Genomic DNA, 144,179 nt, shown 5'->3' with positions numbered 1-144,179 from the left:
TTTTTTTTGTAGTTTTGGCCATGAATTTGGGAAAATTTACCTGTGTGGACTGGGTCGCACGTACTTGCTCTTGTAGTTCACAGTATCTTTATCTTAAATATCTATTGAAAATTTAAGATTTTGTAGAAAAAAAAAATCAAAAAAAAAAATCAAAAGTTTAAAAATTAAATTAAAAATTTTTTTTTTTTCAAAAATGTTTTTAAAAATATTTTTTTTTAACATTTTATACTTAATGATCTCTGTAAATTTTAAATAAAATAACTAATGCTTTGATGAAATATATGAACTTAAAAAATATGTCAATTTTTGAAAAACGGCAAAGCCATATTTCCGTTCTCCGCATTTTTTGAGAAAAACTAAAAACGCAGTTTTGTTGGAATCAATAAGAGTATTCTGCACACCAAATTTGATCGAAATCGTTAGAGCCGTTTTCGAGAAATTTGCAATACCTCGAAAACGTTATATGGGAGGTAGGGTAGGATGGTATAAGAGTGCGCGGTTGATAAGAGTGCGCAAGGCCATTTTCTACGGTTTGAAAGGGAATATAAGACTGAATGCACTTATTTTGGAAAGATCTAAATGAGTTTGATCTGCTGTCAAAATTTCATGCAAATGTGTTTGTAAACAGAGGTGCTAGTTAAGTTTAAGTTTTTTGGCACTTTTTTTTCCAATATTTCTTGCCAAACAAATTAAATTTTCCGCTTAACAACAAAAAATAACAATAAACAAAGTATGGGACATTAAAAAGTCGACAAAAAGAAACATTTGAGGAACACGTAAGACTGGTCATAAAGTGCATTGTGAAATATATATATATTCTTCGATTACATGTCTGAGCGTGTAAGAGTGCGCACCATGATGATGTATAAGAGTGCGCGGGTTATAAGAGCAGTAAATGCTATCCAATGCTTCAAAATAACTGGCATTTGTCCATATACCAGCACACAGCAGCTGGAAAAAGCAATTCCAACCAAAAAGAAACCAAATAAAAGTTTTACAAAAAACAAGCGAATGAGAGTAACTAGGAAATATTGAAATTTTCTCGGAACCATTAATCGAAGACTAAATTGATTGTTCCTCATGCAAGGAGTGATGGGTTGAAAAATACTCTGTTTATTTAAAGATAGGAAATCTTATTTGCGACTTTTGTGCGAACTTACACCTGTGCGCAGCTGCGCACTCTTACAAACTAAGCCGCGCACTCTTACACAATAGGATGTATAAGAGTGCGCAAATTTCCTAATGTGGTATTTTGTTTATAACTTTTGAATTAATACATTTTTGTTACCATTTTTAAGTTTTTTTCGTTGCTTTGATTATAAACTAAAAACTATATATAAAAAAAGTAGTTAAATTCTTTTTGTTATTGTTTTATTTGGTATTTTGTCTAAAATGCGCACTCTTATACCACCTTACCCTATGCTTTAAAATGGAGATATTAAAAAAATAAAAAAAAAAACGGGTCTAGGGAATTACGTTAAAATCATCTGTACCAAGTTTCAAGTAAATCCATCCATCCGTTTAGGCCCTACCTCGATGTACAGATGGACGCACAGACCGACGGACAGCATGACGAAAACCACTTTTTTGATCTTCTCTATCATCGTAATGTTGGTTTTAATTAAAACCTCAATTTTTTTTTTCCACACGAAACCAATACTTGCCCTATAGAGCAAGTAAAAATGATATGAACATTTTGGGTGGAAAACCACCGTTTTTTTATATAAAACGAAAAGCTACTTGTTGAAGACCCCACAAAAACTTCAAAAATTAAAAAATATTGAAAGACCCTGACCTCAATCTGACTGAAAATCTGCTAAAAATGTTGAAGCAATTGTAAGGACAATATGAAAACCACAAATTAAAAAGTGATGAGCTTTGAAATCGTATTAAATTAAACAATCAATACGTTCGCCAGAACCAGCAAGTCGTACTGTTACTTTGATTTAAAGTATTTATTTCAAAATATTTTTTTGGCCTTAATTTACCGTCTGCCCTTTAATATTATATATGTCTTTATAATCGTTTTTAAATGCTTTAAGAATTATTGTTACACTGTGGCGTATACGTAATATTTTGTGTTCATTAAAAAAAAAAATAGCAGAAAAATTAAATAACTCCCAATTCTTTCCCATTTATGTTTAATTTTATCTATAAAAAAATATTCTTATCCAATTAATTTCAACTTCTCTTAATAGTGTGGCATTGCCTTTATTTTTTTATTTGTTACTCAATTAAATTGAAAGGATTCTCAATCAAAGTATCGATTATCCTCAAGTTCAATTTGTCCACTTTTGCCCTTTTTATCCTTTTTATTCCGTATAACTGACATAACAAAAATAAACACCGTATAAAAGCAAGCACTTAAGCAGGATCAAAAAAGGACCTAACAAAACAAAATAAAACGAGAAGAAGAAGAAAAAAATCCTCTTAACATTTTATATTGAAACTAAAATAAATACACAAAAATACAAAACAAAAAAAAAAGGAAAGCCATGGCATGGCAAGTAGAAAAAATGAAGTTAAAGAAGTTTTGCCAATTGAGTGAGAAAATCCTTAACAAAATCGATTTTGCTCTTTTTTTTCTCTCTTTTTTTACTTCATAGTCATCGTCGTCGTTGTTGTTGTGCCCTTTTTGTCTATTTCGTTTTTCTTAAGATTGTTATATTAACTGATGTAGGTTTGGCGGAAGTTGTGTTTCAATATGGGTAGCAATAAGCTATTTTAAGATTTCTTTACAAAAATATAGAAATTTTCTTTCATTTATTTGTTGTGGCCATAAAGATTTGTAAAAAGGAAGACAAACCGAGTATATGGAAGTGGGTGTTTATTGGAATCCGATAAGAAGGACATTCGTCCATTGCTACATACACAGGAAAGTCTTCTGTTGGTTAAATAAAAGAATTTAAAAGATTCCCATCTTAGATTACCTCACCTTGATATTTTGCGTTGGCTTACAAATTATTGTTTGTTTTTTCAAGTCTGAGGACTGTTTTTTTTTTTTGTAATATCGATACGAGTATGTATTTTTTTTTCTTTCATTTCTATACTTTAATCGGCCACATGAATCAGATTTTTAATTTGTTAAAAAAAATGTTCGCCTGAGTCGCACGCATTCTTGCTTTTTCTGTTTGATGGTTGATAATTCTTTCGACTTTCCTACCTTAGAGAAATCGAAGATGAATTAAAAGTCTTATAAAAGAACTCTGGTTTTAAAGGAAGACTATAATTTTTGATTGAAGAATTAACAGATAAGAATATATTTGTTTTTATTTCAGGATTGTCTCTAAGGACATTATTTTTTTGTTATTATTTTTTTCAATTTTTTTTTATAAAAATATACTTTGCCCCTTAATCAGCCATATATCGAAACTTGAGAGAAAAATATCTTTTATACGTGGTGTGAATATCTTTAAAAAAACATATCCAAACAACAAACAATATACAATGCAGCCAGATACGATGGAAGAATATCAAGGATTTCCAGATGTTTATTATCTTTCTTATTCTTATGAGAAATTGTGGATTTTTCATTTTATACTTCTTATTACCTTTGGTTTTTGTTTGTATTTTTTTTTTTTTGGTTGGAGTTAGAAAATTGAGGAGAAATTGGAAAATCTCAAATTCTTTTGTTGTTAATACATATGGATGGGTATGTGTCTTCGAAAAAGAGATATATTTTAAGAAAATCTTTGAAATAGTTTTATTGTATTCTTTTTATAATGGGAAATAATGAAAATTGGATTTAGGATTATTTGAAAAGAAAACATTTAAAACTACCAGTCACGTTTAGTTAGTTTTTTCAAGCAGTACAAGTATTGGTTTCTTGTCAAAAAAAAAGTGATTTTAGTCATATTTTCGAGAAAGGCAACTGTAAAATTAGGTGTATCAAAAAATGCTTTTAATTATTTTATATTATATTAACGGAATACCTATATATATTTTTCAGCGTTTTTTTTTCGAAAATTGTCAAAATTATGTGTTATTTGCCAATTTCTTAAATGATATTGGCGCAAAATTTTTAACGAATTCTAAAGCCATCTTAGTAAGTTACAAAGCCCAAGAGAAGACTGTGTGTCTTTCTCTCTCTATCTCAAGCTAGAGCCTAAACCACCGAAGGCATTTGCTTCAAACTTAGAAGTTAAGTGTTTTTGGTATTCTCTATAGGGGGAATTTAATTTTTTAGGACCAAAATTAGAATTAGATCATTTGCGATATGACTAACTAGGAAAGCGTTGTTTTTCTCAAAAACGGCTCTAACGATTTTGAATCATGTAGGTAATGTGGCAAGTAAAATCGTATGTACTTTGGAAATAAAAAAATATTTTTTATACCGTTATTAACGGTAGCTCAAGTAGCACACTGGTGTATAAATTGGTGTAAATTCATTAATTTTGGTGTAAAATTGAGGAAATTGAAAAAATATGGTGTATTTCTCAAAGTTAGTGGTATAAAAATTATACCACTGTCTTTTCTGTAAAAAATTTCAACATTTTTTTAAGATTCCGTGCAAAAAATACACCGATATTCAGTTGTTTTAATAATATACCATTAATGGTGTATAAAATTATTCGATTCTGAAATCAACCAAAACGGTACATTTTGTACACTCTCTTTGGTGTAGAAAGCACACCCTGTGGACATAAAATTCACCAGAATGCATAAAGTAGACGGCAATTAATTAGTTTTCTATAATAGTATATTTATCGACCTAATTATCCCGCAATTTGGTTTTTTCGATGCGGTATATTATATTATAAAAGAACTCTTCTAAAAAAATGTAAAAACAACAAAAAAATATAATTTTTGTAAAACTGATTTTTAAAATCGAACAAAAAAATCATTAATTCTCTGACATTTTTGAGGCGCTCGATTTTTAGAGGGGGTAGTATGTAAAATTAGTAGACAGAATGTGTTTCGTTTTTAAATTAGGCAAACAAATTCATATTTAACCATTAGTTTCTTATGGCAATATTATGAAAGTGAATAAAAGTTCATTTTCATTTATTTCATAAGAAATGGTGTGGATTAGAATTCATCAAACTGTTTGAGGTAAAAAATAAACTTTGGTTCAAATTTTAAATCAGAATAATTCAAATGGTGTATTTTATCCGTAGATTTATTATGTATTTTTCAATTTCAAAGGGATAATTTTCACCAAAAACCAGATCATTTAATATACCACTAGCGCCATTTATACAACAAAATCGGTATATTTTTTTAACCACCGGAGTTTATTATATACGAGAAAATGGTGTATTTTTTATATTCAAAATGTATATCACGAAAGTGCAAAAAATACACCAAATATTTTGGTGTATTTTAGACTTTTGTGCTACTTGAGAGGTACTTGCTATAGAACTGTTTTCTTCATGTCACTACCGATTTCAATGAAAATTTTCGCACTAAATAGGTTTTAGCATCTCTAACATTTTTCAAAAAAATTATTTTTGGATAAAAAAAAATCAAAATTTTATTTTGAAAAATAAACTCTTGAATTTTATTGAAATTTAATTTTGTGGCGATTAATATTACCTTTTTAATTACATGCCAAATTTAGTTGATAATATTTTTGAAATTCTTTATGTAAAAATACTTTTAATAAACGGCTCTAACAATTTTCAAAATTATGTTTCAAAATTTTTTTATTATATGAGATGAGAAATTAAATAGCATACCACGTTTGAAGGTAAAAGCCATTTAATGGGATGTTTTTGTAACTTTTAAAAAGCTTTAGAGCGGAATGTTAACTCGAGCAACGACTTTATCGTTGCTCGAGTTCAAATTTTTCTCAGCTCCAGTAAGTTGAGAAATATTTCCAGCAATCGCTCAAAGGAATTGAAAATAGGGCTGTCACTTGAGTAAAGTAAAATCTTGTCTTAAAGAAAAATTTTTTCTCATACTCGAAAATGTAACTGATTTGAATCAACTGTAGTAAAAAAAAATTTGTTTTCGCCATCGGTTTGATTTGTCGCGATTAAACAATATTTGAAAATAAATAAAAACTATGTATTTAAAATGCCCTTCGTACAAATTTTAATTATCAAATACAAAAAACAAACGTTTGCAATGACACTTGCGTTTTAATGTCAACTGACTGAAAAAAACTTAAGCGTTTCTTAAGTAAAGAAGCCTCTTCAGACGTTCACTTAGGAAAAATTTCAACTTAAGTGATGAATATGAATAAGGATTCGCATGAGCGGATGCTTGAGATATTTTTCAACTTGAGTGACGACTATGAATTCCGCCCTAATGTTCCAATCAAATTTTAACATAAGAGCACGTATGTACAAGCGACTTTTGGTTTCGTTTAAAAAAATTTATAGCAAACTTAAAACTTAATTTCTAGATGCCTTTCCATTACCCACTTTAATCTTTTTAATTCTTTTTTAAAATGATTTCAGTTTCTGTTGTTATAAGAGTAAAAGTGTCAAGGCAGCAATAATAACACTGGCCAACACACAAAAATTTTCCAGACCGTTGTATATCATTTCTTACTAAATTTAGGGTGCTGATTCCAAAAATAACATTAGTTTTTTTCTAGCAGCTCTAGTTTTAAATTATTCATACATGAAAAGGAAAGAAATTCATAAAATTTTTTTTTTGTTAAATTTTATTTTATTAAAATTTTGTTTTTGTATTTTATTTTATTTTACATTCGAAACAAATTTATCCAACAAAGCTTTAAAAACGCTTGTAATACCTAATAAAATCTAAAAAAAATAGTATGAAATTATTTTTTTTAAGTTTTAATTTTAAAAATTTACAACTTTTTATATTTTTTTGTGACGAGGACGCGTTTCGGAGCTGCTACTCCATCTTCAGGTCAAATTCTTTTGTTGTTTAGTGTTGTTGTTTTCTATCATTTGAACTGAGCTTTTTGATCTTCTGTTGTTGTTGTTGGTGAAAGATTTGTTATTCTTTGTTTGGAGTTTTTATAATAATGTAGTTTTCTTTTTCTTTAGTTTTATTTTGTTGTTGTTTATTGTTTTGGTTGATTTTATTTAAATAAATAAAGAGTATTATACAACTTGGAGACAAAAAACTCAAATCATGCAGTATGAAATACCCCAAAAGTGTGAAAAATTAAAATATCTAAAAATATAGAGCTCCTAGAAAGAAACTGGTGTGAATTTTAGGCTTAGTGAACCCAAAAACGCATTAGATTCGATAAGAACATTTTTGGAAAATGTTAACAAACAGTTAAAATAAGCATAACTTTAAAATAAGTACAAAATTACCCCCAAAATGTGTAAAACTTAAATATTTCAAAAAATAGAGCTTCTAGAAAAAAATGAATGTGGTTTTTAGGTTAAGGTACTGACCGCAAATACATTGAGTTTAATATAAAATTTAATGGAAAATTTTTAACCCTCTGTCGGCACACGGGTGCGAATTTGGCAGGACAAAAATAAAAATTTTTCAAAAATGTGGTCACAAAAATGTCTCTTTATTAGGGTGAAAATATTTTTTTTCGGAATAATTGTGAAAACAATATTCGAATTCCTCGGAAAATTCTACATCAATTTCATGTATGATTCTCTATTAAATATTGAGACCGAAAAAAGTTGTAGCGACATGAAAAAGTGTGAACCAAATTCGCACCCGTGTGCCTATCACGTCACAAAAAGGAGGTGTGCTTACAGAGGGTTAATAAACGCTCAAAATAAGAAAAACTTAAAAATTAGTACGAATATTTCCCCAAATATGAAAAATTAAATATATTTCAAAAACTAGAGCTGCTAGAAAGAAACCAATATTATTTTTGCGCTTACTGAACTCAAATCTATAAAATATGATATAAATCTTTCTGGAAAATTTTAAAAAGTTGAAAATTGTTGGCCAGTGTAATTCAACACAATAATTAAAATATTTTATGTTTAAAGTACCTACAGCTTGGTCGTTTAAGGACTAACAAAACAAATGTTTCTCCAGTTTTCGCATTTCCTCAGATTTCCCTTTTCAAAATTTTTTGGGATACCTACACTTAAATAAAATAATTGAAAAAAATTTTTCAAAATTTTATTCGGTTCCGTTAACTTTCTGCAATAAATTTCTATATATACTTAAATTTTCTCAACAAAAACTTTTCAAGTAAATTAAAAACGTATTATAAATACAGTCTCCTCGAAAACACACTGCACATGGAGTAAAGTTTTTGATGTCTACGGCCTCTATAAGTGTTTGAAAAGGACACTCAATCTAACTTCATATTTCGTTTCACACTTCAACCATGTTAACAATTTTTCTGATCAAAACTTTGATTTTTATGACAGGTGTTGATGTGGGACACACGTTTTAACAGTTTTGACACAAATTCTTCATATATTATAATCCTAAAGGTGTTCGTACAAACATAACCTTCCATCAGATTCTTAACTTAATCATCCTAATTACCTAAATCCATTTCCACATAAAACAACCATCATAACTTTCAACCTTTCTCATCCCCCTCATGACTGACTGTATTATAGAATTATAATGAGCACACTTATGGCCCGCAGAATTAAAATTAAATTCCCTCCGCATGCAAATCTTTCCTTCATCCTCCTGAACCCTCATTAATAACACGAACACCATTCACCTGTTGTAAGTTGCGTTCTACATTTCGTCATCATCTATTTGAATAGCTTGTAACATTATACCCTCCCCAAACCTATCCTGGTTTCTGTACACTTTTACAAAATAAATATTCCAACCCTCTTGGCGCGCAGATTCAACATTAAGCAATATAGAATGGGAAACTAATGAGTGATTTATACGATTAAAGCACCTTTAATAGCCCGAACGCGATAACGGCCCATGAATCTAGAACATGAGGTCATGGCCTAGACCTAGTCTCTCTCGTATTATAGTCATATAGCCCTTCTTTACCACCACCCTCATGCCTCATCATCGTCATAATATCGTTTAGCTTCGGATTTTAAGTAATAAATAACCAAAAAGAATGTTCCATTTTGCAAGTTTATTGGTTCCAGTGGGCGTAATAATTCATCTTTTCTCTACAAAACGATGGAACTAGCAGCTTTGCTATTACTTTTCTAATGAGTTATGGCTTTTTTGAGAGTGCCAAGAAACTGAAGTCAAAGTCGATATGCCGAGTATTGGATTCTTGGTAGAAAAAAGTGTAAGCTTTGTTGAAGTTAAACTTTTTTTTTTTATTTTTGTTTGTCTGAGTGCGTTTGTTGTATACATTTTTCAAGGATAAGAAAACGAAATGTTATGCTATTAAATGTGAATTGAATTTTACGGCCATTTTGGGAATTTCCCCGGTTGGATATTAGATATTATTCTCAGAATCGATTTGATATCGTAGATGATGTTTTATTTTTTTTTTTTTGCAAAAGACCGAACAGAGGGAATTGAAGGGATAATTTTTCAATAAATTTAATTTAATGAAGTTGTATCGGAGGTGAATTTAGGTGGTAAATTTATGGTGTTGATATACCTATGTATATATTTAGGTTCATTTTGCCAGCATAGTTATGTGGGTTAATGGGTTTTATTAAGTGGTAAGTGTTAGTAGGGGATATTTGAATAATGGAATTGTAGGTAGGTATCCGAGATAAGAAGGGGGGAAATGACTTGCTCATTTAAATTGACCAAATCAAATTTTAATTTAATGCGATTGACCTAAATTTGGTTATCTTTACCATTTAAAATTGATATTCGGGGCATAAAAGTGATAGTTTGCTTTTTAAAGTTTCTTAACTAAGATCCCAAGGCGGGGAAAGTAGGCGGGAGTTGGTGATTACGCAGGAGTGGGATCTTAGTATGCTTTAAACATTAAGGGGGGAAATCCCTCCAGACGACACCTTTTTCACTATTTTTTTTATGAAAAACTGAAAGCACTTATTGAAATTTGGAAAAAGACAAGATATTACTGACATTATCAAGAATTGAAAAAAAAATTTTTGAAATGAAAAAATAACAAAATGGCGGCTCTGGAGCCTTTTAAAGTTGACGCCTCTAGTTTGCGCCGTGCAATGTACAGGTCCAAGAAATCATCTTAAATCAAAAAGGAAATTTTTTTCCGTTAGATGATATTAGTACGCATTGCATGAACCTAAATTTATTTTTTTTAAATGAAAAATAAAAATTAGAAATCAAAAAAACGAAAAAAACATGTTATTTTTTACAAAGAAGTAGTTAAAAAAAATATTTACTGTACAAATTTTTTTTTCTTTTAGGTTCATGTTGTGGCCAATGATTTAAGGAGTAATTTGCTTCAAATTTCAAGTCGATAGCTTCATTAGTTTTTGAGTTACATTGCACGGCGCCGAAAAGAAACTAGTTTCGAAAAAAATGCGTTTAAAGTTTTCGTTTTCGTACTATGGTAGGTTCGGAGCGCATTGGTTTCGGGACTATCTAGGCACTTTTGAGGCTTCATTTAACGCTAAGACCACTGAAAATAGTTTCTTCGGTTGATAAATAAATTTATTACGCAAAAAAAAAATAATGCAAAAATAAAAAATTCCGGACGGATTTCCCCCCTTAAAATCTATTAAATTCTTGCGAAAATAGTTACTTTTCAACACTCGACATAGTTCGAAAATAAAGCCAAATTGGAGAATTTCACTCACGCCACTTTTTTAAAAAAAACTAAATTATGTATTAATTTTTTTTGTCCCTGGATAGGTGTTACTACCTTGAAAAGATTCTATGAGGAATGGCAAAAGAAATTGTGGGAACTCTCCCGATCAAGAATTTTGCGTCTACAACTCTCTAAATTTGTCTCCTCAGGAATTTCTAATATGTTTTTTTTTCCTCGTGATCCAGGTCAGATCATTGTTTTTATCAACTTTTTTTTATTAACTTTCTGTGATAGTTTGCCATATCCTGAAGTTTTTTTTTAGATGACCTTCTTAATTTCTTTATTTATTTTGGCAAGAATAAAATTTCTTGCTTTCACTTAACGTATTCAAATCTATGCTATGATTCTGTGCTTGTCTAATCAACGGCTTTAATTTTTTTGTCTAGGTTATCAGTGAAAACGTGTCCTTTCACTTTGTTGGTTTTTGCCCATCATTCACTTTGGTGTTTCTTAGTTCTAAGATTAGTTAGATACTTTGCCTTGTAAAATTTTCAAGGTAAAGTTTCAAACTTGGCGAATCTTGAAATGCGATATCAGATTTCTTAGCAAATTACCGATTTCTGCAATTTCTTAGGAGCTTTTCGAATTTCTTTAAGTACCTCTTTTAGTTTTTGAGGATGTTAAGAATCTTTATAACCTGCACTTTCTCTTTGGTATGGGGTATTGTTCCATGCAGCTTTTTGAACAATATGTAGGTATGGAATCATCTTTAAGATCCAGAAGCAGGCGTTTGTCGCGATACCCCTAATACGACGTCATTCTCGATATCCTTCCTAAAGCCTAGCCGGTTAGTTTTACCGTTTGTTAACCCTGGTGTTATTTCCATTTTATCGAAACCTTTGCTCATAGCCAAAATAACGGCAAAATAACGGGAGAGTGATTGGTTTCCTATTTTTGACGTGATAACGTCTTATAAATCGATGAACCATGGCAGCCAGCACAAAAAAGTGACGCCATTTTTTCCCGTTCCACTCTCGCACTTTCGCAGTGCGGCAAAAATTTTAATTAAAAATAAACTATGAGAGATACAAAAATCTTCTACAGCTTATTTGAAAGAAAATAAACTAAAGCTTCATCCAAATGAAGGATTTTTAAAAATTCCGTCATTTAATAGGGTAAAAATGGGTAAAACAAATTTGCAAAAAATTGGCTATTTTCTAAACGCGACAATGTAAAGAGTTGAATTTTTTTTAATCGATAGATAAATTCATTGCAAGACTGACAATGGTATTGAAAACAAAATTTCTTAAATTTCAAAACTAAGTAATAAATGGTTTTCTAAAACTAAAACATGAAATAGACCTTTGACAAAGTAGTGATTATAGGTAGGGGAAATTTTTTTTTGACAATTTAAAAAACGTCATTCAAAAGATAATAAAAAAAAATGTAAGGGGTCTAATACGGATATTTTTTAGGTGTCTGCGTTTCGAAATATGAATTTTTGAAAAACACCTACTTTTTTTGGGGTATTTTCAGGTGAGTTTTAATTTTTTTTAAATTTTTCGTAGTGTTCAAAAAATCTCAAACTTATAGAACATGTAGTCTATGACCGTGCACGCGCATACATGTACAAAAATTTAGTATTTAAAAAAAAAACTAGTTTTTCTGTCCCATGTTTTTTGACCGTTTTTAACTGTTTTTTATTCTTATCTTTTTTTCTTCAACACATAAATAAATGAAATTTATATTGGAGATAATAGACAGGACTATATCTGTGCGAAATTTCAGTCAATTATGTATTCACAATTTTGAGATAATGGTAAAATAAAGTTCTATTTTTCAACAAGTTATATCTTTTGATCTAGAGCAGATACAAATTTGATGTAACGTCCTGGTGATATTACCTTTCATTTGATATATCACACATAACTGTACATTTACTACAAGCTACACAATGTTAAATTAAAAAACTTGCGAAATACCTTAAAACATATGTAGAGATCTGTTGATCATGAACAGCCACCCCACCAGTGTGGGAAGTACCGTAATCTCAGTTTGGAGTTTCGACATGGTTGGCTTTAAAAAATGCTACCTTTTTTTCTAGGATTCACAGAAATAAGATTAAAACGTCAAATGAAAGGTGAAATAACGAGCTTTCACATGATACAAAATTGTTATAGGTTGTCATTGAAAAAAATTAATTCAATAGCGTGAGAAGATAAAATTATATGTTTTTTTGTCTTTTTTGATGAAAATTGATCGAGCTCAAAAAGTTCTAGCTCTTTTTGTAGATGTCTAATAGACATGATCTATATATATATTTTGAGCTGAAGCAATAAGCTTCCAGGTGGTATAAAATTTATTATAGGTTGTTATATCAAAAAAATGAATTTTTGGGTGATGGAAGTGATTTTTTCACTTTTTTCATAAGAAATGAAATTAATAATTTATTTTAATACTTTTTGCGCATTGTAAAAATTTAAAAATGGTTTTATTCTTTAGAAGAAATACTTGGCTTTCAAATGGCATAATTTTTTTGTAATCTTTTAAAATAATAAAAATTATGATTGTTTGAAATAAATAAACGCTTCAATCGACTCATTTTAAACAAAAGCACACAATCTGTTTTCTTACGACGTTATCACGTCGTTATCACGACAGTTTACGTACAAGAAAAAGTAGAGAAGGAGTTTATGTTCAACATACAACTGGAAAAATTAATTCGAGATTTTCATTTTCAAGTTTTTTTAAAGCTTGAAAATACATTTTTCAAAAACTATTCCTTAAAACAGCTTTATTTATAAACAAAATCAAAATAGAGGTTTTTGGCGTTTATTTAATAATTTTTTTCCAAAGGCGAAACACCTTCCCTTCCTTTGTCAAGACCCAACTTTTGAAAAAAAAAAAAACTCTGGTGAATAACACGGTAAGTGTAATGTGTAATAAATAAGTGTGTGCGACCCAGTCGTGTCCTTGGGAATAATTATGACGTCATTTTTAGAACAGTGAGTCAACGCGTTGAACATTCACATTCACCGTCTTATCTTCGTTAATTTATTGATAAAATCTTAAAATCAAACTTATACTAAAACTTTGGCTTAAGCCCTTTTTTTTCAGATTAGATTGATATGCATTTTTGAACCAATGTACCCTAAACAACAACTTCGATTCTTCACACAAAGAAAACTTTTGATTAAAAACCAATTAATCTTTATTTTTTTATTTTTTTTATTTCTTTTTTAGCGTAAATAAACAACTTAATCGAAGGAACAGACAATTTTATGTCCTGCTACCATTTCGTCTTAATAAACATTAAAGTCAAAATTAATGAAGTTAAATCACTTAATTTCCTTCCCTTAAGTTAATCTTTTTTTTTTATATAATTTTGTCTTTTTAAATTCATTGGCCCATAAAATAAAAAACGGTTTCGAATTTGAAAAAAAAGATAAAATTCAAAACACATTAAAATAACAAAACAAATTTAAAAACCCTTGCTAATTGCAATTGAAAATCGTTATCATTAATTTTAACCCCAAAGTCATTTATGTATAATTATACATTTTTTTGCTTAAAAAATAAAGAAATAAAACATCAATCGACACGATTTTCGCATAGAAAAATTTAAATAAATCAACAATTTACATCCCAAATGCTTTAAAAGAAAATACATACAAACAAGGAACTTGAAAAAAAGTTAAGTCTCTATGCAAGTCGCACGAACTTGATTGATTGAATTTGTTAGGTAAACTTATTCTTATTTATACCCGGGTTTATTTATGAAGCGTATTTAACTAAATTATGTTTGAAAGGTCAAAATAAATAAATCAGAGAATGGCTTTTGAAGGCTAATCTAACACATTAAATAGTCTAGTTAGTGTCACATTAAATTAAGCAGATTTCTGCATGGTTTTTCTTAATTCTTTGAATGCCCAAATTTAAAAGAAACCCACTTAATTTAAGCGGAAATCATCTAATTTTAATTTTTTTTTTTTTGTAAACATAAATATCCTTTAAATTTTCTATATTCCAAATAAACGACTAAGAACTAGAAGTCCAACCAAATGATTAAACACTTTTGCTGGGGTTTTTTCGTATTTTTCTTTTTTTTTCCGGAAACTGTTTTAATTTTTATTTTTTGGCGGAAATAAAGAAAAATTTTCATCTAACCATCAGCAAACACAGTATGGAACTTCTTCTTGTTTTCGTCCCCTTGACTGTTGAATTTTTGTGCGGGAACTTTTTAGTGAAGAGACTTAGCGTGTACGATTTGTGTCAAAACCCATAAAATATTAAAGAAAAAGTTTTGGTTCATATTTTTTTTTTTTTGTTTGTTATTTTTTTTAAGGGTTGAACAGAATGCGTGGATAAGGCAAGTTGTCTGCAAGGAAAAAAACTCCATCCGACTTTGTTTGAAAAAAAAGAAGAAAAATACGAAAAGTAATGGGACAGAATATAAAAAAAATCATCCTTGAAAAAAAAAATAAATATTCGAATGGGAAGGGAGAAAAAGTTTTCTTGTTAAATAGCCTAACCCCGTTTTACATACTGTGACTTGGTAAATAATAACTGACGGAATTTTTCATTTTTTTTTTTTGTTTTTTTCTTTCTCTAATTTTAGACTTAATGAGAAGTCATTATGATACTTTTTGTGATTTTTGTAACTTGAAGAGAAGCACGTTTTATAGATGAAAACCGACATGAATTCAGAATAACTTAGAAAAATTTAAATGAATGATATAGGCACTTTGGTTTTTTTTTCGTTTATAAATAAACATGAATTAATTTAGAGAGTCAATTTCTTCAATTTTTTAGAGGATTTTTTTAAGAGATGACCTACAAAATATATTTTTCAAAGATCGAATTTTGTATAACAAAATTGAATCGGTCAAATACATATGTATAAAAAAAATAGAAATTTCAGGACCCAGACCACGGACAAGCGAATTTTTTAGGACCCAACCAAATAGTCAATCCCCAAAAAATATTCGGGGGTTTGTTGATGCACAGGCACACAAATATTACTTCAGGTCGCGAAAAAATATCATCCGCAAATTAACGTTTTGAGCAATTAGACCAGTGTCAAAGCTGTTTACGGATTCAAAAAGTTGACAAAATTTATTAGCAGATAATGAGTGATGAGGTAATATTAGGATTAATGGTATAGATAATGGGGAAAATCGTTTTGACCGCAAGAATCTTTATAACCATTCTGTATATTTAAACTTACGATGTAGTGCATGCTAACCTATTTTGGACCAAACGAACAAATGGACATTTCACTTAGGTCAGATATAGAAATGGCTTGGAAATATTCAATTATACCGGCACACAAAAAAAGTGGCATGCACTTTTGACCCGCTGAATCCGAATTTCAAGTCCGTTTAGACCGGTCACCCTCCTGTTTTGAGCAAATTGAAAAAAAAACAGTCACAAAAATTCAAACAAAATGCACTCACAGCTCAAAATTGGAGGATGACCGGTTGTAGATATCTACAACAATCTACAACAGTGGCGTCATTAGGGGGTGACGAAAAGGGCAATCGCCAGGGGACTCGCTCTTGCAGGGGCCTCGCACAACAACCCAAGAAAACTTTTAAAAATATGTAGTTATTCATTTTTTTTCACTATATTTTTTATTTAAAACTTTTGATTTTGACTCTTAACTATTTATTCAGGTTATTACATAGTCTAGCGGGGCCTCTCTCTTGCCTTGCTCTTAAGAATCAAAATCAAAAGTTTTAAATAAAAAATATAGTGAAAAAAAATGAATACCTACATATTTTTAAAAATTTTCTTGCCCTGCAAGAGCGAGGCTTTTAACTAAAATAATTTATACATTTAAAATTAACATAGCTGAAAAATGTATTCGGGTGTAGTACCTACTTGAATATATATAGGCGGAGATCGGTCAAATCGCATAACACATGTGCTCTCTTTTTCTAAAGTGGATGTTCTGTTTACAAAACAGCGTAATCAGCGGGAAAATAAAATTAAAATGGAAGTTTTGCAATTTAATGATGACAGAGAATTTATTTTGAATAAATAAATGATTTTATATTATGATAGCTACATTCATTTGGGCCCATTTATCTACTTTTTAAGCCCTAACTACATTGGCCTAAAACTAAAAAATAGTACAAAAGTGAACATTTTCAAACGTTATAAGTTATTTTGTATAGTATTTCCGGCTGAAAAACTAAAACAATTGATGCAAGGACCTTATTTCTTCACTGAACCAAATCCTTACGTAAATACAACGAAAAAATTCGTTGAGCCAACGAAAATTTAATTAATTTTCAGCCGATGAAAAATTTAATTGGCTCAACGAAATGGCTTTCATACGTTAATGAAGAACTTCATCAACCAACGAAAACTTTAGTATTTTAATGAAATTTTTCATAAAAATTTTTGATCGAGAATTAATGAATTTTTACATCACTTTACGAAATTTTTTCATCGATTAACGTAAAATTTAATTAACCACGATGATATTTTTCGTTAGTCAATGTATTTTTTGATTAATTTATGAAAGAACTTTCGTTAGCTAACGAATTTTTTCGTAAATTTTATGAACATTTTAATTAAATTACGAAAAAATATTCGTTAGCTAACGAAACTTTTCGTTGTATTAATAATTTTTTTTTTAAGATTATAGTAGGTATATATTTATTGGACTTGTTAAATTATTAACAGCCCAAACAAAAAATTGGCGTTTTGACCCGGTAGAGCTCACTTGGACTCATCACTTGACTTATCCGTGAGACACCTTGTCAAAACGCAATATTTTTTATATTCAGCTCAACTTACATAGATTTTTAAACAAAAACCTAATGTGAACTATATCCAGCAAGATTAAATTTCTAGTCCATAAAACAGAAATGCACCCAAGTCTACGTTTTTTTTTTTTTTTTGTAAGGCACCGATTTTTTTCCGGTAACTGATGTATTTTTTCATAAGCCAATGTAATATTTCATTAGTATATGAAGAATTTTCATAAGCTTATGAAGATTTTCGTTAGTTAATGTTGAATTTCATAAGTTAATGAATTTTTTCGTTAATTGATTAAAACTTTGTTAAAGTAAGGAAAAAATTCGTATTTTTGTTCTTTAAAATGAGTATGAAATTTTTCGTTAATTGATGAATCTTTTCATTGAATTGGATTTTTTGGCACTAAAAAGGGAGAAAAAGTGTATGAAACGTTTTCATTAATTGATGAAGGTTTTCATATTACGAAAAATTACATATTTTCGTTGAGCCAACGAAAGTTTCGTTGGGCCAACGAAAATGTAGTGTATGAAACAATTTTCGTAATTTTACGAAATTTATTATTTTCAGTGTTGGTGTTAATTTGTGTATTAATTTTCACAAACAAATTGCGTCAGCGAGAAAAAATGTTTACTTTTGTACTTTTGCAAAAAGTGGGCAATGTAGTTAAGCCTCTAGAACGTAATACTGCTTTGACTATAATTTTAATAGAGATAAAAGTTCAAAGAAACTTTAAGTACTAAGCAGTAAATTAATGCTCCCAAAGCAACGAAGCTAATAATGCAAATAAAATTATTCTGCAAACAAAATTGTTGGTTGTTTGATAGTTCAACAATATACCTATTTCACACTCAGTTTGAGAATGCGGATTTAGTCATATTCAATTAGTTTTTGTTCTGATTCTGTTTCCAAGTTCAAAAACTGTCCTATTTTTCGAAAAAGAGAGTAACATAAAATTTCTCCACTCTGACGAATTTTGTCCCATTTTGTGATTTTCAATCCCATGAGGGAACTTGAAGTTAATGAAAGCAAAAGCTAAGAATATGTACAGCATAAAGTTCAGAAACCCTGCACGAACAAACACTATGAGCATAACTGTCATTCCATAAAACATCTGAAAGCTAAAGAAATATGCTCCAAAAACAAAATTACTTTCCCAATTTACCTTCAAAAATTCCCTTAAAATTTAATTTCATCCTGAGTGATAATTAATTTATACTTAAAAGAAAATTCTCCTCTACCATTATCACTTTGTGCTACATAAAAAATATAGGCTACTCGCCACTCGCCCATTCGTAAAGCCAACAAATCACCATTTAAAATTTATTAAAAGACTCAGAGAGGATACAGCTTGGTAAGTTGGTAGGACTTTATATAAAGCTAGAAATTGTATGCAAAAGCGGAAAAAACCTACATTCTATGCCTAATATATACTTCGTTCTATGCCATTTCTCCCTGTATAAAGTCCTGGATGGCTACTATTACTTTACTCCCTAGCCAACTATATTTTCTCTTATCCCATGTTAAACACATTAAATCCATTGTAATCCTACTTCAGCAGGTAAATGTTAATGAAGTCCTGTCGTCCTCTCAATGTTAAGCCACAAAGATCCTGTCATACAATATATATAAAGCTTCACACAAACCTACACTCGTATTTTCTATATAAAACACCACCACAATATCCTCTCAAGGAGCTTACATATTCTGTTCACAACAGAAGGTGCTTTTTTTGTTTTTCTCTCCATCCACTTTAATTCCATAATTAAAACAAACAGAAAATCACACTCTCCCGTACTAGGGGAAGGGAAAACTGAATGAAGAAAATAACAAAAAAAAAAAGAAATACCCTTCCCAAGGAGAGAATGTGGCAGATAACACTTGATAAGAAGTTATGTTCTGTGGTCTTGAGAAAAGACGCAGGACAATACGCAATGAAATTAGATGAAGAGTCTACCTCCCACCAAGCGGCAGCAAGCGGGAGGTACTTTTGTTTACCTATTTTTTTTTTTTTTTTTTTTTTTTATTTTCCTCATTTCGCATGTCTTCTCCACCGCAGTCGCTACCTCTGATAAGAGATAATTATTCCAGCACCAGAAGGATATGCGAAAGGATATGCGGGTGGCAGAGTGAGTGAAAAATAATTAAAGGATGTGGTGTTCTTAGAGTGGTTTTTTGATGAAGGAAAAGGGTCTTCGAAGTAGCTCAATCTTCTTTGCCACATCACCGACTTCAAAATGATTCAGTGCGGTAGGGAGTTCAGAATAAAACTAAATCTTTTTACTCGTAAAGCAGATTATTGGATCTTTTTTGACGTGTTTATTTGAAACTTTTCCCAGACATGAGGTGACCATATTCGTTTCAGAATGAAATTATTATCTTATGTAGCGGAAACTACAAACAAAATTTACTATCGTTGTGCAACAAACTTCTTAATGAGTTTAGTTTCTCAAGCAGTGCTGTAAAACTAATCAAACCATACTTAAGTGGAATAAAGCAAGCAGTTGATATAAATAATAATTTATTTGACTTTTTGTCAACTACAAGGGGAGTCCCGCAAGGGTCAATTTTGGGTCCTCTTTTGTTTTCATTATACATCAACGAACTTCCTAAGATTGTAAGGTAATTATTGTAATATCTGTATGTACGCTGACGATGTGCAGTTGTACCTAAGCTGTAGGCCCTACAGTGTAGGGTGTTCAAAAAGTTTGTAAAGTGCGTTTTTTGGTATAGTAATTCTAATTATAAATTAATATCAAATTACAATAATTAAATCGATTTTGGTTGAATTCCAAGAGTACCTAAATGTAGAATATGTAAGCATTTTTCTGAGCGACCTAATGCGATAATACTCAATTTTACATTATTCGGAAATCACGTTTTGCAAGCTTGCTGTTTTTTTTTCAATTACATAATTCAAAAAAAAAATTGAACCGCCTTAATGTCAATTTTTTTTTCCTTCGATAGTTTGGTTAAAATAATGTTCACTTTGATTTTGTTTTAATTTCACAAGCAACTATTGAAGATAACATGTTTTCGATCCACCTTAATACGAAAAATATCAATTTAAACTCATTACCTCAAAACATACGATTTAGAAATTTTCGATGTGAAAAAAGAAACATTTTTTGCACCACGCTAATTAACATTTTTGCTTTCCAATTTTTTTTATATTAACATTTATTTACAAAAAAAACATCGAATCAAGCGTCAAATAAATTTCTTTGTGAATTCTGCATCGATCAAATCTTGGCTTCGGCAGACTTTTATGAAAACACCCTATCTATGGCCTTTTACCTACAATGTGTTTAAATGGAAAAAAATTTTATATTTCTATAATCAAAAATATCACTCATACGCCACAGTGACCCATAAAATGTTGGATTTGTCACTTGAATTACCTGCGCGTTAAATTTCCTTAAAAATGAACAAATGGTCACCATAAATACCACACAAAAGGTTGCATGTATTCGACACAATATGTATATTGCATGTTTATTTTATTAACCTCCTTCATCACTTTGTTTGTTGCATTAAAATTTAAAATTGACAATCAAAAGAGTACAAAAGTAAGATCCTTTCATTTCATTTTTTTGCGCTTCTATTTTTCCCAGGATTCACATGAAAGAGTAGGGTTAGAAATCTATCACGTTCGACCTCAATAAATTTTCTATTTTCAAATGGAAAAAATTTATTACTTCCTGTTATCAATTTTCATGGTGAATCTCTGTGTGTGCTGCACCATCAGGTACATCCTTTGCTTCTATATCCATATCAAACCAAAGAAAGCTTTAGGACACACGTAGTAAAGATTCACTGTACAATAACATTACTGAACTTGCACACTACTAGGTGCACAATCATATATGGAATATGGGGTTGGGAGAGTAAGTGGAATGAAAAAAGCTAAGTTATTGCAATAAATTTGGAACATGTCACTCGATTCGTTGCGGTTTTTTTTTAGTTGTATTTTTTTTAAAGAGAATTGAATGCTTAAGGAGCATTTCAAGACATTTTTTTTTTTTTTTGTTCTTTAAGTAGACTGAAAGAAGAACTAATGGCACGAATGGATGTCAGCGATATGGAGGTTGCATTGGTCCCTCTGTGTGCTTTCGTGTGAGGGATTTATGAGCAATTTTAAAAGTAGGTCATAAAGAATATTTTTCGATGTAGAGTTTTTGCTCAATAGAAGAAACGTTAAAGTGCAATTCCTGCTGGATGGGTATAAAACGGGGGTAAAAGTGCATGCATGAAGGTACATATATGGTGCAACTCTAGGAATGTTAAAAGATTACCGAAAGATTGCCAAAAGGCTACAAGCAATCACTTTTAAAACAAATGTACAAAATAAAACCGTATCCATTGGATGATATTATATAAAACTTAAGCTGTGATTTAACGTCTTAGGTCGGTATTCAAGTTTTCGGAGTTTTTCGATCATAACTCGACCACTACTCATAAGTTACCATCGCTTACTCCGAAAAACTCCGGAAACTTGAAGTAGTATTCTACTTGAATAGTGTGGTGAATAGACTTAATCAAATTCCAAAGTTATCAGATATTGAAGAACACCGGCCCCTTTGAAAGTTTCTCACTTCTATACCTATATCCGGCATTAGATGTAATACTTCTTTGTCATTTATTGATGTAAACGTTTAAACAAACTTAGTCCACTCCTGAACTCCCATTTAAAAGAACGCACTGATTGAAGTTCTTATAAACAAATAAACTACAAATATAAATGGACTAAATGAAACTATCCCAAATTCAAATTCATTGAATCACAAAATCTTCAGTTAAAAAATTTTGCAGAAATTACGAAAAAATATTAGAAACAAAAAAAACAAAAAAGACAATGGAATATACCAAAACAAATTTCGAAATGCAGTTTTCCCAACAAAACTCAGCGTTTGAATATGTTTAATTAGTGATTTTGTTGCATAATGTACCTTCATAAATATTGTTTCTCAAGTTTACGAAAAAATGTTCTTCCTTCAACCACGCCTTCGCTTCGGTGAAAAGCATATTTCGGGATTAAAATGGAAAAACCAATGTGTGCACAGATGAGAAAAGTTTAATTTGATTGAGCTTGACGGTGTACTTATACACAATGGTTTTCCCTTTTTCATCCCGAAATCTATGTTTTTTTCCGAAGCGAAGGCGGGCAAGTTTATATCAGGTCAGGACATTCTGGTGGTCACAACATCGTCTGAAATTTGGGATTCCTGACGCAATATTTACCAATTTTAGACGTTTATGTGGGTGTTCTAGATGAAAAATAAATCTCTTTTAAAATGAGTTTCATAAACTATTTTTCCTATTTTTAAACCGCGGTAGGCAGTAACATCTCTTTAATGGTGTGTGGAATACTAATGATTCGTTGCCCATGTTATCTAAGTTAAAAGAGCATTTTTGAATATTTCTCTAGTGACAGAGCCAGAGACTTTTTTCGGATAACAAAACGAAATAACTTAAGATTAAGATTTCAACCGACAAAATGATAGTTACTCCTATTTAATGAATAACTGCAACATATTCGAGAAATATTCTACATTTCTTTCGTTTCAATTTTAAATACCCGTTATTAATTTCTGATTCATTGAAATAATAATTTGTGTTTGATTGTACCTTAACGCCATGAAAGTTGTGTTTCCGTAAAGCATCGAAGTCCAATCAGTTAACAAAAAAATTTCCAATAATTTTGTTGTTGTTGGACTCTGCAACAAAAACAAATTACTGAGAACAATGAGAAAAATGCTTTGGAACAAATTGAAAAAAAAAAATTAATTCTAAAAGAATACAAACGAGTTTAAAAATCAGACTGGCTTTGGAAGGTTTTCGTGAAAACTTTTTAATTTACTTTGCATAATTCACAGGAAAACACGACTGAAGATTCGCCCAAATTCATCCGCGAAACAAAGTGTAACTAACACAAAGCTGAAATGAAAGCCTATAAATCTGGTATGATCGTTCTGTTCCCCACTCTAAAAAATCAAAATCCATAAGGCCACCTCTTATGCTATCATCAAACAGTCTCTACAAAAACTATTACAAACATTCAGCCCTATTCTATTATTCGATTCACGTGAATCGAAAGATTCCTTTCGTTGATCACGTCAAACTGGCTTTGAAAAATGTCTTACTTTCGAAAGCAAAGCGTTGTTTCCGTGTGTTTTAGAAATTCTAAAAAAAAAATTGTACTTATATTTATTTTTATCCTCATTTGAAGCTTCTTATTTTAGACTTTCACGTGAATCGAATAGCAGAATAGGGCCGATTTGTTCATTCTATGAAATTCCACATTTGTGGAATATTAAAAACAATCCAGAATCTTATTGTAATTATAATTTATTTATTGAAAAAGAAAAAAATATTAATAATATTATTGAAATAGAAAAAAAAATACATTATCCAATGTTGGTTTATCGTTTTTTCTTTACATAGAATCAATCACTTGTGTTATTTTTGATTTTTGTCTTATTTTTGGCTGAAATACATAGAATCATATTTTTCTTATGATCTAATTTTTTTCATTCTAGTCAGCTTGGTCCTTTCCACATTTTGTTCATCTTTTTGTTTATTTTTTTTTTCAATTTTCATTTAACATTACTTTTTTATTTTTTAATACACAATACAAAAAATATTTCTAAATTCCTAACTATGCCAATTTTCGTATAATGGGGTTTAACACATTTTGTGTGTGTTTTTTCTAATAAAAAAAACACTCGGTTTTATCCTTTGTCTAGTCTTATAAAAATGTTTGAAGGGAAAATTAAAAAACAAAGTGTTATACTACTTAGATCTTGTAAAATTTAAATAATTGGAATTTCCGAAAATAAAAGGACAGATTGTTTAATATTAATTTAAAAAAAATGAAAAGAAGTTCGTGTTCTATTTACAATCTTTTCTGTTCTTTAACTTTGTTTCTTTTGTTTTAGTCTCTTTTTTCTGTTTCTAATTGAATATGATCGAATTTTTTTATTTTTACTTTTGATTACTCCTAAATCTCTCCCACTCTCTCTCTCTCTCGTCTCTGTTTATTTTTGTATATTTCTAAAAACTCATATAACCACGAGCAGTGGAACGACGACGAGCGCACAAGTACGATACCAAAACAATCAAAATAAGAGCAACTAATGCAATGCCCACAGCAATTGGAACAATATCTGGGGTCTCTGAGCTATCACAGTCACGAGCTGATGAGAATGAGGTGGAATTGTCGGAACGGAAAGCTTCCATTTGGACATCCGAGAGTCGGATGGTTCCAATGACAGATGTTTCGTTGATGGTTTCGGTCACATTGAAGATCTGTGGCCGAGTGCAATGGTAGGACATGTGAGAGGGAGCTTCAAAGATGTCTCCACGATAGATCAGCTGGACAGATTGATTTGCTATAGACAAACAAATGAAAGTAAAAGAATTTTCTATGTGTGATAGGTATTGCAAACTTACCCTTGGGGTTAACGAATTCTTCAGCATCGATTGGGAGAGTGACCATGATTGTGTGGACATTGACATTGGTGTTGTTGCGTTCGAAGTAAATGGCAATCGAGTGAATAGCCTTTTCGGGTCCCCAGTTAAGGACGATTTCTTGAGTGTTGTTTGATTCGCAATTGACATCATGCAAAGTAGCTGAGGCGGGGATATTGTAAATAGCTCTTGCAGTCTTGTTATCTGAAGGAATATAATATGGAGTCAATCAATTTTATGTTTGTTTAAAAATAAATTCAAAGTTAATCGTTACCAGCTGTTGCGTAGGTAAAGTTCAATTGGGTAGCCATTTGAAGCAAAATGCAAGTAGTGTTCCACCTGCCCATTGGTGGCTCTGGAATTGGCACTGGATTTGGTGAAGGTGTTGTGACTGGTCCAACTGTTGTTGTGTCTGGTGCAGATGTTGTGGTTGTTGTTGGTGCTGCTGTGGGTTTGGGTGGAGCTGGAGTTGTTGTTGTTGGTGCCACAGTTGTAGTTGTACTTGTGGTTGTTGATACAACTTCTTCTTTATCAGCAAGGGCAGGAATCATTATTTTAGAGGCATCCATTGGCATCATTGGCTGTACTTGGCCTGAAATTAAAAAAAATACATACATATATAAAAATAATTTGTTTCAGATTTATTATTTACAAAAATATATCGGTTTTGATAATGAATGGAGGCAAGAACTCAAGAGATTTTACAGTCAAGTTTGTTTCCCTCTTTAAGAATTTTCTAAATTTACAAAAAAAAAAAAAAAAGACACAAGACAAGACTGTTCTACCAACTATTATCAATTAGGGATTGGGACAGTTATATTTAACCCTCTGTAGGCACACCTCTTTTTTGTGACGTGATAGGCACACGGGTGCGAATTTGGTTTATACTTTTTCATGTCGGTAGAACTTTTTTCGGTCACAATATTTTATAGAGAATCAAGTATGAAATTGATGTAGAACAGGCATGTCAAACTTGCGGCCCGCGGCCCAGTCCACATTTTTAATAATTTTGAGTTTAAGTTTATAATTTAGATTTTGTGATCCCAGCTTTCGACATACATGCAGCTCCTTTTTTTTTAATCAACAAATAAATAAGTATAGAATATGTACCTACTTAAAAACAAAATTATAAACTTTATAAAACTTAGTGGCGTAAATCAGGGGAAGTTCTGTGATTTCTCAAAGCGAATAATCTGATTTTACCTACCAAACTGCTCTGGGTCTTGGGAATTTTTTTAAGTTTTGATGATAAAAACTTTAACACCAGCATTCAATATGTCAAATTTGGGTAAGTTTGCATCGGTGGTCGGTCGTATCAAAAATAATCCACAAAAAAATTTAAACTTTAATACTGAATATGAAAAAAGGCTTGCAGATTTATGTCTTTGAAAGAGAAAGTTCTCTTGATTTTCTTCGCTCTTTTTCCTGTTAAATGTACCTGTAGAGGCGAGCTGTTCCTTGCATAAGTCATTAAGAGTAATGAGCTACCTATAAGCTCCAGCCTAACTAACCTTGCTCTTAGAAAAAATATGGTAAATGGAATACATTAATGTTATCATTCTTCCTGTTTTTTTAATAAATTTGTTTTATAAAAATTTACTTTTTTCTGCGGCCCATTCAAATTTTGATCCTGCTGTTTTGGTCCTTCGTAACCATTGAGTTTGAAATGCCTGATGTAGAATATTCCGAGGAATTCGAATATTGTATTCACAATTCCGAAAAAAAATATTTTCACCCTTATAAAGAGACTTTTTTCTGACCACTTTTTTGAAAAATCGTAATTTTTTTATTTTTGTCCTGCCAAATTCGCACCCGTGTGCCGACAGAGGGTGCAAATGCATTTTTGTCACTTTATTAAAGTTTTCCATTTCATATAACGCAATGTTGACATCGTAGCAGTTGAATCAACACAAAATTCTTTATTGAATCTGTTTTGCTTTTTAAGAACATTCGTGATAATATTAATGCATTCTTTTCTATCATACCTTTTTGAAGTGATCACACACATTTTCAATAAATTTCAAAAACTGAGTCATTTCAATTGAAAACTATACTAGCATGGATTTCGATTTGTTGGAGATTTGATTAAATGAATGGTTTTAGGGGTGTGAAATTAGTGATTGTGCCCCAAAAAGCTTAAATAGTTTTTTCCGATACTCAAGCGTTCCCTTCAACTTGATTCTTTTCAAGTAACTTGTACAGTACATATGATTTTTTTGAAGTAGCTCGACTATACCTGTTATAAGAAACCACAAGTCACAAGATACATATGTGTGTTCAACGGGCTTGTTCTGGACTGTTCCTAAAAGAGCAGATATTTCTGTTCTATTTTTTGACCCGAACCCCGCAATTTCATCAAGCTCTTCATAGAACTGAATATGGCAAAAACAAACCGATTACGAGAATGTTAAGGAATGTTAATAAAAGTTGTAACACTTTTGACTGCACACAAAAAACCCTCTATATGATAATTTATAGCCCTCTTGGACCTAAAGACAAGTAAATAAATAAAGGAAGCTGGAACCGGGTAACCGAGTACTCGGGTAGCATAAGTACCCATTTTAGAATGCAAACGTATGAAAAACTTTGTACCCTTATTTAGTCTTGAAATTTTGGTCACCAGTGGCGCATTAGAAAAATATGACCAGTGTTTTTAAACGTTTTAACAAAAATCAATTTTTGCATCGCTATATTACAATAATTTTGTTCGTCTATAAGCCAAAAGTAATACTTTTACCTACGAACATAACTCACATGCTATCGTTTATTGTCCCTCAAAACGAAACGAAGATAAAAAAGATAACAATATTTTAATAACAAAAGCTGATTATCTTAATAACTCATACAGCCCCCGTCAGCAATAAATTATAATTTAGCCAACAATAAACAAAGATATCGCAGTTAAAACAAAAAAATTGTTCTGAAAATATTATTTACATAATAAAAATTCACGAGAAGTAAAATACAAACAAAATTAAACATCAAGAAAAACAAGTTATGGCTAGAGAAAAGGTTAATATAATTTTTAATTTTTTTGCTAATTCACCAGAGGGACTCCACAATCCATCATGTTAATTCTTTTTTGTATTCTATCTTCTCGGAAACAATTAAATCTCAACGAGAGAGGTAATTTTACCTTTCACGTATTCAATTTATTGGATTTGCTTTTTGAGTACATTCTTAGTTGAAGCTGTCGAATGCAATGGAATGATTACTTCTTATTCTCTCTTCTGAATTTTTTTAGAACAAGTTTTTAATGAAATTTATTTTTGATCCTAACTCATCTTCTTGTCAATTCATCCCCCACCTGTTTGATTGAATATCTCTAGAATAATTGAATACCTCTTAGTTTGATTAAATATCTCTAAAATTATAAACAAAGCACGAAATCCCATCCAATCCAATAAGATTCAATGAATCTGATTTTTTTTGAAAAAAAAAAGTTAAACACCATGTGAGTGATGTTGATGGGCATGATTCATCACATCTCAGGAAACAATAACTCGTGCTTCCGCTTTTTCCATACTTTATCAATTTAAATATGGGAGTCTTTTTGCGGCGCGGCATCACAGTCGGTCTTATCACTTAAGAAATTCTCAGAAATCAAAGACGAAACGAAAAAAAGAAAGCAAAAATATGAATCTTAATGTTATCATTGAAACTGCCTTCGAAATTTGTGCCTTAGGTCAGGAATTGATTTTTAATTATTACTTAATTCTGCAGATTCATCTTTCTTCTGCATCTGTAGGTACATAAATATTTTTCAATGGAATTTTAGAGGCGTATATTTTCCACTTGGTATTTGTTTTTATTTTTCTTTCTTTGTTTAGAGTTGAAACAAATTTGTAAATACTAAAACAAAAAGTCGACTTCTAAAACAAAAATAATAAACTTTCCAGAGTTGATTGCTGCAAGTGGTGTTATGGTTTATTGTTTGTTTTGGGAACACACTTGGAGCAAAAATGTCGAATCGGCGATAAGCGAAAGTTAGCATACAATAGCTCTCTGATCGTGTCATTCATTTTTATTGACTCATCGTTAAAAAAATATACATACGAGTATATATATTTTTGTGGTTGTCGTGATTTTTGTTGTTGTTACTGAATTAAATCGAAAACTACACAATTTCAGTGCCTGAACACTGAATGACACGAAAACTTAAATGCACAAAATTGCTGCTGTTTCGTTTAAGTTGTGTGGAAAAATATATATGTACATGTTTTTCCCCTGATGGAGTGAGCTGGGGCGTGTTATCGTGCTTACTGGCTTATCTTTTAAAGTTTAGTAAAAACGTAAGAAGAGTTTATGGATTATTTTTTTTCCTTTGGGGTCTTCAATCAGAGAATATTTTAATAGAGTTCAAAAAATATAACAAAATAATATTAAAATACAAACAAAGAGTATGAAAATTTTTATTATGATGTCATTTAAATGCAAGCTGTTAAAACAAAAGAGTTTTTAATGACAAATATCCGTAATGATAACAGATCTGTCGAAATGAAAACATTTTTTTAGTAAAAGCAATAACCCACACAGACAGTGTACAATGACACTTAATATACAAAGAATTGTTTTATTTAATGGTTTATAAAACAAACTTGTTGTGAGTTAATATATGCCTTTTTTAATTTTGTTTAAGCGCTAAAAATACAAAATCATGATCTTATCAAGAAAAATTGATTTTTGTTTGTGTTTTTTTTTTTTAATAATGAATAACAAGTAGGTATGTACGATTAACGGAATGGAACAAAATTGTCAACGCATTTAAAGATCTAAAGATTACGATAATAAGGGGCAGTTGTAGTGATAAGAAGCTGTAACAAATCTATATTTCAAAACAATTTTAATATGATACGTTTGTTGATGCTAATTGTTGGAGGTTAATTTTTTATTTATTTTTATTTTTTATTTACATTTGTATTGAATTTTTAAACATAATACCTATACGTATAGAATTTCAAAAATGTTGAAAATTATATAGATTTGTTCAAATTTGTTTAAACTGATATTTTCAGTGCAAATGTTCTAGTTTTTGCACTAAAAAGAGCAATTTAAACATAGTAAGTTCAGTGCGCAAAACAAAACATTCTAAGGATTCGTTTTCAATGCACCTTTTTGGTTTACCTACACATTTAAATATTACATCTGTAAAAAGCAATAGCACTGATTTTACCGGTCATGCATTAAAGTATTGCGTTACACTAAATAGTGCCGGATGTATCATTTGTCCTGTTTATTAAACCGAAATATAGAATTCCTATCTGTCACCTTCATATTTGAAACTTTATAATGCTATGGATATGGGAATATCCAGTTACTTGTTTGAATAAGACACTCATTCATGTTTCACTTATATATTTCAATCCAAATGATTCATAGCATCTCAAAATATATGGCAAGTTATTTTTATAGTACAAAAAAATATAAATTAACGCTCCATGTCAAAGGGAATATTTTTGTGTGATTATTGAAAATGATTACCCCTTCGAACTCGATAGATAAATCACTAGTGTAAGAGTAGAAGAGTTATGATCTCCTCGACATCGTGATAATAATACTGCCGAATAAAGGAAGAGGGAAGAATTTTAAATGAATTGGGAATACGATGTTTAAAAAAAAAATACAATCAATGCATTTTTATCAGAAACGCCCCCAATAGATTCTGGAAGATAAATTCTTTATACAACGGCCAAGAATATCTTTCCTTATAATTTATATTTGTAACATAATTGTATTATGATACCTTAATAACTGCATTGCAATATTCACATATTTGTATGAGTTATTTAACGTTTTTCTTTTGCAATTTTGGTAAAAAATTGTACCTATATCTAATCATTTTGATGAGAGATGAAAAACAAAAATGTTCGCTTTAGCTTATAGACAAATCAATCGCATTCTTTATTCTGTTCAGTTAAAAAAAAACAATCGTTGAAATGCAGCCGCTTTATTAGTAAAAGAGTTATTAAATTTTTTTTAAATTATTGGTTATTAACGGTAAATCCATACTGTTTTGAGTAGTTCAAGTGAATATGAATATCACAAAATTTTCGGCAGTCATGGGAAGAAATAATCGTTTAAGGTTCAACAAAATGATAAAATTATGTTTCTTACATCTCAAACCCATGTTTCACCCTCTTAACGAGAAATTTGCAAAGGAAAAGACCTGATTTTACGACTTAAATGGGATAGTTGATAGCGTTGTGGTTTCCCTTTCAAGTTGCCAATGCGAGTCCATGTTAAAATAAATAAATACTTGAATACATTTGTGACGCTACCGGAGGTCATGATAAACCAAGGTTAATCATTTTCTGATACAATTTGGAGGGATCTACTCCTGGTTCGAACGAGTAGAAGCAATTCTTCATGAAAGTCATACTCTTGGAGGATTTGTCAATTCCCAGCAAGAAGTACCAATGAAAAAAAATATACGAACTTATGTTGCTTAACATTCCAAAATAATCTCTTACAATCATTAAGTGAGTGAGTTTTACGTGAACAAAATTCCACTGGAAAAAAATTAGATTTCAGTTTTCCTTTATTTCCTAGGGAAGTTGTCCAGAACTTTTTCAAATTAAATTTTAGTGGAAAAAGTTAATTTAATTGAAGATAGAACTGTCCTTTGAAGAAAAAAGTGTCACTTTACCCAGCTGTGTATCTGCTTGCTCTCAGCATAGAGAGATGCGTGTTAAAATTTCCCAGTAACTGATAAATACTAGGTGATAACGATAACTACCTTTATTCGAGTCACCAACCAGCTGATGTGACCCTAAAATCACTTTAGTTTTTAAACAGTTCCCTATAAATACATCATAAATGTGCATCAGGTGTATAAATTCTCACATGAGGCTTATTTTTGATTTAGTTTGACCTGGTTTATTTACTTTGACTGCCCGCCATACCTACAGCAAAAACAGTTTTAATGTCAAGTACTCCGCGACGATGTTAAAATGCCCTGATGTTTAGTTTTCTTTTTCTTTTGTCCAATCCCATATGGGTAGTTACAAAAAGGCGCCTATTGTTTCTCAGAAGAAATGACTTCAATTTAAGTGGTACTAGTTGCTGGCGGCTTTTCAAGTAACAAAAAACAAATTTATAACGTGTCATACAAACTACCTACATACCTACGTCCTATTATTACAAATTCTGTTTGGAAACATCTGGTTCATTAAACATCCTATGCACAATCGTCCTTAAATAATAACATCCCTAATAGGGGCCTACGTCGTCAACCCTCATAAATGATAAGAAGAGACCCAAATAAATAAAACTATTTGCTTATTACTATCAATCAATTGAATTAAATAATATTAAGAATAAAATAGGCACTTTGATTCATTAGGGAAATCTGAGACAACTTTGCATATTGTGAGAGATTAAAAAAATAATAAAAAAAAAAAATATATATAAACCTTACACTCTCTAAGCTGTAAAGAATGCACTCCAGGGGCGTAGCTATTATTGAGGTTACGGGGCTTCCGAGATATAGGGGCCCCCAAAAAATTGAGTATTAAAAATGTTCGGATAACCATTTTTTGTACATATTATGTCTTTGGGATAGTTTTTTACTTGAGTATCTATGAAACTAGTGTCAATTTAAGTAACATTTTAGAGACCTACGATTATTGTGTTTGAAATAATTACACTGTGCAAGTTTTTTGAAAAAAATTTTTGAGACAGGTGCGCGATTAACTGTTTCGCCCTATTTCGGACCCGAGAAATCGATTGGCGTCATTAGTTTTTCGATTTATCGGTACGACTTCAAACAAAATTTTTTTTGAAAGATTTTCAATTATTTTGAGAATTTTCCACTTGTTTTAGTCATTTTTCAACCAAAAACAATATTTATATTGCTAATAATTCTGCTCAAACGTTATTTGTTACCAGTTGAAAGACATTATAAACAATTTTGAACAATTTATTTGAAAATTTAGTGATTTTTTTTGAAAAAATTTAAAAAATCGAAATTTTTTACATTGTTTATCGTTTTTTCGCTGTTTTTGTTCTCTTTTGCACAAATACATAGCATATTTTCTATTAAAAATTAATTTAACTGTTAATTTAGTGTTTGTTAAACTTCGACCTTCAATCGACAGCATCGATAACAAAAAAATATCGAGTATATCGATACTTCACAAAACTATCGATAGTTTCAATACTTCTAAATTATTTCACCACAAGGCTACCGATATTATCGATAATTTTTTTCTCAAAACTATCGATAATGGAAACTATCGATATCTACCAAACACTATGTTAATTCGTTGTTTATATCCAATGTCAAACGAAAACTTAACTTGTAGTTCAAATTGTGTTTAATTAATTTCAAAGCTATCGATAATATCGGTAGCCTTCTGGTAAATTAATTTGGAAGTATTGAAACTATCGATAGTTTTGTAAAGTATCGATATACTCGATATTTTTTTGTTATCGATGCTATCGATAGACTGTCGAAGTTTAACCAACACTAAATTAACAGTAAAATTCATTTTTAATGGAAAAGATGCAATGTATTTGTGCAAAAGAGAACAAAAACAGCAAAAAAAACGATAAACAATGTAAAAAATTTCGATTTTTATTAAATTTTTCAAAAAAAATCACTAAATTTTCAAATAAATTGTTCAAGATTGTTTATAATGTCTTTCAACTGGTAGCAAATAACGTTTGAGCAGAATTATTAGCAATATAAATATTGTTTTTGGTTGAAAAATGACTAAAAAAAGTGGAAAATTCTCAAAATAATTGAAAATCTTTCAAAAAAAAATTTGTTCGAAGTCGTACCGATAAATCGAAAAACTAATGACGCCAATCGATTTCTCGGGTCCGAAATAGGGCGAAACAGTTAATCGCGCGCCTGTCAAGAATTTCGACTTGCACAGTGTTATAAATCCTGTTTCCAAACTCCTTCAGCATGAACAAAATGACCTAGAGAAAGAATCAATTTTTTTTTTTTGGAAGTGAGGCATGTTTTAAAATGAGTAAAAACCGGAACATATCGAAGAGTTTTTTTGATGAGTTGGCAGAAGTAATTAAGTAAGAATTTCATATCCGGAATCGTACTTTAAAGTCAACGATTGCCGCGTGGATATTTCGATAGGTCAAAATTAACAAGGATTTTAGAACCTGAATAGTATGTTCGACACTTTAGAATCAGATGAACTATTTCTGTATTTCAAAGGATGTAATAAAACAAGGATCAACAAACTATTAGAAAATAAATTGCACGACTGGGGTCGCACGTACTTGCTCTTATGGTAAAAGTTGCTCTAATGTTAAAGTTTTCAATTGAACAAAATAAGGGAAAAATTAAAATTTGATATTTTCACTGAATTTCGTTAGTGGTGCAAAAAAATAAAATCTATTTTTATAAATAATTAAATACCGTTTTAAATGCTCTTTTACAAAAAACCAAGTATGCCATTTTATTTCTAGTATAAAAAGGAATTTTTAGAAAAAAAATTTCGAAAATCGTTAGAGCCGTTTTTTAAAAAATTAATTTTTTATATATTAAAATTTCCTAACATTTGTAAAAAAAAAATTGATATGCAATTTTGAATAAATAATTAATTTACACATAAAAACGAAATTTCAAAATTTTTCACCAACCCGTTTCCAAAAAATTGATTTTTCAAAAAAAAATTTTGAAATATTTTTTAAAAATCCAAAAATGTATTTTTTGCAAAATTAAAAATTTTTTTAAATAATGATTGTTTAAACGTTTCTGTATTAAAAATTTGGTCGAAATCTGTTTTGTCGTTTATGAGAAATTCATAAATCCAAAAAACCGTTCTATGGCAGGTACCGTTAATAACGGTTCAAAAAATATTTTTTGTATTATCAAAGGCGGCTCTTATCAATAACAGTAAGCATAAAAATTTTAATCAAAATCGTTAGAGCCGTTTTTGAAATAAATTAACTTTTCTGTTTCCGTTATATGACAGGTACCGTTAGTTTTGGTCCTAAAAAAAAAAATTCAATTTCTCCTCTAGGGACTCACCCAAAACTGTTAACTACAAAGTTTGAAGAAAATCGCTTCAGTAGTTTAGGCTGTAGCTCGAGGTTCTTACAGACAGACAGACAGACAGACAGACAGACAGACAGACAGAATTGCCGGACCCACTTTTTTGGCATTCTCCATCATCGTAATGTCATGTAAAATTGTTATCTCGAGTTCGATTTTTTTTACGAATCCTAAACTTGCCCTATAGTACCTATATCGCAAGTAAAAACCGGCTGTTTAAAATTTTTTTTGTTAGCAATTGTAGCTTTTACGGTACAAGTCCCAATTTTGTAGCTCAAAAGTAAACTTTCAAAATACGAACAATTCTAAAAATTTTGTTTGCAGATTTTGAAGAAACCTTAGGCCAAGATGAATGGTTTACATCCCCGATTTTGTAGAAAACTAATCGAGCTACAAAATCGAAGTTTGAGCATTTCCTCTGGATCTGGGTATTTTTAAACTTCTGCAAAATAAATTTTTTTGAATTTCGCATTTTTTTGACTTTGTTTTCTTTTGATCAAACTTTTATTAGCAAAAACATTTTTACGCAACAAAGTCCCATTTACAATATGAGAATAATTTTTTTTTTTACTTTCCCACAAAGTTAAATTATTGGTTAACCCTTTGTTCCCGGAGTTAATATTTTTTTTTAATTTTTTTTTCACGAAAAAATTACAAAAATCTTGAGAAAAAGTTTTGATATTTTCTAATTACACACAAAAACGAAAAAATAATGATTGTACTAATAATAACATTTTATAAGGAATGTTTTGTGCTGAGAGTACAAAAGTTGAAGTAAATTTTTAAGTAAAAAAAAAAACTAAAAGATAAAAAAGTCTTATTAAACTAGTATTTAGATTGGAAAAGCAAATTTTCTGATTAAAAACATGTTAACATATTCCATAGATTGAAGAACCATTATAATCATTCCCTTTCAGTGTTACCGTTCTTTAATTTTGTAGCTCTAAGTTTAAGGCTACTTGAAAAATTGAGAAAACCCTCACAAATCCTCTATTTTTTTTTAACTAAATATTAACTTTTATACAGATATTAAATTTTTTGTTGGTGGTATAGTACTCATAAGTCATAATGCAATAGCTCATGCACTAATTTTAAAATTTTGATTATTACAACAAAAAATAATTAATAGGTGGTTTCATGCTGAAACCTCTATGAAGCAAAGGGTTAACAATTTTTATATTTTTGGTTCAAATTTGTCTAAGGTTTGTTCACCCTTCTGGTTTACAGGACAGCTCAAAGATCATTTTTCAAGTCAAAACATTAAAAAAAAAATACCTCATAATATCTATGGGATATTGACGGTTATCAGACTTGATTTGATTTTATCCATAAAAGCAGAAAATCTTGATCTTGTTCAGCTATGAAAGATTTAATCAGCGAATTCGCCTAAAGACAAGAAAAGTACTACTTTGATAAGTTTTGGTGCAATGAAACTAGTTAAAAAAAAGAAGGCTGTGTCTTAGTCTAGGAGATGGAGGGCCCCAAACAAAAATTTGAATACAGGGCCCCCAAAATGCTAGCTACGCTACTGATGCAATCATGATGTGTCAAACACAATAAATGCCAACAGAAAATAGGAGTTAAAATGCGCTCGATTGTTAATAAATAGAAAACCTTATAATTTTTTGTTGGTTTGTTCATGAGTCATTAATACTATGTGAATGCAGCAGCCAAACAAAGACTTGTTTTGGAGAAACTCGCCGCCGCCGAGCGAGAAACTAGAAAGAGTAGATAGAAGTAGAAATAGAAAAAACATTTTTATACATAGATATTCTACTTCTTATCTGCGCTTTAGAGACGGAACTTTTTTTTTGTTGCCATTTTGTTGACTTTTTTTTCTTATTCTACGAAATAAAATGAGTTTGCGACTATTCAACCCTTTCTTTGTTTTGAAAATCCATATTTTTTTAAGCTATTTTTAGAATTTTTTCTTGTTTTTTTTTAAGGAGAGAAAAAAACAAAATGCGTAGTGTAAATAAATAAAAGAAAAATACCAAATTGACATTGGCATTGAGTAAAAAAAAAAAATAAAGGTGGTTTTTGTGGTGAGACGAAATAGGTTTTCCTTTTTAGCTTGGTTCTTCTCTATTTCCTTCTCACATTTCGATAGCATTTTGAAGGTGCAAAATGGAAAAAATACTCATAAATTAAATTATAAACCGCAAAAAACAAAGGTTACAATGGTTCAATGGTTAATTTAGCTAGTTTATTGAGTCATAACATATTTTTCTCTATTTTTCAAATTCCAACTTACCATTTATTAAAGATGAGCCCCCAGCAACAAGCAGGCAACAAATTACAATCAATTTATTACGAAACATTTTTTGTCTTCGTTCTATTTACTTAAATTCTTCACGAATTATAAATGATAAAATTCTGTAAGAAATAAACAAAAACACTTTTATTTTATTTATCAAATTCTATCAATAAAAATACGAACAAAGAAAAATAAAGAAAAAACAATTATTTTTTTCACCTTTGTCGTGTGTTGTGGAATTTGAATGTTAATTTTCTAATTTCTTTGGAGTTAGTTGTTTTTTTTTTTCAGTCTCAAGTGCGAATTTTTGTTTCTGCGCAGAATAATTTATAATTTTTTCTTTCTTTGAATTCTCTTTGGAGGACAAAACTAACAACGAACGCTTTGATAATTAAAATGAGAATGATGTTGGCAAAATAAATGCAAAATGCGAATGAAATTTTTTTTTATGAAACAGCTGTGTAAGAAAGAAAGAAAATAAAAAAAGGCAATTCATTTTATAGTGTTGACTCTTTTTAACTAGTAGCGGTTCTTATGGTGGACTCTTTTTTTTTTGAGTAGAAATCATTAATCATATGACTATTTTTTTGATGATGAAATGTCAAAGAAAATTTGTACAGCTGTTGTTTTTATTATTTCATAGATTTGAAATGTAGATGGCGCTATATTTAGTTCTACAAAAGTGATGCCAGCATACAATCACTTTTGTACTTTTTCACTTCTTGAGCCAATGTAGCAGCTGAAATTGCAGCAAATTAATAAATGGCAAGCATTTTAGTGAGACGATCTCTAAAAAATCCTATCTCGACTTAGGCGGTTAAGGCTTGTGGCCACAGATATTTTGTGATAGCTATAGTTTTTTCCGACAAAAAAATATTTAAAATAATGTTGCAGAAATACAAGTTTTGTAATTTTTTCCAAAAACAAATGGGTCTAGAGAAAAATAAACAAATTTCTTTTTTAAATTTTCGTCTTTTTGTAAAAAGTGGCCATTGCATAATTGAATCATTTATTTGCAAAACATGATAAGTCCACTTTTTTTCAAAATTCGTTTTTTTGACTAAATTTGTACTCCAGGGATAACCACGTCTGTCTTTAAAATATCAACTATCTACTCCATCTATATCCGATTTTACAGTTACGCGAAATATTTTTTTAGTATCAAAAACAGAATAAGTCCCGGACTTATCATCTTTTGAAAATAAACAACAGCTTCTTTTTGTGTAAATGGTATATTAGATTAATGGCTGAAAATCTTAAGTTTAAAGCTACTTTAAAGTTAAGTTAGCAGTCCGGACATTGTATTTTATTCTCAAATACAATTGTTTGATAGACTGGGGCTAAAAGCAAAATTGCATATCCATTTAAAAACTAATTTCACATCCGTTTATTTTCAAAGTATGATAAGTCCAAAAGCGTTTTTATTTTTTATCTTTTGAGCTATCGCTCCAAAAATTAAAAACGAAACGGTATTTTGTAGCTAGGCAAGAGTTCTACAGAATATATTTTTTATAAATTTTTCTACGCATATCAAAAGAAAATAGAACGTTTTTTTCTTCTCCTGAAAAATTTAAAATCATGGACTTATCATGTTTTGCAAATAAATGATTCAATTATATCTAGGTACATTAACACTTTTATTACTTTTGACGATTAACTTTTAGTAGAACATGCCTACCATTAATGGATAACCTAAAAAATGATTAAATTCAACAGCTAAGTTCTAGTACTCTGCTGAAGCGAAAATTAAAACCCTATATAATATACAAAAATAATGAAAATTGTACTAGAATATATGGAGAAATCTCCATCTCTTTTTCGTACACAAATAATTGTCTGGGACCATCGTTGCCAGACTTCCACCATAAGTTTCTCCATATTTTTTTTCTTCTGATTTTAGTTTCTCCAGTTTTTTTTCTTTCTTTTTTGCCCGCCCGTAGTATGGAATTATTTTGGTAGTAGCGACAGTAAAACAAGGTAAAATCAATGAAAACCACATGGGTTTTTCTATTATTTGGAATGATTTAGAGTTTAAGAAGAATATGAAAAGAATAAAAAAAACATTAGCGCACAATTTCAAAAGATTTAGTATAATGCCATTCCCGACTAACAAAAATTTGCTTCTATAAAGCTTTACAGGTGGTAATGTAGCTCCTGTAAAGCTTTATACACGGGATATTCTTTGTTGGGTTTAACCATTTTGGTACCTCTTTACCAAGCTTTTAAAATCAATCTGCTTTCAGACTTAAAAACTTATTAAAATGGTTTTAGCATTTTACTAAATACATAATTTTGCGCTTTAATTAATCTCTTTAGAAGATAGTGTTCAATTTCAATTGTTATTGCCGGGCCCATATGAATACCTATATTTATAAGCTGCTCCCAGATAGCCATTCCAATTAAAAAAAAAAAATCATGTGTGCAATTAACACGTGGTAGAAGTGAAACCTTAAAAAATCATTTTTCTTGCAAAAAAAAAAAATAAAATAGAAAAAATCTACCTATTTTTATTCTATCACCTTCAAATCCATGTTTTTATATGACAAACTATATAAATTTTATATCATCTGAAAGCTTGTTGTCTTAGCTCAAAATATATTTATCGATCAGGTCTATGAGACATCTACAAAAAGAGCTAGAATTTTTTGAACTCGATGAAATTTCATCCAAGAAGCAAAAAAACATTTATTTTTATGTTCTCATGCTATTAAATCAATTTTTGTATTTGACAACCTATACAAAAATTTATACCATGTGAAAGCTTATTGTTTCACCTTGTAAAATGATGTAAAAATCTTATTTCAAAGATGTTTACAAGAGCAGTTAGAGTCAACCATGTCGAATTTCCAGACTGAGATTACGGTACTTCCTACACTGGTAGCTGGTCATCGCCAACAGATCTCCACAGGTGTTTTGAGGTATTTTTAAATTTTTTTCAATTTAAGATTGTGTAACTTGTAGAGCACGTAACGTTATGTGTGATATATAAAATAAAAGGTTATGTTATCAGCATGCGTATTAAAGTTAAATCAAATTTGTATGTGCACTAGATCAAAAGATATAACGTGTGTTGCAAAAGAACATCTTTTTACCGTTATCTCCGAATTTTGAATATAAAATTAATTGAAATTTTGTACAATTATAATTTATTTAATTACCTATCTACAGTACAAATTTCATTCATCTATCTATTAAAACAAAAAAGTTATAACAAGTTGAAGTCGTGTCGCGTTTTCGTTTCATCTTGTTTCAAATCACGATACTAAAGAAGTTTTCACTTCAAAAATAATTTTTTTGAATTTTTGGTAAGCCGATCAGAAACCAATTGTGACTTCGGAATATATAAAAATCATTTGTGACAACATAATTTTCGAGAAAAATATAAAAAACGGATATTATTTCCCCACACTTTCATTTTGTTTATTATTATGGGGGGAGCTATGCATAGGATATATGATGCTGAGGTGAGCAACATGTTGCAATGATAAATAATATACAAGATTAATTGTAAGAAAAAAATTGGGTTGTTTCTACTTCAAAGATAGGAAATAGAGTTTGAATTTTGAATTTAATAACCAAAATAATGTTTTACTTCGATTCGATTGAACATTTTTTTAACAAATTTCGAATTTACCAATAAAATCGTTTATGGCTACACTTGTTTAGTATAGGTACTATGTAAAATTTACATAACATAGATAACATATTTACATTGTAATTATCGCAAGTTTAAAATTGATGAATACATGTTTGCCATTATTTAAAAAGTAGAATCCCGATCATTGCCATAGTTTTTGGAAAACCGGCTATCATAGACACGGTTGCCACTTAAAAAAAAAAATTTGTGACCAAGAATGTAAATAAAAATGACCAAACACAATTAAAAATGACCAAAATAATTTGTTTCTGCTAACTTTTAACTAAAGACAAAATTATATAAAGAATATACGTAAGGGACATTAGAACAGTAACCACAAATGGAGGGCTCACAGCTATAACTAAAATAAAATGCACGACTGGGGTCGCACGGGAATCACCAAAAACTGCTAACTACCAAGTTTGAAGAAAATCACTTCACTCGTTTAGGCTGTAGCTCGAGGTATATACAGACAGACAGACAGAAAGAATTGCCGGCCCCACTTTTTTGGCATTCTCCATCATCGTAATGTCATGTTAAATTGTTATCTCGAGTTCGATTTTTTTTTACGAATCCTAAACTTGCCCTATAGTACCTATATCGCAAGTAAAAAATTTACCCATGCCATTTTTTGTTGTTGGTTCACTTCAGCTCATAGCCCTGAAAATATCAGACCTTGCTTAAAATCTTGTAGAGTTGTTGACGAAAATGATCCTCATTTTTCGGGTTCAAGTTTTGCAACGGAACAATGTCTTAATAGCAGGGTTCGGACTTTACTTTGATCGAAGTAGATTTACTTCGTATTTGGGAAAAAAATAAAATCTACTTCTCTACTTCTCTTTTTTAGGAACTACTTCTATTTCTCGATTGAAAAATATTTTTCAAATAATAAATTTAGAAAAATTAGAGAAAGGGATTTAACTTCGATTTTGAATCTGGTCGAGGCATTGAGGAATAAAGCTCAACTGAAATCTCAAAATATGAATGGAGGTCAATTATTATTCAAATTCAAAATATAAATAAAGTGTATCAAAATAATTTTGACTTGATTTTGAAGAATTCCTGATCAAACATTTTTTAGATTATTTGTTAGATATTTTTTTAGAATAAATTTTTGTAAATTATGTAAATGTTCTGAAAGTTTAATTTTGAAATCTACTTCCGAAATTTTGGATCTACTTCACTTTTTTTTTCAAAGTTGCTTCGATATTTTGAAACTGAAGTCCGAACCCTTTTCAGTAAAAATTGAAATTGGGAAAATTATCTATAAATTTGAAACTGAAACTTCCTAAAAATGAAGATCATTGATGTTATTTAAAATGTTTATTGATAAAATTGATTGTTTTAGATTAAAAGTTTCCCAGCTTTTTTTACTATAAAAACATCTTAAATGTACTCAAAAAAATTCTCTGTTCTTCTGGACAAGAAGTAATATTTTTGATATAATGTTTATTTGTATATACCCAACATGGCATCCTTTAATTTTTTGTGGACATGAAAATTGAAAGTAGAGCTTTCACGTGAACAAGATTATACCCGAAAAAATTAAATGCCACTTTTCCCTTATTCTGAGTTGTGGTCGAAAAGTTGTTCACGTTCGGAAAACTCCCCGTATTTCGAACTTTCTTTTCCGGTTATATGCTAGGTAGTAAACAGCTCGTTTCTCACTAAAATTTTGGTAAGAACATAAGAAACTAGTCGAACAAAAAATATTTCGGATAGAACTTTTTACTGGAAACTAATAATAGCGCAGGCTGATACTTTGTTAATTTCTTCAGAAAAAATGACCAAATGGAATAAAAAGTGACCAAATGACCAAGTGAATATAAAATGACCAATTTTGGTCATATATGACCATTGTGGTAACCATGGTTCTGGCTCACTTTTTTGTGGATTTCTGACACCCTTGGGTGGGTTGTAAGTCCATAATATAATTGATTTGTGGACTTATAACCCACCCAAGTGAGTCATTATGGACTTTTGGCCCGTGGACTAATGGCTCTTCACCCACGTCTAGGTTAGCAGTCAAGCACTACATCCACTGCACCATTGCCACCCGCAAAATTATAATGCATTTTCTTTAAAAAATGGCTCTAACGTTTTTCGGCTTTTTTTCTCAAAATTCCTTTTTCTACTAGAAATCAATATATGAAATTCCTTGAAAAATCTAATTATACCTGGTTAACAAGATTTTGCCACAAGAACTAAATTATTTTCCTGAAGGTCAGAAGTTTGATTGCCCTCCTTTTTTGAAATATTACAGTTATCAAATGCCGAAAGACGTCATTTTGGCTAGTTTTCGAGGTTATGTTATTACGTGAGGTAATTTATTACAAATAAATTTGTAACGGTGCCTGCTTTCAAAAACTATTTAAAATTTAAATGTTTCCCATATTTTTTTATTGCTCGAGATATCTTAATAGTCCAGTGCATTTATAATTTGACCCAGCAGTTTGTATCAACTTCAAAATTTTTTTGCTCATTCGATAGAGCACTGGCTGAATATCATTACACTGATTTTTCGCACTCGCAAAATTCACCTTTCGGCCACCATCTTGGATTTTAGTTTTTGTTGATTCGATTTCTATTTATCCTACATAAAAGTTGTCGATACAAAAAAACGTAGACAATTAAATTTCGCGTCATTTATGTTAAAAACACTTTTTCGATATACTAATACTTTTTCTGAATACTAAAAAAATTACAAGCAAAAAAAACGAAAAAAAAGACAATTTTAAAGTTTTGAGCACTTTTTATCAAAATTAGGAAAAAAACCTTCCGAGAAAAGAATTTTCTCTTGTAACATAAATCTATAAAATACTCACTAATCATTTAAAGTTTAAGATTTGGTAAAAAAAAAAATTAAGAAATAATTATTAAAGATAAAAAACATAAACAAAAAAGACCATTTTTAAACAAAAAAAGTTTAATAACTTTAGTATTTCGCGACCTTAGGACAAGAAGGTTCTATATGCACTCTTATCACTTTAGAGAAAACGAAGATGTAATATTTCATCGTCTATAACTTTTCTACCAAAACTTGATTCTAAACATGTTCTTCAATTTGTAAATTATTATGTTTCATGGATTTCGTTGCTTTAATTCAATAAAAACTATCAATAGAGTTAATCAATAATTTATAATTAAAAAAATCGATAGAACTTTGTTGCTCAACGATAAGGTAAATAAACGTAGGACAAGAAGGTTCTAATTACCAGATAGAACTAGGTATGTGTCACGATAAGGAATTTAGTTTTTCAGATAAAACCTTGTTTCTTTTTTGTTAAGGTAAAAAGTGCATGGATTAAGATACAACATTTCTGGCAGCCCTCGCATAAAATTAGACGTTATTTCGCGACCCTAGAACAACAAGGTTCTAAGTACCTACACCTAAGACTTAGTGTGTTTTGAGAAAAACGCATCTGAATATTGAAACACCTTTATACCGTCACTGTGTATGAAAAGTTTGATTTCAATTTCAAAAGTTTGATTACAATTCGATGAGTTTATAGGAAATCTTCAAGATTTTAGCTTAAAAAATTAAACAAAAACACATTTTTAACCCTTAAATTTGACTTTAATAAAAAACCATATAGGATAAAGGACTTCGTTGCTCAACGATGCGACAATTAAATTTAGAACAATAAGGTTCTATGTACAATTTTTATTCTTGTGACCTTAGTTATTCGATATTGAAGAATTGGGATGCGTTGAAATAAAAAGATTTAAATATTTTTTTTCTTTTTGTTTAAGAGTAGTGGATTACAGCAATGTTTTGATAATAAATTCTATTTCGAAATAATAAACAAAGTCTAATTGCTCAGCATTCAGTTTTTGCGTCTAAACATGTAACAAAGTTCTAACTGCAACTTTGTTTGAAGTTAGAACCCTGTTGCTCGGAACTCAAATCGAAAAAGAGGCAGATAGAACTCTGTATCTCTGGATATTTTGTGAAACAAAGTTCTAAGTGGAAGTTAGAAGCATATTGAAGCAAATGAAAATTATGCAGATAGAACTCTGTAGCCCTGGTTATCTTCGAAACGGAGAAAGATAGAGCAAAATAGATAGCGGGAATCGAAAGAGCTCCACGAATTTACCTAGATTTGATTTTCAAAATTGTCGGTTAGAACCTTGTTGTTCTGAGGTCGCGATTTCATAAACGGAAAGAGATAGCCAAATTTGGATAGCGGCAATCGAAAGAGCGAAGCCTTTTAAGTGTAATGCAATATATAACTCAATTTTGGAATAAATGTCAGTTAGAACCTTGTTGTCCTAAGGTCGCCATTTATAGCGGTACAAAAAAAAATTTAATAGCAGTAGAGAATTTTAAGGTGAATAATCTTCTCTCGGAAGGTTTTTTCATAATTTTGCCCTCAAAACTTTAAAATTGTCATTTTTTTCGTCTTGTTTTACTTTTTTGGCTATAACTTTTTTAATATTCAGAATATCGAAAAACAGTTACATAAATGACGCGAAATTTAATTGCCTACGTTTCTGTATATAAAACTTTTATGTAGGATAAATAGAAATCGAGATATTCAACAAAAACTAGAATCCAAGATGGCGGACGAAAGGTGAATTTCGCGAGTGCGAAAAATCAGGGTAATGATATTCAGCCAATGCTCTATCAAATGAGCAAAAAAAATTTGGGGGTGGTACAAACTGCTGGGTCGCCCATATATGAACATCATAAATGCATTTAGGACTAGAAGTTCAAGTAGAGGTAATCCTTTGCTCAAAAACAGCACTAGTCAATTTAATTTTTTTTTGACACAAGAACCAAAATAAACTTTTTTCAAAGCTTTTGAGGTGCTAAGCTCGAGTCCGAAATCATAAAAATTCTATTAGCCTCCGTTCTTGAAATATTACCGTTAGGTATTAAATTCAAAAAAAAAAAAATTTTTATAAAGGTAATAGTTTTTTTTTTTTTAAACGGAGGTCAATCAATTTTTTCTGACTTCGGATTCAGGTTCAGCATTCCAAAAACCTTCAGAAAACTATATAGGGTAACGTACCCAGTGACCGACACCCTTAAGGGATAATTTGTGTTTGAAAATTCATAACTTTCCCTACACTGCTTCAATTTTAATTATTTAAATGGTTAATTTAACTATAAGAAATGGTTTTTAAGTATAATGAAAGCATAAATAATTAAGTAATTCCTTAAAAATATCAAAATTAAAAATGTAAACCCTTACCGACACCATTTTTTCAGTAGTGGACACCCGATGTTTTTAGTAATGGACACCCATATCTAAGCTGCATTTACACTCTTGGTTTTATCGCCGGTGTGTAAGATGTCCGTTTTTGAATTAGAACCTAACAACAAGACGGTTTTGAAAATACTGTTTAAACCTAGCTTACAGTTCAACGCATAACAAAACTTAATTTTCAATACCTGGGGTCGAATCACGGTAAAAGAAAAAGGTAGGAACAGATAGCGTTCATACGTTAACAACCGTGTGCCGTGATTCGACCCCTGTTCTCTGTTCTACTTTAGGTGGGCTATTCTGGTTCTGTAAAAAGTTTGATGAAAATAGTTTTCATCGATTCTGATTCAGTGGAAACATGGAAATTAAAGTCAAAATTCTATCACATGAAAATAATTTTCTCATCGATATTTTTTCTGTGAAATGAACAATACGTACCTGCCATGATAACAAAAAAAAAAGGAGCTCGAGCCCACATAAAAAGATTAGCAGTCGAGCAATACAAACAACCGTTGAACTGCGTACCTACATACATATATCAAGACACAAATTTTGATGAAAAAAGGAAATTCAACCCTTTTTTTAACAAGAAAATTAAAAGTTGCCATAGAATACGTCAAAAATTATATTTTTACGATCATGAAAAGTCGAATGAAAACTCCGATGGTGAAAATTTTATCATTTCATTTTTTCACAGAACCAGAATAAGGACCCAGACAAAACGTTACATGGCTTAAAATTAAAAAGAAAGATTTAGGAACACAAAGAAGATTTGACCTCAAACTTGAAGGTGGAAGTTTTCTTTGTAAATTAAAAGCTAGTATGTGTGAACTTAAGTGAAATAAAAATAGGCAAACAAGGGCTAAGTTTTTAGCGTGTGCATGAAAATGATTGTCAAACAATACACACACCTTGCATAAATCGAATGAATCGTTTTCAGATTCCTTCACACTTTTTTAAAGAAATTTTACACAGTCGAAAGGAAACCCACTTTATAAACTTATTTAAAAGCGCTACGCGATGCTTTGAATCTTTTGTTTTATTTTACACGGTGAACTGTAAACTAGGCCTTAGGAGCAAACAAAAAGTGGTTTGAAAATAATTGGGCCTATTCGGCGAGATCTTTTATACTGCTATTCTGCAGAAAAAGAACGGTGTCCATAACTAATATCATCAAACGTGTCTAATTGCGCCAGTTATGGACACCAGTGTCGGTCACTGAATTTCGTTGAACATTATATTCTAGTTATGAACACCCCACGTAAAATTAAATTATGTTATTATTTTTGCAATAACTTAAATTGAAATAGATCTACAAAGCAATTCCTTAACAAAATATTCAATTTTAATTTTTGTACCATATACAGATATATTGTTTAAACAATGATTTGTACTTACGTCTTTCTTAAGAATTTCTCAAGTTTCATGCACTTCACAGAGGTTCCAAACTTGCCCCTTTTATTACAACAAAACCAATCACTACCAACTATGAAGTAAAGTGTTTTCTGATGGAATATACATGCTTGAACGCGTTAAAAATAGTTTTCGTACGCTACATCCTAACAAAACCTTAAGAAAGCGGAAAAACTGTTCGAGGTGTCGGTATCTGGGTAGATTACCCTATTTTGATTCTTGTGACAAAAAAAAGTTCAATTGTTGACCTTATTAGTAAATAGTATTACAGTCAAACGCTAACAAATGACAAAAACTATTTAATCTTAAAAACATATTTTTCTTAGATCTTACGTAACTGACCATAGAATCAATTAAAAGGCTTGGCAATCTTTTCAGTATTTTTTTTATCATAAATCAGAGACTTATGTGTCTCATTTACCAATTTATCTAAAACCTTTTCTAAATTGAGATCATAATAGCTCCGAATAAGAAAGAAGAAGTCACCAAACAAAGGGTATCATTTTTTTCATCAAATTTGGTTGCCTTAAAAAAACTTATCAATACCCATTTGACATAAAAACAATCAACGGGCAATAAAACACCAAATATTGTTGTTTTTTTTTGTTAAATTTTTGATAAATTTTATTTCTCAATAAATTTTCCTCATTTTATTATTTTTTTTGTTGTTTTGTTTTTATATTAAACAATCTCTAACATAGAATTGAATTTATTGATGGTGGCATAGGAAAAATAAAGAAATTATTCTCATTTTTTCTTCTTTCATTTTTTTTTCTTGTTTGTTCTTCTTGGTTATTCTCATTTTAAAGTTTTGTTGTTTTCTTGTCAATCATAGTAATTTTTTTCGTTTATTTTTTATACTCTTAGCAAAGGATTGTGGGCGTTATACTGCTTTATTTTATTATTTTTTACTTACAATTTTTAAGCACTTTTCCAAGCTTTTTTTAATATATTTCTGGTTTTATTTATATTTTTGTTTGTTGACTATATTTCTTTCAATGAAAATATTGAGCTCTGTTCTTGTTCTTTTGGAATATCTGTTTATATGTTTTTTTTTTAATTTTATTTTGGTGGATTTTATTTTGTTTTATTACATAGCTTTAAAAAACAAAATTAAATTAAGATGAAGAAGTAGAAATTTTTTTTGTTGTAATTAAAATGCAAAAAAGCTGCAGTGGTTTTCGATTTACCTACATATTTTTCTTTTTTTATTATTTTTTTTTTCATGTAGAAAAAGAAAATTAATTAAACAAATTATTAACAAAAATTGAAAAATATTATTTGACTACAGCGGTTGATTTTGTTTTTGGCTTAAATATATTTATATTTTTTTGTTTTACTATATTTGCTCTTCGCTTATATAATAATTAATATTTGATAGAATTTTTTTTAAAAACTACTAATTTTATTTCGCCTCTGTACTTTGTTTTATTTTTTTGTTTTTTCTTTAAACTTAACATGTACATATACATATGAATACATATATTTTTTATTTATTTATATAAGTTTTTTTTTTTTGTTAGTTTTTGATATAAGAAAGGAAAAAAATCATGTTTTCTTTATTTACGAATTGAAATTAACTTAAAAAAGTTTAAATATTTATTTTTATTGAAGATTTATTTTAATAATATTTATATAAGGAAACAGATTGACTCTGTTCTTGTATTAAAAAAATAAATAAGAGAACATTTTTTTCGTTTCATTAGGATGCAGTATTTATTTGATTTTTTTACATAGTTGTTTTTTTTTTTATTTAAATGAATTTAACAATTCAAGAAAATTGTTTGCCCGTTTTTTAATTAATTTTCTTTATTTTTATTTTATTTTTTTTTTTAATATATAAAACTAAGTGAGGAGAATAAAAATGTAAGAATAAATTATTTGTATTTGATTATTCTGGTTTGTCTCAAAATAGAAAAGTTTTATTTTGTTTATCGAGAACGCATATTATGTAGGTTGTTGTTGTTGTTGTTCAATGTTTGCAATATATTATAAGTTTTATTTTGTTTTTTTTTTTTTTACTTTAAGAAACTGGCGAAAGTAGCTGTTTTTTTTTTGTTTTGCCTTGTTTGTCTTTTGTATTTATTTAAACTTTCATTTTTATTTATTATTTTTGTTTTTTTTTCTTAATTCTGGGCAGTGAATGGAATATACACATTTTTTTGTTATTCATTTTTTTTTATTTATTTAAATTTTGTGTTTTTTTTTGTTTTTATTCTTAAATTAAAAGAAGTTATATTTAAAAATGAAAAATCTATATCCGCCATTCTTATTATTTGTTAAGTTTATTAAGCCATTCAAAACAATCGAACGTTGCATCTATATCCGTTTCGATGAATTGTTTATATTTATATATATAAATGTGTGTTTTTTGCTTTTAATATTAAATTTAAAGTTTTTTTTGTTGATGAAAAAAAAAAAATAAAAAAAATGGTAATTTATTTAAAAAGGGTTTTACTTAAGTTTTTTTTTAATTTATTTATTTCTTCCATCGCCATTTATATTTAACAAAAACTAAAAAATATTACTTAATATTTTAATAATAAATTTGCCAGAGTACCTACTTAACAACACTAATTAGGCATGTCTTTCTAGGTACTATTATAAATTATTTAAGTAATTTTTTTTTCCATTCTCAATTTTTTTTTGTATTTATAAATTTAAATTAATTTTTATTCTTTATTATTATAATTTTTAAATTTATTTAATGCAAAAAACTTGTAGTTTATTTATCATTGTTTTTCATTTTATTTTTGTTTTTTTTTTTTTGTTTAATATAATTACATACATTTATCAGCATAGCGATCGCGTTGTTAAGTTTATTTGATTTTATTTTATATATTTTTAAAAATATTTTTTTTTATTAAACAATTTAACAATAATACATTTGCAATACTTTTTCTTTTTTAATTTCAGTAATACTTGATTGTTTAATATTATTATTTTTTTTTGTTAATTCAATTAATACACAAAATTATTTTGCAAAATATCAAACAAATTTACTACACACATCATATACAAATTTTTTTTTATAAACTCCCCCAACAAAAACTATTTATACAAAAGCGCTTTAAAAAGAGACAAGAACAAAGTTGCAGTATGTGATACTGATGATTGTGTGTATCCTTAATTATTTAGGACGAAGAGTGAATCCTTTATATGTGTGGCCACTGCGCAAGGATGAAAGAAAAAAATCATTTTTTCAGCAGACTATGTCGCTGCAAAATGGGGTCAAGGTCATTTGAGGGATGGATTTTTTAGGATGTGTTGTACATTTTTTTAAAAATATTTTGTTAAAATAATATAATGAAGGGAATACTCTCTGGTTATGAATATAGTGTTGTCCTGTCTTGGAGAAATAATGGAGAAGTTGTTTCAGATTGAAACAAAATACTTGTTTCTTTAAAAACATTAAGCTATTCGATGACGACAATTTTAAGCCTTTTCCATTTGAGCTAGCATGAGTTGTGAGTTTTTATTCGTTAAGGATGTTATTAATAGGCTTAAAATTGCGAGATTTTAGAGAAGAGTAATAATTGTAGTCCTCGAATAGCTTTATACTTTTATTTTTCACATTTTATTTTCATTCCCCTTTTTCTGATTGAAATTTCCCTTTGCATTCAATAGAAATCAATCGATTTTTTTAAGGATCCTTATATCTAATTCTTCTCTGAATTTGAGCTAGAAACATGAGTTGTAATTGGTTGTCCGAGATGTTTTTTTTTTTCAAGACCTTCAATGCAGAGACGAACTATTTCGGTTGATTAAAAATGGATGCTTTCGCTAGAATTCTGATTTTAATATGACAGAAAAGTTTAATAATTTTTTGTTCTCAAAAATTCCTCAAATTTTAGATAACTTTAAATTCCTAGGGATTCAATTGAAGGGATCAAGACTTTTTTCAAGTATTTGTTTCGTTAAGTTTAAAGTAAGAAATCCTTTTTGTACCTGAGCTAGAAACAAGAGTTGTGGTTTAAGATGTTAGTTTTCAGTACAAAAAGTTTTCAATGTTAAACGTAAAAACGGTTTACTTTGAACGAAAATCCAATGCTTTTTCAAGAGTTTTGATTCTTTCTTCTTAACAGAAAACTTGAACCTTTTTATTTTCAGTTGGAAAATATGTATAGTTTTGATCTCTATAAGAGGTTTAGCGTTTTTTTTATACGCACTGTTGCATTTTTTGCTATTGCCTTGATATAAAGTCTAAAAAACCGCAATTTTTTTGTGACAGTAAGCCTAAGCCTTTTCATATTGAGCTAGAAACATGAGTTGTGAATTCTGTCACAAAGTGTTAGAAGTTTTTCGGTACTTATTAAGTTATTTGTGCCTTCGAATTAATCGTTACTATAGGTTTTTAAACTTTTAAATCAAAAATAATATCCGGCTTTATTAGCAGCAAGGTTAAACAATGCGTTTTAGTCTGTAGAGAGTCAAAACGGTTAAAGAAAAGTTTTTAACCTCAAAACCAAGCAAATTACTACAAGTTCATGAGAAATTTGGCAATTAAATACATCTAGGTTATTAGTACAAAAACAATAAATGTTCCTCATAAACTCGTGAGTTGGTTATTTATTTGTGACAGAAAATCAAGCCTTTTCATTTGAGCTAGAAACAAGAGTTATGATCTCTGCACAATAAGATGTTAGAAGTTTTTGAGTACTTATTTTTAGTTTTTGTTGCCTTCGTTATTTGGTATTTGAACTTTTAAGTCACAAAATTTATACGGCTTTAATATAGCAGCAGTGTGTAGATACACAAAAAACCTTTCTTTATAGATTATAGAGAATCAAAAACTTTTTGAAATGATTACATGAGTTCTTGCATTAGGGTCAAAATCATTCTCCAAAATCTTGTCTCGCGTATATATTGTTTACCTTTTGTATTTGTGCTAGAAACAAGAATTGTGATTTGCCGATTGAGATGCAATTTTTTTTTAAGTTTGTTTGTTTATGAATACAAAAGGTTTTCAGTACAACACGGAAGAACTATTACGTTGAAAGAAATTGTTTTTTGAGATGTCGAAAATCTTAGCCTTTTCTTATTGTCTTTTTGAGCTAGAAACATGAGTTGTGGTCTTTTTATAAGATGTTAAGATTAAGACTTGTTCGACTTTTTGTTCGAAAGCTGTGGAATGTGACTTCTTCTTGAGATTCGAACAACACCACTCTTACCCTATCTTACAACAGTTTTTAAGCCTTCCCACTTGGGCCTATAACAAAAGTTCTGTCGTTTTCTGTCATTTTAAATGCATTCTAAAAAAAATTAACCCAATTACCAAAGAGTCCTATGGCATGATTTAAGTTTAACTCTTTTAACAAGTCCTTTTTCAGTTTATTTTCATCCCTTTTGCATTTTTCTGAGCTAGAAACATGAGTTGTGAATTTTTACTTTTTTCAATACAAAAGGTTTTCAGTGTTAAACATTAGAACTCGGTAAATAAAATTCCGATTGTATTCAAGAGTTATAAGTTGATATTCTTTTGATGGAAATCTTTAGCCTTTTCATTTTGAGCTAGAAACAAGAGTTGTGATCTCTTTATAAGATGTTAGAAGTTTATAGGTTAAGATTTTTATTTTCGAATAATTGGGTACTAGCTATTTGATATTTTTAGTTGTTAAGTTTTTCCGGCTAGGAAAGCAGCAGAAATGTACTCTTAAGTTTCTTCAAATTCAAACAACTTTCCCCTTAAACTGTTTTAAACACAGTCCGTTTCGAAGTGCTGTTGAAATATTGTCTAAATATACACTGACTCTTCTAAAGTTGAGTAAAGTTGATCTTTGAATGCATTTTAACTTATATAGTCTATAGACTTAAGCACCAAGATATGTTTCCACTTTGTAAGCATCGGAAATTTGACACAAATGGAACAAATGGATTTCATTGGTTTTGAAGTGTTGTGATTTCAAAATCTTTTGACAGAAAATCTTAGCCTTTTCAATTTGAGCTAGAAACAAGAGTTGTGATCTTAGAAGGTTAAGATTTGATTGGATATTTTTTGAAGGAATTTATGATTTGTTTTACATGTGTTAAACACCTTCGAAACAGTAGAAAGCTTCGTGTTCACAAAAAAAGCTGTTTTCAAAGTAATTCTTGAAAAATTTATTGAAATCGATCTATGAACCCATTTTTATTCGATGAAACAATATCGAAGATATTTTTGGGAACTGCAGGGGAAAAAGTTGAATATTATATCTGGAGACACCTATTTTTCCCCAAAAAACTGCGACAGAATATAATTCATCCCAGATGTGAATACTTAAAACGAGTTTTAACACATTAAGATAATTCCCTCCCCTCCATCCGCACCCAGAACAAAACAACCCCCATTTTGATCTTAAAACGTTTGCCATTCACACCATCAGAAAAGCAAAGTAGGAATATTTGCGCCTAAAAAACTATAAAATTATCCCAACTCGTTTATTTTTTTGTTTTTTTGTTGTTTTTATGGTAAATTTTTTATTTTTAAATTTAAATTTGTTGGTTTCTTATTGTTAAATCTATGAACACTAAAAGCTAACAAAAAATGTTAACATAAATTAAATTTATTTAAATTTTTTTTTTAGTTTTTTTTTATTTATTTTTAAAACCTAAACAAAAAAGCTACAATTTTTTTTCTTGTATAAGAAATTTGTTTTATAAAGTATTTAACTTAGCCACTTATGTAGTTTATGTTTTTTTGTTGTTGTTGTTAAATTTATAAACAATGTATTCTTTTTTTTTTTTTGTTAAGGGGGAAACATATTCGAGTGATTTTTTTTTGTTTTAAAATTTTTTTTTAAGTACGCGATTTATATTATTTTTTGTAAATTATATTTGAATATATTTAATTTTTTTGTTTCAACAATTAAATGAGATAAAAATAATTTATTATTAAAAATATTAGAAAGAAAAAAATAAACAAACAACATAAAAATATTTAACAACGAATGAGAAAATGAATTATTTTCTTAAAATCTGCCTCTTAAATAGTATTTTTTTTATTTTTCATTGTTTTATCTAAAAGTTGATTAAAATTGTTTTTTTTTTTTTTCATTTATAATTATTTAATAAATAACCTGCTCTACAGATTTTATTTTTTTTTTATTTAAATTTAATAACTATATTTAGTACTATATTTTTGTTTTTTTTTTTTTGTTTTGTAATGTACGAAGAATTTTTTCTTTAATTTTCCTATAGAACATGCTGCGTTTTTTTTTAAATGATGTAATGTCTCTTATTTCTTTTTGGTTGAAAGAAAATAAGAGAATTAAAATTAAAGAACAGTTTGCGGTTTTAGCGGGCCTTATGGAAATATTTTTCTCATTTATAATACAAAAATAAAATGGGATTTAAAATTAAAATTAAGAAAAATAAAAAAAAATCATAAAAGCAGTTTAGTTTATTTACTTTTTTTGTCTTTGGTAAAATTGTTTTTTTTTTTTTTTGTTTTATAATTTTATTATAATCTAAATCAAAGCAGTATCTTGTTGTTGTTTTTTTTAATCATTTTTTTTTTATATATGGAAAATTAAAAATAATTATTTATTCATTTTTTTTTCATTCAAAACACTTATTCGGTGTAATTTGTTTAATGGTTTTTATCTGTTTACTATAATTTATATGAATTTTATGTATATGTCTGTTTTTTCTGTTTTTTTTTCAATTTGTTTTATTTTTTCTAATTTTTTATTTATATATTTACTTAAACTTAATTTTACAAGTTTTTTTTAAATATTATTTTTTTTCACTTAAAAGCTAACTGCTTAAAATTAAAGTGTAATTTATTTATCTTGTTTTTTTTTTTTAAATACTAAGTGGATGGAAAAAAGGAGGCGAGGGAGGGGTAGGTTCATAGTTATTTTTTTTTTGTTTAAATATATTATAATTATTTTATTATTTATACCTATATATTTTTTGGTGGTGGTAGTTTTTTGTTTGCATTTTTATGGTGGAAGCGGTGTGCTGGAACAGTTAATTTATATATTTTTTTTCTTTGGTTTCATTTCAAGATTAGGGAAAGGACATTAAAGGAATAAATGGGGAATATTTGGGAAGAGGATCAAATTAACAAAAAAATAAAATAACATTTTTGTATTATATTTATATATATTTTTTTTTCTTACTTAGGTATATTTTTTTTTTTTTTAATTATTTTTGTTTTGTTTTTGAGAAAGGTGAGTACAATTTCACTATAATTTTTTTGGTTTGTATTTTTTTTTAATTTTAAATTTTAATCCGCTCGTTCATGTTTGTGTGTGTATGTCTCTAATAAAATGGATCAAACTAGTTAGGTAAGAAAATATTCAATTTAAAATTAAATTTATTAATAAATATAATTTTAAAGAAACAAACAAAAAATTGCAGAATCACTATGCTTTGCTGTATTTATATAAATGATGCTGTTTCTAGCTTTTCATTTTATTTTCTGTCCTTGTATTCTTTATGTTTTGTTAAATTTTTCATTTAGTACAGTGGTAAGTTTTTTTTTTTTAGATTTTTTTGTCTTTAATTTAAAATTGTAATTTTTTGTTTTCTTCGCTGCGCTGATTTTCGATTTTATTATTTTTTTTTATATAATTTTATATAAATATTTCATTTTTTGTTCTATTATTTCTCATTTTTGTTGTTGTTTATTTCGGGCTAATATTAGTGATTTTATTTTTACCTATCATTTTCTCCGTATGCTGCAGTATAGTACTTTTATATTTTTTTCAATGTTCTTGTTTTTATATTCAAATATTGTTTTTTTTTTTTTAATTTAACTTTAAAATTAAAATTGTTTTTATTTTATTGTGATTTTTTATTTTTTTGAAATAAATGGGGTTTTATTTTTGTTTTAATTTTAAAATTATGTATTTGGTAATGTGTCTGTGTGTTGTGTGTGGTTTTATTTTTTTTTTTTTATATTTTTTTTTATTTATTCTGTTTTATTTAAAAACTGTGGTATTGTTTTTGTTTTAAATAATTTTATTTATTAGACTGCCATTTCTTAATCAACCATTAATTCGAAATGGACGGATCCTCTCCTTTCTGAACGATCGTGATAGATATTCTTTGCCCATGCTTTACACTCGATGTTGATAAGGACTCCAGCTAAAATACAAACAAAAAATATATATTTTAGATATTTTTGTAAACAAACATAATTTAAATGTGTTAAAGGTCCTTAATCGAATTTTTATATCATCAACAAGCAAAGAAATGAGAGAGAGCAAATTAACCAAGATCTTGTTAACCAAATTTCTTCTTTTATCATTTTTCGTTAATTAAAGTCCCTGTCTGATTACATAACATTCAATTTTCTCCGTAGATGTCCTTAAATTGTTATAGTTATACGTTCAAGTTCAGAATCCTTTAAATTACAATCTTTTATTTAAAATAAATATGTATATAAAAATAAATAAAAAATAATTTTGTATTTTTCATCTTTTCATTGCTTGAATAACAAAAATGAACATTATACGCCATTAAGTGCACTTTCGCTTCCTCACTGCTTTCGGAAACATTTTATTTTTTTTTTTTTTTTTGAGAGAAATAAAAAGGAAATGGAAAGAAAAATGAACGCCAGTTGACATAAAATATTATTTCAACAGTTTTCTATTTTTTATTATTTTACTTCATATTCTCAACAACTGTTATATTATCCGTTCGCCTGTCATTTTTAAATGGTTCCATAAAAAAACTATTATAAGATTGTTATTTTGGGTTTAAATAGCAGTGCAAATGTATGTTAACTTACAATTTAACTATTTGCGTTAGAGCAATTTTGTGCATGCATATTTTTTTTATTAAATAATAACTTTAAGGGAAGTGAAAGCCAAGTTAAATCGTCAAAAATCGACCCGTTTTGAAAAAAAGTTGGAATATTTTCCAAAAAAAGTTGGAATATTTTTGAAAAATATAAAAATGCCTTTTTTGAAGGTCTTGAAGACAGAGCCTTTAAGACCGACATTAATTAATTCTCTTGCATTGTAATCTCAATTTTGATTGTAATCTAGCTTGATATTTCTTAAAGAATACAAAATTTTGATTAAAAACCTATAAACGACCATACCTATGGCAAGTAAAAATAACTGGGTCAAACTTCTAGCACAAGGTAGTTTTATGGTTAGAATATTTGTATTTATTTTTTTAATTAAGTTTTTTTTTATAAAATTTAAGTTATTAAGTGAAAAAGAGATAAAAATAAATCAAAATAAATCGCAAATAAAAGCAAAAATAAAACGAAGCTATAAACTCAAAAGATAATTTTTGTTCTTTTATCTTTTTATTTTCACAAAATCTATGTATACCCTCAATTAAATGCTATCGCATCACGGTAAAATTCCATTGGCTTTTCCTTTCTGCACTTTTTCTTAATTATCATTAACTTGAATGAAGTAATCCAATTAGCTCCTTGATCTAAATTCATAACCTCCCTTCGACTTCTATTATACACACACATATACGATTAAACATAATAAACTAATACCAACCACCACCTCTAGCAGACATTTTGTCGCCATAACAAAAAAGTTAAATCCAAAAAAATAAAATTTATATTGACACCATAAAAAAATACTAAAAGAAACACACGACACAAATACGAAAGAAATACCTTTCTATAAATTGCTTTAGCAAATTTTCTTGCAATATTTTTCTGACTTTTTGCCAAAAATATGCCTAAACTATTTTTAAAAATACAAAAGACCAACAAATAACCTGGTTAAGAGGGTTAAAAAAAATGTTCTTAACAACTTTGTTAGAATATATAGTTGATGACTAATTCTGTTATACGATATCAAACTAACCCCTCTCTCCGATTTTGTCTTTATTTTATTGGACTATGCCATTGTGGTTGCATAATAGGGTATTTTATGTTCGTACCTATATCTTGTATTTTATTGCTCATTTTCAGGACATCCGTGCACTACTTTACCGTCATACCATTTCACCTCCACTTTCTATTCTAACCCACCTATATTATAGGATAAGAGAAAGTAGAAGTATGAAGGAAGAAGAAATAAACACTTTAAACGAGCTCTCTTGTTTCTTGAAGTTTCTAGGTATACCTAATATCTATACTCTTGTGTGTGTATGTATGTATGTGTTTTGTAACCAAAAAAAGACTATTCAAGAAAGCTTTTAGTTTGTTGTGTTGATGTTGACTCAATCGCTAAAAAAAAAAAAAAAAAAATATAATATCCCACTCTTAGGAATTTTAGAAATCTACTTGGTATAAGAGAATTCTATCAGGGAACAAAATGGAACCGTTATGCATTGGTGGATAAACAAACTCTTTAAGAGATTTTTGTTTTCGTGTATATCTAAACAACTCATCTTATTATGTAAAGTTATATGTATACATAGATTGAATAGGTATAAAGCTATATAACATAAGTTAGAAAAATAGGTACTATGTGTATCTACAGAGATAGACAAAGTTTTTAGTCATCTTCGATTAAAATAAGCCTAACAGAATGTTTCAATATTGAAGACATTTAAAAAGTATTACATTTTTGCGTTTGTATTTAGGCTTGAGATCATGATAAAATAATATGATTGTACAAATATTGGGAGAAAGAAAGCACGAGATACTCGTACAAATCTAAACAGTTATATAAGTGTAGACGCCATAACACCCCTTTAGTTATACTTTGATAGTAAAAGTATGAAAACTCATCATGGGTAGCCCATCATGAGACAGGTCATCACAAGTTTCAATTGAAACAAATTTGTTTATAGTTCAATACATTTGAATGTTTTTTTTTTTTTTTTTTAAAAAAGGACATTCTCTGACTTTTTTTTATTGTTTAATGCATTTGAAAACAACAACAAAAGACATTATGGCAGAATCCAAAACCGAGCATTTTATCTTTCAAGAATGTTCTGTCCTTTTATTAGTTTGGAAAAGGAGTTCAAAGATTTCATAAATTACTTAGGAGTTACTCTTGTAACAAGGCTCTTTTTTGAGTTATTAAAATGTAAGACCTGCTTGGATATTTTGATTAATCAACCTAAAAACAAATATTTGAAATCCTCTAATCCGTCTCTTAAGCTTGATTGAGAAAATTTATTTCATAGGAGAACTTGCCAAATATATTGTTGGTGATTGATTTGAAGAGTCTTTTTTTGCCTGTCCGGTAAAAACAGAAACAACTGACAAAAACTATATTTTTTTTTTTAATTTATCATATTTCTTAGGATACAGGAACAATTACTGGACTTGCCATTTATGTCTCTAGAATATGATATTTTGAGGTTAGAAAACTGTTTTGTAAGCCTTAAAGCCCAAAAATTTAGTCCGACTAAAATTTTTAGAACAATTTAAGCCGAATTGTACACGGAAATGGACTCTTTTTCTACTTTGTGTTTGTACAGAACTATCAATGCTATCATCCTATTAAGTTTCATGGCCTTATAGTTATCAGAAATCTTCCAAAGTGTTTAAATAAAATTTAATAAAAATGCAGTGCTTAAATATTACGCATACACCACAGTGACCCGTTTAAATTGAAACTTTGAAAATTGATAAATAAATAACTAAACAAGAATCTTTTATGTTGAACTCTGTTAGATTGTGAAATTATTGTTCATGTGTGACATACAGAGACACACACATGCGATTTCGGTCACGCGATTATTCTGTTGCAAAAAATGGATCACAGGGACTCCGATGCCTGTGAACAGTGAAAAAACACTTGCTTCCAAAAAAAAAAAAAAAATTAAAAAATTAAAAATTGGAAAATTGTTTTTACAGGCATTAAAACCCTTGTGACCTACCTTTACAATTCCTATTCTAAGGATGCGGTTTTTTTTAAGTTTCAGAAATTATATACAATTCGACAACCTCTTTAAGGATAATTTCTTAATAAAAGCAGTTTTACTCTAGGACTTCCTTTTATATTATTCTCCAGGTATACTTGAAATTTTAATAATATTCTTTTGAAAACAAAATCATATGCATAAAATTGAATAAGTACTCAATTTTAGTAGCATAATATTTCAACATAACCTTTTGAAGATACATATTTTTTTCAATTTCCCTTCACAAAACCTTCCAATATGAGCTTTGTTTTCTTCTTCTCAATCCCTAATGATTTCATAAGAATTCATTGAATTCATAGAATTTTTATTTGTGTTTTTTTTTTTTCATTTCTTCATCCATAACCACAATTCAATAAAAAATGAAGAAGAAAAAATCCAATTTTCCAAATGCAATCTAAGGAATTTGTTCTTTTCTTCGTTTCTCATATGTGGTTTTTCAATTTTCAATTTAAAGAAGAAAAAAAAAATATATATATTCAAAGGATGTCATATAAGAGTTTATTTATACTCGTATATATTATGTATGTTGTGACATATAATAGAGGAAAAAGCGGGGAGTGAGGGGGAAAAAACTCAATCAATTGAATTGAAAATGTATGATTCGTCCTTGAAGTAAGCGCAATTTCTTGGTTTTGAATCTGTATGTGTTTTGTATTTTAAAGAATAATAGGACGATCCTGACTGTTGTTGATAAGATTTGAATTTTCAAATCAACTACGTTACAGGATGCTTTTGATTAACTTCAAGGAACTATTTAATTCATATTCGTTCTTTTTTCATTTATTTTGCCTAAGTATGAAAATTGACAGTTTATTTTGTATGATAGATGAATGTTACAAATTAATCAATATGAAAAAAAAAAAAACTATAACAACAAATTTAAAATTCAAAGGATCAAAGTAAAAGGAGTTGAAAAATGAGGTTATGTTTTTTTTTCTTGTTGACAAAAAAAAGATAAAATCTCTTCCAGATTATAGATGACCGGTGAAATGACTTTTCTTTCATCAGGGTGCGTCATCTTGTCTTATTATAATTAATGAAAAAATTAATGTTTCTTCTCAACGAACAAAAAGAACAAAAAAAAAAAAACAAAATCACTTTATTATAAAAAAAATCGTTTCATTTCATTCTTCTTGCTAAATATTTATAATTATAAAATGATGTCCCTTCTTAGCATAGTAATTAGTTTTCTTTCAAAAAAAATTAAAAAAAAAAATAATATCTCCTGTTCGTCTCCTCCGGTAAAGTCATATCATAATCTTCGAGGCATAAATAAAACAAGAAGTCGAAAAAATTAATGGAGTCATAAGACACTATCTTAAAAAAAGAAAAAAAAAAAATAATGAAGACATTTTAGTTAAAATTAATTTTACAAATGGATTATTTCATTAAAAATGTCGTTTATGAAATCTCGAAGAATAATGTGAGAAGATAAATATATCGACATGCTGTATTAAAAATTGTTTAGCAAGGATATTATTATTTTCCAACTTCAATGCATTGATGTATACTCTAGGAAATCTTTTAAAGTGAAATTATTTATGTATAACAATACACGCAATATATAACAGCTTTTTTATTGATTAAGTAGTTGGTAGATATGCCCGCACTGATATCCTTAAAAATCCCTATAGATCCATTAAAAAAAAGTAATATTACAGGAAGGTTTTTGTATGTCTTTTTTATACTTGCACTAATGCTGACTGTGCGATACCGCACCAAGTTCATAGACTGGACGGTCACAATCCCGAAAGTTTTAAAACCAAAAAAATCAAGAATCCCCAAAAATCCAAAAAAAAAAAACATTCGGGATTCTGGGTTTTCTAAATTTTGGGTTTTCGGGATTTTAGATTTTCGGGATTTTGGATTTTCGGGATTTCTGGATATTCGGTATTCTGGTTCTCAGGATTTTGAATTTTCGGGATTTGTGGTTTTCGGGATTTTGACCCCAACCCAGACTGGTGTTTTAGCTATTTCACCAACTTTATGCTTAATCAAATTTTATTTCAAATTATGTGGCCTTAAAATATTGGAAAACTGGTTAGCCTCAAAAAATCTTTATTAATTCTCCTAAACATATTTTAGAACTATGGTAAATAAATATATTTCGAAACTAAGTCTCCAGCCGATGCAAAACAATTTTGCCAACATTTTTTTCAAGATGGTCTTCATTGATCCTTTTAATTTTTTAAATTCCAACAAGATCAGAAAGGGATCTTAGGTTTTTCAATAGACCAATTCATTGATCTGAGTGACAGTTTGCTCATCGTCACATTGGCACCAAAAGGCAAATACATTTTTTTCTAAACATGTGTTACATTTCTATGATTTAATAATATTTTTACTATTTTTGCAATAGATGATGATGCACTCAGCAAATTTTTCATAAGCATTCATGACTAACTTTCTAATTTTTCACGACTGATTTATGGTTTTTTTCAGTTATTGCATCTCGTTTCACTAACGTTTTCATTTTTAACATTTTTCATAGACAATATTGTCATTAGATAAACGCAAACGAACCATGTTGTCCGGAAAGAAAGTCGGTCTCGATGCTCGCTGTCTCCAGAGCTGTGTGTTTCAAAGAAATTTTTCTTGAATGACACACAGTTGTGGCACTATCCTCAACGTAATTTCTTTTTTTCATATTGAGTAGTCTTTTGTGTTCCGTTGCGCTTACCCTCAAGACATACGTTTCGGAGAATCACTGATGGTTGACGTTGTTGAAGGATATTGCCTCCATCAAGTCTGTGTCCTTTACTTGACAATACCATTATACTCCCTCGTCAAGTTCTATTTTTTTTTCCTCTTTCTAACTTTTCAACGTCATCTTCATCATCATCATCATTTTAAGGACATAAGAGAGTTGAATAAAACTCAACCACCGTTAACTGTGCATTATTATACTCGTATATAATAGCAATGGTCTTTTTTTTCTCGTTTACTCCATTATACCTATATATTTTTTTCTGTTTTTTTCTAAGAAAAAAAAATTATATAAATGAACTTGAAGAACACATCTTGAACTTGTTAGTCAAATAAAAAAGGGAGGATGAATTTAACTCGACGGAAGCCAGAAATAAGAAGAAAAATAAAGAATGAAGAGTAGATATTATTTCTAGTTTAAGTGCAGTCAGGAAAAGCAGAATTGTTAAAGTTGAAGAGACAAAAAAAAAAATATTAGTTAGTTTATATTCCGAGATTGACCTTTTTGAGAGTTTTTTTTTCAACAATACCTGAAACCTGAAGAGTATTGACTTTTTTTTAGTAAATTAACTGAAGGATACTTTAATTTCAAATTTATTTCTTTATTGTAATACTTGGCAGGCTCATTTTTTTATGAGTCATCAATCGAACTTATTTGCATTGGTTTTTATTTGGAAAGTTTTGTGTTCAGGAAGTTTAAAATTAAAAAAAAAAAAAAATTTCTAGGTTATGCAATCTTTATATTTTTTTAATTTTCCCATTTCGTTCATAAATTTTGTTTGATGAACAACTTGATTTATATTTTTTCTTCGGAACTAAGAAAGAATGTGCCTTTTCCCGTAAAACATGTTTTGATAAAGTCTACTTTGCTCCACCAAATACCCGTCCATTGATCTATATATTTTTGAACCCAAATTTATAACAAACCTTCCTAGAAACATTGCAAAAAACGATATGTGTATTTACCTTTTCAAAAGTTTTCCATCTTCCTCTTTCAAATTTTTTATTAGGAGAAAAAATATTATTTGAAACTTCTTTCACATTAAAGTTTTTGTAAAGCTTTTTTTAGGAGGAAAAAGCTATTTTTTGCAGTTTACAATGTGAACCTATTTTATTGACCGGAAGTGTAGGTAGTCCCAATACCTCTTATTGACCATTTCAAAAGGAAGCTTCTAATCAAAAAAATCAGGGATTTATCAACTGATGAACTTATACTTGCGAAAGCCATACTTCCGATCATTAAGAAAACTGATGTTTTGTTCCTGGAGATACGAGCGGGGTCAAAAAGTTCGCGGAATGGCAGAGAAGGGGAACAAAATTAAACATCTTTTTCAATTTTTTATTTACAATATTTTTTTTTAAGCCTTTTTATTATTTTTAACATTATTAAAAAGTTTATAAATGGATGGTGTGCAAACATTTTTTTTGCCAATCGATTCGAAAAATGCAGACATTTTCGACTTCACTGTTCGGTAAATGTTGTTTCTTCAAAGTTTTCCAGCTTTAGAATTCAATATACCGAACCTACATTTCTGTAAGGCAGTCGTCGCAAAATGGCTCTTGAGAACTGAAGCCTTGTCTAGTCTTGACCTTAATCACAGCTTGAAAACAATATTTATCTATAAATTAATTTTGTCTCTCCGATTCATATTTCTAATTCAACGAAAGCACAATAACTAATGACCCCAAAAGTTGGAATTTGACCCCCTCCACCTTGTATTTAGCCTGATCTCAAAGGAATGTGCAAACATTTGATAGTAAGAGCGTTAATAAGATTCAACATTTTTATTGACTGGGTCAAAGAATGGCCTTAAAACTCGGAAAGAAATCATTAGAGTCATTCGAAAAGGTTTGATGGAAAAGCTTACGCAAAAGTTTGCTATCATGGAAGAACACCATTTAAGAGTTTTGGGGAGATTATCAGAGAAAGCAGTCAGAATCGTTTAAAACTCTTGCAATTGTACGACTTGGAAAGAGTATTCTGTGATGAAACATTCTTTGAATATGGATGAACTCTTACTCGGTTTCTTAAGTGAGATTAGCTTCATTATACATTCGACGTCCATTTTTCTTCATTTTTTAATTTTATAATTTTACTCTATTTAAGGTAAATTTTTTCTTTCCGGAATGACTGACTTTTTATGATTAATAACCTAAAAATTCGCTTATAAAAGTTCAACAACAAGACATGACAAGGAAATTACTTTTGATGCCAATATATCCAATTTAAATGTCTTTTTTTTTAAAGGATTTAACCAAATTCTTTTTACTCAAAACTTTAAGACTACAGAAATCAAAAGAGCACAGTTAATTCTTCAAAATCATTTAATTGAAATAATTAACTTCGAATCTTGGTCAATTTAGAAGTCAAAGAGAATTCTTGCAAAAGTACGTGAGGACTAGTTTAAATTAGAATACTTTGATTTCTCGTAATTCATCTTGAAATCAACTTTTTCAAAAACAAAACAAAAATTAAATTGAATCCTACTGCAAGAGAATGAACTGAATTCTGAAAAACCAGATGAACCTACATGTTTCCCATATACATAGATTGCAGTGGTCTTTTTTGTTCTTATATGAAATTTTGTTTTTCTGGTTTTCAAACTTTTCAAAGTTAAATTGAGAAAATGTAGGCAAAAATTTCTTTCAGCCTTGCTACTTTTTATTCCCCTTATTGGTAAAGTTTTTTTTTTCAAACTTTACTTTAAAGTTATAACAATATAAAGGCTTCCCTATGTTTCATTTCATTTTTTTTTTTTAAACAAAATTTCAAACCTCCTCATTTTTTTCTTCTTCTCCTTCATTTTCATAAATAAAAGCCTTTAAATAATATTTATGTAAGGGCCCTATTAAGTGGGTACTATACGTGCCTATATAATTCTTCCTTTTGAATTTTCTTTCATATACGTATATCTATATTTTTTTAAAGCATAAAATCACGTACTTGGCGCCTTTTAACCTCTATTTCCTCCATAGGAGGAGGATTTTTTTCTCATAAAAAAAAAAAAAAAATTGAAGAAAAAGTAGCTAGCTACTATGTGTATGAACCACTCATGGGAAACTAAGTGATGGTGAAACTTTTTTTTTATTTTTTCTCTACATCTAAGCTTTAATGATACCTCTTTCAAACTTTGATATAAAAGAAAAGATGACGACGAAAAAAAAAAAAAAATAACCTCCATTAGATTTTCCTATCATGTCATCAAGGCTCTTTTTAAATTTATACATAAATCAAGTAAGTAACTGTTAAAATGGCACGTGATCGACATTTTTGCTTGATATTCGATATCTAGAAAAAAAAAAGAAAATGATTGATTCTACAAAAACCAAAAACTGAAAGAAAGGGTATATTCTTGATGATAGGGCGTCTTGGCTGGAGGCTCTATCATCATCATTATCATATCGTCGGAAAAAATAGAAGAAAAAAAAAAACTTATATCTCTACTCTCTCACAAAAATCCAAAAAATCATTTCGTCCTTTCTTCTATAATACACACACATGTTATTTCTACATAAAAGAAGGCAGTCAAACACAAGCAGGACATGCGCGAAAAGAAAATCGATATATTAATGTAGGATGAAAAAAGAAAAAAATTATATAAAAAAAAAGATAAAACAACACAAACACACCTTATGCGTGAATATATTCGGCAAGGACATAAAAGAGAAAACTCCGGAGGCGTATATGTAATTAAATTTCCCACACCTCAACAGAAAAAAAAAGAAAAAAATACATAAAAAAATACAACGCAGAGAGCATAGGAATGTCCTGGTCCTTGAATGTAATTTCAATATATTTATATATATGTAATACTATCGGCATGGAACTTGAATCCTACATTCGTGCGTTTCTTGTTGTATACTGCTGTGCATTGAATAGAATATTTTGATAAAGTCAATCGACAGAATAGGCAATTTGAGTGTACAGGGTGTTTCAGATTATATTGTTTTATTACTTTTTATTTCATCATTGGAAAAAAGGTATTATTAATGCTAAAGTTCTTTTCCAAAATCGAATGCCAAATTCTGTGAAATGTAAACTCAATAGAGTCTCAAAATAGATGTGCTGAAAAGTGTTTCCTTTTTAATATAACGATACAAATATGAAATCAGTACTGTAGTAATAGTTCGTTCAGTCAATTTTTCTAATGGTTTAAAAGACTTAAGGGCATTTCCATTGTTACGGGTGTGACATAAGTTATTCTTTCTTTGTTTCTGATTTGATAACTATTCACTTATAACGGTAAATAGTTTTAAAATCACATTTTGTTAACCTGTCTTGTAACGTCATAATCTCTTTAGATTAGGTGTAACGGGTGTGACATTAGAAAATTGTTTCAGCATTGTGTGACATTGTAAGAAAAAATGTAGATTGCAGAAATGATTTGTCCAAGTTTTTATCTTGATTTTTATTTTCAACTAGCTCTTAAATGGTACTTTACTTCACTTCTGATAGAATTGATTTATTTTGTATGTGCCACCAGTACCTGATCTTACATATTTTTGACGCCCTGTTTTGAGCTATTTTTTAAACTTTTCAAGTGGAAAATTATAACACGAAAGTATGTATTAGAGTTTATATAAATGTTTCAGCAAAGATTTAATACTTCAGACTTCAGATTTTTAGCCAAAATTTTCAATTGAATAATCTATTTGATAAGTGTGGTACTTGACGTATAATTTGTTGCATTGTCAATTTTTTTCCCGAGAAAAATTTTGGATTAAATTCTTCTATTAAAAAAATAAATCTGGGGTCGAATTGCGGCATACGTTCGTTAACGTATGGTTGCTATGTGTCTCTATCTTTTTCTACTAATTAAATAGAGACACAAGTAGTAAAAACGTTAATGAATGATCGTAATCGTATGCTGTAATTCGACCCCTGAATGCACTGGTAATTGTCTTCGGGAAAGGCTTTAAAAATTTTGATAAAATATAGACTCCATTTCGGTCATAATATTTTGAAAAATTTGTAAATGGTATTGTCTCGTATACTTTATTAAAAAAGTTGGGCATCAGTCTAGAGTCTAGACTTAGAAACACAATTATTGATCATATACTATTGACTCAAAATACACGTCAAATTGATGATATTACGATTGGCAATCTGTTTCACAACCTCATAAAAATCCAGTAAAAATGTATAGAACTTTAAATTAGTTACAAAAAAATCAGCTTTGAAAGTTGAGAATAAGTTGTTCAGTTCTTCTAGTTGTCGCTAGAGAATTATAAATATTTGATTATGGAATCCGAAAGTATTTTTATTCGATCAATTCTTTGGTCTCATTTACTAATAAAAAGCCTTATATAATTCTAATATGTGTGAATGTGAACTTTGGATCACCCTGCATATTATCAACATGATACTTTCTCCCAATGGATATAAAATATCCATTAATATGCAGACATAACACGCATCACATTGATTGATCCTGAATATGATATTAGGCAATTTCATTTTAGATATAGAGGGAATATTCGTTAAGTCATTAGGAAGTTATTTTTTTTTTCTCTATTTGTAAGTAATTTTGTTCTTTCTCATTTTTGTGACATGAATAATTTATTTTTATTCCCTATTCCAATATATTTGACTAAAAATTTAATTTATATTTTTGATTTGTTTTTCGTTTGTTTTATACAAAAAAAAAAAACATGTATTTTGTACTTACTTTCAACTGTAAACTGAACAGCGACAATTGGTGGTATATATCCGGCGACATTTTTATATGGGAAAAAGTATGAAGGGAAGCCCATTCGTGGGTAATAATCTCTAGCTTTGATGTGTTCAAGATCAGCTGGGTTTTCACCTTCACACGACACCCAAACAACGCTAGTCTGAAAATATAATAAAAGAGAACAAAAATTAAATCTTAAAATTGTATCAATAAGACTCAAGAGAACTGTCGAATCGCACACAAATTTTAAAATGTCCCTTTTTTAATGAAGGGTCAAAATTTAATGGTGACTGAATAAATTGGGCTTAAGTGTGTGAATTTTTATTTACTTTTAAATTAAATACAAATTGAAAAAAAAAAAAACAATAAACTTACTTCAAGTGGTCTCAAACTTTGTTTTTCGGTAATGTGCTGTTTCAGCTCTTCAGGCATATGAGCTGGCAGAGATTTAGAATCGTTGTAAATTTCTGGTACCCAATTGTAGATCTTTAAGAAAAAAATGTATTAATATTTTTCATTAAAAACTGAAATTTTTTAAATAATTTTTATTTTAAAGAAACTTTTTGTAATAAAAATATAAAGTGTCATATTCCTTCTTTGGTTAATTAAGTAATTATAAAAATATTTTTTAATAAAAAAAAAAAGTGTTTTTTTTTTTTTATATGGTTTCGAGTTTCACCTATTTACAAGGCCGATTTGTAGGATCAATTTTTTGTGCTAAATTGTTTTCTTCTAAATTCTTTTTTTTTTGTTTACTTCACTTGAATTTCTTAAAATTCTGACTGTTAAAATTTTTAAATTAAGCTTCCTTTGACATAATATTCGGAAGTAGATAATTTGGTTGGAAAAGAAGATATGAGTTCACAGGGAACTTGAAAAGTTTTTAGTTTTTGTCTGACTTTTATTATTGTTTGCAAATTTAATAAAAATTTATTCATCAAAACCCTATTCACCAAACTCAAGGCCAGTAAAAAAAAAGCTAACTTCCAATATTGGCCTAAACCTAAGAATATCATCTCTTTCATTATTGTACTATTGAAGCTTAGGTATTTTAGGTTCTCTATCTCTAATGTCTATAATTGTTTTTTTTTTTTTTAATTAGTTCTTCTTTTTCTTCCCGAAATAAAATACGAAAAACTGAAGCAAACAAAATAATTCAAAAATTTTCTCTTAACTTCCACGAAACCAATTTAAAAATATTTATAGTTTCAAGCATACAATTTTTAAAATTTTGTCAGAAAAAATTATATGCTTTATAACCTGAAAAATAAAATTCTACGAAACTTATTGAATTGAGTAACTTTGTTCTTTTTATTTTACTACCCTAAAAGTTTCTCTAATAGAAAAAAAAAATAAACAAAAATTCTTAATAGCTTTTCAAATTCAATATTTTCAAACAAACCTTATTTAATTTCAAAAATATGCACGGCCGGGCTTGATGGAAGCCGAATTTGTTTGCTGCAGTACAAGGTGCATATTCTTCAGGATCAGATGAACACACCTTGCCTTGTGGTGGTGGTTTATCGAACGAACAACTGACTTGATTGTGCTTAGGGAGTTCATCGTACTCTAAAAAAAATTGGAATGAAATATAAAATTAAAAATAAATTATTTTTATTTTTGAAATTTGTCGTTTTTTTTTCATTAGTGGATAAGCCTTTATGGCTTTCTATAACTGCCAACCATTAATACCATAAATAAAATATTAAAATAAATCCTTTTATACTGACCCTTTAAAAATTGAGCATTGTAGTCAACCCAGTATTTATAGTTGTCCTCTTTTGATGCCTCATACCAGATCAAAGTACTTTCGACATTCTCCTCTGGGGGCATTGGTCGGAAACCAAGTCCTGAAATAAACAAAAAAAAAAAAAATTAATTCGCTTATTATTTCTAATTTAGGATAAGAAATTTATTTCCACCTAAAAATATTCAATTTATTCAAATTCCACATTCGCCTTGAAATAAATATCTCGGTCGATTGACCATCGTCGTAAAACCTATCAAGAGTTTAATAGTCATTCGTGTTTAACCCAAGTTAAATCTATCAAGTCCAATTAGTTAATTAGTGAAAATTCTCTTATTTAAACAATTTTCTCTTCTTGGGTAGTAAAAGGATAGAATTCAAATCGCAGCATTTATATATTTAAATAGACACAAAAGGGAGGAGGTAGGTATATATTTTATTGAGGCGTGGATATTGGTCGGTTTTCTAAAATGGAACTTGGGGTATATTTGCTTTTATTTATAGCAATTGGTTAGTAAAGTGTAATTAACAGTTAAAATGTATAAAAAGGGGAATCGAGTTTAAAATTTTTCTATTGTTAGATCATTATTTTACAGCTGCCATATTAGAAGAGACAAAAACAAAGTTTTATTGAACGTAATATTTTTTTAAAGCGTATAATTTTAAGGCACTCAAGTTAAGTTAAAATTAAAAGGTTTTTTTTTTTACCGAAAATGTACTTTTTCCCATTTTAAATTATTCTTTGTCTCGGTTCGTTAATATCATGAAGAATGTGCTGACAAGTGTCTTAGACGTTTGAAGAAAACATAGGTCTTAAACAGCAAACTTTTGGTTTAGCTCTTATTTCTGATGAAATTTTGGATGTGAAGTATTGATTTTATTAGGTTTGGAATTTTGACCCCAACCGAATTGACCGAATTATGGCTGTTTGTAAACATATTTGTTTAAGGTGATTTCTTAAAAATAAAATGCACGACTGGGTAGCACGTACTTGCTCTTATTGTAAAAGTAGCTCTTATCTTTAAGGTTTTATGAAAGCAAAAAAAAAAAAAATGGAAAACTACAGCTTGATTTTATTACCTTAAGCATATTTCTGAAAACGTCAGAATATAGGTACAAAACTGTTTTTATAATTAATAAACACGGTTTTTAATGCTTTTGATCAAAAAAACAATGTATGCCATCTGATTTCTTGTATATGAAAAGAAATTTAAAAAACGAGCGGTTTTTTTTTAAATAGTTTTTTGTATATCTATGTGTAAAAATTTTCTAAAATTTTTCAAATAATTTACATAAAAAAACGGAATTTCGAAATATTTCACTCACCCGTTTTCAAAAAATTGATTTTTCAAAAAAAAAAAGTTTGAAATATTTTTTTTTTAATCCACAAAATTGATTTTTGAAAATTTTCTAAAATTTTCTAATATTCCGGTTACTTAAAAGCTTTTGTATAAAAAATTCGTATAAAATTCGTTGAAATCGGGTTAGTCTTGTAAGAGATATTCAGAAACCAAAAAAAGTACCGTTAGTTACGGTTCAAAACATGTTTTTTTTTATTTAAAAAGTTGGGTCTTAGGTATGTGTTATTTGTAAAATTACACAATTGACAAAAAATCACAAAAAAGGTTATTCTCTGAAAAATTAGTGGCATGTAAATTATCTGACCCCACAATTTGCTTTGAAAAAAAAAAAAAAATAATAACAGAAAGAATGAACAAAAAATTAATATTTTCTTTGTCCTTGTGAATCCGGGTGGGCCGGCTAGTCCAAATTAAATTAGGTAGATAATCGTTTTTCTATTAAAAAAAAAAAAAAAAAAAATGTTACGTATACGCCACAGTAACCCGCTGGAACACGCTGCAATGTCAGGTGATTGGAAGAAGAAGATACTAAGATGCAGTTCTGCAAGAGTACCTATGTGGTTGCTGCCATCATATTTACATATATAACTGACCATCAGACCATGCCAAAATACAAAAACCGTTTCGTAGAATATATTAATAAGTAAAAACTTATGTACATAATTATGTATGTCGTTGAATATTTTAGGCATTTGAATAAATTTGAAAAAAAAATATGTATATATCTTTGACAATTGTTGTTTTTTAAAATAACTTACCAGGATTTGATCCTATTAATCCATTATCCAGCATCCATTTGGGCTTATCGTATTCCAATGTTTGGTAAAAAATCGCCAGGAGTCCAGCAAAGAATCCAGCTAACGCTGCATAGAATATAATGTAGAATAATAAAATTTTTGCTGAAATTAGAAAAAAAGAAGAACAAACATTAAATTAGTTGCGAATTTCATTTATATGATTAAAAACTTATAAAAACTAATTCAAAAAGGGAGACAGGAAAGAAATCAGGAAAATAAGTCATCATCATTTGACAAGAGTATAAAGCGTTTATATTCAATGAAATTCTATTTGAAAAAAGGTTTGGTAAAGATGACTAAGTCTAAATCTATAAAAGCAACTTAACAAATTGTATATCAATTTCTGTAAATATGTAAGTTTGCTTTTAAAATACTCGTAAGAAATGTCCAAGCAAAAACAACAATGTTTGAAATTCAAAACCTACATTATACTCGAACAAGAGACTTGATCTCATGTTCGTTGGATAACAAATTTTTCATGTAAACGGCTATAGATGATCCTTCATTAAAATATATATACATATATACGTTATACGTACACAAGTCCTTTGGCGAATGCCATTAATTTTATTTTTCAGTATCGAGAAGGCTATTGATATATTGAATGAACATAATACTTACATATATGTATGTAATGGGAATTAAAGTGAAAATCCTTGATATTTTCTCTGTGATGATGATGATGTCCTTCGAAACACAAGGATATAATATATTATATTAAAACGAAAGACGCAGATTACAGATTATTTTACATCATTATTATGCCCTCGAACTTATATTGTAGGTCCTACATGCATATAATGTGTGGGAATATTTTTTGTATGCGTGTGACCACTATAGTCACCATCAGCATCAGGATATAAGACAAAAAAAAAAGGGTTTTTATTAAAATTTAATGAAAGCTGTTGTGGTCAGTCGACTGGAAGTTAAGATAATGAGATAAATTTGTTTCGTTTCAAATAGCTCAAAAGTTTCATTTTATGTGTTCTTTTATTTGTGATGTAATGATTGTATGAATATTACAATGGTAATGACAAAAAAGAAATTTGAAAGTCAAATTGCTTAATTTGGGAAATATTTTTAACAATTATTAATTGAAATCATTTATTTAAATGAGAAACAATTGAGTTTGCTTTTATAAAATACGCTTAGTTGGAAGAATACTGTTAACTGAATTATAATGCCAAGAAAGGAAAATGTTTTAACCAGTTAACTATTTCTTTAAATAAACACAAAAGCAGCCAAATTTATAAATTAATACTGAAATTACGACGTTTCTTATCCGTGGAGAGTGTTGTCTCACCTGTGACATTAATTTCTCATCTAAGAAAACAATCTTTTTTTGTACTTCTCTTGTTTTTATTAATGCTAAGAATAGTTTGAACAAGAAACCAAAACAAAAAATCTAATCTAATCTAAAATGTGAAATAAGTTAGAAAAGTTTCTGTAAAAATATTACTTTGTTTTTGTCTATTTTTTGTCCCATCCGTGACAGCGAAAGATATCGCATTTTTCCTTAATCAAAAATTTAGATATTGAAATTTTTAAATTCCATGTTAATTTGCAAATGTTTACCTTCAATAAAGGAAATAATAAATATGGGAGCGGGTCATAATTCTGCTTGTCAAAATTCTGTATCACAGAATTCTGTGGGGTCAAAATACTGTAAGACCATAATTCTGTATGTTATTATACTTTAAATTCAAAATTCTGTATGTCAAAATACTGTATGAACAAAATACTGACTTGCAAAATTCTGTTCTGTGAAATTCTGTACGGCAAAATACTGTATTTTCAGTACAGTATTTTCAATACAGTATTTTTCAATAAATTATAATTATTGACAATAAAGTTGTAATTTTATACAAACAATTATTAAAGTAAAAACGTAAATCAATTCTAGGAACACTAACCAAACTTTTCTTAAACATACAAAATACATTAAAAAAAAAATTTCAAAATCAATATAAATTTAATTTTTTTGCAATCCATTTTAGGTATGCAATGTGGTTTAATTCAGATAGTTTTTTGAATAAGTGTAGAGTTTTGTTTTCTCTCTCCTTTTTCCATAGCTCCTAATAAGGTATTTAGATTAAACAGGATTAGAAGCTTGCCTCTTTATTAAGTTGATCTTTTAGAAATTCATAATAAAACCTCTTTTAAATAAATCTGTATTTCAAAGTTTTGTAAAAATGATGTAAAAAATATCATTTGTTAAAAATTGCGCGCGCACTTTCAGAATTTTGTTCATACAGAATTTTGACAGACAATATTTTGGCATACAGTATTTTGAATACAGGATTTTGCAACATACAGCATTTCGACCCCAACCCAATAAATATCCCACCCGTGACGATAGAAATTCCCATTTTTTAATAAACAAATATTTAAAACATTAATAGAGTTGTGTTTTTAAAGGGAGCCGGTCAAAATTCTGACTTCAAAATTCTATTTTCAAAATTCTTCTTTTTTTAACGAAAATTCTGCTTCTTTTTCTATTCTGCCTTTCAAAAGTCAGCTTTTAAAAATTCTGCTTTTCAAAATTCTGCCAGTATATTTTTGGACAAAAAAAAAACAGCTAATTCTGTTCACTTACATCTCATTAATCCATTAATGTAATTCAACTTCACTATTTTCCTAACTGTTTATTGTGTTTATGTCGCAAATAGCTACTTTTGTATAATGGATAGACTGACTTTCTTTCATTTCATCATCTATTAACCGTTGAAGACAATTAGAAACTTAAAACAAAGATACAAAATATTCCGTTCATAATCAGTTTCTCGAACATTCACTTTTATTTGATAACTAATTTATTTTTCGAAATTATTTAACATTAAAAACCTTTTCTTAATATTTTTTTAATTCATTGATTTTTTTAATTTAAAAAATTGATAAAGTGAGTATATGTAATCAAATAAGCAGCAAGGAGATGATTTTACAAAATTCTGCAAAAATTAAAAAAAGCGCGAATTTTGAAAAGCACAATTTTGAAAAATAGAATTTTGAAAGCAGAATTTTGAAAAAAGAATTTTGACCCCGGCAGAGTTTTGACCCGAACCCGTTATTAAATTAGTAGTAAATAGATGACTATTTTATAATCAAAGGATCATGTAGAAGAAAAGAAACCAAAACTATCTGAAATCAATCAAACAAATAAAACTGATTTAAATTCAAAACTACTCATCTCTAATTCCTTTAAATAGAACTCTTGATTATTGAAATGAATAATGGTTATATAGGAGTTAATTTTGAATGTAGAATTCAAAGTGTTCATAAATAAATATTTCTAAAAACCTGAAAATGGACATTGAAATTATCCCTGTTCGATATGTTGGTTGGGGTTTTGGGTTTATATTTATCTACAATATTGTTCAAATATACAAACAACAACTTGTAGTCGAATAACCACAACTTAAAAATGGAAGTATACATTGAAATATATACACGAGTATAATATATCTGAATGGTTTTGAATTTTCGATTAAATTGAGGCTAAAAGAGGATTTTTGAGTGAAGACAAACTTTCCTAATTTGTGGTTTCAAATTTCACGCTTGTTTTCCAGCAAAAGTATCCTATACCCAACAACATTTACAGACATATTTTCTCAAGGATACATACACAAAATATAATTCTGTATATAGAAGTTTTCTGTTCATGAAGAGTAATGTAATTGATACTAAATTAAGGTTTTGCTTGTATAAAACCAGAGAGAGAAAGAGAGAGAGAAAATGTTTTTCCCCCCAAATGAACACACAAAAAATATATATTTATATGAGCAAATGAAATGGTATTTCGGGTTTTCATTTCAAAATACTAACCATAGAGTTTGAAAATGATGTTTTTTTTTTTAATTTCAATTCAAGAAGTAAATAATAATACAATTTCAATTTCGGTGTACACTCGGGCGTATGTGGAATATTTTTTTTTGACAATTTGTAAGGCCCATTTGCTGAAACGAGTCTTAAATATTTATGTGAAACATAAACCCTTAAATTCTACATAGTGGTTTGCACGAACTTAAAATTGTGTCGTAAATTGCTCTAAGTTTGACATAACTTAGGTGGAAGAAATAGTAGAACTTAAGGATTTTATGTTTTACTTAAAGTATTTTATTGACCTAAACAGAATTAACGCGGCTTGAAAAATGTATGCATGTGGTAAAAAACGAAATAAATTATCAATTTAATATAAATTAACTCACATTCATTAGCATTAAGCATTTACCGATGGTAAAATTTACAACACACATTTTGGAAACACTGTTCACTTTTTGTTTTTATATTGGTCATATTAACTTTTGACAAACAAAAATATTTACAAAACAATTTCTGTCAAATAAATACTTTTTTTTATTAAATTAAATACACTTTTATTGCCACTTTCACTATTTTACACTTTTTTCTGCAATTAAAATTGCCAAAACAATAAATTTGTTGAATTATTCCCGGTAAATTGCTCAAAAACAATTCAAATAAACTGACGTTTGTGTCGTTTGACATTTTAATTTGAAGTTCTCAGCGATTTCTCGCATGAAAGTAAATCGTTGCTAGGATAAACATAAATATTTTTTAGAAACTTAGAATAAACTAAGTAAAACCTTAGAGCTATGTTCGACCTATCTAAGATTAGAATTTATGACTAGTATGAGCAAATGGGCCTAAGATTTCCTTTAATTCAGTTAAACTCACCTAATTTTTTTTTTATATAGAACGTGTTTAAGAGTTAAGCTTTGGGATTTATAAAAGAAAAAATAACAAAACCTGCTCAAGGACGAAATATCCAGGAAATTGTGTCGATAAACAACACATTTATGTGTACATAGAGAGATATTTGAAGAGTATATTGATACATACAAGATAACAAGATTGAAAAAACCACTTCAATCGATTAAATAAGTTCAATCAATAAAATTCTTTGAATTTTATATGAGGATAAAGTTTAAGAAGGACCTAGAGGAAGGGGGAGTGATAAGTGGGTGGGGTCAACCGTTAGATAGTTTTTGAAGAAAACTTATTTTGATGTTTGTATATACACTTGGGGTATAAAAAAGAACTGGAATCTGACAAATAGGGTGGATTTAAAAAGATCGAAAACAATGAGTTTATAAGGATATTAGTTCCATGCAAATCGAAAAGAAATAAGCTTTATTTTTTTTTATTTATTTTGCGTTATTTGTTTTCGAAGAAATTAAAAAGGAGACAAATAAGAGAGGACCAGTCTTAAATTTTGTAGAATAAGATTGATAGCCGTTTGAGCTTTTTTTTAAACAAGATCTATTTTATTATTATAAATTGTGTCTTTTGACTATGGCAAAGCAAAAAGGAGTGTTATAAATCTGATCGGTATATGTTCCATCAAAGCTTCTAAACTACTAACTGTGATTTGATTTATAAGGTGTCGTTGGAAACGTCTTCTTTGTCCGCTAGTTATAGGCTTTATAACGGTGCATTAAAATAAATATGGTGCCCTCTAGAGGCAAAAGTCATGAGTCATGATAAATTTCTTATTGATGTACAAAAACTCTGCCCGAATTTTTGTTTTGATCAACTTTTCTACAAAAAAAGCTAATAAAATCTAAAATTTGTCAGAATGAGGACAAGTGGCAATCCATTGTATGTATCTACTGTCAAATCAACGTGTGTAGGAAGTTCAAAATAGCTTAGGACGATTTTAAAACACAGAAAACAATTTTTCAATTTAAAAAAAAGCAATCAACTTTTTTAATTAATTTGTAACAACTCCTGAACTTTGATTGTAAGCACACATCAAAACCGGAATTCAATCTCCATCGCCAATTTAACCCGAATTTTCAACTTAAAGTCCCTATTTGCAGGAAAATGCTTTAAATCAAGAGTGTGTAAAGTTTGATTTCCCACTAACTATTCCATATCACTTATAATCACTTATAAATTTATGTGTCGAATTCATTTCCATTCATTTGCAAGTACTTGACATGTAACTGCAACTCATAAGAGTATAAGTTCTTCCCAATAAATAAGTGAAACTATATTCAATTTCTATAGTTTCCATGAATATGTGTATACGAGCAAAACCCACACGTCATAATTACTTCAACGATATTGGGTATGAAGGTGTAAAATTTTGAACGGGAAGTAGATACTTATAGAGGTGATTTTCATTGATGAAATTGGTAAGATAGCAACAACTAATTTGCTAACCTGGGAAAATGTGCTGCCTATAAGAAAAAATAACTTTTTTTTCATATGCTTTGAAAATAATAAAACATGGTAAGAATAAGAAAGAAATAGAAAATATAGTTTTTGAACAAAATGGCGCCCGGGAGAAAACTTGATATATAGAGAAATCATAACAGAACTTTAAAATAAATTTGACTTCTTCCATGATTGATTTGAAGCTTTTATTGCGTTATTACGCTGTAGAAGTGGAATTTTTCTCGCTTGATTAAAGTAACGACAATAATATTTTCAGCAAAGAATTGGACCAGAAAAATGACAATACAACTAGGTGTGTGTCTATCCACCCAAAAATATCAATTTAACGGTTCATTTACCATAAAGTTCTGAGTTCAGAGGATATGCAGAAAATAAATTGAAATATTTTGGGTTATAGAAATTCACCTCACACAACTTAAACCTTGCCTTGTGCAGTGTGCAATCAAAACTGCTGATCAATATAGAGTGCCCGGAAAGTACTCACTTTTTTTTAACTCTCTCTATTGAAAACAAGGAGTGCACTTTCAAAAGAAATGGAGTCGTCGTTTTTTTTATATATATATATTTATGAATGTACGTTATACGTGCCTTGCGTCAGAGAGGTGATTTTTCAATAAGCTATTTTGTGGAGAGTAGGTCAATTCTCAAGAGAATTTTTTTTTTAAACAAAAAAAAAAGTAAAATAAGAAGGACTTCAACTATTGAGAGCAGGATGAAAATGAATAATTTTATGCAGCAGATTGTTGCAAAGCCAATAACTCGGAAATTTTAAAATTTGTTCGTTCAAAATAGACAAATTAAAAAAAGTAGGTAAGAGAGTATAGGTACGGTAGATATTTATTTAAAACTGAAATGATTTGTTAGAAAAAATCGGATAACGAGGGAAATTATTTTAACAAAAAATTTTAAATTTGTTATTATTTTAAACACTCGAATTTTTCATGGAAAAAGTTTTTGATTTGCTTTATTTATTGTATTTCTATGGCCTTTGTTGAAATTGGAAAGAATGTATCCTGTTGAATAGTAGAATTTGGGCTCAGGGTACACATTAGGCAGAAATTTAACATTGTTGTGTTCAATTTCATATTTTACTTTAAAAATTCATTCTTTTTTTCCTGAGTTGACATTTTTTTTCCATCATTTTTTTTAATCTTTCATCTGTCGGCGTTTTTTTTTTAATGAAGTAACCAAAAAGATTAAAAATAATAATGCAATTTAATTATAGCAATCCCTCTGTTATGTCCAAAATACCAACCCTAGCTTTAAAAATCCCAAAAAAAAAAAAAAAAAAGTCACGCAGTCCTTTTTCTGTCACTGAGAATGCGGTTTTTATATTAATCTTCATATTTCGTTATGTTTTTTTTTTGTTTTATTTTTTAATTAAAATATGAAACAATAACCCTTTTCGTGTACAGAAGAGGTAAGACTAAAAAAGGCAAAAAAATAAAATCAATTAAAAAAGACATCAAGGGGATAAAGCAACTTTGACAGTTTTTTTATTTTGATTTTTCTTTATGTTTATTTCTAGGCCATACTTTTAGGGGTTTTTGTTAAGCCTTTAGAATTTCTTAAAAGGATTTATTTAGTAGAGATAACTTGTATTCTGTGTTTGAGTTCTGATAAGACTTTTTTTCCTACGTTAAAAAACGGACATTGTAAAATCTTATAATTTCGTTTTCCTTTGGCTAACGTTCCCCAAATATGTACATATGTATGTACTTTCCTCAAAGAATATGTTTTTTTTTCTATTTCTCATTCTTATTATAAATGGATTACAAGAAAATTTTCGAGAATTATTGAATACTTAGATGGCGCCCAATGTAGAACTTGAGCTTGGTTTTTCCTCTTCACGAAAGAGCCTTGTCAATGGTAGTTTTTCAAATATTTAGATAGTGTCAAACTTATCTGTAACTAAAATAGTTAAAGGTTTTAATAGGATTGACAAGGAAATGACTCGAAAAATTTAAAAAAGAATGAAAAAAATTCCTTTCAGTTAATCTTCTTAATGAAAAGATTTGAAACAAAAAAAAATGTCTATTAAAAAATATTCTCAAAACCTTTATGTAAGTAAAACTCAAAATTTTGAAAACCACACACTGGGGTTGTTATTAAAAAAATAATCCCTCTTGATGAACAGGATAATATAAAAACCATACTCACAAACAACGACATCCGGAACCTAAGTACCTTTGTGCTTTGGATATACTGGCTGAGAACATAATTTCAATGGACAACGAAGAAGTTAACTTTTACGCCGACACCCAGTCGGCTTACTACCGTGGCTAACGCCAACCAAACCAACCCAACTCAACCAACCCCACAACTGGACATCCGGGTCTGAACACCCCGAGGACAACCTAGTCAGCAGACTTTAAATTAAGTTTATCCATGTATAATATTTCTTTATATTTTATAACTTAGTCATTGTATAAGGTTAGGCCCCCTCTGTGCCAACAAAATTTTGTATCTATCAATGAATCTTAGACATAAGTTAATTTTAAGTCAATTGTAAATAACAAGTTCAATAAAAACAAAATTGAAATTGAAATTGACCATACTCACAAATCTTCCCTATAATAGTTCGTTTTTCTTTTTTTCATCCCCAATGTAATTTTTTCTGTTTTTTTTTTTCAAACTTTAATCCTGTGGTAAAAACAAAGTGAAGAATGAACAATTAATCGATTTTATATGGGAGTTGTAATCCACCATACGTTTATATAAGCAAAGCACATAAAGAATTTAAAGCCATAAATTCAATCTGCTAAAAAGAAAATTGAGTAGAAAAAGAAAAAAACAAATGAATTATCCCCCCATAAATTTTGCCCTTGTCATCATTACAAATTTACCTTCCATGACCATAAAGAAAAAGAAAGAAAAAAAAATCATTGTTAAAAAAGAACCAAAATATCTCTAATATTTGTTATCCTTCCATGACCATAAGGAGAGCAAAAAAAAGAAGAAACAAAAATCATTAAATATTTATGTTCGTGTTCTAACAAAAATTGCTTCATTTTTTTTCTTGTCCTGTGTGATATCATTTTGCAAAATTAGCAAAATTAATACAAAATGTGCAAAAAAGCGAATAGACGCTAGTGTTTCCTTAACATATTCTGAAGAAGGGAAGAAAGAATGTCAACAAAATGGGTTCTATTCTGTTTCAAAGCATCAGAGGGTTAGGTGATATTAAAATTAGAATAAATTATCACCATGCTCACAGTGATTAGGATTAATTGACTTAACAGTATGAAACTTTTAAACATAAATTTTTTCAATTTTAAAGCCATGCAGATTTTGTATTCCTGTATCTTTTTTTCAAATTTCAATTTGATAGAGTTTCAATTGTTTGCCCTCACGAATTCATGATTAAAGAAAAGTAATGGTCTTAAAATGGAATCCTGTGGTACTCCGCTAGATATTGGTTTTGAAGCTAAAGACAGTATCTAAATTGCAGCCAAAATTGGCAAATCCTAACCAAAAATGGCAAATCGCAGCCAAAAACTGTCATTTGACAAACAAAACTGGTAAATGATAAATAAACTTGTTGATTCGCAGCCAAAATTAGTAAAAGGCAGACAAAGGTGGGAAGCGGATGAAACGCAATCAAGCAGCCGAAGATTTTCATTTGCAGCCAAAAATAATAAATCGTAGCTGGATACTGGAATATTGCACCAAAACTAATAAATCGTAGTCGAAGATAATAAATCGCGATCGTAGCTGGTAAATTGCAGCCAAGTTTGCTAATATCTATGCATGCAAAACTGCTTAGTCACAGCACAGAGAAAAAAATGCAGGGACAACTTTACTTCTGGTATATTTAACTTTATTTCTGGTAAACTTAACTAATTTCTTGTATATTTAACCATATTAATTTAACTGTGTTAAGTTGATTGATTTAACATTCTAAGTTACTAAGTTGTTCCCGGATTCCTTATTTATAATTCATAATTCCACTTTTTAACTATGATTGAGTAAGACTAATGTATGATTAACATGATTTTCAATTTTTCTGTTCACAAATATTAACAAAAAACACAACTTATCTAACCTATTTGCACTCCAATTAATCCTCTGATTCACCGAAAAAAAAAAAAAAAATCCTTAATACCTAGTTATTTGCAATCATAAAATATTCAAGTCATTAGGCAATAAGTCAAAAGGTTCTTATCTAGGTACCTATAATCCTCTCATCCTTATTTTCTCTTTCATTTTCTCTTTATTTTTTTGTATGAGGAAAAAAAAAACCTCTATAAAGCAAATCCGAAAAGTGATTACATAACAGCCACCTTGTGTATAAGGCAGTAAATTTTCTAATTTCATCAAAGGTGAATTCCGTATCCTCCTGTAGTAGATAGGTAGGTATAGGTACCTACCTAAATCTTTTCCAAGGACTTTCAAGAGTAATTATTTTGCAAACTTAAATTGAATTAATTTTGTCATTTTCATTTTTTTTATCTTTGGTGTTTCTATAAACCTTTTCCTTACAAAAAAAACTCTGAAAAAAAAGATAAAAATAGATGACAAAATATACATAGTTGATGTATTCATCTTCATGTTTTAAGCATTCATCCATCAAAAACTACTACAGTTAAATAGAATACCAACAACAAAGGAAAATCACATAAAACCACAAGAGAAAATAATAACGAAATAACAAAAAAAAAAAAAATGTGATAGGAATAAAAGAAAATTGATGTCAGATATAAAACTAAAAAAAAAAAAATTACTTGAAATGTCCTGTTCTGAATATGGAAACAATAAAAAACCTAAACGGTGAATATGTATGTGTGTGTATATCAGAGAGAAAAAAAGAGAATATAATACCAGGTACACGTATAGGTGGGTACAACAACAGACAACTAGAGACAAAGGAATATTATACCTCAAGCCTGTGAACTTTGACATTTTACACTAACTTCTATTCTATACCAAAAAGGAAGAATACAAAAAAAAAAAAAGGATGGACGGAGTATGGGAAAAAAAAGCTACTGTCACTGACAGTCAAACTGTCACCTATCTACAATATACACTCAATTTTCTTTTCTTTTTTTTTTTTTTGAAATTTTACATCTACACGGTTGGTTATGTGACATGGGAAATGGCAATGCGCAGGATCTCTCGTCGTGCCCCATTTTTGGCCTTCCTTTTTGGAGGGTTGATTGAATAGTTTCTCTCGCTTTCTCCACATTGTTTTACTATCCCAGATATTACGTCATAGAATTATAGCTGCAGGCAAACACAGTGGGGTAGAATATTTCATTTTATCGAAAATAATGTTATACAAATTTTGAAGTGTGAAAAATTAAATGAAACGTTTGGAGAATTTTTTTTTCGGAAAAGGCTCCCTTTTAAATTTATTAATAACTTCACATTAATTCATCGTCAATGTAATATTTAAGCTTTTTTTTATGGAACAGTTTCAATGCAGACTTTCTTTTTCTAAACACGTTGTATCTTTTGATCTTGAGCACATACAAATTTGAATTAACTTTAATACGCACTTTTAATAAAGGCACTTTTACTACAGATATGTACACAATCTTAAATTGAAAAACTTGAAAAATACCTCAAAACACCTAACAAGATCTGTTGCCGATGACTAGCCACGAGTGTAGAAATCAGTTTGAAATTTCGACATGGTTGGATTTAAAAAATTGTAACTTTTTTTTTGTCGTACAAATATGATTGAAACATTTAATTTAAGCTGAAATAATAAGCTTTCAGATGATATAAAATTTATTATAGGTTGTCACATAAAAAATGGATTTAAAGGTGATGGAAGAAAAAAAAAGTTAGATTTTTTTTTTTTTGTTCAAGAAATATGATTTTTTAAGCTTTCACTTCACCAAATGTGAATTGCACACATGATTTTTTTCTACCCTTTTTTGAACAACATGAATGTGCCAAAAAAGATGCCTAAGCATTTCCCTAACAGGCAATGGGTACCTTTGTAATAGAAAGAGTCCAAAAATTGCATGTCTAAGATGTCAAAATTATTTATAACTAAAATTTGCTTTTTTTTAACTTTCGGAAGCAGATTTTTTCGAACCCGAGTCTCGAAACAAGTTTTGGCTTAAAGGTATGAATTTGTAGTGAATAGGACTATCAATTTAGGAACAAAAATTACAATTTTTATTTTTTTTTTTAGATTTAAAAAAAAAAATTCAATGGGTAGGTACTCCTTGTCTATAAAAAATGCATTTTTAAAGTCAAAATCATTTGCAATTCAAACTTGTTTTTTATATTTTTCGGAGGCAGATTTCTTTGGACCCAAGTGTCCAAAAAAGTTTTTTTTAATGATATGAGATTGTAGTGAAAAGGACTATCCATTTAAGTACAAAAATTTCTGTTTTTCAAAATAATTTAAGGGGTAGGTAACTTTCTTTACCTAAATCTCTCCGAATATTAAATGCTTAAAAAATTAAATTCCCTTAAATAACATCAAGATTTTTCTCAAAGGTATGTATGTATGTATGTAACTCCAACAAACATAATACATACACAAGTATACCAGGTACATTCTCACTATAATGGCTTGTGTAATCAGAATTGTTCATCCTCTGGCTAAAATTTTGTTTTTCAATATTGTTTTTTTTTAGATTTTTTTGTTATTTTTATATCAAAATGAAATTACCTGAACTTGCGGAGCCATGAACTGATTTTTTCTTCGTTCGTAAAAAAGCAAAACACTACAAAAAAAAAAACGCCATCACCATCCTGTGTATAGTTACATACAAATTTGTGTTTTATTTTTGTATTTACTTTTTTTTTGTTTGTATTTTTATTTTTAACTTCACTTGTACTTGTACTTGCTGAACCACCATCATCGATTATACTTATAGCCCAAAGCTCAGTTGCATTGTTGTTAAAAATATACCAATACCTCCACTACCAATGTTAAGTATATACCTATGTTTAAACATCGATAGCAGTTTGTTCAGAATTTATGAAGGTATACCTAACAATATTCTTTTTTGTTTTTTTTTATAAGTACGACAAAAAAATTTATCGTTACGGATGTTCGAAGGATATCGAGGACATAACTACAACGACGACAAAATTACAAAATGAAAATGCGATTTAAAATTGATTTGAAATTGCTAAAAAAAAATACAATCAAGGAGTTTTTTTCCTACGGACTTTTTCTGCAAGGATAACGAAAAAGGGAATATGAATGTATTTAAATAACAAAACACAATTGATTTTTAATGCGATCACTTCAAATGAACTTAAAAAAAACAATTTTTTTTTTGTGGCGACGAAGGAAAGAAACTTTTAATGTGTTAGAAATCGAATTTTATTCAAATATGTATTTCCTTTTTTCAATTTGGGTGTACAAGAACAAGAAGTGTACCTACATATTTTGATTTTAAAATTTCACTGGGCAATCTGAGTGTATTTGCTTGAATGTACATTATAAAATTTACATTTGCATAATACAACACACCTTGTTAAAAATAATTGGATTGAAGATTTTTATATTTCTTGTTGATTTATTATAGCCAGGTCTATAATATTTAATGACGAAATCAAATTTCTAAGTATTGTATGAGTTATTACGTGTCAAAAAATAGAGATAGACCATATTTTTTCTGTTATCTCAGAAATGTGATTATAAAAATATAATTGAAGTTCTGTCCTGTCTATGACCTAGCTTTCTTACTACCAATCTATCTAAAAAATAAAGAAGATATAAATAATTGAAAAACGGTTCAAAATTTTCAAAAAGTTTGAGAAAAAGAAGAAATTTTTCGGTGAAAAAATCATCATAAAAACAATTTTTAGGTCACTTTACATAAATTAATCTCACCTTTTAGTCCTATAAGTTTGAAATTTTGTAGATGCTTTCAAAAATTACTAAAATTACAAAACCAGTACTAAAAAATACCCCTAAAAAATTGTTGTTTAGCAAAATATACATATCTCAAAAATCAGAGCCCTATAAAACATCCGTATTAAACGACTTAATTTTGTTTTTATTATCTTTTCATTGATATAACTCAAATTTCAAAAAAAAATTAACCTACCTATAATAACTACTTTGCAGAAGGGTTAATCCTTGCATAGTTTTTAAATAACCATGTAAGCTCAGTATTGAATTTTTTTTTAGAGTTTTTTTCAACTTCTGCCATTCTTTTAATAAATTTATCCAACGCATAAAAAAATCAACTTTCTACGACTTACCCTTTAGAAAAAAAACTACCCCATATAGTGATTTTTTTAGAAATCCTTTAGTTTTTTTTAGAAATCCTTTCTTTCAGGATATAGCCATTGAAATAAGCTATAGAAGATTTTGTATTAAGTTGGACTTGACTTGACTATTGAAGTCAAGGTTTTAAAACGTTGATTTGAATCCAAAACCAAAAATGATCCATTTCAATAAATCATTACTGCTATGGTCGTACGAATTTGGTTTAGTTGTCTACAGTAATAAAGACACTGGTCTGAATAGAAAAAGGGGACCTCTTCTCTTGTCGAAAAGTTATCTTAGAAAGTGTGATTGCGATGGACCATGAAGTCTGAGGTTCAATTTCCTACTTCCAGTATTTATTTTTTTTTTATTTTTGTATATAACCTAATTAATTATTATTAAATAAGGATGCATATCGATTTTGCTTTAAAACTTACTATACTTTGACAAGATTGACTTTGTCATTTTAAGGCTGATAGCTCTACACTGTATTGTTAGTCTGGACTTGTACAGGATACATTATCCCAGTTACTAATCAATGCTGAACTTGCAAAGTTCCATATGTAATGTATTTTGTTCTTGTTCTAAAGATATTAACAAAATACAATGATCAATTGAAAATAAAAATGCATAAAAAAAAAATTACAAATTATCTTCAAAGTAAACTTGTCTCCAGACATCAGCTTGTCGTCGTAACGACCTATTAAATAAATTCTGTCTACCCGAAGTCTGTGTCTAAAAATAATTACATCTTCATTATATTCTTTTTATTTTTTGTTCTTCTTTTAAATAGATACATTTTCTATATGATTGACACCATCGATACAATTTTATTACAATTTTAATAGTGAACGAGTATTTAATAAAAAATTTGCATCTCAATTTAATCTGACGACACACTCAAATAGATCAAAATGTTGTATACCATTTCTATGTAGGTACTTATGAAATTACGAATACAAAAAAAAAAAAAAATAATAATAATATAAACACTTTTTTTCAATTAAAGCAAATGGCTCTGACGGTTTGACAGTATAAAGTATCTCATTTTATACCATTCGAATACCGTCAGCGTTATGTTCGATTCTAAGTAGAGAAACATAAATACAGTCAAGGTGGAAAGTTTGAATAGAAAAAATTGAAGATTTTTGATTAAAAAATGTAAGACAAAATATTTCCAAAAATGGTCAATATTAAATCTCAAAAAAAAAAAAATGTCTGATTTCGGGTTTATACACGAAAGAATTTTTTTACCTGCGACTTTAAGTTTATCGGTGTCTGATTTTTTGGTGTAGGAGTGTCTTCTAACTTTTATAAACCACTGTAGAATAGAAAAGAATCAATTAAATGCAACGCGAAACTCTTAATTGCTCATCAATTGAAAATAAAATTTTTGCTATACGAGTAAAAACTAAAAAAAAATTGAAGAGAAAATACATCAACCCAATCCACAATATCGTCATAGCACAATAGTAGAAATTCTTCTTTGTTTGTTTTTATTAGTTAAGTTTATGCTGAGAGCATTTATTGATTTATTGTGATTTTTTTTTGTCTTTCATTTCGATAATGGAAAATTTTGACATTTTTTTTTGTGTTATTTTGTGATATTTTTAGATAAAAAAAGAAGAACAATAAAGAACCAAATAAATACAAAAAAATAACTATGAATCCAAAAACAATTGGAATCACATGTGAAAGTTAAAAGACAAACTATTAATGATGGGGAAAAGTACAAAAAAAAAAACCAAACGAAAACAAAAAACTAGGCCATTTGAATATAGCGTGCAGTGAATAATAACACGATTCAGTAACCCTTGATTAAAGTCAGAAAGGTAGAGTTATATTATGTTTACCTTCCCCATGCAGGAATGTTCTACCAATTATTCAGGTAAAAGAAGGGAAATTCAGGGATTTGAAAAATTCACGTTGGGCGCCATTTCAAAATGTTTAGTCCTCAGTTTTGTATGGGTGTTTTCTCAGTTCCTTAGTTCTAGTTAATCTAACGCAAACAAAACTGATATACCTGTAATTTTGAAGTTTTATTGGGCGCCAGTTAAAGAAAAAATTAGGTAATTGAAAAATTCACGTTGCGCGCAATTTCTAATTTTTATTTTTGTGTCGATTTCTTAAGTGTATTTATAATGAAACATCCCATTAATGTTTTTATTTTAGTAAAAGAAGGATATTTGAAGTATTTGGACAGTTTACGTTGGGCGCCATTTCGGCTATGTTGTGATTTTCTTTCTTGTAGTAGCTCGTTCCATTTGAGATCATACCAATCATTGAATAAGAAGAAAAGAATCGGTATTCCCATGCAACAAATAACTACAGTCAATGATGGCTTTTCATTGGGCGCCATTTTAAAAAAAATTGCTTTTCTGTGAAGTTCTCTATTCTTGATATTGGAAATGATTTTGACTTGGGAATTTGTTCGTGCTTTCAGCAAAAAGATTGCCCATTGCCATTGACAGTCAATATTTGCATTTGGGCATTGGGCGCCATTTGAAAACAGTGATTTTTTTTCTTGTAAATTTCGTGTGTTGAATAATTTTGTTCACAGCTTTCCCAATGTTCTAATAAAAATATACTGAATTTATGCAATCAATTGATAAAATCGATAAAATAAACGCGTCTTCTTGCTTAAAATAACTTTCCACCTGTTCATTAAACTTATTTAAAATGACCTTTTTATTTATGCAACTAACTATTCTCATACTATTATCCATATAATAATTTATTCATGCACTTGGGGGAGTTAAAGTTACGCAACTGCAAAAATTATACAAAAAAAAAAAGAAAACTCAATCGAAAAAACAGGATTTTGCACAAACAAGGGCGCATGCGGTTAACTTATTTCGTATTGCAGTAGAAAATTATTTGTATTTGTTGAAGGTTTTTTTTTATATATTCTATTTTTTTTTTGTTAGCTGTTGCTACCAAACAAATACGCCAGAATTAAAAGCAACAACGAGCAATGTTCTATTTTTTAGTTGAGTTGCGGCCACCAGAGCTCTCCATCATTAGGAAGGTTAGACGAGGAAATGACGCTTTTGGCACAATTCATTGTTAAAAAAAAAAAAATTTTAATGGGTAACCAAAATGACATGCAAAAATTTTACTCAAATGAAAAGATAATGATATAGAGAGAGAGAAGGAAGAAGGGAGGTGGGAGTTAATTTTTTTTTTGTGCAATTGTGGATAAGTGGTAAAAACTTAGTTGGTATTTGAATTCATTGTTGAGTTTGTACCAAAAGTTATTTTAGTAGAGTAGGTAAATGAGTTCCCAATAAAGTTTTAAGTGACTTTTTTTTTTAAATTTTGTTTCAGAATAGTTATTAATGTAGATTGTTAATTTGGCTTTTTAGTTTTGTTTAATTGAAAAACAATGTTCAACGGAAGAGACCTTATTAATTCTATACTGTTAAAAGAATGGTAGTTTAAGGGTTTTGACATTTATTTCTTAAATCGTATTAGAAAATCCCTTAATTCACGCTTTAAATTTTAAGGATCTGCAGCAAATGATTTTGAGTTTGCACGAGGGTAGGTATTAAAGGTGATGATTTCAAGATTAAAAGAAGAGCTTCAATCTTAATTCTTGTTTTTTTTTTTCTACCTACAGAACTACAGAATTTCATTAAATTCATCAAACTTGCAAAAAGTTGAATAGAAAAGCGATTTTAGTTTGTTCACGGAGAATCACCTCAAAACAAGCGGATTCTACATTAAATTAAGCAGATTTCTTCATTTTTTTTTAGTTTTATCAAGATGACCCCCGTTTTAAATTTACCAGACAAAGCTTCTTAATTTCTTGAATGTGCAAATTTAAAAGAAATCCGCTTAATTTAAGAGGAAACATTTAATGAAAAATAAAAAAAACTGGCAGCCACTGGGGATAGAACTTACAAATGTTGGGTCATTAGGCGAGTGCTTTACCAGCCTATCTCGCTTTTGGAAAAAAAGGATGAGAAACTGCAACTAAGGCTGAAGTATAACAATAATTTTCAAATTTTTATTTTTTGTCGCTTTTTTTTAAAGATGAAAATTCACATTAAAATAAAATGAATCCACTTATTTTAAGCGGGAATCGTATTTTTTTAAAAGGGTGGGATTTAAGGTGGCATCATTTAATTTAAGGTGCTCTCTTTTTCTATATTTTGGAATTGGATATTTGACTTTTGAAGACTTATCTCCGCGATTTTTAGAACCATAAATCTAGAAAGATTGTAATACAATTTTGAGATAAGCAACGGCTTTTGAGAATAAAATGTAAAAAAAAAACGACAATCTTTGGAATGGGTCCAAACTAACATCTGCCTCAAATTTCAAAATATTTTAATGAAAAAGCCATTTATGCACATTTTTGTGACAGTTCAAAAGTGACTTCTATCATATTTCCAATGTTTTTTTTATCAAAGAGAAAGTTCTAATCTGTCTATTCCAACCTTAATATCTCCCTGACATTACAAAACAAATAATTGCACTTGATAAACTTTTGTGCATTTATTTGACACATTCTGCTTAAAATGTCAAAACTAGATCCATGTTAGAAACATGGTCAAATCTGACCTTGTCATAAGATTTATTCAGCAGAGAACAAATGATTCCATTGTTTTATATAAAAATCTGCTTTGCCCATGGACAGATGAAATTACACTAGAAAAATATACAAACAACATTGTTGTTCATCGATAGATATAGACTATTAAACACAAAATTTTATATTTCAAGGGTAACATCAGATTTATTATGACGCATGATTTCATCTTTCGCATCTATCGTTCTCGTCTTCGTGTGATATAGCTAGTTTCGTTATATGAATATAATAGTTGACCATCGAATGACGTAAATTGAACTTCCATCATTCATATTATGGCTAGAATTCTTGTGTTCTTTGCAAATTCAATGATACACATTCATGCAATTTTATTATGTATATTGCACAACACTATTCTTAGAACAAAATAAAAATAAAAACACTTTGTATTTATATTTTTCTTTTAAAATCAATAAACATTGAAATAGAAACATTTTGTCTTGGGAAATGTGATTAGCGAAATTGAGTTTTAATAAACAGTTTGTTTTGTTATAAACAAAGAATTTTATTGATGTTTTTCTAGCAATAAAAATAAAACAAAAATTGAAATAAAATTATAAGTTTTGAACAAAAAAAATATTTGTACTAAGAAATCTTAAATAAATTGTTCTAGAGTTGATTGAATATTGTGGAACGTGTCAAATTGGGGATTTTGGTTTATTCATAATAATTACTTGCAATCCACTTTCTTAAATTATTATTTTTTTGAGTTATTAGGTAAAGGTATAGAAACATGAAATGGTGTTTTTCAACAAAAAAAATTTGACTAAAGTATACCTACCATTTTGTAGAAATTATTAATCAACATCTCAAACAAAAATTTAAAATAACTCCAAACTCCCGTTTTCGAAAATTTGATTTGTCAAAAAAGAAGGTTTTATAAAATCCACAAATTAATTTTTTCAAAATTAAATTGTGGATTAAATTGTTAATTATAATGAAATTTAATAAATACATCTAGAAATTATTTCGTTTAATTTTAAAAAGTAGTTTGAAGAAAATCAGAATTAAGAAAACCGTTGCATGATAGGTACCGTTTTTTAAAGATTTTCAATTTTTTTTTTTCTGAACCTTTTCTAAAAATTGTTTTTAAACAAAATCGTTGGAGGCGTTTTCGAGAAAAGTGAACTTTTCCAAAATTTGTGTATGACAAAATTTTTGGTTAAAAAAAAAAAATAATAATCCTGAAAACCCTTCTGGAGAGTCTCCAAAAAAAAACTCTCAATACCAAGTTTTATGATAATCCGTCCTGCCTGATTTTTCAAATGGTCGGTTATCATACACCAAAATATTAAGTTTTAGTACGGCATCATCTAACTCATGAGCCCACTGTTATACCTGAACGAAACTTATTGGAGTTGAGTCCATTTGAACTTTAAAAATTGAATTATTTTCAATTGCGTATAAGAATAATGAACACATTTACTTAACTTGACAGATATTTCCTCAGAATATTATTGCATTTCCATACTTTTAACCTTCAATTTTCCAATTTATTAAATCCCAATAGACATCAGCTGTACGAAACAAAAAATTACCAACCATTTATCTTCATCTAAAATGGTGTTGGTCTATTCATAAGCCTATAATGATATTTTTGCACAATATAGATACAATCCATTTGCAATCAATCAACTCATCGTCAAACAAAACACACAAAATTACTTACAAAAACCATATATGTAATGCACTAGATATACAAATTTCACAACAAAATAATGATCATAATTTATTATTATTGTTTTTGTGCAAAATCAGAGATATGTGCAAAAAATTGTAGGTGTTGTATTAAGCACTTTTTGAGAGAGAGAAAAAAAAAATCGTGCTAAAAATAACAGAACAATAGTAATTTGCAAAAAAATTACTTAAATTCTCGAGGGCATACAATACAACACGAACTATTTTGTAACTTATAGTACCTTCCTACCTACTTCACAAATTATAAGTTCATTGATAGATTTGTATTATAGTTATAACTATATTTCCATATCTGACACTGACAGTTTTTCTCACTTATATAAGTACATGTTCTCTCTTATTAAGGGTGTGAAACTGTGAATTGTGTAGTTATGGTGATCAATCTGCGTCAGTTCAAGGTGGCAAAGTAATTTTCAAAAACACTCGAATGAATTCAGTGCAAGTGTTCTCCTCTTAAAATAAATTGATTGACACTTCATGTTGTGAACTATATTAGACACTACTATTGCCAATTCCAAATGGAAGTTATCAGAAATCAAATATGCGATGCTATTGAATTGAGAATATGGATTCAACTTGATGTTTCAATATTGAAGGTATTGACATGTATAAAATGCGATTGTTTAATTTTTGCATAATTTTTGAATTTCCTTTGGGCAACTATCTTCACCAGTGTTAAATATAAGTCAAAATTAACTTTTTCATTTAAATAAATTCGAACAAATATCGACTTTTTGTACATTTTTTTTTACCTTTTTCACAATTTTAACTTAACTTTTATCTGATATCATTGATCTCTGACCTTAAACATTGTGTGGGATTTTTAAAAATAAATTAAACGAGACTTAAGGCCGAAAAAATATACCTAAAAAGCTTTTTCTCTCAAGAACTTTTTGGTTTTTTAAACTATTTGTAATCGTTGCGAATGAAACTCGATCTGAAATTCATCTGGATAAACCTGGTAGTTTTCAAAACTCAGCATTTTAATATTTTCCAAATTTGTAAGGTCAACATTTTAGCTTCTGATATAAAAACATATTTTTTAAAAAGTTTAAGCTTCTAAAAAATGTTCATAATAATACCCTTTATTTTTACAATTTTTATATGTATGGCCAAAAAATTTTAAAGTAGGTTTATCCCGCCATCGAGGTAAAACCTTTTTTTTTTGTTCAAAATTGGTGTTAGAATCAGCTGAAAGGTTTTAGAGAAAGTCATAGGATGGTCCTTCTCTGGAAAGCGTTAAAAACGCTGGATAGCAAATTTGAACAAAGATTTTCACACAAAACGTACCACATGCATGAAATCATGTGTTAAATATAATAGAAAAACTTCTAAAATTAATGATTAAATATTGTAAAGTCAAGTTTTCCATTACTTAAATTTATTCTAAGCGGATCCTCATTATTTCTTATACTCGTTGTATTTTATAAAAAATAAATATTTAATAACATTCTTTCAAATGCGTATAAAAATGTTATGTTTACTCAACAAAATATTCAACCCCTTCTATAGAATTGTTTTACTCAACAACTAGAGACTCATTCTACTTCCATATTATATCTCTTAAAGATTAAAAATTGTTGTGCAATATTACTGGATGAAGGACTCGCATTTCTAACAAGCTTCCATTATTTTTTATGTTATTTTTACTCTAAAGAAGGGAAAAATGTAGATTTAATAAAAGAAATCTGAGACATAAAAATAATAAATCCCGAAGAATTTAGTGTTGCCACTTATTTTTCCTGCATAACTCTTATTATCTTTTTGATTGAGATCTTAAAAACTTTAAATTTAAGTAAAATAACAGAGTAAAATTACATTTTTAATGTAAACTAAAGTAAATTTGTCTTACTTTCACTAATATGACAATTTCTTTGATGGTTAACATGAAATTAGCCATAACTGTAGCCATTCTTTTTCTTAAAAAAAAAAAAAACTTTGACAAGCACACTATTACTAATTTCAAAAGAAATTAATATTGACTTTGAAAATGAATAAACTCTGTTTCGAAAATTATACATTATTTGAGTTTATTTTTGTTTTTAAAATAATAGTAAATTGGGAACACTGATTTTTTTTTCTCTCTCAAAAGAAATTTTAAATATGATAAAAGCTCCCTCCTATATAATTTAAAAGAAAGCTCCCCTCAACGTGAGAGAATTTTTCTTCTTACTGAATTCTGGAATTTAAAAAATCTCAAGCAAAATAAATAAATGAGAATGAAAGATGAAACGCACAACATAGCGACATCAGAAAAAAAGGACTGAAAATAATCCATTCATTTTTGAGATGAATAAAAAAAAAAAAAAACCGTAGATATACTGTCTTCTACATTTTTATTTTTCTATTTCTAGGTTAGTATGTTTTGTTGAGAGAGAAAGAGAGAAATTTAAACTTGGACAAAAGGATACACAAAGTATACATGCTTTAGTCTTCATATAATTATTGTGTATTGTATAAATAATACTCATGCAAAGTTGTATAACCAAGAACAAAATCGTCCTTGCGGTATAGAAAGTTAAGTTCTGTGTGTATTGTATAATATGAGTGGAAAAAATCATTTCGTGGATGGATATAGATAATATTATTGTTGCTATGTTTGTGTCTTTTTTGTTCGTTTTCTTCGTCCTGTTTCCTTGGAAGTAGAAGTATTGTATATGCCTACTGTCTTAGCCAAATATGTATGTAGGAAAAATCTATGCAAGTGTTTATGTGTATTTTTTTTTTTGTCTCTTTTTTTTGATAAATCGATTTATTCACACCCTTTTTTACTCTTATTCGTAGTAAAATCTAAAACTGTTTTAATTTTTCGAAAAGGAACTTTGATTCTTTTAGAGTAATTCAAAAAGTCAACAAAAAGATCAAAACCGGCTAAATTCACTTTTAGCTGTCCATTGTTATATTGTTGAATTATATTAACAACGTTCTTTCAAAAAGATGGTACAGTCATATGGAAAAATGCAGAAATGAAACAAAACAAAATCGAGGAGTTTGCCGCTTTCTATAGTTATCTCTTCAAACCGACAAACTACACCAATTACATGAATGTGATCAAATTTATTTGTTAGTATTTTTAAATGAAAAAGCTTTTTAAAAAGTGTAATTAATAAATACAAAATTTAATTACAATACTTTACAATTTTTACAATTTGTATTAACCTATAAGATTTTTCAATACAAAAAAAAGTTACACATACGCCACAGTGGCCCGCAGTTATTATAATTAAAACAAATTTATAGCTGACTAAACAATTACACCAGTTCACCTATTTATCTATGACATTACGTACAAGTTATAAACTTGTTTCACAATTAGAACATGAGCCCTAGATAGCGCTACCAAATAATCCCTTTGACATTTGTGTTCTGTCAAAAAAGTGAAATTTTCATAGATGGGCCAAAATACTATTTAGTGCTTAAAAAGTTATCCCTTTGTTTTAATTTCATTTTTCTTGAAGAAAAAGCACAAATTAGTAAAAACTATACTGAGTTATAAAATTAACATTATATAGATATATTTACAAGTTTGAAACCCAAATTTGGATTTAATTGTTTACAAATCACGGTAACATTGTGGTTTATCTTGGTAACACAGGGTATTTAAAGTTTTAAAGCTGATTTTTGGTAACACAATGAAATAAACTAGGTATTAAGAATATTTAATTTTTGTGTGATTTAAGTTAATATGAGACTTACGTTGTTTCTTTATTTTCAAATAGGAATATCAGAAAGCTTAATAATATGATTTTACAAATAAAACTGAAATTTGCAGTAAAGTAACACAGAAGTTTGGTTTTTGATCACTTTGTGTTTAAACTGTCATAAATATAGAAATATCATTCAAAACATCGCACAGTGTGTCGTCCCCTTATGATAAATCACTTTTTTTTTTTGTTAAAAATTAATATTTTTGCTATTAAAATATAATTTAGAAGTGTCAACTCATATGAAAACATATTTATCTTACAAAATAACCCAGGTTATGTATTCAAAATAAGCTCCGAAACATGAGTACCTCGGAAATCGAAAATATTTTGAGGAATTTATGGGAATCTTTGAGAGTATATATTTCACGTTTGGTAATTGTTTGAAAAATTTTGTTAATGTTATTTTGTTTATTTGAGTGTTGTTGTAAAACGTATAACAAAAAAAAATTAAATTTATAAAATTATATATGAGTTATTAAAATTTCTTTGATAAATGGCCAAAAAAAAAAAAATTTAATTTTTAAACTTAATTTAAAAAAATACTTATTAAATCATATCGATAATTTTTTTATATTATTTTGCCATAGGCCTATACTTAATATTGGCAAAGTTTGGTCTGCTTCTGTTTGCGATTACCAGAGATATTCACATTTATGTGCTACGAGTCAAGTACTCAAAATAATTCATTTTTTGAGAAACATCTTCAAGGGGATCACAAAAATGAAAAAATCGATGTTTTTAATAATTTTTAGCCATACACAAGTAACAAAAAGCTGTTTATGTAATTAAAAATATTTTAAATTATTGTTTTCAACAAGAAAAAAATTATATTTTTCTGCATCCTAGATTTTTAATATAATTACTTGACCCGGCCACGCTCTACTGTGTATTATAGCGTATTTACCAACCTCGCCGATATAAGAATTTACGAAAATGCAAATAAAACGTTATTTCAAAATTTGAAAGCGATTGACAAAAAACTATTCGAGATTTGCTATGAAACGCAAATAAACATACAATTTTTTTGTATAGAGAATATAAACAAAACAAGTTGACTTCAACTTAAGATTTCTCAAGGTAGAAAAAAGATATTGAAAAGATTTAAACGGGCTTTAAAAGAAAACATTTAGTTCTTTTAGAAACTGTCACAAATTTATTTAAAATAAATCACCACGTTCAAGAACATAACCTCAAAAACTGTTAAAAAACGACATTTCAGATTTTCTAACGGGAATATTTCAAAAACGTGATATGATAGAATTTTTCTGAGTTCGGATTCGAGATCAGCACACCAAAAACCTTACGAAAAGTATATTTTTGTTTATATATATAAAAAAAAAATTAATTTTGCTCACAAGTGGCTTCTTCAATAAATGTTAATTTCATAAATTATACTAAAAAAAAAAAGTAATAGGTTGTTTAATTTGTTAACTTGTAATTTTTTTTCTATTCCTGCCATAAAAACACAAAAAAAGAAATTAAAACTCCAAAAACTTAGCTGCAAGTATTTATGATAAACTTTTGTATGGGCTCGACACACTGTGCATCGGTGCAAATGATATTTTACAATAGATTAAATTATAACCATTCTATGTCATTTTAAAATATATGAAAATATATTGATACAAATTTTAAATTTTTTTGTTTTTTTTTTCAAAATTAACTACCCTAATTAGACATCAAAAAGTATTTTGGCCCAGATACGCCACAAAAGAAGTATAACTTCCAAGAATTGGCATAACAAAAGGCCTAAAAGTGTGTTTTATTAATTTGGTACCTACATTTTGGGCTTTGTATTTTTAAGTTTTGAATTTTTCATTGAATATGTATATACTTATACGTTCTACGTAAATTAAAGATCGAAAACGTTTTTTTTTTTTAATAAATTTAACTAGATTTCTAGCTTATATTATTCTATTTTAGAGCCGGAATATTAAATACAAAAAAGTTGATTGCTTTTTCGTATATTTTTGTATATTGTGTGTTAATGCTTTAAATATGCTTTTGTTTTTCTGAAACAAAAAAATATTAATTTTTGTGAATTTTTTACCACTTTTTTTTAATAAATGGGTTAATTTTCTATTTGAGTTTTAAAAATATTCAACGAATTTATTTTTACAAAAACCAAAATGTTTTTTTTTTTCAATCTAAAAATGTTTATGTATTTCGAAAATGGTACAAAATTTTAATTGTATGCTACTAAAACGCTAATGTATGAACAAAATAAGTTAAAATCGGTTGAATCGTTTCAAGTAAGTTAGAAATAAAGAATACGGTTCTTTGCTGATTAAAAATATATACAGGGTGTCCCACAGTCACCGCCCCAAATGAAAACCATGGATTCCTGACGTCATTTTAAGTCGAAAAACTTAAGGGGTAATTTTTTCGTTTTCATCCCTTTTTCGAGTTACCACGGTTTTTATGATTTTTGCTCTCTTGTCCTTTAACTGGCCTTATCTTTGCCAAACTACGTTTGATTTGAAAGATTTTTTTTACAACCAATCAAGAATTTATTACAGTTTTAGTTTGTCTCAAACCTTTTTTTTTCTGCGGACAACCGTTTCTCCACAATTTTGCATCGAACACAATTTTCTTTAAGTTGTTTTTTACACTTTCATATCATTTAAGTAAAAAAAAACACGTTAATGAGCATTAATTTTTTGTGCTTTTTACTACAGCCGAGTTTATTTCCATAAAAAAAAAAGAAGTTTTATTTCATAAAAAAGGCTACTGAAAGTAATTAAAAAAATAAACAAACTGAGTGAATTAAAAAAAAAGTAATTTTTAAATACAATATTAATTAAAATGAATTAAAACTTTTTCTGAGATTTATCTATTTTTTCTTTTCTTAACCACAGTAGCTCAGAAAAAAGTTTTTAATTCATTTTAATAAATTTTGTATTTAAAAATTATTTTTTTTTTAATTCACTCAGTTTGTTTTTTTTTTTTTTAATTAATTTCAGTAGTCTTTTTTATGAATAAAAACTTATTTTGTTTATGTTAATAAACCGGGCTTTAAAAATAAGCGCAAAAAATTAATACTTATTAATGAGTTTTTTTTTGACTAAAATGATATGAAATTGTAAAAAAGAACTTAAAAAACGAAGAAAATTGTGTTTGATGCAAAATTGCGGAGAAACGGTTGTCCGCAGAAAAAAAAAGGTTCGAGATAAACTAAAACTGTAATAAATTCTTGATTGGTTGTAAAAAAAATCTTTCGAATCTGACGTAGTTTGGCAAAGATAAAATCATAAAAACCGCCATAACTCGAAAACGGGACGAAAACGAAAAAATTACCACTTAAGTTTTTCGACTTAAAATGACGTCAGGAATCCATTGTTTTCATTTGGGGCGGTGACTGTGGGACACCCTGTATATTTTTTTGCGTCAAAGCACACAACTTTAATGAACATCGTAAGAGCGGTTTTGATAAAATTACGTTATTTCACAAATTAGAATAATTTTATGTTGTTTTTCATAACACGAAAGGCTTTGATTTTTCTAATTTTTAGTGACCGGCAAAATTTTTTGATAAGTTTTTCGTTTTTGTTTAATTTTCTCAAAAGTAGGTATTTTAATTTGCCGTTGAAAATGTTTAAAATTTTTTTTTAATTACTTTGTCCATAGTACCTTTTTAATATGGACCCATTCCACGTTTGCGAATAGAAAAATATCATTTTTATTTTTTGTATTTCCATTATTTTTCTGCTGACCTGTAGAAATAAGTTATTGTCAATTTCTAGAACTTTTATTGGCATTTTGTTCAATACACACTCAAAGGTATACGCCTACTTAATTTATCCTTATAATCACACATTTGGGTCAAATTGTCACGTAGAATTGTGCCACAAATTTACTCAAATTCATATGTGTTGGCGGTAGGTATACAAAATAAAATTGAAGAAAAAAAAAAAGATTGACAATAAAATAATTTAGTCACGCAAAATAGCAATTAGAGAGAATGAGAATAAAATCAAATGAAATACTATATACAATTTTGTGTATGGTTTTGTCAAGTTCAGCATTAAATTTGGTTTATTGCTGGAAGGAGGATTTGTTTTGAACATGAAGTAGTTTCGGGGTTGTGAAAAAAAAACTGCTAAGAGAAATCACATAAAAATAAAGAATTATCGGTAGGATATGAAACGAAAAAAAAAAGAAAAACAACCTACCAACTATAGAATTTGAAAAGAGACTTTGCATAATAATAACCCTGATGTACACTTATTTATATCTATTTTTAAAGGATTGGCTCTTTGCTTAGTTAAATCTAAAAAAAGTATGTTTACGCTAGTCAATAATTCATATAAAGTTAAGTTATTGTATGGTCACTGCTCCCATTGAATAATTTTTTAATTCAAAATCTTAAGATTTGGATTTATTTTTTCTAAAAGTGTATCATAATACAAGAAAATAAAGTGACGTAAGTTTTTTCGATCTCAAGTTCTCAAAAATTAAAATTAATTGTCGATAGGACAGACAGCAAAAAATAAATCCTGGTTCGAAAACAAAACAAAATTGAGTGCATGATTTTCGTGGAATTTTGATGGAGTTTTCAAATTGGGTCGATATTCTGTTATAACCCAATTATAGTTAAATTAACAACACTTGCAAGCTTGTCATTTTTTATACTATCTTTTTCTCCAAAATCAAGCGAAATAAAATTATCACCAAATATTTCACATTTAAAAGTTATACTAGAACATGACACAAACCAATTAAAAACATAAAACAAACAAATTTTATTGTTACCAGAAATAATCGAAAAAAAGTTTTGAAGTAGGTATCTACTCGAAAAAAAACTTATATAATTAGGAGAGAAAAGTTTGCAATGTCAATTAAGAAATTAATTGTAATTTGGCCTTTTGCTGATATATGACAGGTGAAAAGCATTAGACAACTTAAATTATTCCTGAAAGTTTTTTTTAGAAACCAATACAAATCGTTTGGGAGTTCATTTTGTTGAATTTTTTTTCAGAAGATTAAGGAAGGAGGTGCAATTAGAAAGACCGAACATCGATATTTTTATAACAATTCAACAAATTCAATGAAATTCAATTTTTTTCAATTTCGTTGTATTTCCAGGGCAAGATTTTTTGGCGTAGCAGATTTGCAATCAAATGAGGGAACATCTAATCGTGCTTTTTTCCTCAAAATAGCACTTTTTGAATTCTAAATGAACTATCATTTTTAATATTAATGTTAAAGTTAAAAGAAAAAATCAATGACGTCACATTTTTTTTTATATAAAAACGCAACTTTGAAGTTAATGAATCTCAAAAACGTTATACCAAAGATATTTCGGTGTCGGATTCAAATTAGTCGTTTAAAAATCTGTTAAAAAGGTATAATTTGGTTCGACAAAAAAAAACAAAAAAAAAAAATGGTTTTGTTGGACATTGTAACCATTAATTATTTAAATTTGATTTTTAATCTTTACTTTAGAACATAGTTGACAACAATACAATGTTATTTAATAATAGTAATAGTAATGTTAATTTTGGGCGCCATTTTGAATAAAAATTAAATTAGCAATCTTTTCGGTATCAATGCCCTTCAGTGTGCCAATGCTCATAAGTTTTCGGCGAGAAATGGTCATGCTTATGATTTTTAACACCAAAAAGCCAGCTGATTATTTTTCGGATGCATTCAAAACACCTGTTTAAAACTGTTAACATTGTTAAGACATAATCAGTTTTAATCATAGGATAAATGAACCATCTACTAAATACCATAAATTAGAAAAAAAAATTAAAAAGCTTTAAAAAAAATATAATTTGATCATTAGTTTTGTTAAAATTATGTTAATTCGTTATAATTTCATTTAGTTAAAAGTCAAAAAAAAGGAGGCAGAACAAAACAGAAAGAATGCACAAACTTTTAAGGAGTTGGAACTGCATAGATATCTACCAAATAAGAAAACTTGAAAGGGACCCGGCAATAGTTTTTTTGAATTTCAAAGTTGTGTTAGTATTTGCGTAACAGGAATACCTTAGCTCCACACCCCGATGATGTTTTCGATTACCCGAAGTGCATTCAACATTTCGAAGTATTGATGACCTTTAAAGAATAAGCATAATGTAGGTATCTCTGTGCACAACCAATACACAAATTGCTTGTAACCTTCCCAAGATCAAATTACATAAATTCATGCACAAATATGTATTTCATAATCATCAAGTCTTTGCATGCAATTTTTTCTCATACTAGGTAAATTCTTTTGAATGAGTCATTGGTAAAAGAATGGATTCAGAAGTGCGTTAACCTTTTAAATATTATCTTTGTAGTTTTAGTTTTTACAAAAAATTCTTCTTTTCTTTCGAAATTTATTACAAAGATTCGTACTTTCTTTTTTATGCGAAATAAATTAAAATAAATTCTACTAGTTTTAAAATTTAAATTAATATTAACCGTTGTATAATTTGTATGCAACTGCTACAAAATGAAAAAATGGATTTTAAAAAAAAAAATACGTTCTTTGGTGTTGGTATCCGTGCGCAAAAAAAATATTCTAATTTATTGGAAAGAATAAACAGATCATTAACCTTCTTTTGACTTTCCAATGTTAACATTCTTATACTAACCTTATCTTATCAATACAAAAATCTTAAACAAATGAGTAAATATTTTAAACATTTCTGTTACTACTAAAAAAACAACAAACACGCCCTTTTTTCTGAATAGAAAAAAATTCTCTAGGCAATAAGACCAATTGGTTAGTACCTCAAGATTTCAAAAATCTTCAACTGAACACAAAATTTCCTCAAAAAATTTTCTTGAACTTCAAAATCAAATCAAATAAATCCAAATAACGATGAAATTGTATTACAAAAACTCATCTATAGTTTTCCCTAAATCTCTTAACAACCTCTACCTATTCTTTTTTTTTTTTTACATTTTTGCCCTACATGATGTTACATAACGTTGAAAATTTTCTCAAAAGAAGAAATTCCAACAAAAACGAGGTATACTTATACCTAAGGATTTCCATAAAGGAAATAACCTCCCAGAGATTATATTGAGTATTTTCTTAATTCAGGAAGATCTTTTACGAAAGGATATTACAATAATCTTTCAAAAAAAAAAGTTTTAAAGTAAATGTGGACATTACATTTAATTAGGAATTAATTTATTAGAAAAATCCATAGGATGTTTTTTTTTTATGTGTGATAATTTTCTGAAGAAAATATCCCTTAATGGTAGAGGAAGGTATTTTCTCATAGTTATTCGCCCTTTATGATTCTCGCTCTCTCTCTCTCTCTCTATGTTTCTCTCTTCTTTTTAAGTGTGTCTTCTCACTCTCTTTCTCCTTCTCTCTATAACAATTCTAACTGTGGATCATGTCTCTCTTTCCTGGTTTCATACAAAAAACCATGACGTAACAACAATGCTCATTGATTTATTTTAGTTATTTGTGCTATTTATAAAAAGCAGTTAAAAGAAATGTCCTTTTTTCGTCCTTCTTCTTTTTTTTAATGCTTTTACATAATCCATGAACCTTTTGAAAACTTTAGCAATTAAAAAGTTTGATAATACTTTTCTGATCAAAATATAAGTTTTTACATAACGATAGGAAAAAAATTAAGCAAAGGGAAATTTTGTGGGATATTTTATAAATTCAAGGGAAATTCAGTAAAATTTTGGGGAAATTTGAAAGAAAATATACAAAATTAATAACTAATTACTTACCCCAACTGGATCCTGTCCGTCCAAGGCATTGACTAGTTTCACTGTTCCATAGGAATGTTCTGAAACCCTCCCATTTGCCCATTTTCACGGGAGGTGAATAATATTGTTCAGCTATTTTCTTATCGGCCATTTTGAATTAGGTTTTTTTTTTGTTCTTTTTTAAATGTATGTCTATTTCTTAGAATAAAGTTATAATTGTCCTTTATTTAATATTCAACTTTCCAATAATAGGGATTTCCGGATATTTAGGGATAGGCAACAACGACGGCTGAAGGAAAAGTTTAGAAGAAAATGTTATAAAGAACGACCACAAAATAAAAATAATCCTCTTTAATCTTTTCTTCCTTTTTTTTTGTAATTTTTTGTGATAAGTTGTTGGAAATTTTTTAAATTTACTGTTCAGGATGAACCAATACACTTGCAATTTCTCTATATCCCTTCGAGATATATAAATGTGTGATTGTATGGGAAAAAAGAAGAATAGAAGAATTTTGTCAGAAAACACTTATCCTGAAAAAAAAGAGGAAGAAGAGATAGAGGGAATTTTTTGAAAAAAAAAAATGTAATCGTTTTAACACAAAATCGTCCTTAAAAGTCTTTTTCGTTTTTGATTCAAAATCACAAATCAATAGATCCTTTTTTTTTTTCTTTGATTATGAAATCTCAGTGTTACACTTTTTCAGTCACAGGCACTTTTTTGCTTGTTCTTTTTTTTACTCGGAGAAAAATTTCTTTTATTTCGGAAAAAGGACACTCAAAATGTTTAGGAAAAGTATTTAATTAAAAAGGAAACAAGATTAAATGATTTTTTTTTGTAGAAAATTTACACATCATTCACCGTTAATGTCTATTGTCAGCAGGCACACCACACAACTCGACGACTTTTTCGATTGACCGTTATGTAACTTGTTTTGCGGGGGCCTTCAATTTGCCGTAAAACGGTTTTTCTTCGCCGTTCACCTCTCAAGTACTAGAAGCTATGTCAATGTATGCATGTGTGTGTGTCTGTCTGTGTTTGTAGTTTCTCTTCTACTGATAGCCCAAAACGAAAAAGAGAGAAAAAGGACCTGAAAAGCCTTAATAATTTTCATGGAACAAAGAGAAAAGCTCACTCAAAAAGCTTTAACTCGAACAAAAAAACAAAAGCTTTAAAGCTTTTGAGAATTTCTTCGAAAAACCACCAAGTAAATATATTTGAAGGGCTGGTGAAGGGAGAGATATAAAAAAAGTGTAGGTCCTTCAAGGATATTTCTATTATTTTAGTATACCCTTTTTCTGAAACAGGCCTATATATTCTATCTCGCTGACTTCTTTCTCTTTCTGGATTTTATGTAAGATAATTGAAATGTTTAACTCTTCGTCCTTTTCTCTCTGACACACATTTAATTCACGCAGAGAGAAAGAGAGTGAGGAGGATTATTTTTGTAAGTGTCCTTTTTCCATGTCCGCGCACATAATAATGTTGAGAAAAGAAAAAAAATGTACAAGTCAAGAAAATTGTTACAAAATCATTTTTATTTCTCGAAAGTTAGTTAATATCTTTTTTTTTATCTCACAAGATATTAATTTTTTTTTTTGAAAAAAATTACCCAGCAACAAATCACTCACGCAACTTAAACACCACAAAATAAAACTTCACTAGAGTCTTTATCAACCGGAATTTTCCATTTTTTTTTTTAGATTTTCCTTTTTTTTCGCTCACAGGACTTTTTTTCTTTGAAGATTTATTCCTTTTTCTCGCGGAAAGGAGGAATTTGACTAATTCCACTTACTGAGTTTTTGGGAATGTCTTAGATTTTGTCTGCAGAAGGGGAACTATTATGAAAAATTGTCTCTATTTTCTTTTGAAAATATTTTTTTTTTGTTTGAAAAATGTAATTTTTCTTTTTAGTTTGTGTTCGGTCCCACTTCCACAGTTTAAATGCCAATGATGGAGCCCAGCTACTGAAAGAAGTCGGCGAAAAGTTTTTCGTAGGTACTCGGTTCGGTTGGATTTTGGTTGGCTTTTTTATGTGTGTAGTTTATAGATAGAGATATAAAAATTGTTGGATTTGGAAAGCTAGCAGAAAAAAAAGCTTTGGAATGAAAAGTATTATTATTTTTGTAAGCTTGATTATTCCAGAGGGGGTGGAGCGATGGTATACATAGACAAGCAGTCTCAAGTGAAAGAATTTTTTTGTTGTTGTTTGGGTGATGATTGTGGAGTGAATCGATATATTATCTGGTTGTGGTGATAGGGGTTGTTGGGAACTGGAAGCTTTGGAATATAGTACCGATATTAGAAGAAATGAATTGATGTTGCGAGTGTAACATCATGGTAACAGTGCATCGAAAACTGTGGAAATGGTTTTCAAATAAGTTTCTGTTTAAAATTCACTAAAAGTTGGTAAATATAGTTAGTCGCACTAAATTTGGAAATTATAATAAAGAAAGTCTTGAGTCGGAGAAAGCAACTATGACAAACCAAATTTCAGCACCGTTAAGATCAGGCCTATTTTTTTACTTCGCTAATTCGAAAATATCTTGAGCTGGATTCCATAAATGAGGAGTGATTTTTCAAAAACGGATAAAATCACTTTTAATTTTTTTCAAACTAAGTTTGCAGTTTAGTTCTGTTCTCTACATTTTAACACAAAATCGCAATTTTAATTTTTTCGATATTCTGTAAAATGACATAAGGTGTTTTTATACCCTTTTGAAAAGTCATTCCGCAAAGAATTACTAAACATAACGTTTTCGAGGTTAAAACCATTTATTTTCGTAATATGTATTAAATACAATTTTAATGCCTTTTTTTTACATTTTTTATAAAACAAATGATAAAATTAAAATAAAACTATTCTTTTTGAATACTATTACAAGCTTTAACATTCTAAGAAACTACTTCCATAAGATCAAGAACATGCGATCCAGTCATGCATTTTATTTAGGTTGGCATTCAAATCCATTGTAATTCGATTAGTTTTGAAAATTAACAAAAATCCATAAAAGGGTCTTCCCCCTCCCCCTCCCCCTTGGGCTTGTGAAAGGTTGAACAGGATAAACAATTGAATGCAATCAATTTATCTACATGCCTCTCGATCTCATCAAGAGTTGAAACTGAATTCCCTTAAGTCTATCTGAGCCAGTATTTTTATAAAATTGTAGGTTAATTTTCGAATTCCTATCAAATGCTATTGAGTTAAACCGATTAAAGTCGCTCGCTAACACTATTTCTTAGCTAATGCAGCGGCAGCAACGAATTGCATTTATATCATTCAAAAGGTCAGTGATAAAATCAATTTGGTTTTATTATTAAGTAAGCTAAAGAAAAAGGTTTAATTTTTCGCTTGAATTAAATGTTCCACATACGCCACAGTGACCCCACTTTAAACTTTAAAATTTTAGTACTAAATTTTCTAGCAACAACTTTTAAACAACAAATTATTAGCATAAAATTTTAAGACACAACTCCATTAAAATCACTAAAAAATAAATTTAGATATACAGGGTGTCCGGTAGAAAATGGATAAGCCTGAAATGGCTGATAGGTGCACTTTTGACTGTTCTGAAACCGAATAGAAAAAGTTTGTATCGCAACCAGTTTAGAAAATATTAGCTTTTTTTCGTTCAGTGTACTTTAAATTTCATCATCTTACGTTTTCTTTAACCACAACCACGAATGAATGAATTTTATAAATTTCTTATTTTTATAATTTTCTACAGTAATTGGCTCTCTACATAAGAAGTTAAAAGTTTTTATAACTGTTGCATCTTTTCTTTAAAAAAATTTTGAAATTTGTTTTTCGGTGCAAAATGTGAAAAAAAAATTTTTATGAAAATTTTCAAATACCTGTGGTATAAAAAAAATCCATAGGAACATAGGTGGCCAACTTTTTTAAGAATATGCGCATTCAAAGGGGATTGCAGAATGGTAAAAGTTTTTATCGAATCTAGAGTTACTAGGAAGTTATTGGTACCAAAGTGCAAAAAAATCCTATTAATTTAATAAATTATTTTAACTATGTACATACGGACACCCTGTATGTAGAATTTTATGGTATGATTATTTAAAAATACAATGTGGATATCTTAAGGTCTTTAAAGACCACAGTACTGTGCTAAAGGACTGCATAAATGCGAGTATCAACATTATTTTGTTTAACAATTTAAACTGACAGCAACAAATTTTTTACTTACATGGGTCAAACTGAGTTCTTCAAATGGTATATCTTCTCTAATCTGTGCTGCTTCTTAACTTTTGATGCCTTTTAGTTTCATATATATGTAATTCATTACAGAAAATAAAATATTTTAACAGAAATCAAATAAACAACAAATTTAGAAATGACATTTTTCCAATTTATTATTTTTATATGCTTTTTTTGTTACATTTAAAGAACAAGTACCTAGATTGATGTTTTAATAGGTACTTTGACACTAAAGTTTTTCTGTTGAAAAGAATTTTATTTGCTTCCAAGATTAAAACTGTGTTCATAATGTATGTGCATGTGCAAGTACATACAAAAATCCAAAAATATTATCTGAATTTTAATTTTAATCTCTAAAGCTTTATATAAAGCTTTCATAGCAGATACGCTAGTACCATTTTTGTGGTTTAGAAATTGATAACAAAAATAATAGATGTTTATTTGAGAATGAAAATCCACTGTTGGGTCAAACATTATCCTGTTTTTTTTTTTTTAATTATTATTCATGGCCGATGTTCAACTTATCATGAATTCAAAGAGCTAACACATAAGATACGTCTCAAATTTAATTTTAAGGAGCCAAAATGCTCAATAACGGAAGAAAATTGAACAATTAATTACATTTTAAATAGGATTTAGGTATCGAGTTGGAGTACATTGAATAACTTTTGAGGCCTGAAAATCACTGCAGGCTTTTTTGTAAATATGTACAGCGTTAAACTTTCTATGGAAATATGCTAAAATATTCATTCACTTCATGAAAAAACTTCCGAAAAAACAATTCAAATTTAACAGATTGAAGACTATTTTACAAAACAATTACATTTCGGAATCTTTTACGCATTCCATTTTCGCAAATTATACCTAACTGAACTTTTTTATTTTAATTTTTTTATAAAAAACTATTTGGTAGGTACCATATATTTTTTTTATTAAAATACATTTTTCGGGAGAGGGGCAAAAGTCTGACTACAAAATTCTGTTTTTTTCTCTTTGGTCTTTAAAAATTCTGTTTTTCAAAATTCTGCCATCATTTTTTTTAACCAAACAATTCTGCTAAATCTGTTTTTTTTTTTTTTTTTCATAGAATAATTCTTTTACTAAACAAAAATACACTTCATCAATCAAAGTAATTCAATTTTACAAAAATTGACAAAGTATAGGTACCTACTCTTAAGTAAGGAATCTGGAATAAGCAAATTTTGAGAGAAGATAATTTAAAGAAGTTAAAAAATTTTATTTTTTTTTGCAGAATTTTGCAAAACAGGAAAAAGCAGAAACTTGAAAGTTGAATTTTACAAAAGAATTTTGACCCCTGCAGAATGTTACCCCAACCCACATATTTCCATATAATAATCATTTTTATCAAAAAAAAAAAAAACAAAACCGACTTCCATGGATCAAAACTGAGTTTTATGGTTTTTTTTTCATAGTTTATATAGCCAAAACTGAACGAAATTGCAGGTTGCAGGCCCCAGCTTTCCAATACAAAAACAATTATCAAAATTGGTTCACTCAATCCAAAGTTATGATGTAACAAACATAAAAAAAAAAAGAAACAGACGAATTGAATGCCTCCTCCTTTTTGGAAGTCGATAAAAATAAGACGATTTTCCCGTTAAATTAAGTGGATTTCTTTTACATTTGCACATTCAAGAAAATAAGTACATTTCCGTTGAAATTAAGGTACGGAAGTCATCTTGGCGAAAAACCGTGCGGAAATCCGCTTAATTTAATGTGGAGTTCGCTGTATTTTAAGTGGTCTTTTTTCTCCGTGCAAGTTTGCTATTTCAACGTTCAAGATTTGTCTTCTACTATTTTTCTTATGATAAGGTCACGGTGGTCTTGAAAACGCGGCAGGTTTTATAAAAATGGATCCCAAAAGTAATGATGCAAATTTGTTCGAAATGATCTCGGATTCCAAATTTGTGATTTTCAAAATCGTACCTGATCCCTTTTTTGAGTTACAGGCATTATACATATACAGGGTGTCCCAAAAGTAATGGATCAAACGAAATATGCTGATAGGGGAACTTAAGGGCTCTCAGAATTTGGTAACTTGTTCATCCCAAATCCTTACGGTTTTCGATTTAATGCAATTCTTGCGAAACTTCGAAAAATCCCTACTTTGCAACAGTATTTTGCTTCCTGCGCCCACTATTGATTCTTGTTTTTTAAAATACTTTTACAAAAACATTGGAAAATAATTAGGAACAATTAATTAATCAAAATGTTTTTTATCCCATACGCCATTTCGCTGCAAATTAACTAACAGTTTCAAGTTTTATAAAAAATCAATTTCTAACTTTTATTTGAGAGCAACACCGCAAAAAAAATTTGTACGGTGTGAAAATGGTTTATTATTTTAAAAAGTTGCCTTGTTATTCTAGTTTTCAAAAATGTATAAAAGTTCTCAAAGTTGCAGTGAGATCGCATAATATTACAATTTGAATTCAACAAAATAGGGTTTTTCAGAACAAAAAACAACCAAAAATAAACACATTTTCTAGAACTGTTATTTGTTTATTTTTCTTTGAACAAAAGCCTCTATTTTTGTTTTTATTTTTGCTATTTTTAAATCGAAAACCGTAAGGATTTGGGATAAACAAGTTACCAAATTCTGAGAGCCCTTGAGTTCCCCTATCAGCATATTTCGTTTGATCCATTACTTTTGGGACACCCTGTATATACATTTGACTTGCAATGGAAAAAAAAATTAAACAAAAAACAAAAGCACATTATAATGTCCTATACCTTTTTGGAAAGCTAAAATATACTCCTTGAATTTGATGTTTATTTGAAGTTGATTGAGTTAATAGTTTTTGAGAAATTTAATTTCAAAGTCAAAATTAAAAAAAAAAATAATAATTTTTGTATTTATGTTAATTTTTTTACCTTTGAATTACAAGGTACCAAGTTTTTTTCAAAATTGAATGTTCTATTTAGTTCTTAGTCAAATCCTTAAAAATAGATGAAAAAAACTATTCTAGTTTTTTAAAAATGGAAAGAAAAGATAGGCACTTTTATTATTGGTTCATTTGTTCCTAAGGAAAAATGTGTATAATGGTTATTTAATCAACAGATTTGTAAGTTCTAATCACACTAAGTGTGACTCAGAATCAATCCCAAGAACGAAGTGGTATTTTGGCAACTTTTTTGAGATTTGTTGTTAATTTTTTGTGTTTTTTTAAATGTTTTTTTTCCCATTTGTTTTGTATTTTTTTTTTTAATTTTTATATATTTTAAAGTTATTTTTATTACGTTCTGAATATTTCAGGACTATTTTTGAAATGTAAGAGTTATAATGTTACGTATAACAGAAAAATATCCCATATTACATAGATTTCAGGACAGCTAAGGTCCTCAGGGACCACAAAACCTCTTCTCGATTTTCATCGTGAGAGCCATTTTTCATGAATCCACGTTGATTTTTCGCGTTAATTTAAAAAAAAAAAGAAGACGTCCTGATCAGCAGCGTGTTACAGTGACCTTTTTTCCATTTGATTTGAGGCTATTTTTTTTTAATTTGAAAAAAAAAATTAAAAAAAGCTAAAAAAAAAATTTGGAGAAAAGATACATTTTTCCTTAAATCTCTAAAACTAAGAAACTTTTAAATATGGGGTTTTTCGTTTTTGACTTAAAATCAATGTGAGCATTGATTTGTATAAAAAAATGTTATACTTTATTAAAAACAATTGAATAAAATAAACTGAAAGAAAAAAAATTATTTTTTTCTAAAATAATAACTTTAAAATTAAATTTCTAAAAAACTATTTACTCAATCAACTTCAAATAAACATCAAATTAAAGGAGTATATGTAATCAAAAATAAGTCTCAATAAATCTAAATTTGAATTTGATTTAAGCTTTCCAAAAAGGTATAGGACATTATAAAGTGCTTTTGTTTTTTGTTTAATTTTTTTTTCCATTGCAAGTCAAATGTATATATATGTATAATGCCTGTAACTCAAAAAAGGGATCAGGTACGATTTTGAAACTTACAAATTTGGAATCCTGAGATCATTTCGAACAAATCTGCATCATTACTTTTGGGATCCATTTTTATAAAACCTGCCGCGTTTTTAAGACCACCGTGAGGTATCATAGGAAAAATAGAAGACAACAATCATTTTCAAATAATTGCAAAACAGTTTGACAATCTCATCTTTGCTATAGATACCTACTTCCCATCTTAGAAACCGCTAACGTTTCCAATTTCTGGAATTACCTAAATTCGAAATAAATTCAAAGGGTTCATTTTGCGTCTATTCTGGAATTTCAAAATTCCTATACTGGCTCATTCCATCTTCCACGCGCATGTTTCCTCCAAAAAATAACGGAGATTACAAAACTTGATTATTGATTTATTCGATGCGGCGAACAACGGGCGGATGAGCGGCGACATACTGAAAATAGTTTCTTCGTGGTCATTTTTTTCATCCTTTTTTTTTTCTTTTTTTATACTTTTCTCTATTAACTAGAAAAAGAATAGAGAGAGCAAGAGAGTATAACCTAATGGTGGTGGTTATGCATCTTCAAGCCTATAAAACGAACAAGGCACGTGAATACATCGATATACGAGCTCATACCCTAGGTACCTCTTCTATACCTCAACTATAGGAAGAGAAAAGTTGAGTATTGTTCAAGTTCCGAACATGCGCTTGACATTTAAAAAAAAAGTCTTAACGAGGATAAGCCCCCAAGAATTGTATATTTAAAGGGTTGCTTTTTTGAAAATATATACAATATTTCCCATAACGGTAATCAAAATCTGTTGTCCAGAGGCAGAGTGTGTAGGTATAAGATAAATAGAAATGACGAACAAAGAAAATCAAAAAAATGAACAGCAAAAAAAAAAAAATAAGAAGTACAAATTGAGAACGACCTCGTTTTAGGTTACACGACTTGGCCGCCTGCGTACGCAAAAGGAAGGCTGGCAAATTCCAGCCTTTGTTTCGGAAAATCGTTTTGCGCGTTTTAGACATTTTCGAATTGGTTCAGATTCTTCTTCTACTCTCGGAGAGTGGAATTATTTTTTTTATTCTTCTCTAACACGAACACCACGTGATGCTGGGGCAAGTCGCTTCACAAAGTCTTCCTCAGGCTCTCACGACCCCTTTACAGTATTACGTCATACCTCAGCTGTTACGTTGTCAAAAGTTGTATAGGCAAATCAAGAAATCTATTCTCCCACGCCTTGCGATAAAGTTTTTTTTTTTCCTGCCTGTCATTTTGATATGGTAGGGGAGTGTGCCGAGCCTGCCTTTGCCTCATCCTGAATTTGATTTAGCTCTACAAGGACTATCGAGTGTCGACTAACATGATTTTACACTTTATGGCTCCATCTAGATGTGTAGTACAACATTTGTATTGTCATATCAGGACTCTCAGGACTCAAGAACTGAGGACGTAAGAACGAAGATGAATTCCTGCTGGTAGCTGGTACTGCTGCCGTTAGCTACATCAAAACTGTGGTTTTCTGGGGGAGAATGAGAGGAGGCCGGTCTGTGTGTTTGTAGAAAGGGATGTTTAGTGTTTGAGTGAGTGTACGATTTGCATAGCTGTTGTCCTTGGAAGGAAATTTAAAAATAATTGCTAAGGGTGGTGGGGCGCTGTTGGTGGTTTGGAGAATGGGAATTCCAATTCAGCTGTTGTCTCTTGCGAAGGAATTAAAACAAAATTAAAGCTCAGGGCGGCATTGTTGGAAGATGCCACTGACAACAAGTCTCAGGCATACAAGACATTATATCTTTTGTGTATATAGGTATTATGCGAGTTTTTATAATTCCTAAGATAAAATTTAAATTTCTCATTTTTTTTTGAGTTCGTTTAATGCCAAAGGATTGTTTTTTGCCTTCGTCACAATTTTTTTTGTCACTAATTTCTTCTTTGTCACTTTCGTCAATTGTTTGCTTAACGAAGGTAGTTATGACAGGATAAAAAACTATGACTGCGGAATAATCAGTCGGTTTTTGTTTTGTATAAAATTTTTGCGTATATTGCGTAACGTGGGTAGGTAATTTGAATGTGAAAAAGGGTTTTGGGACGACAGAAAAGTGTGGTTGTTTTGATGTTTAATTATTCTGCTATACTCTCGATATAATAGGTTTGATGTTAAATTGTTGATGAATAATGACTGAGAATGAATAGGCAATTAAGTGAAGAGTGGTGTAGGTATATATACGAATACATAGGCATTTAAAGTTGAGACAGATTGGCTGAAAGTGGTTGTGTTGAATTTATAGTGTAGAAGGTGGTTTGGTTTAATTAGTTTGTCATAATTATGGAAAATCAAAAGTTGAAAGGAATGTTAAGGTGGTTATTTGTGGGAGATTGTTTGAAACTGAGTTAATCATTATATTTTTTTACAATGGATTCGAAGATATTCAAAACCACTGACGACTCATTTTAATTATTTGCAATGAGGACTGCTGATGAAAAAAACAGTAACGCCAACATTTAAGGTATAATCCTTTTTATTGAATTTGCAAAAAATGTTTGAAAAGGTTAACCTCAATTAGAAAATCAATCAATATTTTCAAAAAGTGCACAGTCACAGCTACTTGTCTTTTATCCAAAACGATTATACACACTCGGAAAAAAACAATTTTAACAATAAACACTAACACTGGCTAACTACCAGTCATAAGCATTTTATGCATTCAATTCCATTTTTTCAGTCACATCTTTCTTTTTTTTAAACAGGAAATTGTAAAACACTTCACTTACACATACAAATAAATTAAATATATTTGGAGTTGTGAACTAATTTAAGTTAGATTGCATTAACATAATAAACAAAAATTAAACGAAAATCGACTGAAGCTATCCCACACTAATCCTTTTTTAAAGTTCACCTTACTTTTTAAACATACATCGAATGTTTACAAGTCAAATGTAGAATTTTCAACTTCCATTAATATGAAGATGAACATAATTTTAAATATTTTGTAATAATTAAATATAAAAAAAATGTTACGCATACGTCACAGTGACCCATAAAATCATTCATAGATACATCTAATAAAGGGATGGTCAAAGACGTCAATACAAGGATCTAATTAAAAAAAAAGACAAATCTTAAACCGAAATGGAGAACAAATTATAGAGAACTCAATTTAATTCATCAAATCTTAAAAATAACCACAGCCCACAAACCACAAATCATCCAAGGTTGAATAAAAACGTAGCAAACATAAAAAAAAAAACAAGTGAGTAAGTTGTTTACTATTTCTATGGTGACATCGTTAATATGGGAACAAAATATTAAAAAGAGTTTTACTGCTCAAATATACACCAAAAATTAAAAAGATGTAAATGTTGTGACAACGAAAACGTCTTTTTTTCCTGCATGAATTGTTGGTGTTTCCGAGAAAACAAAAACTTTACCAATGCTGTTTTGTATAAAGTAAATAATGAAAATATTAAAGACACAAATAATATAAAAATCAAAATTCAGCTTTAGAAAAGTAAGCAATGAGATTAGTTGTGAGCAACACTCTCGATTGAACATAAAAAAAAAAAACCTTTAGGAAGCAAATTATATTATTTTTTTATTGGACTGTTTCTCAAAACTAATACCTACTTTGCTTTTTTTATCATAAAACAAAAGGTAATGAATGACATAACCTTTCATTTGATACCAAATAATTGGACGTACACTTCACACCGTAATACCTCTATGACCACACATACGATTTAAAAAAAAAAAAAGTCATGTGTGCAATTCACACGTGGTAGAAGTGAAACTTAAAAAAAAAAATCTACCTATTTTTTATTCTATCTCCTTTAAATACATGTTTTTTATATGATAACCTATATTAATTTTAATTATTCCTTATTTCGTGACCTTTTTGAAAGTAAAGTAAATTTTACTGTTTCGTGGGTTATAGGTCTTGCTTGTATTTTCTAATGATTAAAGTTCGTACCAGTCGACGTTTCGGGTATGGATATACCCTTCTTCAGGACTCTAATTAATATAAATAAAAAATCTTAAATATATAAAACCAAACTAAAATATCTATACTTACAATATTAAAAACTTTTAACCTCTTAAGGTTTCTCAAAAAAGTGGTTTGTCAAAAACTGCTTAACTTTTTTTATATCAGTGATATTTCAAAAATTTCAATAATAGAATATCTTGAAAAAGACGTTTCACATTATTGAAATTTCAAAACAATCAAATTAAAAAATTTTCAATTTGATAAGAAATTCAAAAATTTGATAAGAAAAACAAAAACAAATCCTAACAAAAAATTCAAGTTAAAAATGTAGATAAAATCTAATCTAACATATTTCTTTGGACAAACTGACTATAAATATTGCTAAGTCCCTCACAATCTGATCTCCTTTTAACAGTATTATCTGTATCTAAAATATGTAACATTTCTAGCAACATTCTTTTGCTATAGTGTTTTTCTGTTTGTAAAATGTCTACGTTATTAAAATCTAGCCTATGTCCTTCATCTATACAATGTAAAGCTAAAGCTGTTTTTTTGAGAATGTCCACTATGTATATCTGATCTATGTCCGGCAATTCTATTCTTAAGTTTCTGCATTGAAGTACCTACATAAATTGAAGGGCAGTGGTTTGTTCCATCACCTAAGCATTTTATTTTATATACAATGTCTGATTTTTCGTTTTTGGAGAATTCACCTTTTAAATTTGAAAACAAAGAAGTTCTTAATGTATTCCTTATAGGGGCATTTAACATCCTATTCGAAAGATTTGGAATGTATAAAACACTTTTGTATGAAAACTGTGTAACATTTGTTGCTAAATTTGTCCGAACCAAAGGATTAAAATGTTGATTCAATAGCGTTTTTATTATATTTATATTTAGGTGATGGAACAAACCACTGCCCTTCAATTTATGTAGGTACTTCAATGCAGAAACTTAAGAATAGAATTGCCGGACATAGATCAGATATACATAGTGGACATTCTCAAAAAACAGCTTTAGCTTTACATTGTATAGATGAAGGACATAGGCTAGATTTTAATAACGTAGACATTTTACAAACAGAAAAACACTATAGCAAAAGAATGTTGCTAGAAATGTTACATATTTTAGATACAGATAATACTGTTAATAGGAGATCAGATTGTGAGGGACTTAGCAATATTTATAGTCAGTTTGTCCAAAGAAATATGTTAGATTAGATTTTATCTACATTTTTAACTTGAATTTTTTGTTAGGATTTGTTTTTGTTTTTCTTATCAAATTTTTGAATTTCTTATCAAATTGAAAATTTTTTAATTTGATTGTTTTGAAATTTCAATAATGTGAAACGTCTTTTTCAAGATATTCTATTATTGAAATTTTTGAAATATCACTGATATAAAAAAAGTTAAGCAGTTTTTGACAAACCACTTTTTTGAGAAACCTTAAGAGGTTAAAAGTTTTTAATATTGTAAGTATAGATATTTTAGTTTGGTTTTATATATTTAAGATTTTTTATTTATATTAATTAGAGTCCTGAAGAAGGGTATATCCATACCCGAAACGTCGACTGGTACGAACTTTAATCATTAGAAAATACAAGCAAGACCTATAGCCCACGAAACAGTAAAATTTACTTTATATTAATTTTATATCATCTGAAAGCTTATTGTTTCAGATCAAAATATTTATATCGTCCATGTCTATACAACATCTACAAAAAGAGCTTATTTTTTTTCAAACCAAATCACTTTTCATCAAAAACGCAAAAAATCAATATTTTTTTCTCTTTTAACACCATTAAATATATTTTTTTAAATAACTACCTATAGTAAATTTTATATCATCTGAAAGGTTATTTCACCTTTTATATGACGTATGAATCATATTTCTACCATGCCTAGAAAAAAAATAAGAATTTTTTAAAGCCAACTATGTCGAAATTTCAAGCTGAGATTACGGTACTTCCTAAACTGGTCATCGTCAACAGATCTCTACAGGTGATGTTTTGAGGTATTTTTCAAAATTTTCAATTTAAGATTGTGCAACTTGTAGAGCTCAAACAGTTAATTGTGATATATCAAATGAAAGGTTATGTTATCAGCATGCGTATTAAAGTTAAATCAAATTTGTATGTGCACTAAATCAAAAGATATAACGTGTGTAGAAAAAGAACATCTTTTTACCGTTATCTCAGAATTTTGAATATGATATTAATTGAAATTTTGCACATTTATAGTTTATTTAATTACCTATTTACAGTACAAATTTCATTCATCTACATATCTATGGAAATTAAAAAGTTATAACAAGATGAATGTTCGTGTCGCGTTTTCGTTTCATCTTGTTTCAAATCACTACGATACTAAAGAAGTTTTCACTTCAAAAAAAAAAAAAAAACTTCACACCAGTTTCATGGCTGTATTTCTTTGGCAATAGTCACATATAATTTTACCGAATCTCTTTTGTGGAAAAATATCCAACCATTGGAATGATTTATTTCAACAAATTTTAGAATTTGGATCAATTGATTCTATTCAGTTATCTTAGAAAGTTCAAAACATGCCGATTATTAAAATAAATCAAATATAAAGAAAAAGAGATAATTTTTTATAAAGTAAATTTCTGTCATTTTTTAACAAAAAAATAAAATCATTGATTTAACCTCTATTTTATATCATTAGTGCAAAGTTTGAAGGTCCGAGTTCAGAAACAAAATATGTAATTTAGTACAAAAAAAAATAAAATTCTCAAGTTTTTTTTTATATTTTTTGCATCAATTTTAAGTTACAATTGAGTTAAAGTTTTTACCAACTAATTTTGATGAAAAAAATTAATTTTCTATAAAAGTATGTTAAAATCATTTTAAATAAAGGCTTGGTTCTTGAGGTAAATAAAATCAAAAATGAAAACCGACCAGTATTGCAGTTTTCTCAGAAATGCACTTATGTATTCAGTAGCATTTTCGGCTGAATCATACTTTTTTGTCAACGATACATATTTAGCTACTATACAAAATCTTGAACGAATTTGTTGCATTCTAATATTTCTATTTTTTTTAAATAGTCGCCTCCCTTTAAGTCCAATTTTCACGGGACAGAAAAATCGGTTCGAGTTAGAAGAAAATTCTTTAAAATTTTTCATTGAAAATGGTGAAAAAGCTCGACATGGAGGGAAATTTGACTTAGGGGGAGTTCGACTTAGAGGAAGTCGGCTGTATTTTTTTAAAACTAAAAATTTTATAAAATTTTTCAAAACAACAGTTGGTAGGTGTATGTCATTTTTAAGAAAATATTATTCAACACTTAATGCTCAAAAAAGGGGAAAAAATCAGTAGGTTCCCGTTTTCAAAATATTGATTTTTTTTTAAAGTGATTTTTGAAAATCTATTCGCTTATGTTGCTGTTACGCTGCTGATGCGAAACGAAAAATCCCAAACAAAAGTAGCACAACGAAATCGTAAACGAAAAAATTTCGTTCTGCTTTTCGTTATGTACGCTGTTCGACACAGCAAAATTGAAAAATCTCCACTTCTGCTTCGCACTCAAACAATTGCCAGGGACATTAATTGTGTCTGTCATTCGAGTTTTTTGTTTGTTTTTGTTGTTCAGTTTTGTCATTACATGCCTTTCCAAAATGTGTGTTTGCTTTTTTTTTTATTATTTATGTTTTGCAATTGGAGAATATTTTTCCGTTGGGACTCCGCATGGATATCGTTGTCCTTGTGAAGACCGACGAAAATTTCTATTTCGCATCAGAAAACAGAGTTTACACAAAGACAAAGACTTTCATCAAATTCGTAAGCTCATTTGTAGTTTTCTTGTATCACTCACCGTTTCGACTTTCAACTTTTCTCAAGTTATTTTTTAACAAAATTGCATACTTTTGGGATTCATATGAAAGTTTGAAATTATATTTTTACTTTCTTAACGGTGAGTGATAAGAGGAAACTCCAAAGAACAATTTGAAGCAAAATGAGAGCAGGAACATATTTCGAACATATTTTAATTAAACAACACTTTGCTTACATCGCAAAAATGTATCAATTGATTTTATCATTTAATTAAGATATTTATACCAGACTTGTGTTTATGTTGACCGCAGTAGACAGAAATTAACAAAATCCTTGAACCACTAAAAAATTGATTTTCTCTTAGTTTACTTAAATGTAAACCAACAAAACCAACTTAATACTTTATTATGCTAATTACCGCATTGCAGTTCAATTCACCCTATGAAAAGCTTAACTATACATAAGAAGTATACCCAAAGGCCTGACAAACAAAAAAAAAAAAAGAAAATAAAGAAAATAATTTCCACCCCTTAACTTTCTGTATGAATCAGCCATAATGTGTCTGTAAAAGTATAGATAGGTAACTTCATGTAATAAACATCAAGGTGCTCTCTTGCATCCCCAACATTTACTTCCAACCTTTACTTGGCAATGATTGTTGTTTATTCTATAATCAGCACCAACAACTACTAGCCTGCCTATTTGTTCCTTTACCATATCATCCCCCAACTCAACCCACCACCCAATACATTACTTCACTGCCTTGCCTCCATCAAATATGGCCTCCAAAGCCGACTCCGACTCATGCCTTCCAAGTTATTGCCAAATCGACTACATAAACAAAATCTCAAAGATAAACCATCTTTACCCGACTTATACGACAACAACCTAAAATCCGGATCTATTACGCAAGGAATCCTCTGCCTGCCTGATGTTGTTGGGAATATATGGCATGGTAACGAACGAACGAGCTGGATGTTTTGCCGTTGGCCCAAATATTCAGTTCCACTGTGTCGCGCCGCAGCCACAGGAGGATGACTAAACAATTATTCATATCCTTTCTGCGTGTGTAGAGTACACACTCACAAAGCCTGACAAAAACTCATGTCTTTTTGTTGATTCCCATTCCTCGCCGCATTCATGGTGCGGGTGTACTTTATTCACATTCTCTCTATTTCTCTTCCCATTGCATTCGACATCCACCCAAGGCGAAATAGTCATTTTCGGTGCCAGCGCAAAAATACAAATAAAAGAAAAGAAAAAGAATGAAGAAGAGAAAACATCACAAATGTCCGCCAAACTGGATTACAATCGTATTGACCCACTTTACTATATTTTTGCAAGGATACACTTTTTTCTATATCTCCTTTTCCTTGCCAAGAGTTGTAAGAAAAAAAAATAAAGTATTTTTTTTTTAATAGAAAAGAGCTTATGCTAGGATTTTATTTCTTTAAAAATAAATTAATTACAGGCTATGAGATTCCGGAAGGATATAATACCTTCCTTAGTATTCTATCGTCACACACTTTGTCTTCAGGTATTCGTTGAGAGCGTCCTGTCCCAGGTCCTTGCCGAAACCACTTTGTTTGAAACCACCAAATGGTGCAGCTACATCAGTCTTGTTGTAAACATTTACAAAAACGGTACCAGCTTCAACACGATCTGCAAATGCCAGTGCTTTCGCAATATCTCGTGTAAACACTCCCGATGCTAAACCATATTCGGTGTTATTGGCCCGTTTCATCACTGAATCAATATCAGATCCATTGAATTTCGACACAATCATAATCGGCCCGAAGGATTCTTCTTTAGCAATGAACATGTTGTCTTCGACATTTGTGAAAACGGTTGGCTGGAAGAAGAAACCTTTGGTATTTGGTACTGGTTTGCCTCCATAGACGAGAGTTGCACCTTCAGCCACACCTCGCTTAGCGAATTCGATAAGTTTCTCAAAGTGTGCTCTGTGGTTTTGTGGACCGTGAGCTGTGGAACGGTTCAATGGATCGCCGATAGTCATTGTGCGAAGGTCTTTAACCACTCTTCGTATGAATTCATCGTGAATTGTGTCTTCAACGAAGAGTCTTCCAGCTGCTATGCAGTTTTCACCTTTATTGAAAAATACCGATGACATACCCTGGAAAACGAAAAACAGAACTTATAAGCTTACAATTTTTTTTGGTAAAAAGTTATATTAAAACTTACATGTTTCACAGCTTTATCAAGATCACAATCGGCAAAAATTACCAACGGACTTTTTCCACCAAGTTCCAGAGAGCATTTCTTCAGGTTCGAAGCAGCACAAGACTTCATGATAGTCTTGCCAATAGGTGTGGATCCTGTAAAGCCTAATTTTCTAACCAAAGGATGGTCGGCTAGAGCTTGTCCAGCGACCGAACCCAATCCGGGAACGACATTGATAACGCCTGGTGGGAAACCAGCCTTTACTGAGAGTTCGGCGAATTTCAAAGCTGTCAAAGGGCAAACTTGTGCTGGTTTAATGATGCAAGTGTTTCCGGCAGCAATGCAAGCAGCCATTTTCCATGAAAGCATCATTAGAGGGTAATTCCATGGTGTAACCAAGCCACAGACACTAAAATGCCAATTGATAGTTAGAGAAATTCACCGTGGAAAAAAACTTTTCAAAACTTACCCAATTGGTTCCTTTTTGGTAAAGGTCAAAACATTATTTGGTCTTGCGGGATTAACTGGAATTGTGCTGCCTAAGATCTTATCACACCAACCGGCGAAATATCTCCAAGCATCTATTGACATTCCCACGTGAGTTTTCAAGGCCAATGTGTATACAGCTCCTGAATCCACAGCCTCTATCGTAGCCAGCTCTTCTTTGTGCTGTTCCATCAGGTCGGCCAATTTCATCATAAGTTGTCCTCGTTGTCTGGCAGAAATTTGCTTCCATGAGCCATTAAATGCCTTGTGAGCAGCTTGAACTGCTAGATCAACATCATTTACTGAAGCACATGCAACTTTGCAAAGCTCCTCGGCATTAGTTGGGTTGACAATTTCACAGGTCTGTCGACCTTCAGCATCGATGAATTTTCCATTGATGAAAAGTTGTGTTGGAACTGGGATTTCTTTCTTATTGGCATGCATAACAAATCCATCAAAGTAAACCTTCATATTGGAGCCTAAACTTCCTTGACGAAGAGCCTTAACAATTTCTAAGAAGAATTCATCAAAAACGGGAGCCATAAAAACTGCTTCATTCTCGAGAGGAATATCCAATGCATCTTTGCATTCTTCAACCAATCGCACAACATCCATTGATCCAGCTCCAGAGGCAAAAAAATCAACATCACCTTCAATGGGAATTTTTAGAATGGAATTCCAAATTCCTCGGATAACTTCCTTCTTTCCCAATTCTTCCTCAGTGAGATCGTCGATTTGTTGACCTTGTGACTGATTGAACAAGTCACTGGCTGCAATCATTTTTGATCCTTTCTTGACTCTTCTGATATTTACAAAGGTTCCATCAGTTCCTTGAATTAACAGACCATCGTCATGGATATAAGCTGACTTTTTCAAGCCCTTCAAAACTATCGATCGACCTTTTACTGGTCCCGCCGAATAAATGTGAGCCCCGAAGAGACGAATTTTCTCCTCAGTTCCATCTTCATTTTCAACAATTGCCAATGCTCCCGGCACCGAATCAAGACCTCGGATAAAATTGAAAATTCTCATTCCCGATTGATTCAAATTGATTATTTGATTTTCTTCCCTAAACATCGCTGGGTCATAAGTTGCACCAATTTCAGTTTGTGGAATTTTTGGGGCAGTTCCTTTGGCAACCATTTCAACAGCTTCTCCCATAGATTTCACTCCCTCAGGATACAAGAATCTTTTGTAAATTGTATCCAAAGTGTCTGTTGATTCCAAGGGACATTGTTTAGTCAGTAGAAGTGGACCAGTATCCAAACCATCATCAGCCCAGAAGATTGAAAATCCAGCTATATCATCACCTTCAATCATAGTCCAAGATATAGCACTGGCACCCCGATGACGAGGCAATACCGATGGATGGTAGCAAATACTTCCCAATTCTGCACCTTCAATCACTTCCATCGGTATGAATTGGGAACAATATGGCAGGACATTCAAAGTTGCTCCAATCGATTTGTATTTCTCCAATACTTCGGGAATGGCAATTCCTTTCCGACGCCATGATGGAAATTTAAAAACGGGAATATCATGACGCTTAGCTGTGCTAGCGAGAATATCTTCACGACTTCCCTTGTCGGGAATGGTAAACACTCCGGCAATAGTGAAACTCTTTTCGAGCAAAAGTTCTAAGACATCAGCAGCAAAGTTGCTCTGTCCGATTATGGCAAGACGCAATGGTTGCTGGAATAAGAAAATAGAAAGTTAAAAAGTGAGAAGTAAAACTTAATTTAAAAAAAATTAAAATTTCTTAAAGAACTAGGTGTAAAAATAAGAAGAAAGAAAACTAAATAATGAAATAAAGAGTTATGCTAAAAGAACAAAAATGTTCGTTCTTGTTGATTCTCATAAGATCGTATGACCAAAATAAAATTAACAAAACTTTTGTTGTTTATACTCATTTTTGGCATTTAAATACGAAATAACTGACCTCTGACAATAAAAATTTTTTTAGATCATAGCATAAAATATCAGTAGCGGAATTTTTGGAATTTTTTGCAGTGCACCGATTTAGAGAGAATTTTTGTTTTGAAATTGAACCACGAGTTCTGTCAGCATTTTTTTGTTGCTTTCCTTTTGTAATTATAAGATACACGAATAAAAAAAGTGCTAACGGTTTCTAAAAAAATTATGTTTAAAGAACAAGAATGTTTATTCTTGTTGCTTCTCATAAATTCGTATGACCAAAACAAGAATAAAATAAACCCGACTTTTCGATTTCTTTTGTTATTCATTCTAATTTTTAAGTATGATTTGCATACGAAAAACTGACCTTTGACAATAATAAAATTATGTTAGATCATAGAATCAAAAATCAATGGCGATTTTTTTTTTAAATTTCACCCTTTAATTGCAATAATTTGGTGCGAATTTTTAATTATTTGTAATTAAGCGACTAATTCTTTTCATCATTTTGCTCCTTTCTTTTATGAGATATAAAAAGTAAAAAAAGAATTTTGTTCAAAGAACAAGATAATGAGAAGATGAGAATTGATTTAAAGATATAAAAATTTCTGTAAGAATTATGTTTGAAAACCAGAATGTTCGTTCTAGTTGATTCTCATGAATTCGTGTGACCAATACAAAACCAACAAAACAGAATTTTCGTTTTCTTTTGTTGTTTATTCTCATTTGTTTGATTAATTTGAATACGAAATAACTGACCTGTGACATAAATTTGGCCATTTTAGTGCACCTATTTGGTGTGAATTTTTAAATATTTATAATTGAACAACGAATTATTTTCAGCATTTTTTAACCTTTCTTTATATAAATTATGAGATAGAAGAATATAAAAATATTACTTGTTTCTTAAAAATTCAGGTTGAAAGAACAAGAAAGTGGGAAGGTGAGAATAATATTAAAGAAATTAAAACTTCTTAAAGAAATATGTTTAAAGAACAAAAATATTTGTTCTTGTTGATTCTCATAAATTCGTATGACCAAAACCAAACTTGCAATTTTTTTTTCTTTTGTTAGTTATTCTCATTTTTTAGTATAATTTGCGAACAAAATAACTGACCTGTGACAATAATAAATGTGTTAGATTATAGAAACATAAATCAGTAGATAATATTATACTAAAAATTTGAAACCATTAACCTCAAAATTTCCTGTATGATTATTAAATTGCAAGCAGCTAGAAGGCATTCTACAAGTTAAAGGTTTTTACTTTTAGAATTCTTCAATTTGATATTTAAAAGAAAAGGTTTTAAAAACTTCCAAGTGTAGAAGTTATCAACCTTGAATTCATTGATTGCAGCAACGAACAATGTGAAAACAAGTTATTTAATTTATGATGCAAGACTTTTAAATCTTTGAATATGCAGCTGTTTAAGTATAAAATTTGATGCAAGAAATCACTGAAGTTTTAAAAAATATCTTGTTGCAAAAAAAAACCTTACAACAGGTCTGTTTAATGAATCTGATCCGAACAGAAAAGATCCGAAAAGTACAAGTTTTTGTGTTTCATGAAAAAACTCCCGACCCAACTTGTTCTACATTCTGTCATTTTATGTTTCATGAAGTTGTTTAGCACAGAAAAGTTCAAGTTTTTCTGCTCCTATTCTTTTTGGGGTAGAGTAAGTGAGTGAAAAGTGTCAATTGTTATCTGTTAGTTTGATTGTGATAAAAATAAGAGAAAATAAGATTTTAAAAAGTGATTTTCTTTAGAATTTTCGATTAATAACAAAAAAAAAATTACGGGAATATTAAAAATGGTAGTAAATCATTTAAAATTTTGCAACTGATCTAGACAACTGTCAATCTTGTTAAATACGAAGTTGAACTTTTCTGTTCTTTCTTGTTCTGACAGTATTTACAAACTTGTGCTGCCCTGGTCTGTTCTGTCCTAGATTGTTTTCATTAAACAGACCTAATTTTTCAAATTTCAAATATTTTTGAATAACATTGAGGTTTTTTTTTCAATTTTAAAAATAAAAAAAGAAATAAAAATAAACAAAGTTTTAATTTTCAAAATAAAAATGAATATTTATTCGTCGAAACATTGTCCAAAACTCATCAAAAATTTAACATGTCTTTCTCTATACGTTTTGAAATTGTGCAATCAATTTTCATCATATTTTCTTTTCAAAAGCAATTTGCCTGACAAATTACCATCTGTCGATGCACTTAATAAATCGATGTAGAGAGATATGGGAAAAACTTGATTTCTGATTTTCCATAAATTATATACAAACTAACCATCAAATTAAACATGGACTTCCTAACCAAGCTTAATAAAAAGTCTATTGAGGAGCAATTAAATCAAAGAAAGAAAAAAAAAATAAACACACAAGATACAACACAAAAAACAAGATTGGATACTAACTGTCATTATGTATTGATGATGATGATGATGTTTAGATAGTTTTTTTTATAATCACAGATACAAAATCGATTGAATAAATTAGTTTTTTTTTTGTATGTTTGTTTTGTTTAATATCACACACTGCAACACTTTTATGATAGATTTTTTAAGTCTTATGCAATATTTTGTAGGTATTTTAAATGTTTATTTTTTTATTTTCTTTCACTTCACTCAATTTTTAGATAGATTTAGTCAATCTGACTTTGGAGCACGTTAGATAGATTATGCTTCAACACCGAACGGTGCCTTCTATTTATTCGTTTTTTACTATTTAAGGGGGGAGAAGTTAATGCCATCAGAAAAGTATACAACTGATAACCGTTTGGAATTATTATGAGTTTTTTTTTTTGGTGTGGTGATTATGTGGCAATCAGTCTCTGATATTCTGTTATCAGAATTAAATTTGTTTGTACTTTTTTTTTCATAAATGTATACCTATTAAGAGCTGCTTATAGAACACTTGATATAATATAATTTAGTATCAAAAAAGGTAGTAAAGTAGGTACTTTACCTATAATAATATTAAATTTGATGATTCAAGCCGGCTTACAAAAAAGATAAACAAAAAACAAAATATAAGTGTGGTATAATGGCATTGAAAAATCAGTAAAGTTGTTTTAAAAATAGACAGAATTAGTTGACCAAGCGTGTGATATATATTTTTTTTGTAGGAGAAATGTTTGTGAGAGTTCTTGGGCAAAATTAGTTAGTAGGTGAATAAATTATTTCTTCATTTAGATAAGTGTTGTGTTGCTGTTCAAATTAAATTAATTTTAATATTGTTTAGTAAAGTTATTATCAATACTGTCCATTTTAGCAAGTCGAATGAGTGGAGAAAAATTATTTCCAAGTGACCAAACTCAGTTTTGAAAGCGTAAGTGTTTCAATAAAAAATAAAAATAAGTTCAAAAACTAAAACCTGACTACTTTAAATTTAAAAAAAAATAAGAAAATACCTAGGCTGTCTTAAAATTTTCGGAAATGGTAAGAAACAAATTGAGAGCTATGCACGTGTGCATCATCCAAAGATGATAGTTCTGAAACATGTTTTTGAATGAAAAATGTTGTCCCCGATTTTTGGAAACCGGAAAAAGTCATTAGGTTGGGCTCTAAGACCCATTGGATGTTTTGAGTGTTTGAGCTGAGATGCAGAATTATTCTCCTTTTTGGATCAGTTTCTCTCAATTTTTCATGGTCGAATGGTCGTCTACCAAGCGGCTTTCAAGGGCTACAGTAGCTCCGACCTCGTACAACATTTTTTGGATTTTCTTTAAATTTTAAGATCCAAGCTTATGCAATATGCTTACAGTGCAAAAATTTGTCTTCTTTAAAAATGTAAGTTGTGTGCATAAATCAAATCGTTGTTTAATTAACTACCATTTATTTGACAACCATTATAAAAAAAAGTAAAAGTGTAGCGAACAGTTATTGTTTGGGATTCACCAATCCTGTCCATTTAGAATGAGGTTTTTTTGCAATATAAATATTTAGTTCGCTTGAATTCATTTTTATCACTTCTAACAATGGCTCGACAGGTCGACATATCTATTAAATTGTGAAGAAATAAATTATTCGTATTCCAGCTTAAAACAATCCAAAAGCTCAGAACTGTTGAATTTTTGATTTTCAGTATGCCCAGACAACTTCTTTAAAATTTGAAATAGATTCTCAATCAGATTTCGGTTAGGACCTTGTGTTGATTTCCGAAAAAAATATTTGACAATTTTAGAGGTTTTTGTTGGGTCTTTATCGAGTTCAAAAATGATATCAAGCTCCATAATGACCTTATGTTTCGAAAAATTTTTTAACGTTTTAAATCAAGATAAATTTATTCCCTTGTTCATTATTTCTCTTCAAAATTAATAAACGATTCACAGGATCTCACCAAAATTTATACAGGAATCCATTAGATAACAATTTTAAATCAGAATAATTATTTTTTTCAATTTGATGTTTTGTTTTTGACCTGTAGTCCAAAATAATTATTTTTTTCATTCTTTTTAGAGGTGAAGTCAGGTTTTTAGTTTTTCAATCGTTTTCTTTTTTTTTTATGTTTATTATTATTATTTTGAGGTTATTGTTTCGAGTGAAAAGTATCTGCAGAGCCGCTGTGCAATAAAGAAAAACTTAAAACAAATTGTTTTGCCTCTAGACTATAGTAGAGTAACTAAAGCAAATTATTAGGGAACCCGGCCGAACCGCTCTGATTTTGACGATTTTTTTTTTTTTCAAACGTAGGTAATTAAAAATACTTTAAAGTCTATAGATTAAAAATTGCCGGTTTTGCCGTATTGTTGTTTAAAATTAAAATTATTTTTTTTTTTAACAAAACCATTTTTTTTTGCTTAAATTTCATACAACAAATGATAGCAAAAGATTCTCTAGGTAATTTAAGGAAAATATATAAAAGGCAGTAAGGGACAATCTTCCATCGTTTAAGCGATAAATGCAATTTTCTAACATTCTGACCTCAAACAAAAAAAAATATTTTGAAAACAACGGCAACACCTACAATATTTTAAAATACATTTTTAAAAAGCCAGAAGCTTATCTTAAATTTAAATCCACTAAATTTAATTAAGAGTTTTTGAAAAAATGGTCCTCAAACTCAGAACTAAAAAAAAAAATTATTAAAAAAATTAAAAATGACTTTTTCCCAAACTTTTTCTAATAAAATATGAATTTATTTAAAAAAAAATTTTTGTCCATAAATATTATCAGTTGAATTTCGAAGCAAAAAAGGTAAAATATATCACACTTTTGAAAAAAAAAATGAAAAATTACTTCAATTTCAATGGTTTTTTTTTATTAAAACTGAATTTTTGCATTGAAATAATTAATTTTCTCAAAGACTGTGGTAAATAGGAACTTTAAATTTTTGCTATTTAACTTTCAACAGTAAGGGTTATTAAATGAATAAAAAATAATTTTATGTTTAGATGTTGAACTTTAAAAAAAAAACAAGTTACATTTTTTTTCAAAACTTTTATTAAAAAAAGTTCTTCGAAAATGAAATACTTTTTAAATACATAATACATATTGACATTTTCTTTTATAATTTTAAATCATAATAAATGCGACCAAAAAAATTTGAAAATAAATGCATTTTATATAACGACCAAGTTTAAAAAACGACATGTTAAAATTTGTTCAATAATTTTTTTTTTCAAAAATCTGAGTTCAATTACCATTCTTTCAAAAGCCGTTCATTCAATTAACTTAATTTTAATTTTACATATATGACTGAGCTTCTAGCTTTTAAAAAATGTATATTTGAATATTGTAGGTGTTGCCGTTGTGTCCAAATATTTTTTTTTTGTGTTCGAAGTCAATTAATAAGAAAATTGCATCTATCGCTTGAACTATGGAAGATTGTCCCTCACTGCCATATATTTTTTTTCCTTGAATTTCCTAGACAATCTTTTGGCATCAATTAATTTAAGAAATTTAAGAAAAACTTTTGAAAAAAATTTGTTTTTGTTCACAAAAATCTTCAATTAAATTTAAAAAATCAAAACGGCAACACCAGCAATTTTTAATCTATAGACTTTAAAGTATTTTTAATTACCGACGTTTGAAAAAAAGATCATCAAAATCTAAGCTGTTCGGCCGTGTTCCCTAATATTGCCAATTTTTGAGCTTTAGTTACTCCACTACTAGAGAGCTTCAAGCTTCATATTTTATGGGAATTCACCTCACTTACTCAACGAAAGTCCTATTGTTCTTCAAATGTCATCAGGAAAGAGGTGTTTTTTTTTAGAAAGGTAGGCAAATACCTACTTGGAATAATTACAAAAGTCATCTTTGTACTGTACAAACTGTTATACATTTTGTCTTAAAATTACCTTTTTTTAATTTGGGAGAAAAATAGTATCCCAGTTATTCCAAGTTGTTTTCTAGAGATTTGATGAAGTTATTGTTATTTGGTTAAAACTTAGATGAACCTTATAAAATTTTATTCAAAATTCATTTCATGCCTCAACTACCAACTTGTAATTTAATCGTAAAAACTTTTTTTTACTCTCGTCATCCATATCAGTTGCGTACAATGAATGCCAAGGAAATATTCAAATAGCTAGTTTAAATTTGTGAGTCATTCCTGTTAGAACATTTTGTGTGTTTCTATGCATCGAAATAGCTGCATATAATTTTGTTTTGCAAAAGAAATTCAATAATTCAAACATATATGACCTCTTGGCCCTCATTTTTCGTTGTTTTCATATTTATTTTGGAACACTCATCCACCACCCAGAACTTACTAGCGCTGATCTTAAATTTTAATTTCCTATTGCTATTTTGTTCATAAACAATTTCTGGATTAATCCTGCTACCAAGTCAGAGCAAGGTCAAAAGTTATCATTTTTATGGTGTCAATACGTCGGAACCTGGGAATTTTTCTGTTTGGTGAATATTCGAAAAAGGTCCATTTCACAAAATAAAAAAAGGAATTGGTAAATTACCCCAAGAAGCTCTTCAGTTTTTATGAACTGTCCCAAAACACCTGACTTATCAATGAAAAATAACCATCTGGTATGGTAAAAGAACCTTGTATTATATTTTTTTCGGTTTTGACATTTTTGTATGACAAACCCTCTGGCAGACAAAAGGCACGTGGTTGATGTTTTCATAATTCTCTTATCAAAAAAACTGTTTACAAAAAAAGTAACAATGAAATCCGTCTGCTCACATTCTGAACTATTGGAGATGATAAGGGCTATTTCGAAAACACAAAGCACTCAAACCGGTTTCGGTTGGTTTTCAAACGATCCAATTTTGATAATACCCATTGAACTCAAGAACAGATTAGAAGTCAATATTTTGCTATTTTTATGTTTTTTTGTTAATAAAAAAAGAAACAACAGATTTTGCGGTCGGTGAAACTGGTTTAGAGCGGTTTTGAGGCAAGAATGATTATGGTTAACCAGTTTGCTTTGTTATCAGTTATCAGCAAATAAACACTTTTTTCCAGAGTGTTATTTAAGACCAGAGATTATGTAGGTAACATTCGTCTAAAAAAATAGGTTGGTTGATCACAAGTTCTCTTGATTGGTGGGTGTGCTTTGGAACCAAAATACATTTGTCATATATTCAAAACTTGTGCAAATTTTTAATTCACAAAAATAAAATAAATTTGTTTCCATGGCATAAATATATCACACAGATGCGACGACTTATTTAAATAAACTGAATATTAAATCAGCAGACAAATTTCTAATATCTGGTTAAATCTGGATTTTTGAATAAATAATTTGTGTTTTTTTATTGACTATTTTTATTTGATTATAAAAAAATGTATTATCATTTAATGAGACTTTTTTTGTGATTTTATTTTTGTAGATCTGGAAAAATACCAGTTTTGTTCAGTTGGGTGTTGTGACCCTTGTTCAGAATTTTGTGCTTTTTGATCGATTTATTTGTTTATGAATAAAAATAAAAAGTTTTTTGGGCTGTCGGGGATTCTAAATAAAATTGAAAACAAGATGACTAGGTGATTTAATAACTTATCACATGATTGATTAGGTTTGAATATTTGAATTTGAATTATTTAAATTATGTAAGACCTTGACATATTTAAGTTTTTAGCGATATTTACCTAAATAGTAAATACGAAACAGCTAGATTTTTTCAAGTTTGTGTCTGGTCAGTTTTTTGGGCAATCGTTAAAAACAATAGCTTTGGTACCACATGTCATGAAGGAGCAAAGCCCAGCGGTGCAGAGAGGTGAACTTTTTAATTCATATAATATTCCCGGAGTTCAATTTAGCAGTTTTAAATTGCACTTAGCTTTTTATAGGGTGCCCTTTTCCCAAACACTCTGAAATCTTTATTTGCATGACAAATAAAACCACAAATCCAAATTTGTTCGCGTCTCATTTTTGAAAAAGTTTTGAGCTTATGTTTAACTTGTTGTTTGAGAAAAAATATTCATCGTATCTATTGGATTATTTTTTAGTAGGTAAAAATATTTAAAATTTTACTCTCAGATCAGTTCATTGGTTTGATTTTTGTACTATTTTAACCGAATCTTCATGTTTTTTTTATCAATTTAAGAACGTAAGTGATTCACAGTTTTGCATACCAGTTTTATCAATGAAAATTTTGTATTCTTTAAAAGTACTTGTCTCGTGATATATCTGAACTGAACAAATACTGCATTCAGAAAAAAATCTTTAAGCAAGAAGAAAAAAACTTTCACATGCTTTTTATTTTATTTAAATATGATAATTTTTGGCTGAAATAAACGTTACCAAAAATAACCAAAAATATCACAATTGTTTTTGTTCTTTTAATTTTTGTACTAGTGCAACCATATATTATGATAAAAAGAAACAATATTTCACTACAAAGTTATAAATACAACTTATTCACAAATAATTTTAAGCAATTTTTTTTATACCATATTGAATTGTAAATTTTTTTTTTTAGACTTTAATAGAAATTTAAAACCTCGGTAACAAAAATGTTCAATTCATTGCTTTTCTAATATAGGTACTGCTCGTCCTTATGTTTGATCGTGCACTGAACGACCTTTTTTTTGTATATCAACTGCTAATTGGACTTGAATTTTTTAAACATTGAAATTAAGATGCACCATTCGGTCGTACGTACTTGATCATAAATTTTAGACTTTTTTATGAAAAAAAAAAAAAAACAAATACTTTAAGGCCCATTTGCTGGAACGGGTCTTTGTAAATTCTCAATGTAAATTGTCACATTATATTTTATTTACAACTTTAATTCTTTAGTTTTGTTTGAGCAACCAGCTCTAAGAAGTTACGAGAACCTACCTATATAACAGCGTTTTGAAGCCTAAATTAAATTTGATTTCTTCAATCGAAAATTTTACGAATCGTGATTTTACCCTTTAGTATTCGAAATAATAAAAAAAAAGAAGAAAATAGCTTCAAAAGAATACCAGTATGGTGACCATTTATACTTTTTTTTTTAAGGTTAGAATTTATGATTTACTTTAAGTTAAAAATTTAGTTTCTACTATTCATAAAGTATGAACATCTTTCTTCTTGTTAAACAACTATATGCTTAGTCTTAATTGGTTTTAATTAGTTTTCGGGTAATAGTATGTTAACTTAAATAAATAAATAAACTAAACCGATTTTAACTTTATTTTTATTTTAGAAGCTTTTTAGTAGCCTTGTATTAAAATTTATTTTTATTACTTAGCATAAACACATGCACATCCGTATATTATTATTATTAATATGTATTGAACAAGACATACTTTTTTTTATAAAATGTTTTTAAAGTATTAGACACATTTTAATTTAGCTTAACAACAAAATATGGTCACTCCTATTTTGCCAGTGAGCAGCTGCTTTGCCAAATAAAAGGTTAGCGTTCATCCCTTTATGTTTGAAAAAAAAAAAATAAATAAATAAATAAATGTACATAACTTCATTCCAGTTTAGATCTTTTGGGCTTCTTCTTTACTTTCATAAAGAATTCAGACAGAGAAGTAAAGTTTTGTTAGGAATAAAATATGCGAATAGTTGTTTTATCACATCGTCATATTGTTAAGAAATGAGGTATGTGTGCTTCAATACTTTTGAAAGCATCTTTTGAAAATTGTATTTATATCTTATTAATACATCACCATCATACGTAGATATTCTATATGTGTATTCATATGTTCCTGTGTATGCATATATCGGATCTAGGAGAGGTATTTGAAAAAATGATGATGAGAGATGAGCTTTCTTTTGTAGTACATACATTGTTTGAAATTGTACCTTAACAAGAAAGGGCTTTTAAATGTTGTGCGAAAAAAAGCTGAGCATGAAACTGTTGAAAATTAAGTTTTATAAAAATGGTATGCGAGGATTTTGATTGAGACATTCTTGTGTGAAGCTCGTGTTGGTTCTTATGTTGTTTGAAGAAGTTTCTTACGAATCTTTCTTACAAATAGAAGTTTTTTAGCCTTGGACAAGAAAAAACTATAATCAGCACACATTACTGTAATGTAACTTGAAAAAGGACTCTCATATTATTTACTTTGTTAACAAGTCTGTTAAGTCTGCAAGAATTTAGAGACTTGATATAGGGGAGTAAATTCTGTAATAAGTCCCAAAAACCCAATTATCAGTCAAAATATTAAATAATACTTAATTTAAGTAAATACTACATAAATATGTTATCAAGTTTTCAGGACCAACAGCTTGATAAACATTTTCTTTGTGAGGTTTTACACTTTGTATCTTCCTTTCAAATGTATATAACTTTTCAATATTGTATCTCTCTCGAATTATTTCAAAATACAAATATACTAATAGAAAACCAAAAATTATTAAAATTCAAATATTATATTTTCAATAACCAATAAAATCAAAGAAACAAACAAAAATAAATAAATTAAATAAACTAAAATTCTCTCTATTCTTCTGCCTTAGAGTTTTCAAAAATCAATGCAATATCCTCTAGGGCAGTAGCCGGCTCTCCAAAGTCCATAAATGATTGAATCGAATCAGCCAACTCCACTTGGAATTCACTCCTTGTGCTGTGTGCTCCTCCTTCGCTTACTACATTGTTTGATAGGTTATAATAATCAGCTGCAGCTGCTGGTATTGATACTGATGATGATGTTCCTTCCTTTCCCAGCCATTTGCAGGATTTTGGCGAAACCTCAGAATCGATTTCTGATTTTGCACTCTGTTGGGAGTCACTATCATCCGAATGATGATAGTTATCACCCTGTTCCTCCTCCTTCTCGATTTGTGTTGACGAACCTGCCAACGATGAAAATGAAACTGACTCATTTGCACAATTCACGTCCTCTGACGAGCAGGAGTAGAGTATACTTTTTATTTTAGTATCACTTGCATGCTGCTCGATGTCATCCTCATCATCTTCATCATCATCGTTATCGTTATCCTCAGACAATACTGCTGTCCTACAATCATCAACATCATCATCATCATGGTCTTCGTTGCAGCAGCTTATTTGAGTGGTACTTACACCACAGTTGATGTACTTTGTGGATCCTGGTCGTTGTGATGATGATGATGATGATGATGGCGGAGGTTGTAATTCTTCCAAAGCACCTGTTGACCGTTTGACAACCATCAAACGTCCATTGACTACTTCCAGAGTATCATCGTATTTTTCCCTTTGGGCGTAAACACAATCTATTAAATTTAAAAGTTCTTCCTTTTTTTGATCCTTAAGTTTATCAATTTGACGATTGATTTCGTCACCAGTTTGAGCCGAAAAGGTTTTCGTCAATGGATTAGCAATGAATTCTTGAAGAAGTTGAGACTTTTTATGCTTTTGGGAATGTATGCTTTCGACAACTTCATTGAATGTTGTGATAACTTCACGGAGAGTTGAGGAAGTATTGGAGGGTTCTAGAGATGATTCAGAAATTGATAAAGAAATTGTATCTTCACTTTCTAATTTATCTATTTTGATAGAAATTTTCTCTTCTGACATAATTGAAGCAAGTTCTCCTTGTTCTTCACTATTTTTTCGAACATCTTCTTTTGATTGGTTCAAAAATGTTGGTTCTCCTTCTTTTTCACAATTAATTGTCTTCACCAAAAGGCTTTCAAGAAAATTTGAAACATCTTCTCCAAAGTGTAGTGTTTCAGAAACCTGTTCTTCTTCTTTGCAGAAATGTTGATGTTCTTCATTTGTTGATGAAGCTTCTTTTACATATTCAACATCTTCAGATTTTACTTTAGGTGTTCTTAAAACTTCATTACGAGCAGCTGATAATTTCGTTGCCCACCAACTCGAAGATTGAACATCATTTAACTTTTCTTCACTTTCTTCAGTACTGTTGCTAGATATTTCATTGATCCTTATTTCTTTTCCTACACTTCTTTCTGATACTGAATCAGCTTCAAATGTCTGGAGGTTTGAATCTTCAGCTTGCTGAATCGAAGATATATTTTCGTTTGATTCAACGAAATTATCAACAGTTTCTATTTCTTCTAAATTTTCTTTTGCATCTTCTCTGTTTTCGTAAACTTGTTTATTAGTACAGATTTGAAGATCACTTAATATAACTTCTTCAATTATTTGACTATGTCCTGAATTTTCATTTGTATCATGAATTAAATTTTTCGATTCCTCCAAAGCTTTGTAATCATCATACTCTTCAATAATTTCATCTAAGAGTCGATCTGAATCATGTTCACATAGATAGTGCTCTAACCAGTCAGAAGCGATAGTATCTTCAGTAGAATCGTACAGAGCCATAGTACTCTCACTGTCAACTAAATCTTCAATGTGATCTTCTTCACTTGGTAAATGTTCAACTTTATTTTCGGTACTCAAGAAACTTTCAAGCCACGTTGAAGCGATTGTATCTTCAAAATCTCTGTCTTGCCAAATAGAATCTATGCGTCTTCCTCTAAGAAATTGATCTTCATTCGATTCTCTAATTGGAAATATATCAGTATTGTGATTGTTTGGTAAAGAAGGCCAGCTGAAAAGTTTTTTGCCATCAGATAGTCCCTGATCTTTGCTTTGATCTTCAAAACTTTCAGCAGTTTTGTTTAAGTTTTCATCTGATTGAATCATTGCAAAGATATTTCTTAATTTTTCCTCGGTGTCATCCAAGGGCTCAGAAGAATTTATATCGACTGGTTTTGTTTCCGTTTGATTTTCGTATTCATCTAAATTTTCCAAATCTTCTTTAAAATTAATTGAAGAATTCTCGTCTACCTCGTCAAATATGTCAGATTCTAGAAATAGTGAATTTGATTTGTATACTTCATGAAGATCAAAAACTCTGAAAGGATTTTTATGCTCACCTGTTTTTTCCACTGGATTATGTTCGTAATCTTCATTATCTTCAATATCTTCTTTAACGTTTGGCCTACTGTTAAGAAGAGTCGACTCAGAGGAAGAAAGGAAAGCTTCCATAACCAATGAATTCTTGAAAATATCAAAATCAGTTTGATCTTCATGTTTTTCAGCTTCATAGGAAGAAGTTTTACACTCTTCTTTACTATTGCGATTTAGGTCTTGTACATTTTCTATGTTACCTTCTCCTCTGAGAAAAGTAACAGCTTTGTTTGATCCAACAGAAATGTCTCCTGAGATATTTGCTTTACTGAAATTCTCACTATTTGAAGATGAATTATTTGCAAAAGAAAATTCAGATGCCGGATCAGAAGATGATTCTCCAGATGATTCAATGTTAGAAGAAGTATCACTTGATTTATTTTCTTCTGATAAGTTATGAGTTGAGAAAAACTGTACTTTATCAACAGGAATTAGAGTTTGGTCTTTTGCTGATTCACTTTTGTTATCAGCTTGGATTTGAAGATTATCCTTTAAATTGGCTATGATGTGTTCTTCAAAGTTCTTGTTATCACGTTCTGTAAATTCAAATTCTGACTCACAAGAAGATGAAGTGGAGTCAGAGGAAGTTGTAGAAGAACTTTCAGAAGAAGATGAAGAATCAAGACTTTTTGTTGTTTCATTTTCTTCATTTTCTTCTGAAAAGTCAGTATTTGATAGAGACAAGAACGACGAATCGTTTCCTTCACTGACTTGAATCGATTCTTGAAGAATCTCATGATCTTCACTTTGAGATATATTATTTTTTTCCATTTCAAAACTAGATTCTTTGTTATGAAGAAGCTTATCTTTTACTTCGATTTCTTCGAACTCTTGTATTGTTAAATCTTCAGTTTCTAACTCTACTACTTTGGTACTTTTGTATTCTTCAAAGGAATGTATTTTCTTTGATTCGTATCCTTCTAAGGAAGGCATATCTAAGGATGATTCATTTTTGTTATTAGCTTGGATTTGAAGAAGCTCTTGATCTTCAATTAAATTGGATGTGATATATTCTTCACCATACTTATTATCACATTCAGTTAATTCAAATTCTGACTCAGACGAAGATGAAGTCGATTCAGGTGAAGATGCAGAAGAACTTTCAGAAGATGTTGAATCAAAACTTTTTGTTGTTTCATTTCCTTCTAAAAAGTCCGTGTTTGACAAAGATAAGCACGACTCATCGTTTTCTTTGCTAACTTGAATCGATATATCTTCATTTTGAGAAATATTACTTTCTTTCTTTTCGACACTAGATTTTTCATCTTTTTCAAATTCTGGGAGTGTTGATTCTTCAATGTCCGTTTTATTTACTTCGAGGTTTTTACTTTCTTCATTAGAAACAATTTCTGCACTGCTGCTTTGTAAATCACATTGTTCGTTTGTTAGTTTATCTTCCAACTCTTCAATATTCTCAATCATTTCTATAATATTAGATTTCTCAGTATCAGTGTCGTTCGATTGTTTGATTTTTTCTTGGCACAAATCATCAAAAATAGTTAAAGAAGAACTTTCAGATGAGTCACTATCATTTTTGATAACTCCTGTTATTTCCAAATCTCCTTGTTCTGGAATTTTACGTAGCTTCTTTGTCTCATCTTCTTCATCGGATGATTCTAGCAATTGTACATCTCCAGCACCAAGGTTTTGTCGGAGACGTAATGTAGCTGTAAAATATCAGTATCAGTCTGAGTATCAATAAGAAAGCTGTTTACAAGTAATAAAAATGGTACCATTGACGCTATCTCGAATTTTCTTGCGATCCATTCGGTTCCATCTATCGTGTTCTTTCCGTTCTTCTTCGTATCCACCTCGTTTCCTTAAGGAAAATATCGATTACCCAATTCAAGATTAGAAGTTTTCTTCAAACAAACTTACCATGCTTCAGCACAAGCTCGGTCTTTTGGAAATATTGGGCGACTATCTAAGTAAGTCAAGTTCTTCTAAAAATGTTTAAAAGTGTAAATATAACGTATTTTCAACACAATGTCTTTAGTCAAAAACTTACACATTCTAAAATCAAAGTCTTTCTGTATTGAGGAACTTTGCTAACCACAGGATTGCCTTGTAGGACCAGTACTCTTAACTCTGGCATATTAGCAAAAATCTAAAAATATGGAAATTATCATTACGTGGAATTCTGTCCATTTCTGGAGCTTTTTCTTTACCTTAACTACCAAAATATCATCAATTCGATTATGTGACAAATCCAAAGACCATAAATTCTTGCAATTGACCAATTCCCGAATTCCATCACTATTTCTCAAGTAATTCCGTGATAAATTTAATGTTGACAATTCTGGTAAAATATCACTTCCGCAATTTTCAATTTTTGTTATATGATTAGATGAAAGATTCAAAGTATCCAGTGCAGTACAGCATTGAAGATTTTCGATTTTTTTAATTAGATTATTTTGCAGAAATAAACATTTTAGTTCTGTTTGAAAATCAAGACCTTGAATTTCTGAAATAGCATTACTTTCCAACCAAAGACATTTAAGTCCTGTGTATTCTTCAAGGTTTTCTATAAATTGGAAGCCTTATTTTGTTGTAAGAAAAAAATAACATTGTCAGGAAAAGAATATACTAATTGAAGAATCACAACGAGAATTACCTTGAAAATGTAAATAAAGTTGGTCATTTAGATGAGGAGTTTGATAAAGTTTGTGTTTTTTGCACAATTCTTTCAAGTGTTTCTTTGTAATTCGATGGAGTCCAAGGATTTCTGAATTACTCATTTTATTTTATTTTTATTTGTTGAAATTAATTTCTTTATAGAAAAAAGTTTAGATTGTTTGAATGAAAATTGAATGAATAACAAATTGTTCCTTATCGATTAAACGAAATTGTGATTTTAATTCAGTTGTTGCTAAGTGAAGGAATTGAGTTTTATGTTAATGTTATGTCCTTATTGAACCAATTGTTTAGAGTGAAAATTTTTAGAATGATAACTCTCTACTGAAGTAGGTAAATTTGTGAGAAAAATTCACCAATGGGCGGATTTAAAGATAGATTGCATATGAAATATGGTTAAAATGAGAAATGGGCTTACGTATACTTCTTATGAACTTATAATATATGAGATCGCGGAACTTGATTCACTGAATTGTTCAACGTTTTGTTGAAAGTGAACTAGAATGCCATTGCTAATTACATACACTGTGTTACAAAAACTAACTTTAAAAAAATACTTTTCTTTAGTCCAAGTACGTTTTGTAGGGATTTTCGAACATAGTAAAGCTGCATATTTTATTTTTAAAATATATGTATGTATGCCCAAAATCTAGATTTAGGGGCATTCATTCAATATAAGCCAAAAATAAAATTTTGAAAAAAATAATTTTTGGTTAAAACAAAAAAAATTGTAATTTTTTTGAAAAATCAAATTTTCGAAAACGGGGCATTGAATTTTTTTGAAATTTTGGTTTTTTTTAGTTACGTAATAAAAAATTACCTAGCTTTTTACTTGCGATATAGGTAGGTACCTACTATAATATAGGGCAAGTTTAGGATTCGTAAAATAAAATCGAACTCGAAATAACAATCAGACATGACATTACGATGATGGAGAGTGCAAAAAAATTGGGTCCTGCAATTTTGTCTGTCTGTATGTACCTCGACTTCGAGCTACAGCCTAAATTACTGGAGTACTGGATCGATTTTATTCAAACTTTGTAGTTTTATTAACTTTAACGGTATCTGCCAACAGAACAGTTTTTTTTGGTTTTTGAATATCTCGCACACTAATTAACCGATTTCAACCAAAATTAACCGTTAACCGTATCTAATATTAAAATTTTAGAAAATATTCAAAAAACAAATTTTTAGATATTTTAAAAATATTTAATTTTTTTTTTATCAATTTTCCAAAAACCTATTTGTGAAACATTTCGAAATTTCGTTTTTAAGTGTGAATTAATTATTTCCTCAACCAACTTTTTTTTGAAAAATGTTAGAAAATGTTTATACCTGTATATAAATTTTTTTTTAAACGGCTCTTACGATTTTCCAAAAAAAAAAAAATTTTCTAAAAATTTCTTTTTATGTTGAAATCGGGTGGCATACTTTGTTTTGTGATAAAAACCAGTAAAAGCGGTGTTTCATCAATTACTCGTATAAAAACAGATTTTCTTAACGTTATCAGAAATGCTTAAAATTAAATTATATCTTTCCTTAATTTTTTCTTCATTGAAAGCTTTCAGATAAGAGTCGTGTATTTTATTTAAAAACGGTTTTAAGGATTTTGAATTTTTGTTTTCTAAAAATGCGTCTTTATTAAAGAAATTAAAATATATTTTTCTTTTGAAGAACGAATTTTTTGTTTTTTTCTATTTTTTTTTTATTTTCATATACCTACATTTATCAAACATGTATAAAAAAGTCTTAAAATTCGGCGTTTTATATTTAAATGAACAAGTCTTCGTAGGTACATAGTCATTCCAAAACCGTACAGTATTTTCTACTGCGAGTATAAGTAAACTATGTAGATGATTTTTTTTTTATAAAAACTAATCCCTCCCGAAAACTCGCAATACCGAAAATCTTAAATCGTGAAAGCCAAATCCGAAAAATTTAAAATCCCGAAAAATTATATTAAATTTTCAATTTATGAAAAATTAGGTAAGTCTGGGAAGAGACAAGTAAAAGATTGGGTAATGGGAAACTCCAACTAAATTTTGAGAACTCAAGTTGAACTATCTAATTTTAACGAATACACAGAGAAAAATATGACCCGCTAAAAACTAACAGATTGCCATATTGTTTTACCGTCCATACATTTCATAAGGAAATCTTATTAAAATCAACGATTAATAAGGTTTTTTTAAGGAGATTTCTTATTATTTTTATAGAGAAAATCTTATTAAAATTTGACTGAAAAGTTGATTTTTTTTGCAACTTAGCACTAGAACAAAAATCGCGATCAATATTTTCATGGCAGGTTGGTTCAGGTGGTAAGGTGGGCGACTAATGATTTGAAGTCTCCAGTTCGATTCCCAGCCTGGTCATCGTTTTTTTTTATTTTTTTGCAGATTTTAAAACAATACGGAAAACCCGATTGTTTTAATAAGGTTTCCTTCTTGGATGAAAACCATAGAGAAATCTTATTGTTTTTGTCCTATTTTATGTGGTCTATTTTTCTCTGTGTATAAACATGAATATCATTACGACAAAAACATTTACCTCCAGTTTAATATTTTAGAATTTTATCGCTGCGAGAAATTGACAAAGCTTTCAAGACTATCAATGTCATAAAATACCTGCATTTCACTTAAGACGTTTGGACTCTCCAGAAAATTTTAGATCTCTTCCATTCTTGCTAACAAGGAAAACATACACAGGAGTTGTTAAGAGTTTTAACTCATTTTTCTTAAGTGCACAATAAGCACGAAGTCTTCTTACGAAACCATTTTAAAAGTCACATTTAAAAATTAGAAAATAAAAAAAAGGCAATTTTTTTTGTGTGTTTTCTTTATTTTTATTTAGAGTAAACTGCAAAACAAATATAAAGCCACACAATTTGATATGATCAACGTGCAAGAAAGTAAATAGTGTAGTGATTTGAATAATTTTTTTTATCTGATTATTTTTAATTCTTCAAAGAGTAAAAGCGTGTTAATTTTTTTCTAAAAATCATTAAGTTCTCTCATCGCAAATGCTCTTTTCGGCTTCAATTCATCCCAATAGAGGTCTTGATGTTTTGCACTTTCAACATTTCTTAACTGACGATTTCTGTAGCACTGAACAATAGCTTTCCACCATAGTACAAACCATTTTCCAGTTGCAAAGTAAATTAGTTCAATTAGGGCCACAATGCTAAATCCATACATGACAGAACAGATTCCACCATAGCGACCTTAAAAAATTAATCATTTCTTTAATAAATGTCTCTAAATTTTTTCTATATAGCATAAATGATACCCAAAAGTACAACCCAATCTCCGCTAATAT

At 29.1% G+C, this 144,179-nt stretch overlaps 4 protein-coding genes across 9 annotated transcripts; all 4 read right to left on the bottom strand.

The window, feature by feature from the left end:
- Window positions 1-23,629: 23,629 nt before the first annotated feature.
- Window positions 23,630-37,479, bottom strand: LOC129914070 (lysosome-associated membrane glycoprotein 1). The gene is made up of 5 exons (XM_055993121.1): window positions 37,267-37,479; window positions 37,045-37,166; window positions 25,044-25,361; window positions 24,752-24,973; window positions 23,630-24,690 (listed from the first exon to the last, which is right to left on the bottom strand). The coding sequence occupies exons 2-5, from the start codon at window positions 37,109-37,111 to the stop codon at window positions 24,353-24,355; spliced, it is 945 nt and encodes a 314-aa protein (XP_055849096.1). The 5' UTR covers window positions 37,112-37,166; window positions 37,267-37,479; the 3' UTR covers window positions 23,630-24,352.
- A 13,815-nt stretch (window positions 37,480-51,294) lies between these two features.
- Window positions 51,295-108,800, bottom strand: LOC129917229 (sodium/potassium-transporting ATPase subunit beta-2). 6 transcript variants are annotated; one of them, XM_055997646.1, is made up of 8 exons: window positions 108,633-108,800; window positions 104,454-104,721; window positions 72,341-72,481; window positions 70,205-70,324; window positions 69,877-70,043; window positions 68,850-68,960; window positions 68,469-68,634; window positions 51,295-56,379 (listed from the first exon to the last, which is right to left on the bottom strand). In XM_055997646.1, exons 2-8 carry the CDS (start codon window positions 104,581-104,583, stop codon window positions 56,276-56,278), a joined length of 939 nt encoding a protein of 312 aa, XP_055853621.1. In that variant the 5' UTR covers window positions 104,584-104,721; window positions 108,633-108,800; the 3' UTR covers window positions 51,295-56,275. The 6 variants fall into 6 exon arrangements, with proteins under 6 accessions (XP_055853621.1, XP_055853620.1, XP_055853622.1 ...); XM_055997645.1 differs by lacking the exon at window positions 108,633-108,800 and adding an exon at window positions 106,043-106,400; XM_055997647.1 differs by lacking the exon at window positions 108,633-108,800 and adding an exon at window positions 106,062-106,400.
- Window positions 108,801-121,783: 12,983 nt separating this feature from the next.
- On the bottom strand, window positions 121,784-127,656 carry LOC129913347 (cytosolic 10-formyltetrahydrofolate dehydrogenase). The gene is made up of 4 exons (XM_055991967.1): window positions 127,386-127,656; window positions 123,030-124,738; window positions 122,582-122,969; window positions 121,784-122,513 (listed from the first exon to the last, which is right to left on the bottom strand). Exons 1-4 carry the CDS (start codon window positions 127,389-127,391, stop codon window positions 121,884-121,886), a joined length of 2,733 nt encoding a protein of 910 aa, XP_055847942.1. The 5' UTR covers window positions 127,392-127,656; the 3' UTR covers window positions 121,784-121,883.
- An 8,109-nt stretch (window positions 127,657-135,765) lies between these two features.
- Window positions 135,766-141,083, bottom strand: LOC129913346 (dynein axonemal assembly factor 1 homolog). The gene is made up of 7 exons (XM_055991966.1): window positions 140,845-141,083; window positions 140,399-140,769; window positions 140,239-140,337; window positions 140,109-140,173; window positions 139,964-140,049; window positions 138,197-139,897; window positions 135,766-138,127 (listed from the first exon to the last, which is right to left on the bottom strand). The coding sequence occupies exons 1-7, from the start codon at window positions 140,966-140,968 to the stop codon at window positions 135,813-135,815; spliced, it is 4,761 nt and encodes a 1,586-aa protein (XP_055847941.1). The 5' UTR covers window positions 140,969-141,083; the 3' UTR covers window positions 135,766-135,812.
- Between the last annotated feature and the right edge of the window lie 3,096 nt (window positions 141,084-144,179).

This window comes from Episyrphus balteatus, chromosome 3, assembly GCF_945859705.1.
Source record: "Episyrphus balteatus chromosome 3, idEpiBalt1.1, whole genome shotgun sequence".
NCBI classification, from domain to species: domain Eukaryota; kingdom Metazoa; phylum Arthropoda; class Insecta; order Diptera; family Syrphidae; genus Episyrphus; species Episyrphus balteatus.
This window is presented reverse-complemented; position numbering and strand designations above follow the sequence as displayed.

Bases quoted from the DNA above. Each gene is read 5' to 3' on its own strand.
- LOC129913347 (XM_055991967.1), bottom strand. The intron at 122,970-123,029 runs GTAAGTTTTGAA...TTGGCATTTTAG, and splicing joins ACCAAAAAGGAACCAATTGG to TGTCTGTGGCTTGGTTACAC. The intron at 122,514-122,581 runs GTAAGTTTTAAT...TTCGTTTTCCAG, and splicing joins TTGATAAAGCTGTGAAACAT to GGTATGTCATCGGTATTTTT.
- LOC129913346 (XM_055991966.1), bottom strand. From the start codon at position 140,968: ATGAGTAATTCAGAAATCCTTGGACTCCATCGAATTACAAAGAAACAC. The intron at 140,770-140,844 runs GTAATTCTCGTT...CAACAAAATAAG, and splicing joins ACTTTATTTACATTTTCAAG to GCTTCCAATTTATAGAAAAC. The intron at 140,050-140,108 runs GTAAGTTTGTTT...ATTTTCCTTAAG, and splicing joins CGAGCTTGTGCTGAAGCATG to GAAACGAGGTGGATACGAAG.
- LOC129917229 (XM_055997646.1), bottom strand. From the start codon at position 104,583: ATGGCCGATAAGAAAATAGCTGAACAATATTATTCACCTCCCGTGAAA. The intron at 72,482-104,453 runs GTAAGTAATTAG...TTCTAATTTCAG, and splicing joins ACGGACAGGATCCAGTTGGG to CAAAAATTTTATTATTCTAC. The intron at 56,380-68,468 runs GTAAGTACAAAA...TTTGTATTTTAG, and splicing joins TGTTCAGTTTACAGTTGAAA to CTGGAGTCCTTATCAACATC.
- LOC129914070 (XM_055993121.1), bottom strand. From the start codon at position 37,111: ATGTTTCGTAATAAATTGATTGTAATTTGTTGCCTGCTTGTTGCTGGG. The intron at 25,362-37,044 runs GTAAGTTGGAAT...TTTTAATTTCAG, and splicing joins GGGCTCATCTTTAATAAATG to GCCAAGTACAGCCAATGATG. The intron at 24,691-24,751 runs GTAAGTTTGCAA...GTTTGTCTATAG, and splicing joins AGAATTCGTTAACCCCAAGG to CAAATCAATCTGTCCAGCTG.